The 144,179-nt window shown below is 39.5% G+C and overlaps 2 protein-coding genes across 2 annotated transcripts; both read right to left on the bottom strand.

The window, feature by feature from the left end:
• Window positions 1-29,249: 29,249 nt before the first annotated feature.
• On the bottom strand, window positions 29,250-45,132 carry LOC137499045 (sodium-dependent multivitamin transporter-like). Its single transcript, XM_068227092.1, has 4 exons — window positions 45,049-45,132; window positions 41,814-41,992; window positions 32,042-32,249; window positions 29,250-29,418 (listed from the first exon to the last, which is right to left on the bottom strand). Exons 1-4 carry the CDS (start codon window positions 45,088-45,090, stop codon window positions 29,332-29,334), a joined length of 516 nt encoding a protein of 171 aa, XP_068083193.1. The 5' UTR covers window positions 45,091-45,132; the 3' UTR covers window positions 29,250-29,331.
• Window positions 45,133-49,404: 4,272 nt separating this feature from the next.
• LOC137498968 (sodium-coupled monocarboxylate transporter 2-like) lies at window positions 49,405-82,417 on the bottom strand. The gene is made up of 7 exons (XM_068226875.1): window positions 82,391-82,417; window positions 68,972-69,126; window positions 67,419-67,559; window positions 64,303-64,414; window positions 58,287-58,396; window positions 49,550-49,733; window positions 49,405-49,422 (listed from the first exon to the last, which is right to left on the bottom strand). The coding sequence occupies exons 1-7, from the start codon at window positions 82,415-82,417 to the stop codon at window positions 49,405-49,407; spliced, it is 747 nt and encodes a 248-aa protein (XP_068082976.1).
• Window positions 82,418-144,179: the final 61,762 nt, after the last annotated feature.

Raw genomic sequence — 144,179 nt, 5'->3', positions numbered from 1 at the left:
GTCCTTTGTACGTAGTCTTGTGTATTTGCTGTCTACACCATAATAAATCAATGTTTACTTATGGCCTGTGTTCTGTCACTTTCCTACGATAATCTCCTGAAGTCAGAATTTGTCTTCATGCACTATGCATAAGTACATGCACCATATTTCCAAACGCATATCGTATATTTTCCGTGCTGTCTCCTGTTCGCGAGAAAATGATAGTTGCCATGCCTTATGACTAGACCCTCGTAGCTTACAAACTTCAACTTAAACCAGAATGAAAAATCTATAAAACACAATATACATCCAGGAAGCAGTACAATATTCGCATTCACCAACGCAACTAGCAGAGATAATTCAAGGACAATGTGCATGCATATAAATGCCGACTCGACGTCCTCTTTCTACCCGCAGTAGCAGACCTGTTCCATTCCTTTACTGCCTGCAGCTCAGCACTTATGCCTTAGTGATTACATTGATCATTATAAAACATAAATATTTGTTCTACATGTAAGTGTAAGGTAAGAATAAAAAATACGATCAAGTGTATAATTTAAAAAACGCGATTCAAGTGTACGTCTTCATTACATTAGAAGATATTGTTACGTAATGCATGTGCAATGTGTTGTGTTTTATCATTAATAGAAACAAACTTGCGTAGTCCAATACGTGTGCTATGTAAAGTGTGTGCGATATATATCCGTGTTTATTATTCGCACCGGTTCGAGGTCTACTCAATCTACGTAATTACAATTCATTTCTCTTAGTCGAAGGTCACGGGTGTCGATTCGCCTGATGTGAAAATGTCAAACCACGGAAATCCAACTTTATTAATCTATTATGAATAACAGTATACAATTTTTTTCTCTTAGTCAGAGGAAATGTGATTCTGATTTTTCTACTCCGGAGACAAGCTTCTTAAGTAAATATGCTTTTTGTTCTGTAACAGAGATTTTTCGGTAGCTAGCATTTGCCTGGTGTGAAAATGTCAAACCACGGAAAGCCAGCTTTATTAATCAGTTATGAACAACAGTATGCAATCCTTTTCTCCTAGTCAGATTCTGGGCACCTCGGCATCCGCCGAAATCAGTAAAAATAGTTAGTGGGACGAAAAGCCAATAACATTATTATTGAGACGGAACAATATTGTCGGGTGGTGGTGTAACATACTGTCCATGCATTTATTTGGTATTTACTATGGGCAATTTCGTGAGGCGTGGTTCGATTCCGAGCCAGGTTACCGGAAGTAGATCCTAGCTCAGTTCGGTGGTATTTGAAGAGGATCAAATATAACAGCTTAATGTCGGTAGATTTACTACCAGACGATTAAATTCTGGCACTTCGGTATCTGCCGAAATCAGTAGAAGTATTTAGTGGGACGAAAAGCCAATGACATTATTATTGAGACGGCACAATATTGACGGGTGGTGTAATATACATTTGCTTGGTATTTACTATGGGCTAGTTCGTGAGGCCGGGTTCGATTCCTATCCAAGTTACCGGAAATACATCATACATCCATCTCCTATTATCATTAACAGTAGTGATTATTGTTTAATTGGAAGTACAACTGTACATCCACCCTCTTATTAACATTGTTAGTAGTGATTATTTTTTTTAAGAATAGCATCCTTCCCCTGATGTTCGCAGAAAGTCATTGGTGTGCTGGGGGGGATGGTGGGTGGTTCATTCATAACTTATTTTTGTGTATTGTAACAATGTGAATCCACAGACGGAAGAAAAACTATAAATCCATTTTCTATTATCATTAATAGTAGTGATTATTGTTTTAAGAGGAAGTACAACTGTCTTTCTCAGTTTCTTTATCCTTACAATATGACATTCAACTACGTTTTAAAGTAAGTACTGTGATGAGTGTTCACGTTCGACCTTACATCTGTCCAGTATTAATGGTGGTAGTGATTGCTTTTTTTCCAAAGGTAAATGGATGTATATTTTCTTCAGTACAATCTACGGTTAAAACGTGTTCTGTGACCGTAATAAGTTTTTATGCTGTGTGCCTATGTTAAAATTCTAGACACTGACGGGAATCGAACCCGGGACTTTTATGACTGAAGGCCAGCATGCTAACCCATTTAGCCATTAAGCTGAACTAATAATACGAGGGCGAGTCAATAAATAAGTCGCAAAACGGAATTGATGCGAAAAAAAGTAAGTTTCTGACATTTATTTTACTTTTCCACATATTCATCCTGTACATTCTGGCACTTATCCCATCTCTTTACAAGTTATTGAAAGCCAGCAGCAAAGACGTCATTTAGTTGCTGTCGCAGCCAACTTGTAACCTCATAGATTACGGCATCATCTGTATCAAAATGACGGCCACCGAAATTATTTTTAGGGGCCTAAACAGATGAAAGTCACTTGGGCTAAGTCAGGACTACGGTGGATGTTCCAGTTGACATCTCTTCGGGACGACCAGGACGCTCTCCATCTCTGATGCTTTTCCTTCCATGGTTAATCTTCTGGATCCTATCGAACCCAGCTTTCCGTGAGAAAGTTTTCACCATAGACAGGATGCATTTCGCGATACACTTCTTCTGTGGAAAGTCCTTTGGCCCACAAGGAAAACCCGCACAACTGCACGCTGTTCTTCTCGTGTACAGTCATGCAACACATGTGCCATCCTGCGCTAACAGCCTCTGACTGACCGAGTGCCTGTAAGATGTCGTACGACAAGCATACGTATGCTGCCATCTGCTGGCAAAATATGCGCGCGTAATTTCAAATGGTATAAGGCACACACATGTTTGTGACTTATTTATTGACTCACCCTCGTATCAATATAAGCGTATGCTATTTCACGCATGGCAGAATATAATATTTTTTGATGAAATGAAATGTATGGCTCTTAGTGCCGGGACATCCCAGGACGGCTTCGGCTCGCCAGGTGCAGGTCTTTCTATTTGACTCCCGTAGGCGACCTGCGCGTCACGGTGAGGATGAAATGATGAAGACAACACATACACCCATCCCCCGTGCCGTAGGAATTAACCAATTAAGGTTAAAATCCCCGAGCCGGTCGGGAATCGAACCCGGGACCCTCTGGACCGAAGGCCAGTACGCTGACCGTTCAGCCAACGAGTCAGGCATATTTTTTGATAATCACTATGTAATGTGAACATTGCAGTAGGCACATAAAAGTCTGTAGTTTTCAACACAAAAAGCTCGGATTGTATCAATCAAAAATTGATTGTTCTAATCATTAAAAAAAAAGATGGAGGCGTCTAATAGGGTGTGCTGGTGGGATAGTTCATTCGTAACTTCTATTTGCGTAGTGTAAAAATGTGAAACCACGAACAGAAGTACAACTGTACATCCATCTAATATTAACATTAATAGTAGTGATTATTGTTTCGAGAGAAAGTGCAAATGTACTTCTCCTTTTCTTAATTCTTACGATGTAAAATTCAATTACGTTTTAAAGTAAGTACTGTGATGCTTGTTCACGTTCGAACTTACATCTATCCACTATTGATGGTGGTAGTAATTATTGTTTCTTCAAAGGTAAGTGTATGTATAGTTTCTTTAATATAATCGACGATTAATATGTGTTCTGTGATGGTAGTATTTTATGTGCTGTGTGCCTCTGTTAAAATTCTAGATATTGACGGGAATCGAACCCGGAACTTCAATGACTAAAGGCCAGCATGCTAACCATTTTGCCATTAAGCCGAACTAATAATTTCAATATAAACGTATGCTATCATCGCGTGGCAGAAGATACGATTTTTTGATAATCACTACGTAATGTGAACATTACACGAGGCACATAAAAGTCTCTAGTGTCCAACACAATAAGCTTGAAATGTTTCAATCAAAAATTCATTGTTTTAATCATTAAAAAACTGATGAAAGAGGCGTCTAATAGGGTGTGCTGGTGGGATAGTTCATTCGTAACTTCTATTTGCGTAGTGTAAAAATGTGAAACCACGAACAGAAGTACAACTGTACATCCATCTAATATTAACATTAATAGTAGTGATTATTGTTTCGAGAGAAAGTGCAAATGTACTTCTCCTTTTCTTAATTCTTACGATGTAAAATTCAATTACGTTTTAAAGTAAGTACTGTGATGCTTGTTCACGTTCGAACTTACATCTATCCACTATTGATGGTGGTAGTGATTATTGTTTCTTCAAAGGTAAGTGTATGTATAGTTTCTTTAATATAATCGACGATTAATATGTGTTCTGTGATGGTAGTATTTTATGTGCTGTGTGCCTCTGTTAAAATTCTAGATATTGACGGGAATCGAACCCGGAACTTCAATGACTAAAGGCCAGCATGCTAACCATTTTGCCATTAAGCCGAACTAATAATTTCAATATAAACGTATGCTATCATCGCGTGGCAGAAGATACGATTTTTTGATAATCACTATGTAATGTGAACATTACACGAGGCACATAAAAGTCTCTAGTGTCCAACACAATAAGCTTGAAATGTTTCAATCAAAAATTCATTGTTTTAATCATTAAAAAACTGATGAAAGTGGCGTCTAATAGGGTGTGCTGGTGGGATAGTTCATTCGTAACTTCTATTTGCGTAGTGTAAAAATGTGAAACCACGAACAGAAGTACAACTGTACATCCATCTAATATTAATATTAATAGTAGTGATTATTGTTTCGAGAGAAAGTGCAAATGTACTTCTCCTTTTCTTAGTTCTTACGATGTAAAATTCAATTACGTTTTAAAGTAAGTACTGTGATGCTTGTTCACGTTCGAACTTACATCTATCCACTATTGTTGGTGGTAGTGATTATTGTTTCTTCAAAGGTAAGTGTATGTATAGTTTCTTTAATATAATCGACGATTAATATGTGTTCTGTGATGGTAGTATTTTATGTGCTGTGTGCCTCTGTTAAAATTCTAGATATTGACGGGAATCGAACCCGGAACTTCAATGACTAAAGGCCAGCATGCTAACCATTTTGCCATTAAGCCGAACTAATAATTTCAATATAAACGTATGCTATCATCGCGTGGCAGAAGATACGATTTTTTGATAATCACTATGTAATGCGAACATTACACGAGGCACATAAAAGTCTCTAGTGTCCAACACAATAAGCTTGAAATGTTTCAATCAAAAATTCATTGTTCTAATCATTAAAAAACTGATGAAAGAGGCGTCTAATAGGTGTGCTGGTGGGATAGTTCATTCGTAACTTCTATTTGCGTACAGTAAAATTGTGTAACCACGTACGGAAGTATAACTATATATCCACCTTCTATTATCTTGTCTTATAAATAAAGTTGTTCGTGTCTGCTTGTCTGTTTGTTTGTTTGTTTGTTTGTTTGTTTGTTTGTTTGTTTGTTTGTTTGTTTGTTTGTTTGTTTGTTTGTTTGTTTGTTTGTTTGTTTGTTTGTTTGTTTGTTCCACCATCACGTCGAAACGGCTGGATAGATCTCAACCAAACTTCATATTTAGAGTATACTCGGGGTAGGTTTCGATATGCATATCATTTTAAAATCTTTGAAAAGACGGGGGTTTTATAGGAAAAATATAAAAATAATAGGCTAATATAGGCAAAATATCGAATTTGTCGTATAAGGACGAGACAAAGCTCAAGTTAATCCTCTTGACGCAAAGAACAAAACTCGGTAAGCCCTATGGGCCCGAAAACCATGTTTTAAGGCCCTAAAACCAACCGTTACCGAGATATTGGCACCACACTACCCCTGCTCTAGGAATCGGATAAAGAAATGAACTGCCGTAACCACGGCAACGTCAGCTCCAGGATTCTAGAGCAGTGAGATTATGTATGTACGTTTGGGCATAGCTGCCAACCAAAATTGGTACAAATAAGACTTAATATCTGGAAAAAATATACTGTTGTGTAAGGCACTCATAGGACTGCTTTGGGCGGGGATGGAAAGGGGTTGAAGTACGAGTATAAAAATCTTACTATATATAGAAATGGAAGTGTGTGTGTAAATGACATATCTCCTCCTAAACCATTGGAGCAATTTCAACCAAAATTGGTACACGTATTACTTACTATCGGGAGACGATCCCTGTGGGGGGTAAGCCATCCCTAGCGCCCTTAAGGGAGAGGGTCAGGGGGGCGTAGTTACAATAATAATCGAGAATAGTGTCAAATTCATAGTTTTCGGGGTCACTGAGTTGAAAAGTAATACTCTAGAATTTTTTAAAGTCCAGCCCTCTTTTAGGTGGGGAGCAAAGGGCGTTGAGATGTACAAATAATTAAAAACAGTTTCGAATCCATAGATTTCAGGGTCTCTGAGATGAATAGTATTACTCCGGATTTTTTGCAAGACCAAGTGGGGAGCGAAGCGGGGTGAGATATAAAATTAATCGAAAAACTACATATAAAAATATTATCTTCTTCTTCTTCTTCTTACTATACATAAAAATTGATGTTTGTGTGTGCGTGGGTGTGTGGGTGTGTTTGTGTAAATGACACGTCTCCTGCTATACCACTGGAGCAATTTCACCAAACTTGGTACACTTATCAATTAGTATCAGGAGACAAACTGCGTGAGGGTAAGACACCCCTAGCACCCTTATGGGCAGGGGGCGAGGGAGGTGGTATAAAAATAATCTAGAATATTATCGAATCCCTAGTTTTCGTGGTAGCTGAAATAATTAGTGACACTCCGAATTTTTAAAAATTCATATTCAGCCCCCTTGGGGTGTGGGTGAGGGGGAGTGAGATATAAAAATAATCGAAAACAGTGTCGAATCTACAGTTTTCTGGGTCACTGAGATGAATGGTGACAATCCAGATTTTATATCTCTTTTAGGGGTGGAGGGCGGGAGGGGGGCAGTCTCATTGACAGTTGAAATCCTGTACATCGTATCTATAGCGCGACGGCTAAATACATATAGTTATCACTTATTAATTTTTGACAGGATCAAATACTTCCCAGTCGATTCGAGCTTCCATAAGGACGAAGTTTTACTCGAAAATTAAATAATCTGAAACTTGAAATCAAACACATCTAAATAATTTTAAAACTACATAATAGATCATAACATATCAATCTGCAAGTCAAAAAGGAATTCTATAAAAATTCACATCACACATAACAAACTGGTAATGCAAATCTTAAAGGTAAATATTCAGAAACTATCCGGGCAACGCCGGGTACTACAGCTAGTGTTATAAATAAAGATGTTCGTGTCTGTTTGTCTGTTCGTTTGTTTGTTTGTTCCACCATCACGTCGAACCGGCTGGATAGATCTCAACCAAACTTCATATTTAGAGTATACTCACCCCGGGGAAGGTTTCGGTATGCATATCATTTTAAAATGTTTGAAAAGATGGGGGTTTTATAGGAAAACAACAACGGTTTTATTTTCTCTTTTACTATTTTAGGCAAAATAACGAATTTGTCGTATAAGGACGAGACAAAGCTCAATTTAATCCTCTTGACGCAAAGAACAAAACTCGGTAAGCCCTACGGGCCCGAAAACCATGTTTTAAGGCCCTAAAACCAACCGTTACGGAGATATTGGCACCACACTACCTCTGTTCTAGGAATCGGATAAAGAAATGAACTGCCGTAACCATGGCAACGTCAGCTCCAGGATTCTAGAGCAGTGAGATTATGTATGTACGTTTGGGCATAGCTGCCAACCAAAATTGGTGCAAATAAGACTTAATATCTGAAAAAATATACTGTTGTGTAAGGCACTCATAGGACTGCTTTGGGCGGGGATGGAAAGGGGGTGAAGTACGAGTATAAAAATATCACTATATATAGAAATGGAAGTGTGTGTGTAAATGACACATCTCCAACTAAACCACTGGAGCAATTTCAACCAAACTTGGTACACGTATCACTTACTATCGGGAGACGATCACTGTGGGGGGTAAGCCATCCCTAGCGCCCTTAAAGGAGAGGGTCAGGGGGAGGGGTAGTTACAATAATAATCGAGAATAGTGTCAAATTCATAGTTTTCGGGGTCGCTGAGTTGAAAAGTAATACTCTAGAATTGTTTTAAATCCAGCCCATTTTTAGGTGGGGAGCAAAGGGGGATGAGATATAGAAATAATTAAAAACAGTTTCGAATCCATAGATTTCAGGGTCTCTGAGATGAATAGTATTACTCCGGATTTTTTGCAAGACCGAGTGGGGAGCGAAAGGGGTGAGATTTAAAATTAATCGAAAAACTACATATAAAAATATTATCTTCTTCTTCTTCTTACTATACATAAAATTGATGTTTGTGTGTGCGTGGGTGTGTGGGTGTGTTTGTGTAAATGACACGTCTCCTCCTATACCACTGGAGCAATTTCACCAAACTTGGTACACTTATCAATTAGTACCAGGAGACAAACTTCGTGAGGGTAAGACACCCCTAGCACCCTTATGGGCAGGGGGCGAGGGGGGTGGTATAAAAATAATCTAGAATATTATCGAATCCCTAGTTTTCGTGGTAGCTGAAATAATTAGTGACACTCCGAATTTTTTAAAATTTATATTAAGCCCCCTTTGGGGTGTGGGTGAGGGGGAGTGAGATATAAAACTAATCGAAAACAGTGTCGAATCTACAGTTTTCTGGGTCACTGAGATGAATGGTGACAATCCAGATTTTATATCTCTTTTAGGGTTGGAGGGCGGGAGGGGGACAGTCTCATTGACAGTTGAAATCCTGTACATCGAATCTATAGCGCGACGGCTAAATACATATAGTTATCACTTATCAATTTTTGACAGGATCAAATACTTCCCAGTCGATTCGAGCTTCCATAAGGACGAAGTTTTACTCGAAAACTAAATAATCTAAAACTTGAAATCAAACACATCTAAATAATTTTAAAACTATATAATAGATCATAACATATCAATCTGCAAGTCAAAAAGGAATTCTATAAAATTTCACATCACACATAACTAACTGGTAATGCAAATCTTAAAGGTAAATATTCAGGAACTATCCGTGCAACGTCGGGTACTACAGCTAGTCATTAATAATAGTAGTGATTATTGTTTCAATTGGAAGTACATCTGTACTTTTCCGTCCCTTTATTCTTACAATATGACATTCAATTAAGTTTCAAAGTAAATACTTTGATGCGTGTTTATGTTCGAACTTATATCTATCATCTATTAATGGTGAAAATGATTATGGTTTTCTTCAACTGTAAGAGTATCTATATTTTCTTTAATATAATCTACGATAAAAATGTGTTCTGTGATCGTAGTAATTTTTATGCTGCGTGCCTTTGTTAAAATTCTACACACTGTCGGGGATCGATCCCGGGATTTATATGACTAAAGGCCAGCATGCTAACCCATTTTTTATTGCACACGACTGTTGTTGTTGGAAATAGCTGGCGGTTGCAAGCTGTGTAAGTAAAATGTTTTTTTATTGTGTAGGCAACACAGAAGTCGCATACAAACAAAATCAGTAAGGTAGTTTCCAGTTGTTTTCCTCAAAGAGCGTTTAAGGTTCTGTGATTGAGTTTTTTATTCAAGCTCAGTGGCTTTGTACTTGTGTAGTCGAAAGAAATAGGTCCCTTATCTTTTACAGACAGACATACCTCCCCCAGCATTTGCCTGGCAATATCGCTAATCAATTCTGCGTCTTTTTTGATTTCCCTAGGGGATCATACCATGGTACAGTGCTCATAGCTGAGTCCACGATTTGCCTCTTAAAACAATAATCACTACTACCGAATACAAGCTCACAACTGGGCGACCATAAGAGCAGAGCTGCTTCTCTCTCTCTCTTTATCTCTCTCTCTCTCCTTCTCTGGATATTATTATACCTGCCTCTGTGGATCAGTAGTAGAGTGTTAGCCTCCCAATCCCAAGATAGCGGGTTAAAACAGTAATATTGACAATACTTAGTAAATGAAACTAGTATTCGTCGTTGTAGTGGTGGTGATTATTTTTAAAGAGGAAGTACAACTGTACATCCATTCTCTATTTATCAATAACAGTAGTAGTGATAATTGTTTTAAAAGGAAGTACAATTGTACACCCGTCCTCTATTAACATTAATAGCTGTAGTGTATAGTATCACCTGCTTATCGTTCATTCACCGTTTGTAGTCAGGTTACGCTTTCTCAACTCTCAGCATTTGTTTGTCTTCAAAAAGGAAAGTACTCTATCCATGCATTCATGTTAACATCTTTCTTTAATGTGTCGTTTAATTCTGTATTTCGTAATCGATTTTAGGATATCAGCCCGTTGCCTTTTATTCTGTTTTACAATAGAGTTAAACCACATTTCAATTATGTTTTATTGTGTAGGCATCGCAGAAGAGGTAATACGAATTAAGACTACCAAGCAAAATACTAGTGTTGTACCTTTTAATCAGGTATGTTGTCAGCCATAAAAAATTTACGTGGTTTCGTATTTTTACATCAGGTAATACTAGTTTTATTCACTGAGTAATGTCAACATTACAGTGGACAGTAAAATGTCTCTAGTGTTCAAATGTATAAGCTCTAAATGTTAAATCAAAAGTTCAGTGTTCTAATTACAAAAACCCGTTGAGAGAGGTGACTAAAAACGTGCCACGTAAGTAGCCGTCCAAGCAATTCCGCGTAACAGATAAATTATTTTTGGAGACTATGTTCGATTTATAGTCAGATTAGAGATTTTTTGCCGTATCCCCCTGCCTATCGTAAGTAGCGACTAAAAGGGTAAAATAATTTTATATACGGGCTGATGACCTTCGATGTTAGACCCCTTAAAATAACAAGCATCATCATTTTATATACAAGTTAAGTTAACAACAGACAATATATTATTACATTTCCAGTCCCCTTCCATCCCTCTACCCATACAGCTAAAAATATGACTGATCCAGCTTTTTGTGACAAGAATGACAGCGCGGTCCAAGCCATTCAGTGTAACAGAGTAAGTATGTACAATTCTGTGCGTGTAAAATATCCTCTCCGCAGCGAGAGGACGCTGTCCATATTTATTTGTTTGTCGAATGGAGACGTAAAGCCTTATGCTAACCTCACAATGCTATCCGATAGAAAAAAGGGGAATGTGTTACTACCCTTTCCCTTATAACATGGCTTTTATTACATGTAAGTATCTCAGGTAATCGAAGTTAACTACTAAAAATGTAATTGCTATTTCTGTGAATGAAGTGTGCATAGAATTAAAACATGTGTGTGTGTGTGTGTGTGTGTGTGTGTGTGTGTGTGTGTGTGTGTGTGTGTGTGTGTGTGCATTGTAAAGAAATGTACATGTGTAAGGGCTACCTCACAGTATTTGCTTGTCGTACAATAAATTCTCTATTTTGTGTGTGTTCGGTTATACGATAGTGTGTGTTGTGTGCGTATAACATCGAAGACTTAGTGCATTTGTAATCATGAAAACACAGCACAATTTTTATTCGGTCCAGTGTTTGAGGTGAGAGAAGAAGTTTGCTATCATACTGAGCTGAGATTGCTCTGTTATCTTACTGTTCTGAGGGGCCCGATTATCAATATAGTGGTAGTGAGGGTGTTCAAGAATAATACAGATACCCTCAGCTATCGTCGTAGGTACATACGAAGCAGAGATAAAATAGTATACAATGTTAGTTGATAGCTCAAACATATATGTGGTAGAAGAAGCAGCACGATATAATAATCATAATAATAAGAAGAATAATTTACAGCAGAATTTGCGCAGTGAGAAGGAATAGGACCAAAAGAAGGTGACAGGAACAAGAAAATCTCGAATTTAACAAAGCAAACAGGATATGTATTTAACAGATTAATAAAAATAGTAAACAATTTTCAACAAGTTTAGTAAATCGCAGACAAGAGTTTGCTAGACTGAAATATATAGAGGAAACCTTGAAAGACAATGAAAATGTGCCACATTTACAATATAAAACATCAAAACCGTATGAATAAGTATAAAGGGTACAATGAAGAATAATATAAGTCGATATAGAGGAAGCAACCTGAAAGAAAAAGTTAAAAGAAGGAAAAAGGATAAAAATGAAGTAGGGATTGAACGGGGAAAGGGATTCTCTTCGCCGGGTTAAGTTACGCTGCAGAATGTGTTAAATAAACATTATACCAAAAGGTAACGATGGTCCAAGGAAATAGATATTGTGATTTCAAAATTCCATTGTCCGTAGTACAGTTCGTGTTTCAAAAGGTTTTAGTCGAAATAATGTCTTGCATATATATTTGATGCCGTAATAAGCTGGCCAAAGTAAAGATCAAGTGGGGCAGATGGCCCAATGAAGAATTTAATGTCCAAATAACATTATGATAAAACTTGCTCACCGGATAACCTGAAGAAAATAACAGTCCAGATGGTAAATGACAATATCGAACGTAGCAGTAGTATGGCTGCTTCCACCACTCCGTAACGAAGCCAGACTCAATATTTTGAGCGGTGGAGCGAGATTATATAATCGTACAGAAACATCGAGAAGAATAGAGAAGTTGAAAACCAGCATATTCCAGAAACGTCATAATCACGTGTCCAATAGAGGTTAGCGCAAAAACTCACACAGGTAGAGGAGGCGGTGCGTGGAGAAGAAGATGACGTCAGGATCACGTGATGAACAGAGTAGGCAGGCGACAGGTGAGCATAGCAGAAGAGTGAATGAAGCAGTGGCGGCGTGATCGGCGAAAACCAGCAGGCGAAGGTAGGATGTATACGTAGCGGTAGCGGAGATCGTAACATGTTACAGGATTAACAACAAGTTTTTTCTTGCTCAGGAAGTCACGCGTTAGATGGAGACGTAAAGCCTTAGCGAACGGTGTAATTAGGAGGGTCTTCTAGCGTAGAAGAGGCATCTGTCCGATAACGGTAAAACTATGAGGTGGAGGAGGAGGGATTGAGCTGACCTCCGTAACTGTAAGGAGGAGGAGGAGGGATTAAGCTGATCTCCGTAACTGTGAGAAGTAAGGAGAAAGAGGAGGAATGAATGAGCAGACCCCCGGAACTGTGACGTGAAGGAGGAGGAGGGATTGAGCTGAAATCCGTAACGTCACGAGGAGGAGGAGGAGGAGGAAGACGAAGATGGTGTCGGAGAAGGGGTATGTCGAGAAGGGTGGTGATCCTTTAAACTATAATACTCTGATATTAGGCCCCTCTAAGTTGTAGTCTGGGAGGGGGATGTCGAGAAGGGCAGCTAGCCTTAAACTATGGTAGTTAATCCCCTCCACGATGGTGTCGGGAAAGGTGCATGTCGAAAAATGTATCTTTCCTTAAAACTAGGGCCTTAGGACCCTCAAGATGGTGTGGGGAAGGGGTATGGTGTGAGGAAGGAGTATGTCGAGAAGGGCAGCTAGCCTTAAAACTAGGTCCGTCAAACGTAGTGTCGGGAAGGGCATCTAGCCGTAAAACTAGGTTATGCGTAGTTATGGCATCGTAGTCGTTCTTCACCTGCACGTGGCTAAGCCCCGTCAATATAACGGCAGTGAGGTTAGGATCTTTCGCGTTTTCAAAAATTCCGCGTTACACAAAGAAAGCATGAGGCTAAGTCCCGTCAAGATAATACCAGTGAGGTTATGTGATCGATCACTTTTTCAAAATTCCTTGACAAAACAAGTGCACGTGGATAGTACCTGTCAAGATGGTAGCTGTCATATTGACAGCTGTTCAAATTCCGCGCACCCCACGTTGTTAAGATGGCAGCAGTGATGTTAGGCCCTGTTAAGATTGCAGCAGTGAGGTTAGCTGCGTTCATATGTTCAACAAGTTCACGTGGTTAGGACATGTCAAGATAGCAGCTGTCATGTTAACAGCTGTTACTTTTACAAAATTCCGCGCACCCCACGTTGTTAAGATGGCAGCAATGAGGATAGGCCCTGTGAAGATGCCAGCAGTGAGGTTAGCGACGTTCTGTTGTTTAAATTCCGTGCCCACGTGCTCTAAACGTAAGGATACGACCCGTCAAGATGGCAAAGTAATCTTGACAACCGTCGAAAGCATGTGGGTTTTAAATTCTGCGCCCACGTGATTAAGATGGCAGCAATGAGATTAGGGTCTGTCAATATGGCAGCAGTGAGGTTAGCCACGTTCACTTGTTCACAACCCGCGCCAAAACAAGTGCACGTGGTTAGGAGCTGTCAAGCTGACGGCAGCGATTTTGGCCATGCACACTAATTCAAAACTCCGCGCATGAGGTTAGGACCTGTCAGGATAACAGCTGTCATGTTAGCCACGTTCACTTGTTCAAATTCTGTACACCATGTGCCCAAACAAAGTATGGTTAGGACCTGTTAAGGTGGCAGCAGTGAGGTTAGCCGCGCCTACGTGTTTAAAGAAGTGAGGTTAGGGTCTGTCAAGATGACAGCTGTCTTTATTTCACTTTCTACAGATGCGCGAATGCCGGATGCTCAGTTAATACGTAAATTAGGACAGAAACAACAACTACACAAGTTTAGGAGCCAGAATTCAATTCTACTAATAAGTGACCTGTTTCGATAAGACCAGACCGGTTTCACGGAAAGGAAGAAAGAAAGGTTTAAACAATTACTTTGATATAATTTTATATTTTCTTTGTGGAAATCAACAGATTAGGTAAGTACTGTATTTTCCTATCGTATGGTTTTTACAAATTCCCAGGCTCGTAAACGTTTTGATAATCTAACATTAATGCCAAGGGCTTATTTAATTAACCGTTAATTGTTCGTTTAATATTTTTCAGAGATATTTGCCCGGTAGTTATGCTGTGGACAAGGATGGATACGTTTTTTGCCTGTTACTATCCAAGATTTGGTTTTAAAAAATATCCGCCATTTTAGAACCAAACCAGAAGAATTGATCAATTATGAGTAATAAATATTTTGCCGTGAAGACAAAAGGTTTGCCTGTCTTTTTCGGCAGATGTTTGAACATGTATTACCGGTATATAATAATGTATTCATTCCAAATGTAGTTTATAACCCTTCATTACATACAACATTCACTGTACTTCGACCATTCGGACTATCTCTACATTTTCAAATGACCTTGCCCGAGATAGTGCCACATACAATTGACCGTGACTGAATACTGGTTCGGGTGAATAGACACCCACTTTTTCAAGTTTTTCTCCATGCAATTATTAATGGTCATATAGAAGGCTAGTCGACTTGATACCTTCCCGTCTCTGCGTCTAATGCTTTCTGTTAGCAACATGTAAGTTGTCATGAACGTTCTGCCATGTGTTGAGCGTAATTATTATTTAAAAACTAGGGAGGATCAGAGAATCAAACAGTATCTAGCAGAGAATGGTATTCTGTGATAAGAGGAAGTGTATACTGTCTGTTTGACAGGTATTAATCAAATATGGCTGCGATCAATCACATTACTAAAGATGAAAATCATATATATCAGAATATTAATGAATGTGTTAATCGCTTATCAATCCGCTAAGTACAGAATATATTGCGGGTTAGATTAAGCCTTTGCCAGCAATTACTGGAATGGTTATTTAACAATTTGATTACCGGTACTAAAGTGGACTGAAGTTGGAGACCTATAAATGTCTGATGAGTCACCCGCAGGTATTTGCGGGGAAAATAACAAAAATGAACCAATTAGCTCCTGTAGAACAGACGAATGGACTGGACATATTTGCTTTTATAAACTTTTAAATATAATAATAATAATAATAATAATAATAATAATAATAATAATAATAATAATAATAATAATAATAATAATAATAATAATAATAATAATAATAATAATAATTTATTTAAAGATATCTACGTGGCTATTGCTAGCCTTATGCAAACTGTTAAGGTGGATCCTCTGACAGGGTGGTTTATAACTGCCGTGTTTGGGAAACAGCGTGATGTTTTGGTGGAGGATGATGTTTTACGCGGTGTATGAGTGACAGGGATATTGGGAATTTCACAAACACACAGACCCCGGACCAATAGAATTAACCCTTTTAGATTAAAATCTACGATCCCACCCGGAATCGAATATGGTATATTTCACCTTGCAGTCACAAATACACATCGCAGACCACTGCTTTTTATGTGTGGTCGTACCCTCGAGTCTCCCATCGTGCACTATAATTGTTGAGTGTCGGTAGCTTTGGTTTTGTGGGAGGTGTGGGGATTGAAAGGGGCCGTCTGTACATAAAAATAGTCGTGTGTGATTGTATACATCACCTTGCAGCAACAAATACCCAACGTAGACCACTGGTCAGTGTGTGTGGTAGTAAGATCGAGTCTTCCATCGTATACTACAGTGGTTTTGTGTCAGTAGCTGTGGTGTTTTGAGAGATGTGTGGGGTTGAAAGCGGTCGACTATATAAAAAATAGACATCGTTGTCCGTAGATTACACCTTGAAGCTACAACTTCGCATCGCAGACCACGGATGTTTGTGTGTGTAGAAGCCTGGAGACTCCCACCGTTCACTATAGGAGTTGCGTGTCTGTAGCAGTGGTGGTGTGGGAGATATGTAGGGCTTGAAAATGACTGACTTCGTCATTGAATGTATTAAAATGAGTGAGAACGTACTGGAAGGTTCGGATTGGGAATGTATCTAGAACGTTGTGATGTATACTTCTTAGTTTTATATATTATCATTCTTTCATCTCGCAGGAATAAGCCGGTCTCAGAACCATAACATTTTTCTGCTTGAGTACATATGTGAGTATTTCCTGTAATTCCTGAATATAAAGCAGATACTTACCGAAACAGCTCCTTAACAATATAAATGAGGCAGTAATTCTAACCGACGGAGAAACAGGAAGATCGGTTTTCATACCTAGAATTCCACTGATCTCAAAAGATTTGTCATTTTGTTTCAAAGGTTTACAATTTCTAGTGATATTAGCTTATTGTATGAGATTCAATATGACTCAGCGTCAAACGTTCCAAAATTGTGGAGTTAATTTGAAGGATTCCTGTTTCACACCTGGTCAGCTGAACGTTACTTCCATGTCGGACGAGCAGAAAGTCTGCTTGTGCATGCGCCAGGCAACAATACATCAAACCGGCGCTTTCGGAGAGCTGCGTGCTCGGTTCGTAAAAATATGATCAGGGCAAAACTAAATTAAAAAACTCAGGATAAAGTATACCATGGGTTTGTGAACGGGAAACAGAAACGTAATTCCAAAATGAAATTCAAAATAGGGGGTAAGATGAATTTATTATCAAAAAGCCATTATTGAAAATCGAAAATAAACAAATTAATATGAAAACGAAAAAAATATGGCTCAAATAAATGGCAGAAATTCAATATGTGCCGTGCACATAATTAGCACAAAGATTATTACAAAAAGACGGGCAATGTCCCTTTCAAAATAAAAATATTTACGAAATGAAAACAACCTGGGGAGGAAAAACACACTTCGCCTTGAATCAACGCAGTTAAGTTCGTCTTAACTAATCCTGACGGGTATCATTCAATTTACGGTTATAGGACATGCCGCGATAGAATAAAATTATACTAAATCCGATCCATAATTAAAAATTATATATACAACACTTATCAACAAATCAATGTTCCAGGGTCTTATAGCTACACTGAATTTACTAACAGACCGCTCTGTTTCAAATTGGATGGCTTGAAAGCCTACTTCCCAAATAAAATGATCCCCAGCCTCCTATTTAACAACAAGTCTTTATCAACGATGACAATGACGTGATCAGCAATAGAACATGTATCACGATTCACTAAAAATAAAACACTTCAAAGAAACCTGTAAAATGCATGCAAATAAAATAAACAAAAAATCTGTGTATCCGTTATCTGACATACAAGCAATAAGATGCTAAACTCCTTCATATTAAAAAGAACACGGAACTCCTGGCTAAGCTGTCCATGTTATGGTCTTCACCTGACACGGCATATAACTCAAGTATCACTTCTAATGATCCAGCTATGAACATCCTGCCTCGTAAGAAGAACAAACTAACTAATTGGATTGGTAATTCCAGCCTGAGAAATTCTAATATATCTGGGAACATAAATTAACACTGCCATTCACTTCTCTGTTCATTAAACTAACACAAGGCCTCGAACTCAACTTAAGGCACCACAATACACATTCATATGGCCTTAAATACATATTCCAATTTAACACGGCTATGATACGACATACGGCACATCTGGCCTAACAATTCGGAGTCCATGAGTTCGACTCTTATAGCATTAATGAACTTTCAAGGAAAATCAAGCCTCTCTCGCTTAACATGCAGCTAACACCATTATTTCCCCCTTTTTATATACCGGGCACCCACGTCCTGTATTAACACACATTGTAATCTCAGTATCAGGCTAATCTTGCCTTTTTCTCGTAAATTCATAACACAATACCAATTAGCCAGTCTTCTTTGCCGATCTAAAAGACACTAGTTCAACGGTGCACTTTCACGCTGGTTACAACTGCCATCCACTCCTATAAACACGCTACATGCTTTTTTTTAATGTTCCCTACTGAAATGTATCCTAAAATAAGCTTTAGGCTGTGCAGCCTTCTAATAAAAGAGTCTAGATCATGTTACAAAAATGGAATACACAGTTACCTCCTGACATGCATATCCTCATCTACACCTAATATTTCCCTCATTCCAATATAATAAAAGGAAATAAAATAATATATAAAAATCAGGGTTCAAACATGCATCTTCACGGAAACATGACATTACACTATAAAAAGAAAACATAACTCAGCCACAAAAGGACTGGCATTTATAGTTATATTACTATAGGATCGAATTAGCCTAATTTCTTCTATCTAAGCATGCCTAGAAGGTTTTTAGATGAACTAATCTGTTTATCTCAGCTTCTTCATGGTTCCAGGCAGCTATGTCTGCAAACATTTACGCCATTATAGCAACAAACTGCATGGCGTTACGAAATATACTGCAGGTCCTTCCTTCTTCCATCATCTTTGAAATGTGGTGCTTCGCACACACCATTAAATTGAACCGAAATGATAACGACGATTCGCACACGTTCTTCGCGTTATCGGACGCGTGCCGATCACAATATTTGCATTATACAGATGCAAATTACATATACGGGTTTGGAAATATCGATAGTAACTATCGTCTTAGTTATTGTCAAATCCCGTACCACAACCGCACTCTCGGATACTGCATCATCATACGTGATCTTATATATATATATATAGCAAAGGTAATTGCTTTGTTACTGTACAATACACTTTCGTAATTACATTATAATCACTTGAATTTAGGTAATATATTCTCATGAAATAACGTTTCACCTTTCACAAAAATATATATACTTGTTTGATTAAAAATCGTCACTGTAAAATTTACTTTCCTACAACACTGGCTGAATATAAGGAACACCGACCCGCACGGTTTTCAACTTCGAGACAGAGTGAGCTAACCACAGAGGATTTAAGTTTTAAGGCTAGCTTCCTTTCTCGTCATGCCCATTCCCGACATCATGTTGGAGGGGGCCCTTTCGCCCGGAATTCCCTTGGAGCGTATCAGAGATGTTGACGTTACGGAGGTCAGTTCAATCTCTCCTCCTCCTCACAGTTACGGAGGTCAGTTCAATCCATCCTTCTCCTCCTCACAGTTATGGAGGTCAGCTCTATTCCTCCTCCTCCTCAGAGTTACGGAGATCAGCTCACTCCCTCCTCCTCCTCACCGTTTTACGGACAGATGCCCACCTGCGCTAGATGGCCCTCCCACTCGGAGGAAGCCAAACTACACCGTCGCTTAGGCTTTAAGCCACCATCCGCCGCGTGACATCACGTCGTGAACAAGATAAAACATGTTGTTAATCAATCCTGTTACAGAGGACCGGAAAAATGCATTGTGCTGTAGCCCCCTACCAAGAGCAAATTGTTTGTGTTTACAACATATATAGTCTGTCGTTATCCTACAGTAAAGATTTGAATAGTCGGCATACATTCCCCATCATGATCTGAACAGAAAAAAAATACCTTGGATATAAATATATGATAGAAGGAGAGCGCAATAATTTTGATTACCTGAGATACTTACATGTGAAGAGGAACATGTTATTAGGGAGAGGTTGGTAACGCATATCCCTTTTTCTATCGAATAGCATTGTGAGGTTAGCATCAGGCTTCATCTCCCCATGTTATGCACCTACCATAGCATGGTACCGTCGCTGTTCATTTACAGTCGCGGCATTTGCTTGGGATAGTAGATGGGTAGCCAGCCTCTCTAACTAGATCCACTAAAAGCCCTTAACACTGTAACTCGCGCGGTGTAATGTTAATTAACTGGTCTTATACCCCACTAATTACATTCGACAGGCTGATCGGCTTAGACGGTTAAAGCGCTACTTTTCTGAACTTAACTCAACAGATTCGATCCTGGCTCCTTCTAATGGTATTTGGTGGTGCAAATATATAACAGCCTTGTGACGGTAGATTTATTAACATGTTAAAGAACTCCTGCGGGGACAAAATTCCGTCACCACGACGTTATCCGACCACAACTTGGCAGATTTGATCGTGGCTTATTCTAAATATGCTTAAATACAACAGACTTGTAACAGTAAATTTACTAACACGTTAAAGAAATCCTGCGGGACAAAATTCCGTTACCTCGACGTTATCTGTCTACAACTTGGCAGATTTGATCCTGGCTCATTCTAATAGTATTTATTAGTGCACAAATATAACAACCTTGTAACGGTAAATTTACTAACACGTTAAAGAACTTCTGCGGTGACAAAATTCCATTACCTCGACGTTATCTGACTACTCAAGATAAGTTTTTGTGATTAAGACACAAGGGATCGTATGCTGACTGTTTGAAGAAATGAAAACCTACAACCTGTTTTCCTATGAATAGGTCGGGGGTGGGAAAAACAAAGCCCATAGCATGTAGGAAGGGTTGGAATTTTGCCGTCTGCCGAGGTTTGTCGCACTCCTCTACGTCAATGATTAATGACTGGCAGATAGAATCATTTAATAAGAAGTTTTAGTCCCCAGCATTCGCTTGATGCACTTGTACTTCCCCTTAAAACAATAATCACTACCATCGAATACAAGCTTACAGCTGGACGACCCTAACAGCACAACTACTCTCTCTTTCAGTATTATTAAACCTGCCGCTGTGGATTAGTAGTAGAGTGTCAGCCTGCGGATCCCAAGATATCAAGATTAAACTCGGCAGAGGCATTCGGAATTTTGAAGGACGGAAAAACTCCATTCGACACACCATGTCGTACGATGTCGGCATGTAAAAAGATCTCTCGTGAAACATTCGTGTTTTCCACACAAATTTATTAAAACCCAGCGATAGACACACAAGAGAGATTCAGTTTTCTCCGCTATTTAGTAGCGCTGGAATAAAACAGGACGTATATATTTCCTTCGAATTTTCTCAAATAGATAGGTCTTATAACGACGATGGGGAAGGAAACGCCTAGGAGTGGGAAGGAAGCGGGCGTGTCCTTAATTAAGGTACAACCCCAGCATTTGCCTAGTGTAAAACTATCTTTAGCGGCTGACGACAGTGATATTCGAACTCACTACCTCCCGGAACGCTGACTAATGGTTACCGACGGACAAAACACCATCAACAGCGTAATATGTCCTCACTCCATATGTGCACTGCGGAGAGCATTGGAATGTAATCAAGGAATTTTTTCGGCATACAATCTAGTAATAAGAAATTGTATACTACCACCTCCCTTACGCTGCTAGGCTGTGTGGCTTAGACGCTGTCCTTCTATCGAAAATCCCTAATCCTAGCCGGGAATCAAACCCAAAGGAGCAGAGATGTGGGAATCGAACCTACCTCAGGCTGTGAACTGGTTCTCCTCGCTACTAGATGGAGGCTTCATACAATCTATCCGTGACACAGTTGAATAAATAAAAAAAGGCTTTAGATCGGCATTCGCTATAAAGACGACTGTATCTTGACAGGTAATGCAAATGTCTCTAGTGTTCAAATCTATAAGCTCGAAATGTTAAATCAAAAATTAAATGTTATAATTATCAAAAACCTGTTGAGAGAGGTGACTAAAAGGGTGCCGCCTAAGTAGCCGTCCGAGCTATTCAGCGTAACAGATTAATTATATTTTGTGACTATGTTCGATTTATAGCCAGGTTAGATAGTTTTGCGGTATCCCCCTGCCTGATGTAAGTAGTGACTAAATCGGTAAAATCATTTTATAAACAAGGTATGTTAACAGCAGACAACATATGATTACATTCCCAGTCCCTCTCCATCCCTCTACCCACAGAGCTAAAAACATGATTGAGCCAGTTTTTTTGCGACAAGAAGGACAGCGCCGTCCAAGCCATTCAGCGTAACATAGTAAGTACATACTATTCTGTGTGTGTAAGAAAATTCTCTCCGCAGCGAGAAGACGCTGTTCATACTTATTTGTTTGTTGGATGGGGATGTAAAGCCTTATGCTAACCTCACAATGCTATTCGATAGAAAAAGTGGTATGTGTTACTACACCCTTCCTTATAACATGCCCTTTTTACATGTAGGTATCTCAGGTAATAAATTAAATACTGAAAATGTAATTGCTATATCTGTGAATGAAGTGTGCAGAGAATTAAAACCTGTGTGTGTGTGTTTGCGCGTTGTAAAGAAATGTATATTTGCAAGGGCTACCTCACAGCATTTGCTTGTCCTACAAACAATTCTGGATTTTGTGTGTGTTCGGTTATACGATACAGAGTGTTGTGTGCGTATAGCATCAAAGACGTAGTGTGTCTTTTATCATAAGAACACAGCAAAATTTATTTTTTCGGTCCTCCGTAACAGGATTAACAACAATTTTATCTTGTTCAGCAGGTCACGTAAAGCCTTAGCGACGGTGTAGTTAGGAGGGTCATCTAGCCTAGGAGGAGCATCTGCCCGATAACAGTAAAACTGTGAGGAGGAGGAGGAGGAGGAGGAGGAGGAGGGATTGAGCTGACCTCCGTAACTGTGAGGAGGAGGAGGAGGAGGGATTAATCTGACCTCCGTAACTGTGCGGAGTAAGGAGAAAGAGGAGGAGGGAACGAGCTGACCACCGTAACGGTGAGGAGGAGGAGGGAGAGGAGGGATTGAGCTGACCTCCGTAACGTCACGAGGAGGAGTATGGTGTCGGCGAAGGGGTATGTCGAGAAGGGCAGCGAGCCTTAAACTATAATCCTCTGACGTTGGGCCCCTCTAAGTTGGTGTCGAGGAAGGTGGATGTTGAGAAGGGCAGCTAGCCTTAAACTATGGTACTTAGGCCCCCTCCAAGATAGTGTTGGGAAAAGGGCATATCGAAAAGGGCATCTTGCCTTAAAACTAGGGCCTTAGGCCCCTTCAAGATGGTGTGGTGAAGGGGCATGTCAAGAAGGACAGCTATTCCTAAAACAAGGTCCCTCAAACGTAGTGTCTGGAAGGGCATCTAGCCGTGAAACTAGGTTCCGTGTAGTTAGGCCCCCTAAACGTTCCGCACCTGCACATGGCTAAGTCCCGTCAAGATAACAGCATTGAGGTTAGGATCGTTCCCTTTTTCAAAAATTCCACACTGTACAAAGAAAGCATGTGGCTAAGTCCCGTAGAGTTAATACCAGTGAGGTTATGGCATCGATCACTTTTCAAAATTCCGCCGCAAAGCAAGTGCACGTGCTTAGGACCTGTCATCTTGACAGCTAATCAAATTCCATGCGATCCACGTTGTTAAGATTGTAACAGTGAGGTTAGGCCCTGTTGTGATGGCATCAGTGAGGTTAGTCGCTTGCACATGTTCAACAAGTGCACGTGGTTAAGACCTGTCAAGATAGCAGCTGTCATGTTAACAACTGTTATTTTTTTCAAAATTTCGCGCCCCACGTGGTTAAGATGGCAGCAGTGAGGGTAGGCCCTGTCAAGCTGCCAGCAGTGAGGTTAGCGACGTCCTCTTGTTTAAATTCCGCGCCCACGTGCTCAAACCGCACGTATATGACCCGCCAAGATGGCTGCAGTAATCTTGACAGATGTCGTAAGCACGTGCATTTTAAATTCCGCGCCCACGTGATTAAGATGGTAGCAGTGAGGTTAGCCACGTTCACTTGTTCAAAATCCCCGTCAAAACAAGTCAACGTGGTTAGGACCTGTCAAGATGACGGCAGTAAGGTTAGCCATGCACACTAAATCAAACTTCCGCGCCAAAACAAGTGCATGAGGTTAGAACTTGTCAAGATAACAGCTGTCATGTTAGCCACGTTCACATTTTCAAATTTCGTGCCCCCCACATGCCCAAAAATGTATGGTTAGGAATTATTAATAATCCTGACCATAGTGGCCGGTATTTGATCCGTATGGACTTGATCACAACAAATATGTAGGTGAATACTAAAATTATTTATATTTATTTACATAATTCTAGTACATGTTTCGGGAATCTATATTCATTCCCTTCATAAGCTAGTCAAATTAAAATAAAATTCTTACACACACAAAGACCTGATAAGAAGGGGGTCCCCATTATGAAATCCAAAACTATCACCAATACAATTTAACATTTTTAAAATCGGAGAGTGGATGCATGGAATTAAATTCCATCTAGTCGAATACGATAAAACACAATAGAATAAAGTCTGTATGAACTAAAATATTCAGCACTATGTTCTTGGTGTGGCGTTATATCACTGTGTACTTGATGATCCGATGATTTCTTGTAAAATTCAATTGGAGTAGAATAGTGCAAAAACTTGTTGTCATGTCGAAACCATGTATTAATTGGTGTGTTATGCAGTCAGGTGATATGAGCTTAAAATGATCTGTAGGAGGGAAAAGTAAAATAGAAACTATAATCGGAATACTATAACGTAAACAAAATAAGAATACAACGCGTAAAGTTATTAAAACTTACCAACATAATGGTACAGAAGTACGCGAGGCTGTCATGTAACTATTAAGGATATATAAAAGGGGCTGAATTTGTTCGACGACTGATTGCGGAGTTACAGTGTGAGGCGCGGTGAATGGACGGAGGAGGGGAGAGTACTGCCCCTGTGTGCTAGCGTTATACTTCCCCTCTTACGCGCTTTTCTTCCTTCCCGTTTGCTCTCTTCATAGCGTATTGGGTCACCAATTTAAATAACTGGTTATCCTCTGCCATGTGCTCGTTAAGGCTATTTTCGTTATCAAACTTTTGTAACATATAAAATTCCAGCTTCTCAGGGGTATTCATTTGTTTACCTTTGTTTAGCGGGTGTAATAGAACCATGTCCCGTTCAATATTAGTGAAGTGATGATTGTTTTTGTGCATGTGTTTGCACATACCAGAGTATCTAGAATGTCTTCGTGCATTCACATGCTCTTTATACCGTACCGACACACTCCTTCCCGACTGTCTTATATACTTTTTTTCGCAGTCTTGGAAAGACAATTTATATACTCCTGACTTACTGAAAATGCTACCGGTGTTTACGCTATTCGAATTGAACAATATTTTATTATTATTATTATTATTATTATTATTATTATTATTATTATTATTATTATTATTATTATTATTATTATTATTATTATATTTATTGAACGAATCAACGACTTCGCGCAATTACGGGTTGCCACAGTGGACAAAGTAAAGCATATCAGAATAGAGAATGTTTTTATCACATAGAAATATAGCGATGATACGGATTTTTTAAATTATGGAGGTCCGAACAGGTGAGATTTCGTGATATGTACAGATCCACGTATGGTGGTGGTAACTATTCTTTCAATGCTGTTCACAGGCAGGTCGAACTTCTTCCAGAATTCTACGAACAAGGCAGGGTTCAACCAAGCCATATGATTGTTTATTAATATACGTGAATGTAGCAAATTTCTTCTTTTCTTTCCTATTTACAAGTAGAGTGTTGGGTCTATTTATGACCTTACTCTTTATCCTGTTGACATAGCTCGTAAGGTAACCATTTTTTCTGGCTATATTTTGAATAATGTTTGTCTCTTTATTAAATTCACTTCTATCTAGTGGTGTTCTTACTGCTCTATTAAACAGACTATAAAATGCCGCTTTCTTGTGTTCTCCTGGGTGGTTTGAGTCTTTTCTGATAACATCTGTGTGTGTAGGCTCTCTAAATACACGATGAACAAGGTTTTTATTTTCTCTAGTTACTGTTACGTCTAGATAGTTCAGACTTTTATTATCTTTCGATTCAATTGTAAACGTTATGTGTTTATCTAAGTTGTTTAACTGGTCTAATAGCTTGTTTGGTTTGAGGTACTGTTCGTTAATGATAACGAACGTGTCACCAACAGACCTCAACCATGCATTTAATCATCTTATTTTACCGACTGTTTCAATCGATTCCATGTTGTCCCTATATATATTCGCAAGGATGCCAGACGCTTGTGATCCCATGGCCAACCCATTAACTTGTTTCATCATGTTGTTATTAAAAGTAAAAAAGTTGTTTTCTAATGTGAACGTTAATAGGTTCCGCTGTGTTCTCATTTCGTGATGCTGCAATTTACCCCTCTTTTGTACTGAATTCAAATGTTTAGGTATAACATTACTTTTAATATATTTCTTGAGAAAGGTCAAGTCTTTTGAAATACTAAGAATTTTAACTTTGGTATTCTAGAATTTATTTATCATTTTTCTAGCCTGGCGGCATAATCACTATTAATAATCTTGACCATAGTGGCCGGTATTTGATCCGTATTGACTTGATCATGACAAATATGTAGGTGGATGGTCCGCCTAGTCAATACTAAATATTAATTATTTATATTTATTTACATAATTCTAGTACATGTTTTGGGAATCTATATGCATTCCCTACATCAGCTAGTCAAACGGACGGATGGACTGGCCAAAGTTGCTTTTATAAACTTTTTCAATAATAATAATAATAATAATAATAATAATAATAATAATAATAATAATAATAATAATAATAATAATAATCTATTTAAAAAATTAAAGTGACTTTTGCTAGCCTGATGCAGAATGGTAAGGTGGACCCTCTGGCGGTGTGGGTTATAACTGCCGTGTTCGGGAAACAGCGTGTTCTTATGGTGGAGGATGGTGTTCAATGCTGTGTATGAGTGACAGTGACATTGGGAACAGCACAAACACCCAGTCCCTGGACCAATAAAATTAACCTTTTAAGAATAAAACCTACGACCCGAATTGGAATCGAACTCGGATCTCTGTGAACAACGCCACTATGGTGGCCATTGAGCCAATGACCTAATAATAATAATAATAATAATAATAATAATAATAATAATAATATATAAATAGACGTCTGTGTCCGTATAATCAACCTTGCAGACAAAACTACACATCCCAGACCACTGCTGTTTGTGTATGGTGGTAGCCTGAGTTTCCCATCGTACATTATGGTGGTTGCGTGTCGGTAGCTTTGGGGGTGTGGTAGATAAGGGTGTTGAAATTGGGCAGCTACAAATAAAAATAGACACGTGCGTTCGTATATTTCATCTTGCAGCTGCAAATATCCACCACAGACTACTAGTATTTTTTTGCGGCAGTAACCTCCAGTTTCCCATCGTGTAATGTAGTGGTTGCCTTTATGTATCTGTGGTGATTTGGCTGATATAAAAGGTTGAAAATGGCCGACTATGTATAAAAATAGATACGTGTCTCCGCATATTTCACCTGAAAACCACAAATACCGACTGCAAACCATTAGTGTTTGTGTGTAGTGGTAGCTTTGAGTCTCCCATCGTGTAGTATAGTGGTTGTGCTTATGTAGCCGTGTTTGTGCGACTGATATAAGGGGTTTAAAATGGCCGACTATATATAAAAATAGACGCGTGTGTCCGTATATTTAAACTTGGAGCTACAAGTACCCACCGCAGATCACTGGTGTTTGTGTGTGGTAGAAGTTTGAGTCGCCCATCGTGCACTGTAGTGGTTCTGTGTCTGTAGCTGTAGTGGTGTGGGAGATGTGGGGATTGAAACTGACCGACTATATATAAAATAGACGTGTGTGTTCGTATACTTCACCTTGCAACCACAAATACCCACCGTAGAGCACTGGTGATTGTGTGTGGTAGTAGGCTCGAGCCTTCCATCGTATACTTTAGTGGTTGTGTATCAGGAGCTGTGGTGTTTTGAGAGAAGTGCGGGGTTGAAAGTGGCTGAGTACATAAAAAAATTGACATCGTTGTTCGTATATTACACATTGAAGCCACAACTACGCATCGCAGACCATTGGTGTTTGTATGTGTAGTAGCCTGGAGTGTCCCGCCGTTCACTATAGGGGTTGCGTGTGTGTAGCTGTGGTGGTGTGGGAGATGTGAGGCTTGAAAATGACTGACTTCGTCAGTTAATGTATTAAAATGAGTGAGAATGTACTGCAAGGTTCGGATTGCGAATGTATCTAGAAGACTGTGATGTATACTCCTTAGTTTTAAGTATCATCTTTCATTCACCTCTCAGGAACAAGCCGATCTCAGAACCGTAACATTTTCTGCTTGAGTACACTGTGAGCATGTTCTGTAATTCTTGAATATAAAGCAGATACTTACCGAAACAGCTTCCTTAACAATATCATTGAGGCAGTAATTTTAACCGGCAGACAGGGAGCAAGATCGGTTTTCATACCAAAAATTCCATTGATGTCAAATGATTTGCCATTTTGTTTCAAACGATTACAGTTTCTAGTGATATTAGCTTATAGTATGAGAATAAATATATCTCAACGTCAAACGCTCTAAAATTGTGGAGTTAATTTGAAGGATTCCAGTTTCACACATGGTCAGCTGAACGTTACGTTCTCCCATGTCCGACAAGCACAAAGTCTGTTTGTGCATGCGCCAGGCAACAAGACATCAAATGCAGTGTATAAGAATGAGATGGCTTGGAATGTAAGATGTTTATGTACCCCGAAAAAATGAATTAAAAACAAAGAAGACACAGAAGAAGAGAGATATTTTAGTGCACATTCTGTATTATATAGGGAAACCCACACGGATGTACAAGAAGAACCAAGCGATGCGGGTTCTTTTCAGCTAATAATAATAATAACTATAATAATAATAATAATATCCGATGCATGCATACATAATTTTGGACACAGTTTTGTAAGACTGAGTAGACTAACAGGAACTAGATCTTTAAATTTTCTGTAAACGTCATTGACAACCAAGTCTATACCTAAGGTTGTACTTTAAATACATCAAAATTGCATCATAGAGGTGATTTGAGGACTACAATGGATTAATAATAAAACACGCATCCATTTTTCTCTCGACCTTTTCGTCTCCTTCTCTCCCTATTCCTTTCAAACACACACACACACACACACACACACACACACACACACACACACACACACGAAAGACAAATGATACACTTTGCTCAAAAACATGCATAAAACGAACGATTCGTAAAATTCGTTCTGAACGTAAGCTGTATGTGTTTTAATATATTTTAATTACAATATGTTATTTTATGACACTATTTCTGGGGTTAAATTGGTCTTTATTTTATCTCTAATAAATAATATTATAGAGATTTTTCTTCTTGTAGCAATACTCGATTAGCACTTTCGTCCATTCCCGTATCGTTGGGGATGATCTGTAATTCCACAGGCTGAAATTAAAAGGAAACTCTGTCAGTTTGACATAATGTTTTGATAAATCTAAAGTGTTTTAATATCCATGGAAATAGATTTTACTTAATATGAAGCCAGATTCAAATTCAGAAGTACCGTCCTTTTTTACCTCATATAATAGATACATACTGTGGTGGGTTATCATAGACTTTAAAAGTCAAAATACTGCGTAGAGGGGTGGCGTGAATTACTATCGGCAAAGTTGTTTTGATTAACTTTCTCAGCTATTTAAAATTTCACTCCTGTTCCAGTTTTCCACTCAACATAGCTTGTTTTGCGTACGAAATCGAACACACAGCACTCTGCGGTGTCGCTCAGAGAGCAGTTCACACTAGAGCACGCCGCAGTTTTCCCATAATCAGGGCCGTCTTACTCAGTGCTGAGCTTCTTACAAAAACTCATAACTTACTTGCGGCCATCTCGTGAAACACACGATTCCGGTCGTAACTCATTCACGACCATCTCGCGACTCACTCACTATCGTCTCCTAACCCATTCGCAACTACCTCGAAACTGATTCGCGACCGTCTCGTAACTAATTTGTGGCTGACTCAAGACTGACCAACTTCACTCTTCGTGTACTCCAGCAGATGTTTCTCGTAGCTGCCTTTTACGAATCATTCTGGGTGTATTTTTCATTGCCAACCAGCTTCTAGCTGCTTCCAAAGGATTTTTTACTGGAAGCCCCAACAATTCACCGGTGGTATTGGTTTGGTTTCAGCTAGCCCAACATACATTGTCGTCACTGAGCCGGCATTGTAGACTTGATCCCTCCCACTCCCGATCTTCTTTGTCACACTACACTACAGTACCACCAATGAATGGACACTGCTGAAAGGAAAGTAGGCTGAGTCTCAACGTCACTGTATGATCCTGTATACGGCCATGAGAGTTCGGTAGAAAAGTTTTCTAACTTCCACGGTCGAAATGGATGTACGAAGAGAGCTCAGTGAGTCTGAAAGAGGAATGATTATCGGCGTCCACCCATTTGGTCATTCCATTCGTGAGGTCTGTGGCAAGTTCCAGATTCCACATTCGACAGTGTGTTTCATAGGAGGGGAGAAATGAAAACGGAAATGTTTGAAAAAATTCCCACCTCGATCAAAGAATACAAAACAATGTGGGGATGACTTGGTAATTAGTTGAACTCAAACTGGCAAGCTTCGATAGAAACTGTGGCATTCAGCAAGAGATGCCAGTAATCTCACCATTCGTCGGCAGATTTTGTACTTGGATTTCATGGGCCTGCTGCGGTGCATAAATCATGAGCCTGTTTCCAGTCATTCGATCGCGTCAGGAATGGAATGAAGCCCCATCTAGCGGTGAGAATAGGAACTCTCCCGGTTGCCGAAGCCTTTCGAACTCCTCTGGGGCAACGATTAATGATTGACAGGTGAAATTAAATAATAGTGTGGAGTGTTTCTGTAATGAAAGATGACAGGAAAAATTGCAGTACGTGGAGTAAAATCTGTCCCGCCTCCAGCACAAATCTCACATGGGGTGATAGGGATTTGAACCACGGTACCCAGTGGTAAGAGACCGGCGCTCAGCTTCCTAAGCCACAGGGTACCTATTGTTGTTTATCCATAAATCATTTATTGAAATTAATTAAAGACAAAGGAGAGATTCTGTCTCGTGTAAATACTCACCTGTTAAAGTCCCTGAACTAATTTTCTTTCTCGATTTTACTTGTAGAATTTAATCTACAGTGATTTGTTTGAATGAATGAATTGCTGTGGTTCATCACAGCCAGTGTGCTGCCCTTTTTGGCAATATTCCATTCATCCACATTTCGAACAGTTGACTTCAGTTCGGAATTTAATATCTAAATATTGATACGGAAAATTTTAATACAAAATATTTTCTTAACATCTTATGCTATGTCCGAATATCAAGGTTTCTTTTGTTTTGATATGCCGATTGGAATTTTATCGATAGTGCCCAGGAGGTTCATTAACGGCTAATTCCTTTCTTCGTTGTTGTGAACTTTGCATACTAATCCCGCTTTTAAAGTAATTCATGAACGAATTTAACCGTATTTATTCGATGAAAGAAATTAAGCATTTAAATTAGTTGTACTAACGGGCTTCGTAAAGTAGAGTAAACATACTTTCAAATATTTTAAATTGGTTTCACCAGATTAATAAATTTTAATGTTTAACGTATGTATATAACAACACCCATTTATGGATAATTAATTTGCTCTTCTCCTATTTTACATTACGTTTGTGCAAGGCCATCACACTCTATAATACTGTTATTTCAACAAAACACTGCTCTATTGATATGTTTCTTTAGAAACGTCGTAAAAGGTACATTGAGCATCCGTTAATGACATCTTGATAGTACGACGAGATGATAATTTCGTTGTATAGATTCTTAAATGAACAATATCAGCGACCATTTTATCATCATCAGTGTCAGTAATAGGCTAAGCAGGCGAACAACTAACAACATTCTTTATACATGTATTCATGCTGCATTCACAACAAATAACATTATAAGTCTAGGAAGATCTTCAATTACTTTATAAATAAATGTTCCCTTATCTAAGAAAGGCATTTACAGCCTTTACTTAAGAAATAGTGAATGAGTTCGTACCTTGTATCCACTGGTTTCGATAACTTCTGTGTTTAAATTCCTTTTGGGAACGTACTTCCTGATGACTGGACTCAGAAGCTTACGGTCTACAGTTCTGATATCATTAGCCCCTGTAAAGTAGGTGACCACCAAGCCAACTACTACCGTTACAACAAAGGACAGTGGAACGTTCCACATATAAGAAAGTCGATACAAATAGAAGACGTCGCTGAAAAAAAAAAGGAGAGAGTATTATATTACAGCTAGTTCTGAAAGGAAATACATTACATGGATATTTGGAAATAAGATGCTATCAATAATGAGCTTATTCAGTAGCAGTTACTGCCTCAAACGTCTGAATTCTAACTAAGAAGGAGACTCACTGACTGAGAACTTACAGTTTAAACACATCTTACGTTGTATATTAGCAAATTAAACACGGAACCTAAGGGTAATGAAACGTATAAATATTTCTGAAATATCCTCTTAAAACCTAATGTTAACATGCGAGGACAAACACATATTAATATTTCAACATATATGCAATTACATTTTCCGACAAAATTTCATAGGCGTGTTTTCAAAGCTTGATTTAATAATCTCTCTGACTAATACCATTCTGTAACTCTTTCCTGGCCCTGTAACTGGCCCGATGATAAAGCAATATCAATGATCTCTACAATCCCTATTAGAAGCTACATGCCTAATAACAAGATGGCGATGCTGCTTACCACACAAGCTTTACTCTTATGTTACACAGCCCCTTCTAGAGCTTACAAGTTAAGGAAATCCTCATTCAATGCTTGAATTATTTCAAGACGGAAATTTCTAAATGCCGATTTGTGAGTCTCTTCTTCCTACAGACACAAAGTAAAACCAGAAGCTGTTGACGAAGAAGATGAATAGTAAATTTTCCACCCTCTACGAACTTAAATTTGGATGTGATTATTATTTGGTTCATGTAACTGGACATTAATTCCACATATAACACATTCGTAAGGATCACGTATGTGGACAAATTGCACCTGCGAACTCTGGTTGAAAACTAGAAAGTGATATCGTTGTATTTATCCCCAGTATGGGTGTCAGATCTATAGAGGATATAACGTTCCAATTAAATTAAAATGACTCGTTTTTATAGTTTGCTTTACGTTACGCCGACATAGATAGGTCTTATGGTTACAATGGGATTGAAAAGGACTAGGAGTAGAAAGGCGCTGTGGCCTTAATTATGGTACAGCTCGGAATTTGCCTCGTGTGAAAATGGGAAACCACTAAAAACTGGCTTCAGGGATGCTGACAACGGGGTTTGAACATACTGTATCCCGAATGCAAGCTCACAGCATGAAAAAAATGTATTATTTATCTAAAAGGTAATATCAACGCTAATAATACAAAAACCCAGCTCGATAGCTGCAGTCGCTTCATTGCTGCCAGTGTCCAGTATTCGGGAGATAGTAGGTTCGAACCCCACTATCGGCAGTCCTGAATATGGTTTTCCGTGGTTTCCCATTTTCACACAAGGCAAATGCTGGGGCTGTACCTCAATTAAGGCCACGGCCGATTCCTTCCCACTCCTAGCCATTTCCTGTCCCATCGTCGCCATAAGACCTATCTGAGTCGGTGCGACGTAAAGCAACTAGCAAAAACAAATTAATAATACAAAAATGATAAATATGTGTAATCATAATGGAATCGAATTATGCCTAGAAGACCAAATGATAATACAGGTGCAAGAGTATAGATAATCTGATTCTACTGTGACAGAGGACTGGAGATATGAACAGGAACTAAGATCAACGATTTCACGGAGAGTTGTCAGAAGAAGGCTAAGATGCTGAATAACTGCAGATAGAGCGTACAATTAAGAAAACGGATGGATACATGTCTTATATTGCTTGATGTGCTGTTGTACAAATTGCAGACCAGCACCTTCAAAAAAAGTGAAATACAGAGGAAGAAATTCTTTCGGATGTTAATTTGGTGAAGAGTGCTTAAAGTAAAATAGCGTCATAACGTTATCGAACACAGAGGTTCTAGCTCAGTTAGGGGAGTTTAGTGACAGTGGAAAAAAAGGAAGAAGACATGGATGTGCTATAATTAGAGAGGAATATGTTTATTGAAGGATTTCTAGATGGAGAGAAGAAAAGGCGACGAAGGAGACCACAATTCATAGATGACCTGAAAAAAAGTAAATTACGAGGTACTTGAACTGTGATATACTTTCAGTAGATCTTCCCACCCGGTCTATAACGTCACTGATTTCCCTGCTTGCTGATTACCATAAGTTTTGGTTTCTATTCTTATTATTAGTGGTAGTAGAAGTAGTATCTGGTGTGTACAAAATTCAGTTCGTGTCACCATTGAGATCCCCTGGAAATTATCCATAGCCACTTAACACCTTGAGTGCCACGTGAGACCAACGTTGACTCACAGAACTTAATGCCATTCGGGCCGCGTGAGTCCGCTGTGGACTCACGCGCACTCTCAAAGTCTCAGGTCCCGTGGTGCCATACTGTCATCACATTTGACATGTAAACGGATGGTAAATGAAAGTAGGTGGCCAGTACGTCATGAATCTATTCTTGGCCTGTCCATTTGCGAGTCCGATGTGGCACCACGTAGCCTGTACGTCACTGTAATATATCACCCACAATAATTTTGACATTATTTATTGTTTTCTGATCGTGTCATGTGTACAAATAACAAAATATTGTACTGTATAGTGTACTCATTGTTCATTGTCTCATATCAGGGTCTAGGCCTATAGACAAATTGAAAACAAAGGACAAAAAATTACATGAACTTTCTAGAAAAAATATTTGTAACTTTGTCTCATTCGCAATCACATTACAAAATTGGTACACTTCTTGCATATGAATTTAAAGTATAATAAATGAGACTTTGTGAAGAAATATGAGTCAAACTGTGTTTTACACAATCACACTACAAATCTGTGCACTTTGAAGAAACAGTCCAAACAGAAGAAATTTTCACAGGTTGGTCATTTGAACTTAGACTGTAGAGTCTTCCTCATGGCATATGGCCTTCTCGATTCCTGATGGATCTCTTCATAACAATTACTGCATCTCTGTCTTCCCTACCGGCCTACATCCTCCAGTCGGTGGGGTAATACCTGTTTGTTTGGTACTTTTGAGGGAATGTGAAATTTTTTGATACCGGTACCTGTTAACTGTTCAACAATGTCCTCTTTGAACTGATTAACAGATATACTCTCATTCCCAAGTTGATTGGAAATATAGATGGCATTTACTATACTTATGCCGATCAATATCTCTATAGATACTTTTTGTAGCATTTTACTCCGTCTCAGGGAAGTACTTTAGCTCTTTTTATGATCTGATAAATCAATGTACGGTTTGTATTTGTTATACTCTATAAAACTAAGTGGTTTTTGCTCTTCACCATCCCTCCTCTGAGTAGAGACCATCTCACCAGTGTGTTTAGTTGTCAAAATCAAGACGTCTCTTATCGTGCCATTTATGAACATCCACATCAGTGTTACTTTCCCGGGCTCTTGTCTTTCCTCTTGCTAACTTCCTTTTAGTAACATCGGTTGGATTATACTTCCGATTAGATTTCAGTGTTCCAAAGATAAGAGTTTTATTCTTTAGTAGTTCATGAGCTAATGAGACAGACGTATACCAGTGTGTCAGGAAGGTGAGAACTGTGCTGAGATACGTGATGACACATTGGTCTCACGCGGCCTATACAGCTGGAAGGTAGTGTCAGTGGCCGCGTGAGACCAATGTGTCACCACAATTTCAACACAATGTTATTACTACAATTTTGGCCCAAGGTGACTAAAAGGTACATTTCTGTAATAAGGTGCACCATTTTATACTCTATAGTAAAAAAAAGAAAGAATGGCCTGGATGGAATTTTTTTTTACTGCATACGTGGCACTTAAGGTGTTAACAGTGTGGACGGACAAGTTGCCTGCTAAACTCCTAGCTATTCCAGTGCATGGTCACTTGTGTTATCGCTGCTGTAGAACGGGTTGCGGCCTCCCAAGGCTGAATTATGCAGAACACTGATGTAGAATGTTGACAACAATTTAAAATGATAATAATAATGTTTTTGCTTTGCGTCCCACTAAGTACTTTTACGGTTTTCAGAGACGCCGAGGTGCCTGAATTTAGTCCCACGTGAGTTCTTTTACATGCCATTTAATCTACCGACACGAGGCTGACGTATTTGAGCACCTCCAAATATCACCGAACTGAGCCAGGATCGAACCTGCCAAGTTCGGGTCAGGCGAGTGCCTCAACTGCCTGAGCTACTCAACCCGGAAATCTAAAATGATAAATCAGAATATTTCAAAGATGATTATGACATTCGACTTTGATTCAATTTTATAGGATTATACAATAAGTAATAATGGGAACAAAACTAATAAGAGGAAGAGCAGATTGACGAATAACAACAACAATAAAACGGGCGAGTTGGGCGTGCGTGCGGTTAGGGGCCCGCAGCTTTGAGCTTGCATCCGGGAGATAGTGGGTTCAAATCCCACTTCGACAGCCCTGAATATTGTTTTCCGTGGTTTCGTGTTTTCACACCAGGCAAATGCTGGGGGTGTACCTTAATTAAGGCCACGGCCGCTTCCTTCCCATTCCGAGGCCTTTCCTGGTACATCGTCCCCATAAAACCTATTTGTCGGTGCGACGTAAAGCAAGTTGTAAAAAGAGAAGAACAACAATAATAATAATGAACTAAACATCCACAACCTATCATGATAGTACAGGAATTGTAAACTAGTAGTGAATCTTATTATTTTCTTCGTCTTCTTCTTCTAAGTACAATATCCAGTCCCCAAACCCACGTTGACGATCACATTGCCGAGTGTTGTGCGATCTCCTGCTAAATGTGATAGTTTTTCAAAGCTGTGAATTTCAGTCCATTCTTTGATGTTTCGATGCCATTATGTTCGCCACCTCTGGACACCACTTCCGTTCGAAGATCAGGTGACGGTCATTTCTAAGGATACGGCCAAGATAAGGAATCTTCCAACGCTTTATTGCTGGAATGAGTTCCCGACTTTCCCTTGACTTTCTGAGAACTTCATGCGGTTAGAGGTACGCGGCTGTGAGCTTGCATCCGGGAGGTAGTGGGTTCAAATCCCACCGTCGACAGCCCTGAAGATGGTTTTTCGTGGTTTCCCATTTCCATACCAGGCAAATGCTGGGGCTGTGCCTTAATTAAGGCCACGGGTGATTCCTTCCAACTCCTAGGCCTTTCCTATCCCCTTGTCGCCATAGGAACTATCTGTGTCGGTGCGAATTACATCCACTAGCAAACTAACTTCTTATCGAGAAACCCACGTAATCCTGAGAATCCTCCGGTGGAACCACATTTCAAGGTCTTCCAAGCGTTTCACTGAAATGTTATTGAATTTTTACCCGCCAGGAATGTTGCCCTTCGTGACCCCTCTCTTGCTTTTATCGATACTTTCATGCTTCGAAGTGTCTGACCTCTTCATTTTTCTTTCTGATTCATTTTTACAGAGGATGGTTGTCTAGTTGTACTTTCTCTTATACAGTCAACAACACAACTATAGTCCAAATACTTAGTAAACTTCCTTCTGAGTGACTGACGGGGCGGGGTCATGTAGGTAGTGTGGGAGGTCTGATTAGAGTGCTCTTCCTCCTCCCGATTCGCTATATCTTAATTCGCTTGTTCGCACGTTGGTTCAGCCACTACGTACAGTGATTAGCAGGATGTGTAGTCGAACACCGGCAGCGAGAGGGGTGGGAGACGAGGCAGCTCCCCTAGATTGCCCCTCCCCACATGCGCGGCCGATTCCCACGCAGGACGTTTACTAAATATTTGGATGATACCAATTTAAACTGTTTATAAAATCACAAATGAATTGAGAATTTTTTTTTTGCTAGGGTTTTTTTTTTTTTGCTAGGGGCTTTACGTCGCACCGACACAGATAGGTCTTATGGCGACGATGGGATAGGAAAGGCCTAGGAGTTGGAAGGAAGCGGCCGTGGCCTTAATTAAGGTACAGCCCCAGCATTTGCCTGGTTTGAAAATGGGAAACCACGGAAAACCATTTTCAGGGCTGCCGATAGTGGGATTCGAACATACTATCTCCCGGATGCAAGCTCACAGCCGCGCGCCTCTACGCGCACGGCCAACTCGCCCGGTATGAGAATTTTTGACAAAGCAACTGATTTACTTGAGTGCATTAAAGCACATCTGTGAGGAAGATCAGCCTCTGCCAGCTTTGTGTAAACACGAGTGTTTTTCGTTCAATCGCACAATGTCTGGCTCCATGGCTATGTGCTTAGGGGTGCTGGCCTTTGGTCACAGGGGTCCCGGGTTCGATTCCCGGCAGGGTCTGGAATTTTCACCTTAATTTGTTAATTTCGCTGCCCCGAGGGCTGGGTGTAGGTGTCTTCTTCTTTATCATTTCATCCTCATCACGACGCACACGTCGCCCACAGGCATCAAATCAAAAGACTTGCACCTGGCGAGCCTGACTTGTCCTCGGACCCGGCACTAAAAGCCATACACCATTTCAATCGTAGAATTTTCCCTGGAGCAGCTTCGCATTTGAAATACCCCATGTAAACAAACGGGTTTGTCTCTGTTTGTAGTCAGTTGCATGTATTAATGGCTAAATGTGACAACACTACGTCTATGATTTTCACTATGGGCAAGTTCGATCCTGGCTCAGTGTGATGGTATTTGATAGTGCTCGTGTCGGTAGATTTATCGGCTTGGTAAAGGAATCCTGCAGGACAAAATTCTGGCACCTCAGCGACTTCGAAAACTGGTTAATGGGGCGTAAAACATACTTACTATTACCTGCAAAATGTCATAATATAATTCCTGTGGTATAGAATTCCTTTACGTGGCTACAGCAGTAATATATTTTTCAAGTCAACAAAGAACTAAGTTTTCATAACAAAACATTCTCCCTTATGTTAATCAAAAAATAATTTATATTGACATATCCATATTGAGTTAACATTATTCTTTTACTGGCAATTTACCTGTTGTGTAAACATATTAGTAAGAACGAGCCAATTAATTTTCAAACTCCTATATTATTTCGATAGTCAGAAATGAGTAGTGTCTGTTCAAAATGATGCTATATTCACTTCAAGGAAACATATGTGCATTGCAGTAGTTGAATATTATCGACTTCCATGAGCAATCCAGGCCATGAAGATACAATTCTTTAAATGTTGTTCCATACCGGGTCATGGGTACGTTCCATGTGTCTGTTATTAATTTTTTTTGTCTTCCCTCAACGTTCTCATGGCGAAAATAGCGTCTTCTGAACACATACTCCTCAACTGTTGTTTGAGGATATATATTTTATACTCTAGTACACTTGAAGATAGTATATACTTAACTTCCAAAAATGGGAAATTTTTATGTTACCACTGAAAATTCTACTGAACATTCAAGAAAACATTTCCCCCCTTTTTTTTAAAAAAAATTGATGCTTTTTTCTTCAATTGTACTGAATATTCACTTGAATATAAACGAATCTTCTTCTGATCATCTATTTTGTACAAAACATTCAAATAAGTAACACTCAAATTGAAATTAGAATGTAGTGCATTCCATAAAATCCCATTCTTCGAACAATGCTTAGTAAAGAAATTCACTTTGCAAAATTAGTCAGTTCGTTTTTGTCCTGTCGTTCAATAAATCCTTCTTAGTACAAAGCGAAAATAGTACGCAAATAGATTAGATGAATTTGAAACCAAACATTACTCAGAACTTGATGACGGCCTCTTAAGTGTAGTAGAATACTTCGTACATGTCCTGCGCAGGAATCGGCCGCGCTTCGGGGGGAGTTGCAATCGAGGGGAGCTGCCTCGTCTCCCATTCCTCTCGCTGCCCTGTGTTCATCTACACATCGTGCTAAGCACTACACGTGGTGGTCGAACCAATGTGTGAACAAGCGAATTAAGAGACAGTGAACCAGGAAAAGAGAGAGCACTCTAATCAGAATTCCTACACTACCTGCATGACCACACCCCGTCATTCAATCAGAAAGACGATTACTATTTAAACTATACTATGTAGACCACAGGGAATGGGGTGATATGAAGAGGTATTCTACCAGATGGTCGTCGCTTGCAGGACAGTAAAGAGTCATAGTTCCTTGGAATGAGTAATTTTAATTGCGATGCTATAACATAAAAATGGTAGGCATATACAAATAATTGAAGAAAATTGAAAATGACTAGATAGGGGAGAGTCTTACAGTACCGGCCATTGCTGGTTCTCGTTTTAGGTGCTACATGGCAGTAGCTTACAGGTGGCATATGAAGGATACTACATTCCCGCGTGTCATACTTTGGGGGTTTCGTTTAGCGTTAAGTCTTGTGTGAGATGTGAGTGTTGTACATTGGCCGGCTTACGATCGCGCGCGAAAAGTTATTTTCAAGCTTCAGGTACTCCATTTCCGGGTAAGCTGTTGATTTTGTTTTCACTAATATATTATATACATTCCTTGAGGACGCTATAGCTGGTAAGAGTTTCACGACATCGTTATTAAACAATATCCAGTTGGGGAATTTCCTTCACGTGAGGTTCGTACAGTACCGGCCACCCACATGTCTTCCAGTACCGGCCAATATGACTTTTAAAGAAATAAAATGATATCCACTTCTTATCACTTTCCATAGTGAAATGACAGAGAAAGGGGGTAAAATAAAATGAAAGTAGATCGAGGACGAGATAAAGATGACACTGAACTAAATTATATCTAACAAAATGACTGCAGGGCAAGCTGCTGAGGCTTTTTGTGCGTCAAGAAGTACGTTAGGAGATCGTCTGAGAGCACGTAGAGTGGGTGTGGTAGTGGATCTGACTCCTCAGATGTGAATAATTAAAAAAAATCCTTTTATTACGATATGTAAAATCAGTTGGTTACTTATATGAAGGATCTAGAAAATCTTCATCTCTCTGGTCAGGAAAAAAAAATGTACAATTAGCATTCGCTTTGGCCGAGCATTCAAAAGTATCTTACCAGTTTAACAAAGAAAACGAAACTGCCGGAAAGCAGTTTTATTATGATTATTATGTAAATACTAAGGAAATGGAAGAAGACACATCATGCATTATATGTTGTGACTCATTGGATGAAGAATGGGTGCAGTGTACCAAATGCAAAGACTGGGCGCATGTTGGATGTGTAGACCACGGGAATATTTTGTATTTTATTTGTAATTATTGCAAAAAATAAACCAAACTTGAATTTAGTGGATGCCAATCCCAATAATTATCTGTTTTCGAGTTCTTTCTGTATTTGTATGATATTAGTAATGTATTAGACATATATATCTTAGAAAATAGTAACTGGCCGGTACTGGAAGAAGATTTTTGTAGTCCTTGGAAATTAAGCTTTGTTGTATTTTTAAATATTATTAACTTTTGGTAAGATTTTATGGAAATCACACCCTTACATTGAAAAAGCATTTAGAAAAGTACAAGATTATTGTATAAAAATCTCATACCGTAGAGCATTTTACTTTTTATAAGGGAAAAAGTTAAGGTGGCCGGTACTGTAGGACTCTCCCCTATATTCAATAGTAACTTAAAATCTATCTCTAATTTTCCTAAAATCGAATATTATTATATATCTTATGGTAACCTAGCCAATTTTGACTTGGATAGTGAAGACTCTTTTGTAATGGAACGAAGCGACATTGTGAAAATATAAAGTGAATTTCCTCATAAAGCTGCATTGGTAACCAAAATAATTTCTGTGAGGAAGTGAACTTCTTGTGCATATCACCTGTTGTTGTGGGGCGCTGAGGTTGTCAGCGTTGTGTTTCGAAGTAGATCACTCGGGCAGCCCTCCACAGAGAAGGGTTTATATTGATAAGGTAAACGACCTGTTGCAAATGAAGCTTGCGATCCCATCACTATCCAGAGTATGAATGCTAATCCAGCAGAACCTCCAGCCAGCACTCCCTAAAAAAATAGAAGTTGAATGATAAAACTACATGTTTCAAGGGAAGTATTATGGTATATAAAGAAACTAGGTAAATTTGAACTTAATATATATTCGCCATATTTCCGAAAGTTATTCCTTGTTAATATGAATCCCGTCCGCCTCCTTGGCTGAGTGGTCAGCATATTCGCCTTCGATTCAGAGAGCACCGGGATCGATTCTGGGCCAGGTCTGATTATTTCTCCTGACTCGGAGCCTGGCTGTTTATAGTGCCCGCAACATTCCTGCAACTCGCATATCACGCATAACACTATTCTCCACTACCAAAACATACAGTTCCTGTACAACACAGGTGTCACCCACCTTTGCTGGAGGAACAGCCTTACATGTTCTCGGACACTCCCGGCAATAAAAGCCATACGATAAATACATGAATAAAATACGCACCCTAAGTATTTCGCAGCATTTATGGTTTCTTCTTTCTTGTTAAAATGGATGCATTTTATTTTCATATTCCTTTTAGTTGAAATATCTTTCAATATTTTCAGTTTGTGGAAACTAGTGCAAGGTTTATTACCCTAGAAAATGCCTGTAAAATAATTTAATTAATAACAAAATGACGTGTTTTTTCTTAAAATAACAACGCCAGATTCTATCCAATCACTGAACGAGTTCGCCATGCGGTTAGGGGAACGTCGCTGTCAGCTTGCATTCGGGATATTGTGTGTTCGAATACCACAGTCGGCATCCCTGAAGATAGTTTTCCTTGGTTTCCCATTTTCACACCAGGAGAATGATGGTGATGTATCTTAATTTAAGGTCACAGACGCTTCCTTCCAGCTCCTATCCCATCGTCGCTATAAGACCCATCTTTGTCGGAGTGACTTAAAAGTGTTTGGAAGATATAAAGGCTAGGCAATGGTAAAATAGGATACAGTTTAAAATATTTCTTGCAGCTTATCCTCCTACCGACACCGGCCGTTCCTCTAATTATGTTATTTTGTAAATTAAAGATGACTTCTCCATATCGTGAATTCCCCCCAGTACATGGGATAGACATATCGTCGTTGCCGGGACAAAACCTCCTATGTGATAATATGTTTGGAGATATACTGACCCGAAGCACATACATTATGAAGAGCGAGAATGCCTTGACAACATGCACACAATATTGCACCTTAGTTGACAGAACATTGCCGGCCAAAGTTCTAAGCTAAAATATTTCACATAGGAGATTTTGTCCCGGCAGCGACGATATGCAAAATACATTATTCGACAAGCCTCAAGCAAATGCTCTACGCAATCAAAAATAGATTGCAACACTGACCACCTGGCGTGACGCAGTCCATCTTGGACAGCTGAGAGGACAGGTGGTGGTGGTGGTGGTGGTGATTATTTCTTAAAGAAGAGGAACAACTGGCTAGCAATTAACACTAAACACTAAACAGAGGGACAAATTTGAAGGGGTCCGACATTTGGAAAAATGAATGCCAAAGAAAGGCAAGGGTAATGAAGGGCTTGAAAATGAAAGCCTCCCTAGGCCTCGAATTCTCTAATACCGCCGGGGAAGAAAAAAAACTGACTAAGATTCTCGGATAGGATAGATAAAAGTGAGGAGCTTGAACACAAGTAAATGGAAGCGATGCCAAGATTCAGCTAAGTGCTACATGGTCGCCAAGCCACACTCTGGGATCCCTTCCAGTCGCATTTCACGAAAGACAGGGGATACAGTACGTGTTATTCTATTGCTCCCACCCACAGGTGATTTGGGAGGAGGGGAAGTGGTACAATATATGGTGAGCTTTAAGGTAGGTTCAAAAGTATTTTTCACGTTTTCAAGACATAGATAACAGAATTTTGACATAAATTATTTTACAATGCCTCAGAATATTCATCCATTCCAGAATAAAACTTTGTGATTTCATAGATTTTGATAATGTTCTTTCAAAAACGAAGCACGTCCTTCTTAATTAAACGAAATCTGTTTCAGGTTTGTTTTGTTGTTAAACAAATTTTTCATTTTTCAGGTTTTTTCCCCGGTATTTACTAATCTTACATAATTTGAACCCCACTGTCGGCAGCCTTGAGGGTGCTTTTCGTTGTTTCCCATTTTCACACGAGGCAAATTCTGGGGCTGTACCTTCATTAAGGCTACGGAATTTCCCTTCCCACTTTCCTGTCCCATTGTTGGTATAAGACCTGTCTCTGTCGGTACGACGTATAGCCGATTGTAAGAAAAGAACTGTTTCGAAAGACTAGAAGAAATAATTGTTACACAGGCAGGGTGTGAGGATAAGGTAAAGACAAACGTTCAGGACACATTCTGCACATGTTAAAGAAGAAATTACGTCACATGTACATGCTTCCAGAAACGCTTTCCTGGCCTCCACACTCTTCGGCCCCGAATCCACTGGACTTTAATTTATATGTGCATCTGTAAGCGCAATACGCAATACTCCAGAAATACATCAGATGAAAGAAAATTTGTAATGTTTTCTATGCAGAAACATTATTCGGAATTTCTTGAATAATTACATGTAGGATTTATTAAATTTGGTTGAGTGGAAGCATATTTAATATAACTTAAATTAGCGGCATGGGGCAATTTTACGATTTCATAAACCATTGGTCAGTTTACAATTAATATCTCAAGAACAATAAGGTCTACAAGCCTGTTGTTTTATTTACATTTTAGTGAAAATCTTATTGCACATTGCAATAACAGTTGGGATTCTTGTTTACGTAAAAAGAGAATCGAATGTGCCGCTCAGAAGCATCCGGAAGACGAAAGGTATTTCGCACAGTGGAATAAATGTTTGAATTAATTTATAAACATTAATGGAGAATACTTGGATTATGACTAACATTTGCAACTCGAAAAAAATATATTCTGTACCTTCAAAAATATGTGTCTGCTTATTTTTTGGTCTCACTTCGTAACAATACTACCCTACATTTCTGCGGTACAATATCCCTTAAATATCTTATTATTTCGCACGGAAGTTAATTTTAGTACTTAATGATATGCAATCAATTACTTTTTTAGTATAACTCGTAAATGAGTATTGTTAATTACCTGTATTTTAACCCACGGCATGAATAATCCCATAACGAACATTCCAAGCGATGGTCCGTCGGTGAGCGTTCCAATGGTCAGGGTCATCTGGAAGAATGAGGTTTATTCAAATAGGCAATCAAATTATTACACACTGTCGAGAACATGCAGTACATGCAGAAAGGCTGGTAAGTGTAGGGCAAGAAAGACCAAACCAATAGCGCTGGAACCCTAAACCACAGTTTTCGAATTGTATTTGACGAAGTCTACCAACTGAATTATGGTAGCCCAGTCATCTCTGCTGGTGTCTCCAAGATACTACCTATAAGAGTTGTACTACCGAGAGCACAGCTATAGACGTGACATATCACCAAAATAGCTTTTATCTCTTTGTAAACTGGCTTAACGTCGCACTTAACATAGATAGGTTTTATGGCGACGATGGGATAGGAAAGGCCTAGGAATGAGAAAGAAGCGGCCGTGGCCTTAATTAAAGTACAGCCCAAGCATTTTCATGGTGTGAAAATAAGAAACCACGGAAAACCATCATCAAGGCTCGAACCCGGCTGTAAGCTCACAGCTACGCGCTCCTAACCGCACGTCCAACTCGCCGAGTACCAAAATAGCTAAATTGGTAGGTCATCGACCATGAATGACAAAATATGAGGGTTGGTACACTCCAGTATCCAATTAGTCATTTTTGGTTCGACATGACCAAATAGCCTATTAGTAATCTATATATATAAAATAAGAGTTTTGTCTGTGCATTGTTCAGAATTTAAAAAGAATGGTATTTCTGTATCGGTCATGTCCACAGTAACAAGAACATTATTTTTTTACTTTTCCGTAATGTCTGTCTGTCTGTCTGTCTGACTGTCTGTCTGTCTGTCTGTCTGTCTGTCTGTCTGTCTGTCTGTCTGTCTGTCTGTCTGATTGTACACGCATCAATAGAAAACGGCTGAAGAGAATTTAATGAAAATCGGTATGTAATGTCGGGTGATGAACCACTACATGCTCGGCTATAAATTATTTTATTCACGCTGAGTGAAATGGTAGTTTAGGGGAAGGAATGAAATTTAATTCTCAAATATTTATGTTATTAGTGATCGTGTCTTAGTGAAAATCGCTAGACAAAGATGGGAAATAAGTCGCTACAATATAGACTATACACGCTGAGAAAAATGGTAGTTTAGGGGAAAGCCTAAAGTTTAATTGTCAAATAATTATTTTATTAGTGGTCGTATCTTCACGAAAATTGGTATGCAAAGTCGGAGAATAGATCGCTATAATCTAGGCTTTCAATAATATTATTCACACTGAGTGAAATGGTAGTTTAGGGGATGGCCTGAAATGTTATATATATATATATATATATATATATATAAAATAAGTGTTTTGCCTGTACATTGCTCAGAATTTGAAATGAATGGTATTTCTGTATCTGTCATGTCCACAGTAACAAGGAAATGCATTTTTTTTACTTTTCCGCAATATCTGTCTGTCTGTCTGTCTGTCTGTATGTATGTATGTATGTATGTATGTATGTATGTATGTATGTATGTATGTATGTATGTATGTATGTATGTATGATTGTACACGCATCAATAGAAAACGGCGTAAGAGAATTTAATGAAAATCGGTATGTAATGTCGGGGGATGAACCACTACAAGCTTGGCTATAAATTATTTTATTCACGCTAAGTGAAATGGTAGTTTAGGGGAAGGCCTGAAATTTAATTCTCAAATATTTATGTTATTAGTGATCGTGTCTTAGTGAAAATCGCTAGACAAAGATGGGAAATAAGTCGCTACAAGATAGGCTATACACGCTGAGAAAAATGGTAGTTTAGGGGAAGGCCTAAAATTTAATTGTCAATTATTTGTTTTATTAGTGGTCGTATCTTCACAAAAATTGTTATGTAATGTAGGGGAATAGGTCGCTATAATCTATGCTATCAATAATATTATTCACAGTGAGTGAAATGGTAGTTTATGGGAAGGCCTGAAATGTAATCTATATATAAAATAAGTGTTTTGCCTGTACATTGCTCATAATTTGAAATGAATGGTATTTCTGTATCTGTCATGTCCAGAGTAACAAGGAAATGCATTTTTTTACTTTTCCGTAATGTCTGTCTGTCTGTCTGTCTGTCTGTCTGTCTGTCTGTCTGTCTGTCTGTCTGTCTGTCTGTCTGTCTGTCTGTCTGTCTGTCTGTCTGTCTGTCTGTCTGTCTGTCTGTCTGTCTGTCTGTCTGATTGTACACGCATCAATAGAAAACGGCTGAAGAGAATTTAATGAAAATCGGTATGTAATGTCGGGTGATGAACCACTACATGCTCGGCTATAAATTATTTTATTCACGCTGAGTGAAATGGTAGTTTAGGGGAAGGTCTGAAATGTAATTCTCAAATAAGTTATTTATGTTATTAATGGTCGTATCGATAAATACTACATAACTAACATAACTTTAGTTTGTCGTAAGTTAGTAATAGTTATGTAAGAAGTTATTAAATTTCCGATCACTTATATCTTATACATTGTTACCGTACCGCATATAATCGGAGATATTCATGAATTTGGATTTTTGTTACTAAGTCCATATCAGCGCCGAGTCACGAGAAAATGGGTAAACAGAATTTAGTGAAAATCGATATGTAAAGTCTGAGAATAAGGAACTACAGTCTACGATATAAATAATTTTGTAAGACACCCTAATATCACAAAGTCGAAAGAAAACTAATGTGAAGGCCTGCAATATAGAAAGCTCATAAACTTTATTATCAATAACATTACATTGACCATTGTTTGTTGTGATGTGCTTTTTGTCTTCTGCTTCCTCTCATCCCCGATAGATAGGATTACTGCAGAGTACCGAGTTTTTTTTTAAATTTGCTTGACGTCGCACCGACGCAGGTAGGTCTTATGGCGACAATGGGATAGGAAATGAATAGTGGTGTGAAGGAAGCGGCCTTGGCTTTAAGTACAGCCCGGTGTGACTGGGGTGAAAATGGGAAACCACGGAATACCATATTTTTTGCTTAACGTCGCACCGACACAGATATGTCTTACGGCGACGATTGGATAGGAAAGGTCTAGGAAGTGGAAGGAAGCGGCCGTGGCTTTAATTAAGGTACAGTCCCGGCATTTGCCTTGTGTGAAAATGGGAAACCACGGAAAACCATCGTCAGGGCTGCCGACAGTGGGGCTCGAACCCACTATCTTCCGAATACCATCTTCAGGGTTGCCGGCAGTGGGGTTCGAATCCACTATCTCCCGGATGCAAGCTCACAGCTGCGCGCCCCTAACCACACGGCCACCTCGCCTGGTCGTACCGACTGTAACAGCCTGCCTGTATATTGGTGGGAAGTAGCTGGGGTGTAAGATAACTTTCTTCTTTAGCATGTCATTCCTCTGGTTCATACATTTTCTGATATATCTATTACGTAACACACTGGTTCATCATAGTATTCGAGCTATACAATCCCTACTCTGAGCCACTGACTGGATTGAGTAGTGTGCATATTTAACGGAATAATGACAGAGGAGTGTTCACGGCAGTTTGCGACCTAGTTATTCCAGCTCTGGAACTTTGGACTCTTAGATCGGTACCGTAGTACTGTTCGTTGAAAGTGAGAGAGTGTGCGGTTTTTCAATTGATCGAGTATTTTATATGATAACATTGCTTTCAATCGCTACATTCCTACTGACTTTTATGTAATGACCTATGTTGAATTCAGTTAGGAAACCCATCAAGTCAGTCTTTCTGAAAATCCCGTAGCGAAGCACGGGTACATCAGGTAGTATAGTAATATACACATCAAAATTTTTGCATAATGACGAATTGTAAGGACAATAAACACATAGTCTTGATTTGAGCCTCCTACACTGCCATTCATGATCTTGCAAGTAATAATAATAATATCGTGCGGCTATTTCTAGCCGAGTGCAGCCCTTTTAAGGTTGGGGTGGGCGGCATCTACCATGTGTAGGTAACTACGTGTTATTGTAGTGGAGGATAGTGTTATGTGTGGTGTGTGAGTTGCAGGGATGTTGAGGACAGCACAAACACCCAGCCCCCGGGCCATTGGAATTAACCAATGAAGGTTAAAATCCCCGACCCGGCTGGGAATTGAACCCGAGACCCTCTGAACCGAAGGCCAGTACGTTGACCATTCAGCCAACGAGTCGGACATCTTGCACAGTGTGTTCTTTTGAAACAAACACGTATTCGCTCGCTGTCTATGGTCAAGTGCCGGCCCGGTGGCATTCTGTGCACTATGTCAGTCACGTCAACATGTCTAGCCAAACTGTTCTCTTCTCACCAATTCTATTCAGTATTCCTACATTCCTGACACATCACCAAGTGCCCTTAACATTCAGACTAGAACTTGATGCTGAAAGTTATATGGAAATGAGTGCCATTAAGACTGTGCACTTTGGGATTTGGCCTTATGCAAATATTAAAAATATTAACAAGGAATATATGAACGCTATTAATTGTTTAAAAGAACATTGAGTCACCTGAACGATTGTACCAAGCTTGTCCATGAAGAACGCAAGAGATCCTCCAAATGCGCCGAATATAATCACCACACTCTTCATTATAATGATTTTCTGTTTCTCCGTCAAAGGTTTCTTGATAAGTGTCTTGCAGAAATCTTCCAGTACCACTGCAGACATTGCATTCAGTGCCGAAGAAACTGTACTAAAAGCACACATATATACGTGAATATACAATTTCCAACATAGCGAATATCTTCCTATAAATTATATTACAAATCTACACGCTACAAAAACAATTATTAGGGGTTATTTAATTTTAATGCACCAGATTATAAAGTATGTTACTTGTAACATTTGTACAGATACACAGTAAGTGATAAAATAAATTTGTTTAACAAGTTTAGATTTGGGGTAATTTCCTGGTCTAGATTTGTATTTAATTTTATGTTATCATTGGAATGAATATTTCTTGAGGAATTACTTGCGTGTGATATTACTTTTAAGATGAGAATTATCTGTCATTGCAACTTTAATTGCTTCAAAATCACATAGTTTCGACATTGGAACATGTACTGTAAGTTGTCATGGATAAAATCAGGATGTGACAATTACAAGATGATATACACTTTGTTTCACCTTAAATTTGACCGATCATCACATAAAACGCTAAATAACAAGTCAACATTGATCTTATTGAGGAAAAATAGAAAGATCTTATCCGATGATATTAAATTATAGTTCTTATCCACTATCCTCTTCAGTACTGTATGTCGTTTCTTTTTTAAATTAATTATATTTTTGAAGAGAAATATCATAACTGAAGTCGCAGACGCACCTCATTAGATAACACTTGGTGTTATAATCAAGTACGCGTGATGCTTGTTTTACCAGGTATATGAACAAGTTTTTGCCTGTTTTTGTGGCAAGGAAAACACGTAATTTTAAAGGGAAATTCATTTTTTCTTTGTTCAAAATATTGGCCATCGGCCTCTACACACTTCTTCCATCCATGCCAGAAAAACTGCTTGTCTCCTGCGGCAAACCATTCGTCCAACCATTTTCCAAATGCCTGGAAATTGCTGAACTGCTGCTCTGCGAGCGTGTGCCCCATTGATGCGAGAAGTTGATAGTCAGATGACGCTAGGTCGGTAGGTATAGCGGTTGCGGAATGATGTCCCATTCAAGTGATTTCAAGGGGTCTTTCACTGGTTTCGCTGTGTGAGAAGACGCATTCTCGTATAACAAAATCACTTTGCCTTGTCTTCTGGCCCATTCCGGTCGTCTTTCGATCAACCCTTGATTTAAATTAATCATTTGTTGGCGGTAGCGTTGTGCGTTAACATTTTCGCCGGGCTTCAAGAACTCATATTACACAATAACGCTCTGGTCACACCAGATACAAAGCATGGTTTTCTTGCCGAAGCGATTTGGCCTTGGTGTTGAAGGACCGGTTTGCGCAGGTGACAGCTACGATTTTCTCTGCTTCGGGTTTTTAAAATAAGTCAATTTTTCGACACCCATCACAATTCGGTACAGAAATTATATTCTTTCGTGGCGTTGAAGCAGCATTTCACAAGTGAATTTGCGATTTTCCATTTGTCATCCATTCAAATCGTGTGGGACCCATTTAGCGAGTTTATTGTTCTTTATCGTAGCTCGTAAACGTATGCTGATAGTTTCTTGTGACACGTTTAATGCTTGTGCCCATTGCTCTTGAGTTTGAATTGGGTCATCATCCAGTAACGCCCGCAATTGCTCGTCTTCGCACTTTTGTGGTCTACCAGAGCGCGCACTGTCTTTCACATTGAAATCACACGTTAAAATTGTCGAAACCATGTCTCATATTATGTTCTAGTCCAGGGCCTCTCAAACGCCCAAAATCTCACGCGTGCAGAGCGAGGCGCAAGAGCTCCGTGCACTGTGCATCGGTGCCGCTCGGTGCCGCTCGGTATGGCTCGGATCAACGCTTCGTCTCTGGGCTACTCGGCTATGCTCGGCTCTACTCGGCTATACTCGGCTCAACTCAGCCCGGATTTGGAGCGCTACGGCGCAAGTGGGGGAGAGGGAGACAGGCGGAGCGAGCGAGAGAGGCGTAAGGAAAGAGAGAGACAGCGCTATTGCTCCAAATCGAGGAGTGGGGGGTCTGCACTCTGGCCAACCAAACCAAGTCGTCTTTTGCACCGTGCACAGTGCATGCACCACGCGCATGCACCCTGAGAGGCCCTGTTCTAATCGATGGAGGGTGTTCACCAGATGTTTCTACCAGCAAATGATGACATTCCACAGCCCATTTTCTTTTGATGAAATAAAAAAAAAAAGCAATGCGTGCCGCAAACATCCTTTTTCAGGCACAAGCATTGACATGATTACTGAGCTAGTCTTTGTCGGACTCAACATGCGTGTGTTGGTAGGTTAATGTCACAGAAACAAACTGATGCATGTGTCAAATTAATACGCTGCGTACTGTTCGCTGGTGCCATCTCTTGGTGAAACTGGAAAAGACTTACGCATACACCTGGTAGTCAAAGTCATAAATAATGTTGCAATGAGGCAAAATTACAAGTTGACAATTTACTGTCTCAAATGTAGTGAAACCTAGACATTTTCATGCAACTCAAATAGTATATATTAAAATCTACAGAAATGTAAACATGAGTTACTGCCCCTTATCTGTCGAGTAGGCCTTGCGGTTAGGGGCGCATAGCTCTAAGCTTGCATTCGGGAGATAGTGGGTTCGAACCCCGCAGTCGGCATCTCTTAAGATGGTTTTCTGTGGTTTCCCATTTTCACACCAGGCAAATGCTGAGTTTGTACCTTAATTAAGGCACAACCCCTTGTTTCCCACTCCTTGCCCTTTCCTATGCCATCGTTGTCATAAGACCTATCTGGGTAGGTGCGACGTGAAGAACCTTGAAAAAGAAAATTTATTTAATATTTATATGTTAAATGTGAATGTAATTTGCGTTATCTAATAATTTATTTTATCTTTTCAGGTAAGTTCACTCTGGTAGGCAGCCTTATTGCAGATTTCGTGAAAGACAGGTCAGTTACGGAACATCTTTACATTTTAGATATAATATTGGCAATATAAATAAATTAATACATGTATTCAATCAATACTGATCTGCATTTAGGGCAGTCGCTCAAGTGTCAGATTCCCTATCTGTTGTTTTCCTAGCTTTTTCTTAAATGATTTCAAAGAAAATGGAAATTTATTCAACATCTCCCTTTGTAAGTTATTCCAATCCCTAACTCCCATTCCTATAAATGAATATTTGCCCCAATTTGTCCTCTTGTATTCCAACTTTATCTTCATATTGTAATCATTCCTACTTTTAAAGACGCCACTCAAACTTATTCGTCTACTAATGTCATTCCATGCCATCTCGCCGTTGACAGCTTGGAACATACCACTTAGTCGAGCTGCTCGTCTCTTTTCTCCCAAGTCTTCCCAGACCAAACTTTGCAACATTTTTGTAACGCTACTCATTTGTAGGAAATCATCCAGAACAAATCGAGCTGCTTTTCTTTGGATTTTTTTCCGGTTCTTGAATCAAGTAATCCTGGTGAGGGTCCTATACAATTGAACTATACCCTACTTGGGGTCTTACCAGAGACTTATTTGCCCCCTTCTTTACATCCTTACTAGAACCCCTATACACCCTCAAACCATGTGCAGAGATCGTTACCCTTTATGTACAATCCCATTTATGTGATTACCCCAATGAAGATCTTTCCTTATAATAACACCTAGATACTTACAATGATCCCCAAAAGGAACTCTCACCCCGTCAACGGAGTAATTAAAACTAAGAGAATATTTCCTATTTGTGAAACTCACAACCTGACTTTTAACCCCGTTTATCAATATACCATTGCCTGCTGTCCATCTCACAACATTATCGAGGCCATCTGTTTTGAAAAGGTAGAACAGACTTTATCCAAAGCTCTGAAAGAATTTACCAACTACTACAGTGAAAATGACTTGAAGCCAAATCTTGCCTAACCTCATAGCTGTGCATCTTATCTCAATAACAAAAAAGCAGCTAAAACCCTACAAATCATCTGGGAAGGAATCCCTCTTCAACACTGTTCTACTCCCAAATATCTGGGAGTGACTCTGGACCGTACGCTTACGTATAAGAAACATTGCCTAAACGTGAAACAAAAAGTGTCAGCAAGAAACAACATAGTGCGGAAACTTCGAGGCACCACCTGGGGAGTTCACCCTTGCACTGTGAGAACAAGCGCGATAGCACTGTGCTACTCCACTGCTGAGTATGCATGCTCCGTGTGGCATAAGTCCAGCCATGCCAAAAACATAGATGTGGCACTAAATGACACCTGCCGTATTATCACAGGTTGTTTAAGACCTACTCCCATAGATAAACTCCACTGTCTCGCTGGTATAGCACCACCTGAAATCCGACGTGAGATTGCTGCTAGGTATGAGAAAAGCAAGTCTATGTCTCTGGAAGCCCATCTTTTGTATACCTGTCAACCAGCACATGCTAGGCTAAAATCAAGAAAGAGCTTCTTGACAACCACTGAAGCTCTTAAAGGAACACCACAACAAGCAAGAATCTCAATGTGGCGGGGAAAATGTCAACATTTGAGATAATGGATGGTTCCAAAAAATGAACTTCCTCCTGGACATTTTGAAAAGTGGACAACATGGAAGGCTCTCAATCGATTACGCTCCAGTACCACGAGATGCAAGACCAACGTACAGAAATGGGGCCTTCCTGTGGAGACAGTTTACTGCAAGTGTGGTACTAACGAGCATCTTCTACTGTGTCCATCTTCTCCAGCCACTTGTACCATTAAAGATCTAATGAGGGCAACTCCAAATGCACTTGTCGTGGCCAATTTTTGGTCAACCAATGTTTAAAATTTCCTATTTAATTTTTGTCTCGTTTACTTTGTACTTCTGACACGATAAATAAATAATAAATCGAGGTCACGTTGCAGTTGCTCACACTCTTGTAGCTTATATATTACTGTATACAGAATAACATCATCCGCAAAAAGCCTTACTTCTGATTCCAGTTGTATACTCATATAATGTATATATATATAAGAAAATATAAAGGTCCAATAATACTGCCTTGAGGAATTCCCCTCTTAATTATTACAGGGTCAGGTAAAGCTTCGCCTACTCGAATTCTCTGAGATCTATTTTCTGGAAATACAGCAACCCATTCAGTCACCCTTTTGTCAAGTCCAATTGCATTAATTTTTGCCAGTAGTCTCCCATGATCCACCTTATCAAATGTTTTAGTAAGGTCAATCGTGATACAGTCCATTTGACTTCCTGAATCAAAGATATCTGCTATATTTTGCTGGAATCCTTCAAGTTGAGCTTCAGGGGAATAACCTTTCCTAAAACCGAACTGCCTTCTATCGAACCAGTTACTAATTTCGCAAACATGTCTAATATAATCATAACGAATGCCTCCCCAAAGCTTACATACAATGCATGTCAAACTTACTGGCCTGTAATTTTCAGCCTTATGTCTATCACCCTTTCCTTTATATAAAGGGGCTACTAAAGCAACTCTCCATTCATTTGGTATAGCTACTTCAACCAAACAATAATCAAATAAGTACTACACATATGGTACTATATTCCAACCCATTGTATTTAGTACATCCCCAGAAATACGATCAATTCCAGCCGCTTTTCTAGTTTTCAACTTTTGTATCTTATTGTAAAGGTCATTCTTATCAAATGTAAATTTTAATACTTCTTTAGCATTAGTCTCCTCCTCTATCTGGACATTATCCTTGTAACCAACAATCTCTACGTACCGCTGACTGAATACTTCTGCCTTTTGAAGATCCTCACATACACACTCCACTTTTTTATTAATTATCCCTGGAATGTCCTTCTTGGAACCTGATTCTGATTTAATATACCTATACATACCCTTCCATTTTTAACTAATATTTGTATGACTGCGAATTATGCATGCTTAGCTGCCTTCTTTGCTAGATTCAATTTCCTAGTAAGTTCTTTCAATTTCTCCTTACTTCCACAGGCATTTCTAACTCGATTTCTTTCCAATCGGCATCTCCTTCTTAGTCTCTTGAGTCCTCAGCTCATAATCTGCTTGTAAGATATACTCAAGAGCTACGTCATCACCTGTCCTAAATGGCATAAGCGACACTGAAGGAGTTACTAGTAAAATGAGGAGTGAGATAGTTCCCTGTTGGTTTTCCTCAGCATGCCAGAAGTTGCTATCGCATATCAGTCAGATAAGCCACTGAAATACACCCAGCAAACGACACCATGAGCTAAGTTTTCGCACTATTCATATCAGAGACAGGCTGCATTTTTAGCATTGTTCAGTCACTTTGATATTTTCAAAGCCGTAAATTCGATGGATACAAATCAGTGAATGTCCTAGTTCTTACCAGGAGACCTAGTGCACTGTAAACACCATAACTCACCAGCAGCCAATGACAAGATCACATACAAGAACGAGCCACTATCAAGCGTCTCTTACTTTAAATACCTAGGGATCACCTTGCAGACATATGGTACTGTTTTCACGATACATGTCCAAGAAAGAATAACAGCTGCAACCTTAGCCATGACTGATATAAAAAACCTTCCAAAGATCTCGCTGGCAACCGCAATGGAAATATTCAAATTGAAAATTGGCATTAATTTGGGAGTATCTTACCAAAAGCAATCTAGCAGATATAGAAAAAGTGAAAGCCAAATTCTTAATAAAAAAGCTTTATGTGTATCAAAGTACACCCGATCGCGCCTTGTATATGTGCTGGCAAGAGAAACTTTTCTCATAGAAGTTCTCCGCCTACAACTGCAACTACCCTCTATACCGGCATACGAAAATTTGCTCATTGACCTTCAGAGAAAAAGGGAAGAAATATGGCTAGATTTCTACTCTACAGACGCTATGTTAAACAGCGAATGGAAAAAGCCCGGCTATCAGCTTAGACATGTAACGACGCGATTTTCTGTTCATGGATTTCACCACCGGTTATGCAGCAGAATCAACTACCATGAACCAAACGATTCACAGTGCTTCTGCAAATTGTGTGGCAAGGGCTGTGAAAGGTACCACGCAATGTCATGCAGGAAAAGATTGGTGTCACTAACTAAATTCTGCATCGATGAAAATGAGAGCTAAAATTATTCTCTTTGCACATTGTGCGAATCTTCACTATTAAATAAAACAAAACATATTAGTAAAATATCAGTCTGTTAAATGTGAAGTTTTCAGCTCCAACTTTTAGATTTACCGTAGAGCAATTTTGTGTCAAACTAGCACGTACTCACGGCTATGTCCGCGCTTATTAACTCCACCCTTAGATGTTTATAAGTCATTTATTTAACTCATAAATAAAAATATACTTATAAACATACACAGTTTTGACATAAATTGCACGGAGTACATTATTTTATTTTTAATAATATTGTTGTTTTCAATGCTTAACATACCAGTTTGGTGGATGATAGAAATGATAATTAAAAAATGTAAGTGTTAAATAAAGCATAAATCCGTATGGAGCTTCCAGATATACTATATTAAGCGTCCTTCCATTTGGTACTAAATTTTACAGTGTGTTTGCCTTTCAAACTCTTGAACAACTCACGTACAGTTGACAATGTTAGAAGCACCATTTCCTAAGTTCGAATCTTAAATCTTCAATCGATTGTCCTTGTGCCTTGTTGATGCACACAGCTAACTCAAACAAACAAGGAACTACAGCCGTCCAAATTGAAACGGTATATCGGAAGGAATGATCTGAATCCGAAGAATGAATACTACTTCGTCCGCGGCATGTCCAGTCCTGATGGTTGCTTCAGTAATATTCGGAAACCGTTTATTCACTGAGTGTTGTGTTTCGTTGCAGAAGGGTAATCGATGCCACAATCGTCTGCTCCAAGATGATCGAAGGTACTCCAGGTGACTCCAAGTTATTCAAAATCTCTGTCGTGTAGTTGACAGCCTCGTCTGTATTACATGTCTTGACGATAGACTTCTATATTTGTAGAACACCGGGTAATTGTTGTAAACGTTGCTTGCCGATGCCATTGACAGCTTAATTTCTTGGAGCAATCCATTTTGAAAAATAATGATATTTGAGACATATCTTGAGTCAAATATGAACATTTTAGAGTTACTTAGCATAATACAAACTGGTGAGGGGAAAAAGTACTTTAATAACATCAATAATATAATCGTTTAAATAATAATGCATGGAAATAATTCGCATACACCTAGGAACCATAAAAACACATAAAATGATCAAATCCCTGGTTGGTTTGCGTTACGTAGCTATCAGCTTTATTCGGGAGATAGAGGGTTAGAATCCCACTGTTGGTAACCTTGAAGAGGGTTTTCCGTGGTTTCGCATTTTCACACGAGACAAATTCTGGGGCTGTACCTTAATTAAAGCCATGGCCGCGTCCTTGCCACTCATAGACATTTCCAGTCCCATCGTCGCCGTAAGACATGTCTGTGTCGGTGCGACGTAAAACAAAAAAAAAACTCGAAAATGTTACAGAAGTGGTGTTTTGAAATTATTTAAAATATGTTTAAAAATGAGTTATAAATCTGAAACTATGGCATAAAAATGTTCCAAATTTTAGAATAATCTTAATTGTGGCAACGTGAATGAACTCACGAAATGTGGTGAATATCTGATGAAAATTGCAAAACTTACAAAATGCAGCAAAATTATAACTTGTTAGATATATTCTCGTGAATGCTTGACCTACCTGAGAGCTGCACTGAAGACTCCTGCTACGAATATACCCGGCAGACCAGGATACTGGCCGAGAGTTTTCATCACGAATAAGGGTACGATTTGATCCCTGCCTTTAGCAACCTGAAATAATCACATCCATCATGACAAATTAGAAGGAAAGCGGAAGTAAGCAGGGATAATCATACAATACAGAGTGTATGATTATTTATTTATTTATTTATTTATTTATTTATTTATTTATTTATTTATTTATTTATTTATTTATTTATTTATTTATTTATTTATTTATTTATTTATTTATTTATTTATTTTTAAACATTGATTTTTAGAGCAGTTGCCTCAAATTGCATAAGGCAGTACACAGTTCATACACAGAACATTTAAAAAACAACATTAAAAGATTTAAAAGTTTGAAGAAAAATTTAATAAAAGAGAACAGAACAAAACAAAAACAAAATGGATCTGACTCGCTGACAAACAAAGCATCTTCATGTATAATCATAATTTGTTTTTAAATTTTAATTAGTGGGTTAATTAACATTATCAGTGAAAAAAGACTACAATAATAGGAAATGCTCTACTCATAAGACAGAATTTACCGTGAAGTGATGTTCAGTATATAGGTTTTAAATGATAATATGTGCATTAACTAATATTATCAGTGAAACACGACTACATTAATAGGGGATACTCTATTCTAAGACAAAATTTGCAGTGAAGTATTGGGAATACTTATTAACGACAGCTTAATACTAACCATAAAGTAACTTCACAAACCAGATACGTCTAAATCAATGAAACGAAATGAGATGAGTCCGCCTCTGTGGTGTACTGGTTAGTGTGATTAGCTGCCACCCCCAGAGGTCCGGATTCGATTCCCGGCTCTGCCACGAAATTTGAAAACTGGTTCGAGGACTGGAACAGGGTCCACTCAGCCTCGGGAGGTCAACCTCAGCCATCCTAGAAGTGATTTTCCGTGGTGTCCCACTTCTCCTCCAGGCAAATACCGGGATGGTACCTAATTTAAGGCCACGGCTGCTTCGTTCCCTGCTCCTTGCCTGTCCCATCCAATCTTCCCAATGGTCTATGTCGAACATGTAATGTGCCTACCTTCCCTCGCACCAACCTACAACACCCACAGTGACCACACGTTCTGCAATACCGGCGATTGCAGAGTTGGCTTAGGCCGAAACTGTAGCTACGGCTCTACCGTGGCTCTGCAGATCTGCATTCGGGAGGCGGGGAGAGGATCGTTCTCAACTATCAGCTGTTCTGAAAATGATTCTCGGCCATTCTTTCCATTCTCCAGCACTAAGGTGAATGCCGGGACGGTTCTTAGTATTGGACAAAGCCATCCTCTTCATGTATCACTTCCACCACTCCAAATCTCCTTGGCTTGAGAGAAGGCGTCACATTCCTACAGGTCCGCCCTATTCCTTCAGGGAACTAAATTATGTTAGTAGTAGAAACCTATCGCAAAGTGTCATAAAGAAGGTAATCAAAGAGAGAAGAAATATGTGTTAAAGCGTGTCAGCAAACGACGAAGCAAACGGCTGTGTCACGTAGCTATCAGCTATCAGCTTGAATTCGGGAGATAGTCGGTTCGAACCCCACTGTCGGCAGTCCTGAAAATTATTTTCTGTAGTTTCCGCTTTTCACACCATTAATTAAGGCCACGATCGCTTCCCTCCCATTCCTAGCCCATTCCTTTCCTATCGTTCCCAAAGACCTACCATTGTCGGTGTGACGAAGAGTAAGTTGTCAAAATAAAAAGGAATAAATCATCACCAAACGCGGTAAGAGAACTGAGGACGTATTCGTTTCAAATTTTTTACTTTCCAGTATATTCTCCGGCCTTTTTGATGATAAAATACAAGTGGCACTGTTATGGAACACTGCTGAAATTAGAGCAATGCAGGATATCCAGATGTTCGCCTACTTTCGATATACGTAGACTTCTCACTCTTTAAAGTAACAATCACCCCAAAAGTCACATACGGGATCGAATTGATTTGGGAGAAGCGATATTCAAAAGAAACAATTACATTCCTGGATTAAAACGACTTGATGTTAATGCCAAAGAACTCATGAGTGACTTTGGCTAAATCTTAATACTCCAGCATCTGGTAACACTTCCAGCTCCAATGAAGGGCTATATATTTTTTACTAGTAATTCAACGTCGCAAAAATACATCGAAGGTGATCGGCGACGCAAGAAAAGGAATTGGCTAGGGTTGGGAAAGAACTGGCCGTAGCCATCTTCAGGGCTGCCGACGAAGTGATTCGAGCCTACCATATTCCGAATGCAAACTCACAGCTACGCGACCCTAACATCGCGGAAAGTTCTTCTTCCTCTCCTTCTTCGAGTAATGCTTTTGAGGGTACGACAAATCAACTTTGGTTATTTTTCATAGCATTTAACTTTCTTCGTTTCCAAACTTCCTTCATTTTCTGAGAATGTTTTTCCTTTACCTCTTGAGTCCATTTTCTTCCAGTTATTAATTTATTGTCTCTCCTGAAATCCTGCCTTTCGTGTTACTTCTCTGAAACGTTTTCTGTCTTCTGTCGTATCTATTTTAATTCCAGTGTTTTCATATCCTTTTCAATTTCAATAAACCACGTAGGCTTGGATTTGTAATTGTTCAAAAGAATGAAGATTTGTTTAGTTAGTCTATTGTTATTCATTCCAGAAATTTGTCCAAAAACCTGGAGTATTCTTTTCTTCATTACAGTTATCAGTTTTCAACTTTTAATACAGCTCTCTTAATTGAGGACCATTCAACCACGCTCTGCTACCACTTGTTCCGGGGGTTATCCGTGGAGCAGAAAGAGGTGAAATAAAGTGCTGGGGTGAATGGGTCTAACTACAATATCGAAGTTAATTTAAAACTTTAACAATGGTTATATTTCTTTAGAATTTCAAAAATCAACAAATAACAACGTAACAGGCACAATTAGAAATTCAGCAACAAGGCAAGGAAAATACAATATTAGTTTAATTCAAAGAGCACTTGCTCTTAAATTTGCAATATCTAGCCTCCCAGAGGTACACTTTACAATCACAAAATTTGAGAAAGAGCTAACCGGCTCTCCGTTTCCTTTCAGCCTTCTCGATGCAATATCAAAAATCGTACACTCTCTGGCCTCCCATGGCCCAACTTACAATTTGAAACAGGGGTATCTTGTACCCAACCTACAGGGCCTTTGCAGAAAATAACAGGTTAAGTAAAATAGCTCAAGACACAAACTGAATGGTGGCGTATACTTGCACTCCTATATATGAACACTAAAAGAACATAAGGGGCTCTAGGCCGATGAAACAGGGGCTATTCCTAAACTACTGAGGTGACTCGTATAGAAATTACATTACCACGTTACAGAATGAAAACAGTTATGAAACGTAGTCACCTCAAACCAAGATGAAGGGGAGCTCGAGAGGATATATCACTCTCTACCCCCGATTTAGAGTTAAAGATTTATGAAGTTTTTACATTAGCCGGCAGAAAGTTAGATTTTTAGAAAAGTAGGTTACATGGTTAAAGATTCGGACATTCCCCTTGGAATAATCTGCGGCGGTAGCTACAACAAGAAAGATGTAATTATGTGGCCATACCTTGTAGCAGTTCTAGCTGCCGACGAAAAGGCCGCCTGCCTCCTTATTAACACACACACTCAGATGTCGATCAATTGGCCAAAAGACGTGAAAAGCCGCAGTTTACAAACCCTCGGGGAAGGTAGGAGATCATTCAAGACGAAACCAACCACACCCTGTCATTTTTATTGGTCACTTTCCAAGTTACACACAGAATCGAAGAAGAAGCCGGTGATAGGTGTAAAATTAATTACAGAAATTCGTGATTGGCTAAATTCAAACCTGGCGGAAATAAAAAGGAAATCTTGCCAACCCAAAAATACATGAACATCAATCAGAGAAATCTTATGAATATAATACTCCTTTGAATTATAACTTCTTATACCTCGCACCAGGGTGCATGAACATAGTTTTAGTGGTGTCCTCTGTGGAAGAATGTCCAAACTTCTTGATGAATGTCAAACAAAACAAGTAGAAATGCACACAGGTTAGGAAACTGCACAATAACAAATTTACATCATATTTCTGTGGTGATATCTTCTGAGTAAATTTCTAACTTGGTGTAGTTTAGTTTCACAGTTTCACCAATAGAGGAGTTCATTTAGGCGCTAGTTTTGAATGCGCGGCGTCGAGGTGTACCTCCCGCTACAATTATTATTATTATTATTATTATTATTATTATTATTATTATTATTATTATTATGATTATGATTATTATTATTATTATTATTATTATTATTATTATTATTATTATTATTATCGTAGTCTTGCATTTGACGATGAAGTGTTAGTGGCACAAGAGTTCAACATCAGCGGAAATGATGATAAGAACGATAGAAGTAAATGGTGTAAATCTTCCCTTTTGGGAAATTAAATGATTATAAAGCTTTCAGTAAGTGAAGATCAAATTCATAATTATTAATTTATTTGCATCTAACGAATCGGTTTCTAGAGACGTCTGTATCGAATTTGGAGTCAACAAGTGTAGGCTGGAGAGAATCGAAAGGGGCGAAGCTGACTCAGGGCCTGTGGAACAACACGCATCAAATAATCAGTTATCTAGAGTAATATTATGGGATGATGACTCTTTGATAATATATGTATATCTCCCGGTCATGACCATCGATTGACGGCTGCTAATTTCAGAAGACCATAATACATAGCCTGCACGGTTGCTAGGTAACACTGAGTGACCCTACCTGACATCACTGCCTGCACGGTTACTAGGTAACATTATGTGACCTTACCTTACATCACTGCCTGCACGGTTGCTAGGTAACATTGTGTGACCTTACCTTACATCACTGCCTGCACGGTTGCTAGGTAACATTGTGTGACCATACCTTACATCACTGCCTGCACGGTTGCTAGGTAACATTGTTTGACCATACCTTACATCACTGCCTGCACAGTTGCTATGGTTACACTTCCGTCATAAAATTTGTCGCATCGTCGCCATAAGACCTATATGTGTCGGTGCCACGTAAAGCAAATAGTAAAAAGAATGTCGCGTTACATTACACAAATATTCGTATGACCTCCACCCATAAGACATGTTTATGCCAAAAAATCGTTTGCATCGCAAGTTACCTTCGCGACTTACATATGAGGTTGCCTGAGACACATTTTTCTTAGAAGATCGGCGCTATGTATCAGGTTACATTCTACCATCTACCAAACCAAACCAAACCAAACCAAACCAAACCAAACCAAACCAAACCAAACCAAACTACATGCCACTACAGTCCTTCAAGGGCCTTGGGCTACCAAGAGACCGCTGCTCAGCCCAAAAGGCCTGCAGATCGGCCGCTATTCTTGGGGCTCCAGACCAGGCCCACTATCTCACTGTCAGATAGCTCCTCATTTCCATTCACGTAGGTTGAGTTAACATCGAACCAGTCCTCAGGTCCAGATAAAAATCCCAGACCTGGCAGGAAATCGAACCCGGGGCCTCCGGATAAGAGGCAGGCACGCCACAACTACACCACAGGGCCGGCTCTACCATCTACACCTGCATATAATTTTATGATACAAGAACTCAAGGACTAGAAGGAAGAGATATGAAGTGAATTTTACGCCACTACTGCTATGATGACAACCGAATGGAGGGTATCTTCAAAAGAACCCCGTCATACTGCCCACCGCTTCACCATCCATGGTTTTCAGCACAAGACTCGCAAAATGGAAAACCTCTCACGCACATTGGTGCTATAGCAGGACAATCTCACTGACAGAGTTTTGTAGCGAGTGACTTACTTACACTGCACGAAGACCTATTCATTGTCACTTACATTTGCGCAATTAAATAATTATCATTTTTGTAACTCCAACGTTCTGTGCATGAAGGCCTGCGGTGGAAGACCTTTTAACGAGAAAATTCTCAACTATTCCAATATTGTAAAATAGTATGTATGTGAACTGAATTTTTTCTTACCTTCGTTGTAATTGGATCACAATCGTAAAAGGTTGCGTACATCAACAAACCAACGTACACTGAGACAAAATTACACAGATTTCTTCCGCAGATGGTAGAGATCCACGCAGCTCTGGAAGGATAAAAGAGATCATCATCTCCATCAATATTATGCAGAACAGGAAGTTTGTCTGTGTGTGTCAGTAATTCAATCCTTATTACATACCCTTTTTCTTCAAGGGAGTTCATCAAGAAGGTAAGTAATATTATAAAAGCAGGGAAAGTCACACCCGAGCAAGCAGGCCACGCAAATAGCGTCACGCAGCTGTGAAGGTAGTATTCCGTGGTTTCACATTTTCACACCAGGCAAACGCTACAGCTACAAGTGAAAAGAATATTTTTGTACTTATGTAAGCTGCCAATCAATTGTCCGTCACCTTCAACAACTGCTTCGGAAATGCGGGCTAGCCTTGCGCCCAGTCTTGGTACGAGTAGCTAAGCAGAGGGCTGAGTAGAAAATTCTGTGGGAAATGAATTCTGTTCCGTGGAGAGGAGAGGGGTATGCTGCTTCTTCATGTTATAATGATTTCGTGTATTAAGGAGTAAATGCCCGTTTAAGGCATGTCGTTCTTTGTTCAATACTATAGTGTATGTTCTTTTAATGGTACATTACAGCGTTACATGTGTTCTGATTAGTATTTTTGACAGACCGGAAATCCTTAAATTTACGTTTGGAGCATGATGTCACCACACCCATGTGTAGGGTTAGAACATGAGAGAGACTGAGTGTACAGTGAAGAGGACGTTACGCTGTTACATTACTGAAGTATGACAGCGGACAAATTGCCAGACTGTGGTTCAAAACGTTTAAACAGGAAAATAGAACAGTGTATATCCAGGCTGAAAGTTTCACTTTCTGAGTACGTTACAGCCAGAACTTAGCATAATCATGTATTACCACTATGAATTTCGTTTTTTCAAATATTTATTGATTTGTATTGCCATGATCGTTACTTAATTCCTCAGTTTTACGCTACTCAAAATTAACACAGCTCAAGCTCCAACTTCCCTCAAAATGAATGCACTCAGAAGGAATTTATCGATGAGAAGAAACACATTATTTTGTCTTACCTCACGCTAAATGCGATAAAAAGTACTTTTTTGCTATTTGCTTTACGTCGCACCGACACAGATAGGTCCTGTGGTGACGGTGGGGGAGTAAAAGACTAGGAATGGGAAGGAAGCGGCCTTGGACTTATTTAAGGTACAGCCTTAAAGGGAAAGCACGGAAAACCATCTTCAGGGCTCACTACAGTGGGGTTCGAACCCATTATCTCCCGGATGCGAGCTCACAGCTGCGCGTCCCTAACCGCACGGTCAACTCTCCTGGTACGATAAAACGTAAAGCTACGAGTAAATAGAGTTGTAGGAAAACGAGCATATATGAAGGATTGAGAATTAATTATGCTATGCCCTACTTTGAACATATAATATGCCGAGTCTTCAATATTTGATTGTTGAGAGCAATATCCGAGGATATGGTGAATGTTGAGCTCTCTCCGATTATCCACACTGAAATCGTAGGGTAGAGAAGAATGGCGGAGTATTCTGCCCGAAGGCAGGTCCGAACCTCCTCAGAGGTGTGCCTGAGCCGGAGTTTACGTACGGTACGGTGGCCAGTTCCTTTCCGCTCCTCCATTCCCTTACCCCCACCAACAGCGTGTGGCAACCCATCCACTTGTTGACCACGCCCAATGTTGCTTAACTTCGGAGATCTCACGGGATCCTGTGTGTCAACACGGCTACCCCCGTTGGCTGAGCTAGAGGGCTGGATTATTAAGTTACGACCCCTCAGCCTTGAGGCATAACTAATAAGGATAATTCCCATATATGCGTATTCAAGTGCATTTTCTCCGTAAATCTCAACAGTGTTCTTGAAAATTCTTCTTTTACGTCGTAAAAGAGTTTGCTCATCTGAAATCCTTATCCAGAAACCGAAGTTACATTGGAGTCAGATACTGAAAGTTCAGTTGTGAAATTCTACATGTGGACGGACGATCATTGTTTCTCAGTTTTGTTCGTAAGAATGTAGGTTCTCTCTATAACGGTATAAATACATGAATTTAAATATAAACAATCAACCATACATTAATATTAGTGAAACCTAAATGTTTGTATTTATAATAGACAGGATGGTCAGAAACAATGTGAACCGGGTATATGATCGTTAGAGTGTTGGCCATACTGATAAATAATTGGGAAAAAAGTCAATAGATATCTCGCGACGTTGCCATTTTACCAGCTAATCAAGTTGCTAGGTAGGCGACTTCAGATGGGCTTTGCGAGGCGGTGTTGCTGGACCTGCACTTGGCTTAAGACAAGCTTGAGAGCACCAATAGAAGAAATAAACTTCTCGAGGGGAGGGACTTGAACAAGGACCTCCCTGCTGATAGGCTTGGCCCATTGCAATCACTCTACGGTGACACTAGCAAAAACCCACGGCGTGTTAGTGTTTGATGCTCATTTCTCGGCATAACTCTCAAGCCCAACCAAGCCAAGTACATATTTAGCTATACCGCCTCGTACAGCCCATTTGAATTCGCCCACGATGCGATCTGATTGGCTAACTTACGCAGCTGATAAAATGACAATGGCGCGAGAATTCGACGTATTCTTTTTCAAATTACATATCAGTATGACCAAATCTGTGATGTTCATATTCCCGGCTCGCGTTGTTTTCAGCCATCCTGCATATATTTACAAGAACAAGAAAGCAGTCGGAAGGTCCAAGGAGTGAAAAATGATTTAACAGAGATTCGAATAACACACGGTATAAAACAACGTTTAGGAGATTGATACAAAATTTCAAAGCTTTTCACTAGAAGGAAAAGACGAAAGGTAATAACATCTGGACACAGAAGGGAGGAAATAGCAAGGTGAAAGGTTGAAGAACAGTTGGTAGTCAAGGAAATATGGGTCAAAATGAATGCACAGTGTTACTTTATGTGGTCCTTGGATGACTCTAATCTAAAATAATCTAGGAGAAAATAATAATGATAAAAGGTAGGGAGAGAAGAAAGGAAGAAAAGGGAGTCACGTTGTTGGTTATTATTATGTAATTTATATGAAATACTCACCGCTTCACTGATCGCATGTCAGGAAGACTAAGGTAGCGTTGAGTCATACTCTGGAAGAAGGTGTGCAGCATAAGTTCATTGAAGAAACCCCCAATCGCAATCGACCAAAATGTGTATCGTATCGTGGGGTCCAAGTCAAAACTGCAATGAAGTAAGCAAAAAGAGCAAGTTAATTCAAGATGGATGCATTACTACTACTACTACCGCATACAGAATTGCAATATACTGTAATTTATTCCCATTATTCACAGGTTTACGGTCTGATTCTGTGGTGTCGTGGTTTGTGTGATTATCTCCTACACCCAGAGGCCCAGCTTCGATTCCCGGCTCTGGCGCGAAATTTGAAAAGTGGTACGAGGGACGGAATGGGGTCCACTCAGCCTCGGGAGGTCAACTGGGTAGAGGAGGGTTCGTTTCCCACCTCAGCCATCCTCGAAATGGTTTTCTGTGGTTTCCCATTTTCACACCAGGCAAATGCTGGGGCTGTACCTTAATTAAGGCCATGTCCGCTTCCTTCCAACTCCTTGGTCTTTCCTATCCCATCATCGCCATAAGACCTATCTGTATCGGTGCGGCGTAAAGCCACTAGCAAACAAAAAAAAACAGCTTCCTTGTCTACTCCCCCTAATATTCCCATCCCCCACAAGGCCCCTGTTCCGCATAGCAGGTGAGGCTGCCTGGGCGACGTACTGAGCCTCTTTAACAATGGTATCGCCCCGAACCAAAGTCTCACGCTCAAGGACACTGCCCTTAAGTCGGTAGAGGTGGGATCCTTCGCTGAGTCCGAGGAAAAACCAACCGTGGAGCTTAAAATGATTAAGAAAGAAAGAAAGAAAGAAACAGAGAAATAACTAAAGAAATATATATACTGGTTTAACACGAGGCGGAGGTAATTAGAAGTACATTTAGGATACAGTGCTGTGAAATATTCTCACAATTCTTTGTTAAATTATGGACATGTGATGAAGTCATATCACGTTTCTTCTTGCACTTTATTTAGGTAGAAATCATTCAATGATAGATTTATATCCGTTTATCCTTTCGAAAGATATTTAAATCGTTAAACACATCAGGGATCTTGCGAAAGTAAGGAACGATTAAAAATTCCCCTCTCGCATGGTAAAGGAGTTTTCTCATCTGAAAACTGTACCAAAAATCCGAAGTTATTCAGTGGAGTCAGACACTGAAAATTCAATTGTGATATTATACAGATGGACGTCCATGTTTTCCTGTTTTGTACCTAATGTTGTTAAGAATATAAATTCTCTGTCCAAAATATATTTTTCTATGGTGCAGCAAAGTTAAAGTTTGACAAATCAAACACTAGCTCCGTTGAATTCGCCATATATTCAGTATATTCATCAATTTTCAATTCATATGGTGGATAGGTTCTGTTGCACTGAAGATCAATTCTAAATGAGAATGGAACGGAATAGTATTGAGTAGGATTGTCTCCTGTGTTCCTTTAATTCAAAATATATAAACGTGCATTCAGACTTGTATGCTGGTATAATTTAACTTCCATCTGGCAATGAACATTTGAAGGAACTAACTTGGGTGCTTCTAGACGATCGCCAGCCACACTCCTGTGCACCACAATGCTTGGCCCACCAACATCAATCGTTCCTTTGATGAGCGTGATTATGAGGGATGTGTAGATAAATGCGGTCTGGATGACGTCCGTCCACACCACCGCCTTGAATCCTCCCTGAAAAGATGTTGTTATGCATGAATCATAAGAGCAACCAGAACAATATCTTGCAGTGAATGAGGTATTTAAGAGTTCTATTTGATACACAAGTACATTCAGCATGGTTAGTGATTTATAATTATTATAATTGCTGGCAGTGTTGGGAAATGCATAAGGAAAAAAACAATTGTGCTGAATTACTTCAGAAATATTTTTTCTCATATTTAAATTACATTCTTTAACAATCAAACAGAAAAATTACTATTACATCACACGACGGCAATCTCAAGGATATAGTCGATTATTTGCACTGTGCTGAATTGATACCAAAGTTTGCTAAGGGAAAGTTATTGATTTACTTTTTCTTCTTTTATGTTTCTATAGCGTAGATATTATGTGGCTGTCATCACTAACGGAGACTAAACATGACACCTCGGCACTTCCAAAATTATTTCTATAGGTATTATTTTTTATTTTGTGACTTTTTTAATTCAAATAATTTTCCACTTAATTGACAAAATACAGTGTTTGCAGAAAGTTCTGTGACAGGTCTAAATTTTTTGAATCCACATTTGTCCCTAAAGTTACAGAATTTCAGCCAATATTTTACATGATGTTATTAGACACCTAAATGACGTGTTTTCATTTAAAATTTTACAGATTTAACTCTAATACGTTTTGTACCGGGCGGTACACCTCTACGACGCAAGTTCAAATCTTGCGCCAATTGAAACTTCTCTACTGGAGAAACCCGAAACTTTAACAACTGAACTAACTCTATTGGTTATCAGAAGATGTCACGGTGTGTGTTTGATTTGCTTTTGTTTTTCATGGATCAAGAAGTGTAGACATTCTCTAACAGATGTCTCTACAAAAAACTATGGTAATGCACTCTCTGGAAGATTTTTTTTATTCATAAGTTTTGTCTTTACTATATTTTGTTCTGTTATTTGTGGGTTGGCAATATTAATCCTTTCCTTCCGCCTGTTTTGAATTTAGCCAATCAGTAATTTCTGTAATTAATTTGCCTCCAATCATTGCTTTCTTCTTCGAATTTCCATGTGTAATTATTAGTCTACCAATAAAATTGAGGGGGAGGGGGTGTCTACTCATTCCTTAAAGGTTTCGAATTTTCCACGAGGGTATAAAAACTGCTGATTTTCTTGTCTCCGCGCCACTCGTATAACATCTACCTCAGTGTGTGAATATGTAGCAGGGGGCGGGAAGCGCCTCGTTCTTCAGACAGCAGTTCTTCAAAAAGGTAATGGCCTTTTAACATCTTTATTTCTTGCTAGCTCAGCAGTCTAACTCTCGGGGAGGGTTCGAAACCTTTAATATGTAACCCATATCTTTAAAATGTAAATTCCTTTTCAGTCTATGTAAAAACTACAAATCTCTTTTACTGTAAAGCGGGGATAGAGAGTGCTTTACCCTCTCGAGCTCCCCTTCATTTTGAAATTGAGTTGACTACGTTTTCATAACCGTTTCTTCTCTTCCTTAATGTATTAAAGTTTTTTTTTCATACGAGTTACCTCCCCAGCTTGGGATTAGCCCCTGTGTATCGGCCTAGAGCCACTTAGGTTTTAAAAGTGTGTTTAGGAGTGCAAGTTCACGCCTCCAGTCCTTTCTGTACTTTGGGCCAGTAACTTAACCTGATGTTTTCTTCATGCGAAGGCCCTGTAGGTTGGGTATTAAACACCCCTGTTTCCTCGTGTGCCTTGAGGGCAGATAGAAGTGAAGTTTGTGGTGGCCTTTGATAGGCTTCTAAAATTGAGAGCAGGTCCGCTCTTACTGGTATTATTAAGCGGGAGCAAGAGCTCCATGTGATTAAGGGTTTTCTGCCCTTTGGTATTTTGTGATAGTGAGCTGAGAGCTCAAGGATTGATGAATTTGGGCCCTTAGCCCAGAATTTGTAAAGACCACTTAACTGGTGCTTTTCTTGTAAAGCGGCATTGTACCTGATTTTTTTTACTATTTCCCCTAGTGGAAACTGGTTAAATTTTTCTCTATCTTGGACTTCTTGATTGTGTACCTGATTTAACTTGTTATTTGTTGTACGCTCAAAATTCTGTCACCATTGTTAAGTTTTGAAAATATAACCTTGATATATCTAAATTTTAAATCCATCTTTCGAACTTATACTTAGACCCATTCCAGCCCGCACCTTCTTTCACCTCTGACTTCCACGGATAACTCAGTAACACTTTTGGATATGGAACTTCTTTCCTTTTTGTTCAAGAGGGTCATAAACTCTGTGTTTCCTATTAAAATACTTTCTCTCTCCAAGACAATCTGCCCTACATCTATGAAACTTTTATACAGCTTTGTTATCGAATAGCAGGTATAAAAATAGTAATACAACCTGGGGAAGAACCCTACTAATTTGCCGCGTGGTAAAAATGCAGCATTTCTGTTCAGCGATAAATCCCGATTGGCAACAGTTAGACCTATTATTACGGCACAGCTGTTTGTATTGTTATTTGTGACGAATCCGCTGAGTGGACTTTTTCTTAAAATTCCCAACGCTATGTTTGACCTCCATGGGGTAAATTACACACTACACTTTCTGCAAAGACGCTCTATAGGGGATTTTGAAGGAATACCTTTGTATAATTCTAAGAATATACCCAGCAGTGATGGATAGTGTAGGGTAAGTCTGATAAGTACTGGAGAAGTAAGAAAGTACCTCATTCAGAAATGGTAAAGCTACTGTTTTTGTCTTATAAAAAGTAAATTAATTTCAGGTTTCTGCTTTCTTGCGATGTATATCGATCACTAGAATGTAACGATTACAATTTTATTTACTGAAAATTTTGAGTAAAAATTACATTTTGCAAATGTAAGGAATACAAGTAAAAATTACTAAGAATGCAATCGTTACAAGTAATTAAATTGCCTTCACGCAGTTACTTCGCATTGCGCCATCTGGAAATACGCCACGTGGTCGACCATGGCGATATATATCGCAAGGAAGCAGATACCTGAAATTAATTTACAGTTTTGGATAGTTTTTATTGTGGAATTGTGTCTAGAATAAATATCACTTTTGCTGAACAAGTATTACTGCAACAGACTTCCATCAGCTGCAACAGGAATGTTTTATAATTAAGGTCGACTGTTTCTCTGTTCTGCTGATCTCCTTACGCCAAAGGATCAGGATAAGTAAATTATTAAGTATTGATAAACATGGAAAGCAGCCCAGAGTTGATAACGACTGAGTAATATAGTCACTGACTTCGTTCTAAGACGTTCATGGTTCAAATCCCAGCCAATAAAGCTGGGAATTTTTAACGAAAATAAAAGATAATATTCACATGGTTCAAATTCTTCGTTTAGCCGGAGATTTTGCTGCTATAATCACCCATTTCGAATATTCAACTTCGAAACAATGTATTGAAAAGAATGAGTGAATATTAAAGATTCTAAATACGCTATTTCCACCACGAAAAGTTTATGGAAAACTCCAGAAGGGTATAATAAAATGCACAACGGAAAGTACTCCTAATCGGTCAGGATTATTCAAGGCATTCGACAGTAGTGTATTCATATACTATAATGCATGTAAATGAAATACCTAAATTGATTCTTGTCTTTTATCTTTAGAACAGACACTTCTCACTCAGTAGAATAAATAGATTTTGCTATGTGCATAATAGTCTATATTAAATAGTAATTGAATGTTCAATACAACGCTAAAGGTATGTGTAAATATTATACTATGCCCATTTAGCCGAGTCTAGGCACTTACCACACATGTGTAAAAAATACAGACGATGGATACAAGGGCTGATCCGTAGTGCAGGCTTTCACCAGTAACTGGAAAATAGAATGGCATGTGTATTAACAAAGAATTTACTTCGCAACTTATCATGGCGCGAGAAATCCCTTGTTCGAATAACGGAAAATGACCACCGCATGCAACACTTAGGTAGGAATATCTTATTTATTATTTCAGTAATATAGATCCCTTTCGCGGGATCGTGACAAATGAGCATTCAAAAGAGAATAGAAAATAGCATCGATGAATTCCATTCTCATTTCATAAATATCTATTATTTCTTTTTAAAAACGAAAAAAATGTTTACGAAGTGTGCGATTTGCAAATACTGTTGCTGTAGGAAAATACGCGCCATCGATGCTGTTCACTTCACATTTTGGCCGTTGGGACTCCTGCCTTATGTCATTGTAATACGCTGTAATTATCAGTTAAGAGAAGAATGATAGTAAAACCAAAAAGTACTTCCGGAACTTTCGTCATCTTCTATGACAGAGAAGGTCGGGTCGTGGCTTTAATTAAGTTACAACCCAAGCATTTGCCTGGTGTAAAATGGAAAAATAATGCAGAACAATCTTAAGAGCTGCCGTCGGTGGAATTCGAACCAAAATGCAAGCTGACAGCTGCGCGATACTAACTGCACTTGCATTTGCTTCCGTTCAAGTGGATACCATAAATGTTAAAAAATCAAAAATTACAATAAGTGGTAGGTGTCTAACATTGTACCGATTTGTATATTCCTTAGTTCACCAGTAGTTCACCAGGGGTCTACTCCACCTCATAATTTATGAACATGCGAGATTTCTCGCACGGGTTCCCTAGTCTTCAATAAAACGACAGTAAAAACTTTTAATGTTAGCTGAAATATTCTCCGGATGGACTAACAAATATTGAGATATATGTATCCACCACGAGATCACAGTTTCATTTAAGGATCTTCCATCACCCTTTTCATGTGCCTCCGCGGTACATATCTTCCTCTCTTCAAAACAAGATGGAATTATGTACGCCAGGCGTAGAATATCTATAATTTTACTGCTCTTTATAGCACTTCAGTTTCTTTACCGGCTAGCCAGTGATCTACCACGAATAGAAGACTGAAGTGATGAACGAGCTATCCTAGCAGTGTACTTTTAGTGGTATTATGTTTGACTTTCATTAAAAGGCGCGATGAAATCTTATGTGCCTATATGTTATAGTTGTTTTCTGATTTGAGTTAATTAAATTATAAATTCAAGCACCAATACAGACACCATATTGGAACCAATGATAGAAATTATCATCTAAGTCTACGAAAGCTATTTGGGTTGTTATGTTCAGCTTTAATCTCTCCAGGATGGTTTTCAGTGCAGTGATGTATTCCTCGATTCCTACTCCTATCCTAAATCCAAACTGGTTAGCCTCAGTTTTGCTAAATTTTTCACTTGATTACCTTCTGTATTTGGCATGTGAATATTTTCTAGCCATGTAAAATAAGACATAATCTATATAAATAAAATTGTTTCTGTTTGTCTGTTTGTCTGTCTGTTTGTCTGTTCCACCATCACGTCGAAACGGCTGGATAGATCTCAACCAAACTTCATATTTAGAGTATACTGACCCCGGGGAAGGTTTCGATATGCATATCATTTTAAAATCTTTGAAAAGACGGGGGTTTTATAGGAAAAACGGTTTTCCTCCATTTTCTCTTATACTATTATAGGCAAAATATCGAATTTGTCGTATAAGGACGAGACAAAGCTCAATTTAATCCTCTTGACGCAAAGAACAAAACTCGGTAAGCCCTACGGGCCCGAAAACCATGTTTTAAGGCCCTAAAACCAACCGTTACGGAGATATTGGCACCACACTACCCCTGCTCTAGGAATCGGATAAAGAAATGAACTGCCGTAACCATGGCAACGTGAGCTCCAGGATTCTAGAGCAGTGAGATTATGCATGTACGTTTGGGCATAGCTGTCAACCAAAATAGGTACAAATAAGACTTAATATCTGGGAAAAAAATATACTGTTGTGTAAGGGACTCATAGGACTCCTTTGGGCGGGGATGGAAAGGGGGTGAAGAACGAGTGTAAAAATCTATATAAATAAAATTGTTTCTGTTTGTCTGTCTGTTTGTCTGTTCCACCATCACGTCGAAACGGCTGGATAGATCTCAACCAAACTTCATATTTAGGGTATACTAAGCCCGGGGAAGGTTTAGATATGCATATCATTTTAAAATCCTTGAATAGACGGGGGGTTTATAGGAAAACCAGAGTGGTTTTCCCACCATCACGTCGAAACAGCTGGATAGATCTCAGCCAAACTTCATATTTAGAGTATACTCATCCCAGGAAAGGTTCCGATATGCATATAATTTTAAAATCTTTGAATAGACGGGGTGTTTATAGGAAAACCACAGTGGTTTTCCTCTATTTTCTCTTATACTATTGATTTTCTGTAAACTTCGTTTACCGTACGTGAAACGTCTCTTCATTATAAACAACTTTCGTTATGTTCATAATTTACCTTACTCTTCACATGACGGAGAAATTTACAATTTTCTGCTGGTATCATGCTCTGCATTTAGTGACCGACAGACCGACAACGAACCTACAGGTTACCATGGCAACGTCTCTGACTGCATGCCAGTAGGGAAGTAACGTATTGCCATTTTCCTCATCATGCTTTTAAATTCGTGGTTGTTCCTTGGGTAGATGGCAAGAGACGCATCAATCGGCTCATCTGCGGGATATTGGCGGAATATCGTTGGAGGTTATAACCGCCCTCGAATAGATTAAGTAATAACACCATTAGTCATCTTCATATTTGTTTACCTAAGAATCACTGAACCTAAATTTCTCCTCTGTTAGCGCTTTATTATATCCATAACTCACGGCATTTATTTATTTGTCGTTATCCGGCTGTCCTCAGTTATAATCCATTTTCTATTAGTTTCAACATTCTTAACTGTATTATTTTCTTCCTTAATTACGCCGTATGTACGTGAATGCTAGAAACTACTGGATGCATTTCCACCAAGATTCGTATTTAGAATACACCTGTCCTTGATAGGTTTCAGGGCAAATATTGTTTCTAAATCCCTGAACTAACTGGGGGTTTATACGAAACCGAAACAGTGATTTTGCACTTCCAAAAAATATACACAACAAAAGTTTATGGAAGTCTACCTACCTTGGTAGAAATTAATGTCTAAACCTTTTTTTCTCATGTGCATCATTTCGATACGAGGATCAATAAGGGAGATATCATTAAAGGACCGTTTTTCTGTACAAGTCCCATCGGACTTAACTCACGAGCGGGTGCGTGTAAAGCGTATTCCTTACAACTTGAAAACTACTGAAGGCATTCGAAACAAAATTTATATTTAGCATCCACCTGTCCAAAGGTAGGTTTTAAACGTAAATAACATTTCATGTTCCGGAATGGACTGGCGGTTTATAAGGAACCGAAATGGTGATTTTACTCTTCCACAATATATACAGAACAAGACCAACCTGACTGGAAATCGACCAAACCTGATGGAATTCCACCTCTAAACCTTTTTTTTCATGTGCATTTTTTCGTCAGGAGGATTAATAAGGGAGATATCATGAATGGTCACTTTTGCAGGTTAAGTCCAGCGGACATAGCCCAAAAGGTGTTTTACATGGAGCAGATTCCTTATCTATATAAATCAAATCGTAACGACTGTGTACCTCTACACTAACTATTTTGGCGAAATTTTCGTACAGCTTTCCGTTTAAGGGGTAATAATAACAATCTCCATAATTTTTGATTTCCTGAAAGTCCTAATTTTTACCCGCCTCGCCCAAAATCCACATTGTGGCATAATCTGCCAGAAGAATAAGAAGATAATTGAAATTTGACAAAATTATACGTTTTAGCCCGTAACGAATGAAAAATCCTATATCATTAAATTTTTCATTTTTTATCCCCGAAGAATATCGAAATATGCAGGCAATTTTAATGATGGTGCAGACCTTCGGAAATTCCTATCACGTAACGGATTGCACAATCTCCGTTCAATTTGGAATGATCTACAACCTTGGTCTTATGACTTTATGCCGTATCTGTATCCCTTTTACGTTTGATTTTTCTCTATTAATCGATGTTAAGTCAATTTGGAATTTTCACATGCATTATTCATACTTTCAATTACTTATATGAAATACAGAATCATCAAACTCTTCACGAAAATTGGCCCACTCAGTAGCCATATGTGAGCCAAATGCTACGTATGTAGCTGTCACATTATTATCCGAAAAGTAATGTAATGTGAGATGATCTTACAAAACCTTTACCCTGTTCCACGTTTCTAAATCTGACCCAAGAATAGATGACATATCATTGGACCAGCCATTTAGGCCACTAAATCCGGCGTGTCTTATGGTATAATCCTTTGTCGATATGACGTACGTTTAGTAGCAGTTAATCTATAAATGAAGGTCTTCAATATTGTAAACACGCATATACTTTCGTATGTCGATCTATATATATTCACTGATGTCGATTTAGCGATCGAGAAAGGGTTGGTCTGCTATTGTAATCAGTACTCCCCACACCGACTTTGACTGGCAGTAGGAAAGGGTTCCTTCTCCAACTCCTGTGTAACTGTCATTAGTAAGGAAGGCCTACAATTGTAATGAATAGTTCCCTTCTCGATTTGACTTGCAGAAGGTAAGTGAGCATGCAGTTTTGTTTAAAACTCCCCTACCCGATTGTGTTTGGCAGTAGGCAAGGGTGCCCGCCATTATAAAGAAATGTACTCATCTAAAATGTGACTGGCATTAGGCATAGTGGCCTGCTATTTTGATGGAAACTCACCAACTTGGTGTGACTGGCAGTACGCTGGCTGGCAGTAGGAAAAGGGGCCTGTCATTATAATGATAACTGCACAACTCAATTTCGAGTGATAGTAGGGTAATTGCCTGCCATTATAATAAAAACTGTAATCTGTCTGGAGGTAGGAAAGGGGGGCTGCCATTTTAACGAAAACTCCCCAAATCGATTCTGTCCGCATAGTAGGCAATGGGGCCTGCAATTATAATGTAAACTTCCCAACCTGATTGTGAATGCCAGTAGGCAAGTGAGCCTGCCGTTATATCACAAATCCGTAACAAACACTTTACATTGGAAACGTACGGGGACCTCCCCATGCTCTTTCTCGGATAACGCTAAGAGACATGCAATTTTAAAACTATCTTATTTACTGCATGTACACTATTTACTTCGATATTCGAATACAATGTAGAATACCGTAGCGAAGCACGGGTACATTCGCTAGTATTCTATAATTCGAGCATTCTGGTTTATCTGTTCTTTTGTAGCAATACTACTCCTTTCTATGGATTAAACTTGCAGGCTTCCAGTTTCATAGCATTGTTCTATAATCTTGAACATTTTATCATTTCGTTCCGTTCCCAATTTGAATAGTGAAAACATTTTTAGCAAACAAAGTAGGGGTCCCCATGCTACGAAAAACGTAAAATGTTTAAACTGTGAGTCTTGGATGGACTTATAAAATTAAAAAAAGTTTCGACAATCACTTCCGCCCTAAATGTACTTCCAGAAAAGCAGCCTAATATAGATTGTTTCTTTGCTCGTATTCCTCCTGAATCAAATCCTTGCCAGATTAATTCATTTTCATAATTCTTACTGTAATGTGTTCCTCGGTTCAATACCCGCAGGCGCTTTTGGAGTTTTGAAAAATGTCTACACCGAATGTACTTCTAAGTACTGAAGTGAATCTCTGCATTGACTCACATTAGCGCTCGTAGTGGTAAAAAGAGGCATACTGCTAATAAAATCGACCGGATAACGACGATTAAGGAGAGTATTGTAATATGTAGGAATAAGCAAAAATACATTAATATTCTCATACTTTATTATATTTTATTAACCTAAAATTCATATTTCATTGTCTAGGATGTTTGCAACACTGAGTTGCTTGCCTGGGCTAGAACTGTGAATTTTTACCATAGCTGAGGTGAAATTTTGTCAGGTTGTGGTACTTTTTTCAGTTTTATTGGTGCTTAAAATTCACTTCTCATGATAGGAAGACCTAGTTCATCACCTGGGACTAGTTCGTTTTTCTATGTACTCATCCACGATAGTAATCTACCCACCTTTGTACATTTCCTAAAGTGTTCCTTCCATCTCTTCATTACCCCTTTAACAAATTTCCTTCTTTACCTTTTTTGAGAATGGATATCATTCTAGCCTTTTGACTATAAGCTTTACCAATTTTCTTATTATTATCTATACTTTGCCATATATCATTCATTTTTCTTTTACCTCTCTATATTTCTGAGTTACTGCTATTTAAAACTTTGATGTAAATAGCTGTCCGCGAACTTGATGATATGCACGATTCTGGAGAATTAATGTAACGATTTGAGGAATAACTGAAACATGAACTTCCCTCTGCATATAAAGTCCGTATTATCATATAACATTAATTAACGTACTCGCCTAACAAGATAGTTAACTGCTGTAAGTTGTATCCAATGCCTACTGTACATTTAAATCGTATATTAAGAGCGCAAACAACTCACAAACGGTCCTCAACAAGGCAAGAACACTTGTGTATACCTGATGCAGTAGTTCGATATTAACTAAACAATATGATACAATACATTTGAACTGAAGCAGTTGATCCAGACATAGTGTACGAAGGGTCCAATGTTATATATTTTGTTCAAATGATATTTCTATGTCTCACTCATATTTTAAGTACCCTATGGACCCAGGGACCAATGAAAGATTCATTTCATTTGGATTGATCATCATCAGTGTTAAAATTGTAGGAACCTACCATTGTTAAATTATGACTCCGATAATGAGAACTAAAATAACAGTCTGTACTTACAAGTGATGAGAAAATCTCCTCGAATACTTCATATTCATGTAAAAATAATGAATTGTTCGTTGTTAGAGTGAGTTAAACTGTTTTAAATGCAAGTAGCATATACAATGTACGTATGTACTAATTATATTTTTCAAAATATTATCCTTAAACATACCTCAATATATGGAACTGAAAGGCGATATTCGATAGAAATAATGTACACTGTTTTGACGTGTTTAATATTTCAAGAAGAATATTTATGGATAATTATATCTTAATTCAGTATTTCACCAATTTTCACAGCTTTCCTGTACAGTGGCATAAGGAATTAATCCATGATTACATTCAGTACATTATATTAAGCAAATATACTCAAAAGATGTTTACGCACTACAAAATTATCCAGCCGAAAATAAATATCGCATGAAATGAAACAATATAAATAAATCAAAAGTAAGAAACAGACTCGTAAAAGAAATGACGCTAACCACTCAGCAAAAATCTGCATAAATTGGAAAGAAAGCAAGCTATGACCTTATGCAAAAGGTCCACATTTACATTAACAAGCTTCCTAGCGGTTATGTAGACCAAAGGTATCGACGACTTGTCACTGTAATATTTCTTCCAAATAGAACATAATAATTGCGTTTACACCAATAAAGTGAAAAAACCGCTGTAAATTAAGAAATACCTTCGTTACTAGAGAAATATCTAGAGAAATGTAAACTGATTGAGCAAATGTCATGGGATAGCGGAGCACTGATGCGCAGGTGTGTTGTCTGCGCATAACACGCCCCCTGTGCCAGCGGCAGTTGTATAGAAAGACCTTGTGAGCAGTGGCTGTGCATGTGACTGGTGTAACATGGAACAACGTCGTGAGCTGACACGGGGTATGGTGGTCGGTGCCCGACGGATGGGAAGTGCGATTTCTGAAGTGGTGCGGGAATTCGGCTTCACACGATCAACCGTGTCCAGGGTGTATCGTGAATGGTTGAATGCGGGTGTTACCGTCCACAACAGACGAACGACCGGCCGTCCAGCCACCATCGATGACCGTGACCGGCGACATCTGAGGCGGATTGTCAATAGTGACAGACGGGGAACCGTGCAACAAATAACGGCTCAATTCAACACAGGCCGTGCTAGACACGTCTCAAAGTGGACAATCCGTAGGAACATGGGTTCTATGGGATATGGGAGCCGGCGCCGCACACGGGCGCCACTGTTAACCCAACGTCATCGGCACAACGACGCGCATTTGTCGCCAGTCACCAGGGATGGACACTGGAACAATGGCGTAACGTGATATGGTCGGACGAATCACGATTTCAACTGCACCATGCCGATAGGAGGCACCGTGTATGGCGCAGACCACATGAAGCGATGGAAGGTGTGGTCCAGGGCGCTGGTGTCTCTGTTATGGTCTGGGGTGCATTTTCCTGGTATGGAATGGGCCCCCAAATTGTTCTGGAAGAGACTTTGAATGGTACGCGGTATGTTGAGCTGCTCGGAGACCATCTCCAGCCATTTTTGGCCTTCCAACGCCCGAACGGTCCTGCGGTGTTTCAAGATGATAACGCGCCGCCACATCGCTCCCACGTCGCCCGGGAATGGTTCCAGGAACATGCAGCGGAGTTCCAACGACTGCCATGGCAACCCAGGAGCCCCGATATTAACCCTATCGAGCATATCTGGGACGTCCTGGAACGCAGACTCCGTGCCATGGATTCTGCACCCACGAACAGACCAGCATTGGCGGCCGCTCTGCAAACGACTTGGTGTCAGCTGCGTCCAGAGGACTACCAGGGACTTATCGACTCACTTCCACGGCGTCTCACTGCAGTTCGCAGGGACAGAGAAGGCCCCACACGCTGTTAGGTGACTATCCCATAACATTTGCTACGTCAGTATATATACGTACTTACGGGCCGTAGATAGGACTTCTTTATGTTGTATTCCCCTGCTCGTGCCGTATTTTGTTTCTTTCTTGAGGTCCAGAGCTTGCACCGACGAATGGGAGTGCTATGTCTGTGAATTGTCATTATCGTTGTGCATATGACTGGTGCAGGCAGTTCAAACAGCAAAATATCATGATCCCTGGACCAATAAATATATTATTGTTGACAAGAAAATAGCATAACTGCTGGACCAATAAAGATATCATTTAATGAATGACTTAGGGCACAAAAGAATGAGCAACATGAATAAAACGACACCTAATTAATTCAAACAACTTCAGTGAGCAAAGACATCACACACGAAAGTGTTAAACAAACAAAACACATACGGAAGCGCTGCGACGTAGCAGAAGAAATAGTTGAAAGGTAGTAAATTATGTATTATTATTCCCTGCAAGTAACATATTTCTTAATTCACCGCAGATTTTAAAATGAAATATTTTATTCTATTTGGGTCAAAAATTACAATGATATTTCGTCGATACCTTTCGTCTACATAGGGGAGACCGGGGTATTGCCGAACACCTAAGCTTTGAAGCGAGATTTTACGAAAGTTTAAAGACGGGAGAAAAAACAATGTGGATTAGTAAATTCCATCGTATTTACCCCGTAAGTACTCACAATTATAATATTCAAATATAGTTAGAAGTGTTTTAAAAAACAGTTCCAAACAATTACTGCAAAGTTCGGCATTACCCCACTACCAGGGGTAATAGCGAACATTATGTTCGCCAATACCCCTCATGCAAATAATATGTTCAAAATGATGTGAAAACTATATTCAGGCTACTAAAGCATAACTTACAATGTTTTGAACAGTATGATTTAGGTGAAACTCTTATTGACACTTTCTGTTGCAAAAATCACATAAGTAACGTTCAGATTTATTTTCCCAAGAACTGCAGTCTTTGTGAGTCCAGTGCTTGCAAGATGCATTTGAACATTTATACCATAACTCATTGTCACGTCCGAATTCCGCACAAACACAACATAACTCGTCAGAATCAGTTTTGGATTCACCATCCATGTCCAATATATCGACAAGATCAACATCTTCATCAGTGTCGTCACAAATATTTTCACTTACATCTTCATGTTCTGATGATCCAAAATTAATGGACCTACTGCATGAAGGCTTGTCAACGATATTCTTCTTTTTTCTTCCAACACCCTTTTTAGATACTGTGGGCACTACCGACTGTTTCTTCTGGGCATTCAACTTCCTTCTCTTCTCCTTTTCTTGAAGTCTTTCTTTCATTGGAGTTGCTGTAAGATGTTCTGAATGTTGTTTCTTTCGTCCACCTGCACCACGATATTTTTGCCCTGAATTTGATGAAGGGCCTGGGATTGGTGAAATATCTGCAAGAGAAATGTACCCATTTCCCTTTTGATTGGTACGAACTGGCAAAGCCACATGATCTGTAGAAATTGTATTTGGCCTGCTTTCAACTCCTTTATTAATCTCTTCCTCTGGTTGTTCTTCTTCAGGTGTCTCATTGTCATGAACAGTTCTCACTGTAGCACCAAGGAAGTCCTCCTCACTGAAAACACCTGGGTTAAGTGGGTATATTCCTGTGGTTCTAAAGCCGGAAACCCCTTTCTCTATGTTCGCTACTCTGATAAAGGCTCTCTTGAAAATGACCGGCACATCTGACATGATGATCTTTGGGTTCTCTCTCATGTGAATATCACACTCTTTATTGAAAGCGGCTTTCAGAGGCCCATAGAAAGTAATCTCAAGTGGTTGCATGCGATGAGAAGAATGTGGGGGTAATGGTAGCATGCATATACCATTGTCCTTGCAGAAATTATATGAAGACAAAGAAATGTGGCTGGAGTGATTGTCCAGCACTAGAAGAACAGGGTTTAATCTTGAGGCACCAACAAAAGAAGCAAAATGTAGCAACCAGGTGTTAAACAACTCTTCTGTGATCCAACCCGATTTCGAGCAAGCATAGATTGTTCCTTCTGGTCCACCGCGACGAAATTCGGCTTTAAGGCGCAGTGCAGGAAAAATCATCATTGGGGGAACGTATGACCCAACAGCATTCATTGCACAGCATACGGTGATTGTTCTTCCCCTTTCTCCACTAGTTGCAGCTCCTACCTGCTTCTGACCTTTGGGAGCCAGAATAGTACCTGGTTTTTGGACACAACTTAAGCCACTTTCGTCCATATTAAATATCCTCGATGGAGGGAAGTTGTACTTAGCCATCAGTTCGGACAAGAGTGAATAAAACCTATGAACTTCCTCTTTGTTGAACGCTGTTATGCGATTCAGACTCGTTGCCTCAGGTTTCCTTACGCTAACGGAAGGATTTCTTTTTAAGAATCCAGCTAACCAATCGTCACCAGCTTCACGTTTCTCTTTATTGAAGTTATTGGTGATTTCATTTTTTTCTGCAAACTCAAATGCAAGACGTCTTAATTCGCTTGGACTAATTCCATAGAACGCTTTGGCTAAACAAATTACATGACAGGCCATATCTTTTTCTTGATCTATAGAAAATACAGGTTTTCTCCCCATGTTTGGTGCCTCCGTGTTACCAGATTTAAGTCTATCATATAGAGTAGTAACAGGAATATTGAATAATCTAGCTACTTCTCGTATAGGTCTGCCTTCTGCTCTAACTTTCTTGGCTCTTTCGAGGTCCTCCTCTGTCCAGCTCGCTTTTGCTGTCTTCCTCTTCGGATTCCTCATCTGAAACGTTTTTAAGATGTGTTACCGGTAATAAATAAACTGAATGAATAAGTGAACAGATAAATAAATAAATAAATAAATAAATAAATAAATAAATAAATAAATAAATAAATAAATAAATAAATAAATAAATAAATAAATATCTGTGATACACAAAACGAGACATATCACCCTAAATTGAATGTTTTAAAATTAATAAAATGTGCTTTATTAATCGCAAAATACGTGGGGCAATGCCGAACAAGTTGTTCGCGATAGCCCCGTTGTACGCCATGATATTGCCTTATCGTTAACTTACGAAATAAACGGTTTAAGAGAGTTTTGTAGGGTTGAGATATTGTATAAATGAAGGTAAATTTTACAGGTACTATCCATGAAAATACAAAGTAGCCAAATATGTACTTACTTTTGCAATTAACAGCTACACAGTGTTACAAGCAGTCGCGTAGTAAACACGTTTGACTTTCTCACACTGGCGTCTTGCGGCCAACTGGAGTTTAGGCTGATGCGGAATTCAGAGGAGCATTCGCGCTAGGTAGCAGCACCAATTAAGACACAGGCATGCCAACCGTTGCCCGCAAAATACCCTGTTCGCCATTACCTCAGTGTTCGCCAATACCCCGGTCTCCCCTAACCTTTCTAACATTTACTTTAAATAGGAAATAGTCCTTCCAAACAAAGCAAAAATTTACTGAAATTAAATATTAAAACCAACCTATACTCTTTGGCAACATTAAAACACGTTCACACTCACATAATTACATTGAAAATTCTGTACTCATCTATTTCGTTGACTTATCGCCGCCAGCCTTCCAAAGACAACCGGCCCCCACCGTGTTTTAGCCAGCCATATCGATGATGATGCCTCGTCCTTTTGTCTCCATGCTCCTGGAGATGAAGTGATAATCTTGTACTCTCCGTCGCTGCTTCTGGATGTTGTTCTTAGAACATCCCCTCGTCCACGACGTAGAAAACTAGGTCAAGAGTAACCCACCAGTTACTAGAATACTACCACCGGGGCATTTACGCTGACTGTGAAACCTGTTCCCAATCAGTCGCGCAACAACTTCTCTTATCTAATCCCGTAACTATATCAAATATTTCCCATTTACGTTCTGGACTATAAATTTCTGAATCTGATGTCCTCGTAAAATCAGTTTACACCGTCAAGCTACTAAACATCGAACGACTGTCTGGAAACTGTCCTTCCCTCTGGAAATCGAAAAATAAAAACCTTACTCAAAAGCTTAGCATCGTGAATAATTGAAATACAGACTGAGCGTCTTAAACCAAAGTTAAAATACCTACACGATCAAGTAACATGAGTTCTGAACCGTACTCGCGTAAACAATACCTCTCTTGATGTTACCTACACAGAATCTCGCCGAATGATAGGGTCTCTAGCCCACGCGCTCATCGGTGTTATCAATTCGTCCTCCAAGACGCCGTTGTATTCTCGATTGGGGCCATCACTTGCATAGAACAATCCCTAGCCGAATTGACTGTGGCTACCGAATTTCATTGGCTCAAAACATCGCGTACCCGATGCGTAATTCAAACGTATATTTGCAGCTCCTCTAGCCTCTCTCCGGGCCTCCGAAATGTTGTCCGTTGGTCTGGCCGTTGGAGTTATATTATTTGCTTGTTCTGCTTTGTGTACGTCATGTCGAAATTACTCCTTCTAAACTTAGCTGGCGAGCAAACAAACCCGAGCTCCAAACTCCCTGCAGAAATTGCGACATGTGCTACTGAATTTAGATGCTCCCGGCCAGTTACTAGTACTTAATAAAATAAAATCTTGTTTGTATATTCCAATAAATGACTGATTATATAAACGAGCACTTCAGTAAGGGCTCATTACTTCCCCTTCATCCTAAGGGTTGATCAAAATCTTCGCCCAAACGGAACCTGTTTACTTTTCCACCCGGAATTCTTGTGATCGCGTTTGTATAATGATGGGATTCTATAATCCGGCTGCGGGGCGGAGATCCGAATTGGCTGCTGGTACCGGCAAGGGAGTAAGGGTATGTTTCCCATGGAAATGTAGGCAGCTCCAATGCGGTCCCCACGGAGACCTTCCTGCTTAGTGTTGCCTAGCATTTCACTTGTCAGATCTTGTCGCACGCTAAAGCAAAACACAGTGGTCCGAATGAACAAGAGAGCGAGAATGAGAAAATTGCAGGTATGTGGAAACACGTGCAAGGGCACAGAGTAGGCCCTCCTTCCTGTCCTAGCTGTCAGGATTATAGTGGTCTTTAGTGTGCATATTCCTCTGCAAACGATGTTTCGAGCTCAAAGCAATGTCTGTACATAAGGAGAAATATGTAACTCTATATGATATAAAACGATACCTTCTTCTTCAACGCAAAAGTTTACATTCCCAGTAGGAAACAATCATTTTATTTTACCAACTAATACTATCATATCAACAAAACTGAAAAGTAGTCATTCTTTTCCACTCGTGGTCTTCAATGAACGCTTTCAGTGATCTCTTCACGCCAACATATCGGAGAAGTGTGCCACAGATATAGGTGTAGATTGATTTAAGCGAAGAAGTCGGATAGGGAAAATATGATGGCAAGCGTTAGTGGCAGTCATAAGTTCTAGCAGACCAAGCTCGATAGCTGCAGTCTCTAAGTGCGGCCACTATCCAGTATTCGGGAAAGTTGGGTTCGAGCCCCACTGTCGGCAGTCCTGAAAATGGTTTTCCGTGGTTTCCCATTTTCACACCAGGCTGTACCTTACATAAGACCACGGTCGTTTCCTTTCCACTTATAGCCATTTTCTGTCGCATCGTCGCCATAAAACCTATCTGTGTCGGTGCAACGTAAATCAGCTTGCAAAAAGAGAATGTTCTAGCGGAAAATGGAAGGGGATTTACCGGAACTTAGAGGCTGAAACGGGTTTTAGGAATGACATTCCAGGAATTATAAATGACCGGGAAGTGTATATGTGAGGATTTACGGAAGGCAGAAGTATTTAATCAGCAGTATGTTAAGATAGTTGGGTATAAATATAATGTCCAGGTACAAGAATTAACTAATAATGGTGAAGTACTGAAATTTTCCTTTGACATTAAATATATTTACAAAATGATAAAACAGTTGAAAACTAGGAAAGTAGCTGGAATTGATAAGATCTCCAGAGATACACTAAAGGGAATGGGTTCGGATATAGTGCCGTATCTGAATTATTTATTTGATTACTGCTTGCATGAAGGAACTGTACCAAATGAATGGAGAGTTGAAATTTGTAGCCACAGTGTACAAAGAAAAGGGTGATAGGGTAAAAAGTGGATAATTGTAGTTCAATCACCTTGATGTGTGTTTCATTTAAGGTTTGGGAAAGCTGTTATTCTGATTATATTAGACACGTTTGCGAAATAGCTAACTGGTTTTGTAGAAGGCAGTTCGGGTTTAGGAAATGTAATTCCTGACAAGCTCAACTTGTAGGTTTACAGGTGATATAGCAGATATTTTAGATTCTGGAAGTTGACTGTATCGCTTTTGGCCTTTGACAGGGAAGATCCCGAGAGATTATTAACAAAAGTAAGGGCTATAGGTATAACTCAGAGAATTAGAATATGTAAAGCGTTATCTGATCCTGTAATGAATAAGGGAGTGAGTGTCCCGCAAGGTAGTGTTACTGGACCTCTGTATTCCTTATACACATAATAAGGAAATGGAAACGCAAACAAGGCTCTTTGCGAACGATGCTATACTGAATGGAGTAATAAATAAGTCACGGGATTCTGAGCGACTGCACAAAGATCTCAACAAAGTTGTGAGATGGTCCCATGGTTAACGGGGTGACTAGTCATATTATATCTATATAAATAAAGTTTTAGTGGATTCGCTGTCTTTAATTTCGTTTGTTTTGGCCATTTTTCATATATTTATCCGTTTTAGGTTAACTCAAGACCAAATCGGTCTGTTTCGTGTCTGATTATCTCTTTGTTCCACCATCACGGCGAAACGGCTGCATAGTTCTCGACCAAACACATATTTAGAGTATACTTATCCCAGGGAAGATTTTTATATACGTATGATTTTAATATATATTTGAATAGACGGGGTGTTTGTAAGAAACGGAGAACAGTATTAATCCATTTCATCTTATGCTCTTGGTTTTCTGTGAAATCCGTGGAGTGTACGTGAAACGTCTGTTCATTATAAACAAATTTAGTTGTGTTCATAGTTTAGCTTACTCTACAAATGACTGAGAAAATTACTATTTTCTGCGGGCATCATGCTCTGCATTGAATGACCGACAGACCGACAAAAAAAACCTACAAGTTACCATGCCAACGTCTCTGACTGCTTGCCAGCAGTGAAGTTACATATTGCCATTTTCGTCATCATTCCTGTAAACTCGTGTTTGTCCCTTGAGTAGAAAACAAGAGGGACGTCAATTGGCCATTCTGCGGAATTTTGGTGGAATATCGTTGAGGTTATAACTGTCCTCTAATAGCTTAAGTAACAACACCATTAATCATCTTTTTACCTGTTTACCTAAGAATACCTGCGCCAAAATTTCTTCTCTGTTACCTATTTCTTATATTCGTAACACATACCATCATAATTAGGGACATCTGATTTTCATATACATCCACTTGGTGTTTACATATTTGTCCTATCCGGCTGCCATCAGGTATAATCCTATTTTGTATTAATTTCAACGTTACTTTCTTCCTTAATTACTCCGTATATATGCGATTGCTAATCCCGAAACCTGAACACTCTTTTCTTTGAGGAAAAATTGCATGCAGTTAAATTATATAACTTTTGGCCCCGGAAGATATCGCAGTATTTATTGATTTTAATGACGGTGCAGACCTCCTTTTAGGGATAATTGGGGGTTAAACGGTAAGTCTTATTACAAAACGGATACTGTAATCGCCGTTCTATTTGGAGAGATCAACAACTTTGGTCCTATGGCTTATTGTCGTGTCTCGATTGTTGATACTTGATAGCCCTGTATTTCTCGGTTATAATCAAATCCTTCGAACTCGACTGTAACTTGCTTTACGAAAAAGGGCCTGTTTTAATAATGAAATCTCTCCTCCTCTATTGTGAGTAGCATTAGCCACGTGAACCTGCCGTTATAGTTGAAACTCCCGAACTCGATTGTATTTGGCAGTAGGAAATGTGGCCTGCAATTATCCGCAATACTTCCCCAACGCCTACCTTCTTACACACTGCCTTTACAGTACTTTACGGAGAAATCCGTATACGATGTATAATACCGTATTTATTTATTTAGCGTATTGCTTTATAGATACAACACACAATGGTTTTGAAGAACAAACTATGTATTTATATCCAGGTTATTTATATAGCTAACTGTCTCTGGAGGCGCATGACCAAAGTCACTGATATCGCCACTCTACTTTCTTTCTGGACATTCGCTGATAATGTACAGGATGGTCTGCTTAGAGGCACCACAGTCGCAGTTAGGCATAGGAATTCTTTTCCACTTGTAGTGGAAATCTGCGCAGTTACCATGGCCCGATTGTATCCTGTTAAGAGTAGACCAGGTTTTCCGAGGAAGCTCAAATCCAGGTGGCAGTGACGATCCCATGTGTCGCAAAGTTGACTCAGGCCTAGTATCTTGTCTTCCCTGCCATTCCTTAGTAATATTGAAGTTGGTATTTTTCAGTTCTGTTGCAGTTCTCATTGGTGGACCTTAGACGATTCAGATGAACATTGGCAATGTCGTCATGTATTGGTAATTGGGGATTATTTATTAGTTTCTTAAATTCCCTGAGGGGAGCGTTCCTACGTCGAAGATCTGGTGGAGATATGGCTGAGAATAGGTAGACAATATGTGGGTGTGGACCTTATGGTGCCAGTGACGAGACGCATCGTGGTGTTGAGCTGTGTATCTCTGAGGTTTGTGTGAGGGCTATTCAGCCAAACAGAAGCGCAGTACTCAGCAGCCGAGAACACAAGTCCCAAAGCGGTGCATCGGAGTAAAATTGCTGTTGAACCCCAAGTTGTACCACATATTTTTTGGATTACGTTGTTTCGAGTTCTTACTTTGGATTGGACGTTACAAAGATGTTGTCTAAAAGAGAGTGTTCTATCTAAGGTAACTCTTAGGTATTTAGGGAATCTATTCTGTCTCAATAACTGATTTTCAATGTACACCTGCAATTGTTTGTTAGCCATCTTGCTGTTTAGATGGAAGCATCATACTTCTGTTTTATTGGCTTTAAGTATAAGTCTCCACAATTTAAAGTACTGTACCTACACTTTTATATCGTCCGTTAAGGTCATCTCGGATTTCTCAAATGTTGTATCTTTGGTAGCAATAGCCCAGCCATCGGCATATCCAAATTTTCTTGAAAATGTGGCAGGCATGTCTGAGATATATAGGCTAAATAAGATTGGAGCAAGAACAGAACCCTGAGGAAGTCCAATATTTAGTGATCTATTGGTGCTCACAGTATTCCCCATATGTACTTGGAAAAGTCTTTGGCTTAGCATATTGTTCAAGAGCCGGTCAGTCGTCTTACATGGTATCACTTTCAGAAACGTTAATAGTAGGCCATCCTTGCAGACTGTATCATAGGCTGCTTTCAGATCAATAAAAGCCACTGATGTCTTAAGCTTTCTCTGATAGCCTGCTTCTATGTAAGTTGTGAGAGACATTATTTGGTCTGTAGTGGTTCTGTTCGGTGTGAATCCTGCCTGCTCCACTGGGATTTTCTCGAGGATATTTGGGCCAATTCTATTGAGAAGGAGCCTTTTTAGTAATTTATATGTCACACTAAGCAGGGTAATACGTCGATAACTCTCTGGTTTATCGCTGGCTTTGCCTTTCTTCAAGATAGCTATGATCTTTGTTTGTTTGAATAGCTTTGACAATTGGCCACTCTGTAGGATGTTTGTGAAGAAGGTGGACAACCATACTCTAGCTCTATCCCCACAATGAGTGATAAATTCTGAGTGAATACCATCCACACCTGGTGCTTTGCCTGGTTTGATATCAGCAAATGCAATAGTTATCTCATTTGCAGTAAAAGGTCTGGAGTACTCCGATATATCTGGGACACTGTCCTTCAGGATTTTCAGATTCTTCTTTATTCGTTTCGTGAATACTTTATCCCTGCTACTTTTGGATGTCGTGACTATATGAGATGCAATTTTGTTTGGGTGAATTTTTGAATTCATTCGTGTAATGGGTTCTCCATCCCCCAGCTTCATGAGAAGGGACCAAGCTTCACGAGTGGATTTTGTAAAGTCAAGAGATTCAACTTTTGAAATCCACTTTTGTCTTCTTGCAGAATCTAAGCTATGTAAAAGTTGATCTGCAATTCCGTGATCACCACTGTCAATGTATTGTTGATAAAGATTATCTTTTTCCTCACTCCATCCTGGGATATACTCTCTACGAAAGCCCCTAGGGATGTGCTTTTTTGCAGTAGATATCACAGCTCCCATGAATCTCTCATATCCTGTACTTGTTGGTGGTATCTTTCGCAAAACATTGTCAAGGTCCTCTTTAAAGGCAGACCAGTTAGCTACTGAAGTTCCAGCGTGGTCGTGGGGTAGTTGAAACTAGAGGAATCTGGATTCCAAGCTCATAGAGGACTGGTCGGTTCTGGCTATGAGAAAAGTCTGTGAGCACTTTCCGGATGATTGGTAAGGATTTACCGTTTTTGTGTCTAGACACAAAGCATAGGTCAGGGCAATACTCTAAACTCCATGCTAAAGATCTATCAACGTACCTCGATCCTTGGCGTGAAAAACATGGAAATGGTCATTAATTTCAACCCAACCCATTAGCGCCTCTCCATTGTCGTCGTTGGTTCTATAATTCCACTCCAGATGATGGCTGTTGAAATCTCCTACATAGACAGGTGGGTGTGGATGCGCATCTAAACCTTGACTAGGCCACTTGACATTGCGTGCTTTATAGATATTTGAGACTACAGTGTCATCTATTCGAGTAACAACAGTGTGAATATCCTTGCTCTTACTGGAAGGGACAAGGTAGGAATTATCTACGGTGGAGCGTACGTAGGTGGCATTACCGTACGCTTGATGATAGGTAGCTCCCAGAAGATAATATACTGGAATCTTACCTTTTGTTCTCAACTGCTGATAATCTGCAGCATGAGTTTCTTGGATAACTACTAAATCAACTTCATAAGAAAGTAGCAGTTTAGACAGCGCTCCACTCTTGGATCGGCTAATGCCTTCTATATTAAGTTGGCAAATACGGACAGTAGGTCCCAGTCTCCAAGTAGTAGTAGTAGTAGTAGTAGTAGTAGTAGTAGTAGTAGTAGTAGTTTTTTTTTGTTATGGCAGGGGAAAATCTTTTAAAGACACCACTCTGTGTGGGAGTTGGATTTCCACCAACTAAAAACCCCTGCCCTCTTCACTCAGACCATTCTGGAACTGCTTGTCGGCATGACATCAGAATGGAGTGATGTATGTAATTAAGTTCTTCCTTTCTCTTCTTTCTCCTTCATCCCCATAATGCTTGTCGCCATTGCCTTTACTGTGTTCCAGGCAAACGGGCTCTCTAACATAATCTGAATCAGATTCCCTGGCGTGAGTTGTCGGCCAAGTTGTTGGCAGGCTTTTCTTCGTTCTTCTTCCCATCGAACACAGTAGAAAAAGGTGTGTTCTACTGTATCCCTTTCAGAACAGTACCAACAACCATCTCCCTGCGTCTTTCCCATCTTCATGGCGTATACGCCGAATCTTCCATGTCCTGTCAGGATCTGCGACAGATTGTAATCTACCTGCCGATGTCTACATTTAAGCCAGTCTCCTATGTTGGGTATTAGCTTTTTTGTCCATTGGCCAACATCGGTTGTGCCATCCCATCGGTCTTGCCAGTCTAGTAAGAGTTGGTTCCTCGAGGCTTTCTTTTCCTCAGCAGATATAGTTGCACCCCTTTCATGCCAAAGTTTTCTCTCTGCAACGAGGAGGTCAATGGGAATACTGGCAGCTACAACTTGTAAAGCTGCTGTCGAAACAGTTCGATATGCACAGGTAACTCTGAGCAGCATTTTCCTCTGTACTCTTTCCATAGCTCTTCGGTGAATCTTCCTCCTGAGTGCATTGTGCCAGATAGGTGCAGCATAAAGTAAAATGGAATATACTGCAGAGCACATAATCTGTCTCTTAACTGTTCTTGGTCCCCCGATGTTAGGCATAAGTCTGGCTAATGCCGATGCCTTCTTCTCTGCCTTTTGGGTTACTGCCTTCACATGTGCACCAAATGTGCAATTCCTGTCAATAAGAACCCCAAGGTATCGTACAGACTTTCCTGGGATAATCACTGTATCATTTAATAAGAAACGGACATTTTTCCAATTCCTGGAACCTTTCAAAATTACAGCCTCAGTCTTATGTGGAGCCAATCTCAACTTATTATTTACCATCCAAAGGTTAACTCGTCTCAGTGATTCATTTACTCGGAAGGTCAGTTCTTCTACATTCTCTGCTATTACCACTATTGCAAGGTCATCTGCATAACCAATAGATGTTGTCCCTTTTGTCAGCTGCAGGCGTAAGACACCATCATATAGAATGTTCCACAAGGTGGGTCCTAGGACAGATCCCTGTGGAACGCCAGCACTCATTTCAAGATCTTCTAAATCATGGAATCGTATTCTTCGTCCTTTGAAGTACTTAACGATTATTTGTTGTAGATACTGAGAAATGTTCATCCTACGAAGTTCTCTCAAAATAATGCTCCAAGAAGCAGTGTTAAAAGCATTTTTGACATCTAGCGTTATCAAGGCAGCCCATTTCTCACTGCTTTCTGCCTGTATTTGAATCACCCTCTCAATAGCTTGGGTTGTGGTTCTACCCTTTCTAAATCCAAACTGGTTCGAAGAAAGTCCTCCCTGTTGTTCAAGTTCTTTCTCCAGTCTAGTTTTAATCAATCCTTCGTAAAGTTTGCTCAAGGTGTTTAATAAGCACAGTGGCCTGTATGCTGATGGATCTAATGATAGTTTCCCTGCCTTCAATAACAGCACTAGCTTGGCTACTTTCCACTCATCGGGGAATTCACGCTTTTTTAATAAATCATTGAAGACTGATAAGATCCAACCAGGTGCCACCTCAACTGCATACTTGATGGCTTCTGGTGGGATTCCATCTACACCTGGTGCCTTACCAGTCTTCATATTGCGTGCTACCTCTTGTAACTCAACCACAGTGAACGGTTCTGCAACACAAAAATCTGATTCCGTTTCAAGTCTGTCATTAGTACAAGGGAACAACTCCATTGCTATGGCTTTCCTTCTATCAGCTGGGAGCTGAACTGGTACCCTGTTGATTATTCGACCGGTCACTATCTTATATCCCGCTCCCCAGATATCACTGTCTAGATCGTCGCATAGCTTTCGCCAGAGATTTCTCTTAGAATCCTTTATTAGCTTCATTAGTTGCCTCTTTGATGCCTTATAGTCCGCTTCTAATGGTATTAAGTTGACCTGGCTGATTTTTTTCCTAGATCTTGTAAGAATTCGTCTCTTGCGATTGCAGTCTTTCCTTTGCATGTCTATTTCATTGTTCCACCAGTAAGGGACTCGTGTTTTATATTTTGTTGATCCCCTCAATCGGCTGGTCCTACAAGCATCTTTAAGAGCAGTAGTTACATCTCTAAAAGATGTACTCTAAAAGTAGTAGTAGTAGTAGTAGTAGTAGTAGTAGTAGTAGTAGTAGTAGTAGTAGTAGTAGTAGTAGTAGTAGTAGTAGTAGTAGTAGTAGTAGTAGTAGTAGTAGTAGTAGTAGTAGTAGTAGTAGTAGTAGTAGTAGTAGTAGTAGTAGTAGTAGTAGTAGTAGTAGTAGTAGTAGTAGTAGTAGTAGTAGTAGTAGTAGTAGTAGTAGTAGTAGTAGTAGTAGTAGTAGTAGTAGTAGTAGTAGTAGTAGTAGTAGTAGTAGTAGTAGTAGTAGTAGTAGTAGTAGTAGTAGTAGTAGTAGTAGTAGTAGTAGTAGTAGTAGTAGTAGTAGTAGTAGTAGTAGTAGTAGTAGTAGTAGTAGTAGTAGTAGTAGTAGTAGTAGTAGTAGTAGTAGTAGTAGTAGTAGTAGTAGTAGTAGTAGTAGTAGTAGTAGTAGTAGTAGTAGTAGTAGTAGTAGTAGTAGTAGTAGTAGTAGTAGTAGTAGTAGTAGTAGTAGTAGTAGTAGTAGTAGTAGTAGTAGTAGTAGTAGTAGTAGTAGTAGTAGTAGTAGTAGTAGTAGTAGTAGTAGTAGTAGTAGTAGTAGTAGTAGTAGTAGTAGTAGTAGTAGTAGTAGTAGTAGTAGTAGTAGTAGTAGTAGTAGTAGTAGTAGTAGTAGTAGTAGTAGTAGTAGTAGTAGTAGTAGTAGTAGTAGTAGTAGTAGTAGTAGTAGTAGTAGTAGTAGTAGTAGTAGTAGTAGTAGTAGTAGTTTGGTCCTGAAAAGGACCTTTAGATAGTGAAGCCATGTTCATTAATGTTGTATTTTGACCAGGAGAGAAATATGTCTGGTCGCCTGTTCGCTAATGCTCGCTTAGCACCACCCGAAAATCACGTGTTTACGGGTTGTCAGTGGCTAATTGGATCACTGTAAGTACTTAGGTGTTAATGTACGGCATGATTTTCATTGAAGTAACCAGATGAACGGGATTGTAAATAAGTATTACACACCTTTTCACATGGTTATGAGAGTATTAAGGGGTTGTAGTAAGGATGGAAACGAGATGGCGTATAAGTCACTGGTAAGACCTAAATTAAAGTACAGTTCCAGCGTATGACATCCCCACTAGAAATACTTGAGAGGAGAACTGGAAAGAAATCCAAAGGAAAGCATAACGATTTGTTCTGGATTGTGTATGACAAAATCCACTGACTGACAGTGACAATGCAACACCAAGGAGGAGTGGTTCGAAAGGGATGAAAGTTGGGGAAAAAACAGAGACGGCACGGATGAATAATTGATGTTTATTTCAAACCGATATGCAGGTTACACAATGCGCACGGCATCGACTCAGTAGGATGTAGGACCACCGCGAGCGGCGATGCACGCAGAAACACGTCGAGGTACAGAGTCAATAAGAGTGCGGATGGTGTCCTGAGGGATGGTTCTCCATTCTCTGTCAACCATTTGCCACAGTTGGTCGTCCGTACGAGGCTGGGGCAGAGTTTGCAAACGGCGTCCAATGAGATCCCACACGTGTTCGATTGGTGAGAGATCCGGAGAGTACGCTGGCCACGGAAGCATCTGTACACCTCGTAGAGCCTGTTGGGAGATGCGAGCAGTGTGTAGGCGGGCATTATCCTGCTGAAACAGAGCATTGGGCAGCCCCTGAAGGTACGGGAGTGCCACCGGCCGCAGCACATGCTGCACGTAGCGGTGGGCATTTAACGTGCCTTGAATACGCACTAGAGGTGACGTGGAATCATACGCAATAGCGCCCCAAACCATGATGCCGCGTTGTCTAGCGGTAGGGCGCTCCACAGTTACTGCCGGATTTGACCTTTCTCCACGCCGACGCCACACTCGTCTGCGGTGACTATCACTGACAGAACAGAAGCGTGACTCATCGGAGAACACGACGTTCCGCCATTCCCTCATCCAAGTCGCTCTAGCCCGGCACCATGCCAGGCGTGCACGTCTATGCTGTGGAGTCAATGGTAGTCTTCTGAGCGGACGCCGGGAGTGCAGGCCTCCTTCAACCAATCGACGGGAAATTGTTCTGGTCGATATTGGAACAGCCAGGGTGTCTTGCACATGCTGAAGAATGGCGGTTGACGTGGCGTGCCGGGCTGCCACCGCTTGGCGGCGGATGCGCCGATCCTCGCGTGCTGACGTCACTCGGGCTGCGCCTGGACCCCTCGCACGTGCCACATGTCCCTGCGCCAACCATCTTCGCCACAGGCGCTGCACCGTGGACACATCCCTATGGGTATCGGCTGCGATTTGACGAAGCGACCAACCTGCCCTTCTCAGCCCGATCACCATACCCCTCGTAAAGTCGTCTGTCTGCTGGAAATGCCTCCGTTGACGGCGGCCTGGCATTCTTAATATACACGTGTCCTGTGGCACACGACAACACGTTCTACAATGACTGTCGGCTGGGAAATCACGGTACGAAGTGGGCCATTCGCCATCGCCGTGTCCCATTTATCGTTCGCTACGTGCGCAGCACAGCGGCGCATTTCACATCATGAGCATACCTCAGTGACGTCAGTCTACCCTGCAATTGGCATAAAGTTCTGACCACTCCTTATTGGTGTTGCATTTGCTCTGTCAGTCAGTGTATTAGTGTTACGAAAATGTTGCAAACTTCGGTCTGGGAAGACTTGGAAATAAGGAGAAGAGATGCTCGACTAAGTGGCATGTTTTGAACCGAGAGACGGCGTGGAGTGATATTAGTAGACGAATAAGCTTTGTGTGGAGCAATTGAAGGTAAGAAGGTGAAGAATTGGGACAAAGTTCATTTTTATTTATTTATTGGAAGGGGAACTAAGGATTCGAGTAATTTATCAAGGGAATTGTTTTATGAATTCCCAACTTCTTTGATATCGGTTAAGAAGAGACTAGAACGAGCTCGATAGCTGCAGTCGTTTAAGTGCGGCCAGTATCCAGTAATCGGGAGATTGTGGCTTCGAGCCCCACTGTCGGCAGCCCTGAAGATGATTTTCCGTGGTTTCCCATTTTCACATCAGGCAAATGCTGGGGCTGTACCTTAATTAAGGCCACGGCCGCTTCTTTCCCATTCCTATCCTATCGTCGCCATAAGACGTATCTGTGTGGGTGCGACGTAAAGCAAATAGCGAGAGCAGACTAGGTAAACAACTATTAGGGAATCTGACACCAGGGCGACGGCCCTAAACGAAGATCGATGTGAATTTTGATTGATTAATAGATTAACTTCATACTCAAGATCTCCATTTAGTTGAGATAAAATTGGTCATTCTTTATTATAGCTGCAATCCACCCACATAAGCTGAATAATCTTAAACTAGATGAAACGGTGATATGGTGATTTTAGTGGCTTTTTTTTCGGCTAGAGGTAATGATGTAACACCAGGGCCATATGCACCTCCGGAAGTGGAAATCTCGTTTCTTAAATTTTACGACTTCCTGACGGGGATTCGAAATCACGTCCTTCCGTTGGAATCGTGCACACCTTTCCGCCTCCGCCAGGCAGTCCCTTGCTGATAAGTACAGAAAACTTAATTATGGATAAATCTGATTCAGAATACTGCATTCAAAACCATCAAATATTGACTTACCTTGATTAAATATGACGGCAGGCGTGTATACATACCGAGGTAAACCAAAGATCTGAAATGGAAATTATGTGGGTTTAGTCATTTACTAAAACGAGACTGACCCCGCAGAAATTCGGCGGGAGGTTCTTCTTGAAAAGTTATACATTTAAAAGTACATTTGAAATGATAGAATTAATTTATAACAGACTCGCTTGCCAGAAAATGAATCAGAAACGTCCTATGAAACATTCTCCGCTACTGGGGAAATCATAGAATCGTGGGTATGATTTTGGACATAGAAGATGACAGAGTGAGTACAAATTGTTTGGTTCCCCTCTTAGTAGTCTCTTATGACACGCAGGGGTACAGGAATGCATCCCTTCACTCCACCTACAGGGGAGAAAAAGATTCTCTATAAATCGAAATAAATGTGTAGTATCATGATCTACGTCCAGAAATATGACAGCTGATCGAGCTCGCAACATTCTCATGCCATGTCACGAGATGACGAACAATGGCTGCCTGGTTACGCTACGCTGATGACGCCTATTCCAAATACACTCCATCTCAAAAACATCATCCAGGTTACTAAGTGATTGTGATCCTGTATTCATGAAGAGGGGAATTCCTCAAGGCAGTGTTATTGGATTTAATATTTTCTTACGTATACAAATGATATGTGTAAAGAACTTATGTAGACTATACTGTACTCTACAGATTAATAAATGAAGCCTGCGTGCCTCAGGCGGTAGCGCTTTGCTGCGTTCCATGGTAAAAATCCCGGTCACTCCATGTGAGATTTGTGCTGGGCAAAGCGGAGGCGGGACAGGTTTTTCTAGGGGTACTCCGGTTTTCCCTGTCATCTTTCATTCCAGCAAAACTCTCCACTATCATTTCATTTCATCTGTTAGCCACTATTCATTGCCCCAGAGAAGTGCGGCAGGCTTCGGCAGCCGGCACAGTTCCCATCCTCGCCGCTAGATGGGGGCTTCATTCATTCCATCCCTGATCCGGTCACTCACTGGAAAAGAGATTGTAGATTTTCATTTTCACAGTAATAATTAAGTTACATGGTTGTGAGAAACTGCAAAAGGACTTGGATAATGTTGTGAGATCGACAGCTGCGAGCTTGCATCCGGAGATAGTGGGTTTGAGCCCCGCTGTCGGCAGTCCTTATGATGGTTTTCCGTGATTTCCCAGTTTAACACCAGGCAAATGCTGGAGCTGTACCTTCTTTAAGCCACGGCCGCTTCCTTCCCACTCCTAGCCCTTTCCTATGCTATAGTCGCCATAAGATCTATCCGTGTTCGTGGGACGAAAAAACAAATCGTGAATAAAAAGAGATCGACAGAAAGCAATGATATGATGACAAAAAACCAAACCAAGGCCTTGGCTTACCAAGCGACCGCTGCTCATACCGAAGCCCTGCAGATTACGAGTTGTCATATATTCAGCACGACGAATCCTCTTGAACGTTATTCTTGGCTTTCTAGACCGGGTCCGCTATCTCATCGTCAGTTAGCTCCTCAATTCTAATCACGTAGGCTGAGTGGACCTCGAACCAGCCCTGAGTTCCAGGTGAAAATCCGTGACTTGAACGAAAATTGAACCCGAGTCCTCCGGGTAAGAGGCAGACACTCTACCCCTAAACCACGGGGCCGCTACGATGACAAACGGTGTTAAAAATCAGTAACTTAATCACTAATAGGAAAATTCTTCTCGGTTTTAATGTCTGCGTTGATAGTGTGAATGTTCCATATGGGGATCACCGTAAGTACATAGGTGTTAAGGTAATGTAATAAAGGTAATAAACGGGATTGTAAATATTTGTACACATCTCTGCAAGTGGATATGAGGGTATTTAGGAGTTGCTGTAAGGAGGAAAATTCCCTGGTAAGACCCCAGCTAGAGAACGGTTGCAGTGTATGGGATCCTCACCAGTATTAGTTGATTCGAGATCTGGAAAAATAATCCTAAGAAAAGCAGCTTGATTTTTTCGGGGTGATTTCCGACAAAAGAGTAGCGTTACGAATGTGTTACAAAGTTTGGGTTGGGAAGACTTGGGAGAAAGGAGACGAGCTGCTAGACAAGGTGGTATGTTCCGAGCTGTCACTGGGGAGATGGCGTGGAATAACATTAGTAGACGAACGAGTATGTGTGGTGTTTTAAAAGCAGGAAATATCGCAATAAATTACAATTCAAGAAGCGAATTCTGTGCAAATATTCCTTTATAGGAAGAGGAGTTACGGACTGGAATAATTTGCTAAGGGAGATGTTGCATAAATTTCCAAAGTATAATTTTTGTTTGTTTGTTTAAATACTTATGAACTTGAAAATCTGGAATTTCCTTTATGAAGTCCCTTTCCACTCCAGAAGATGAGTTTTCATACTTTTAAAAACAGAAACAAACATAAATGATTATTCTTTTATAATTATTTGAGTGTGATTTTATTGAATCTGACGATGTTATTTTAAGGGCGAAACATGTTACTGTATTCTAATTAAGTTGTTTCTTTTTCAAAAATAATAGTTATCATATATATTCTTCCAGGTAGTTTAAAAATGTATCATTCAAAATTTAGTTTAGGCAGAGTGAAAAACATAACAGTATATAAAAATATTGAAAGAGTTCAGGAAAATCTCTAACGCTTGCTTATAAGTAGGATCAAGAAAAAGGGGTCACATATTTATCCAGGGTTTGATGTCCCATTGAAATCTTTTCTAACGAATAATATACTGTTGGATAGGTGAACATAAATCTAGAAGTACATTTTATCAATTAGCTATGTATTTATGTATAAAGTACACAAAGAACTTACTATTTTGATGAGGAAAAGAAGTGACACGAGATGTCGCACCGATTTGTTAAACCTCATCTCGAGATACTGCAATATAAAGAATGGCATGTCATTTTCTAGCTCAGAATTTAGAATACTATTAATATATTTCCTGATAAACGACATTACAGCTGACCGTGTTGTCTATAGCCTATACGGACTATTCACATGACATTTCTACAAGTAATGTAGTTGGTGTTATTTCAATATTCAATATGTACTGTATACATAACCTGTGGTGAAATAAAATAATCGAAAATTCATCACTGGTTTAACAACAACTTTAAATGTAACAACTGCAGCCTCATGGGAATTTTACTGTAAATGCCATAATTTATTGAATTATTACAAACATGATTGCTTTTCTGAAAAGATTTAACAAGGTAGTGTCCAGCCCAATGGTAACATGGTTAGCATACTGAGCTTCTGTTCAAGGGGTTCCCAGTTCGATTTCCAACCGCGTTATGGATTTGAACTCTCCTCTGGCTCGGGGGCTGGGTGTTTATGCTGCCTTCATCATTAGAATTCATTCACAGAGAAGCGCGGGTTGCCTATAGTGCGTCGACTCGGAAGACCTACACCAGACCTCACCGGAGGCCACACTCCATTATTATGTATTTATTTAATTATTTAATCATGTATTTATTTTAATTTAGTTTCGACCATCTACTGTCCACTTCTTACAATCTTTGTATTATTTTTCTAGTCTTCTCTGCCAGAATGTTTTCATCCTTTCTCCTACTTCCATCTTCTTTAGAGGATCTTTTTCCTCAGCAGTGTCTCCTTAGTTTACCAGAAACTTTTTGACAAGTTGTCCGAATTGATTTCTATCCAGTATATAAGACTTCGTAACGCCCATCTTAGTCAAGTGAATCCTCACTTATCGAAAATATTTCAGCTTCGCCTTCCTCTTGCTGAAGGATTCAAATATTATCTTGGTCAGTCTGTTACTATCCATCCTCAACAAGTGTCCATAGAATTGTAACCTTCTCTTACTAATCAATGTAACCACCCTTTCTATTCTTTGATACAATTCATTGTTATATTTGAGTTTCATCTTCCAATATTTTACATCTGGACCAAATATTTTTCAGAGCATTTTTCTTTCTCTCCTTTAGATATCTTCAAGGCCAACTTTCCCAATTATATCGAACGTTTCTACAGCATAGAAAATCTCAGATTAAACAACATTGTGTAGATTCCTTATATTAATCTTATACGATAGAACGTTTATTGTTTTTGTTCCTCCTCAGTTGAAATGTTATTACCATTTTTCTTTGCCCCTTCTTTAATGGCATTATTTTCAAACCCATTGTATTGCAATTTTTTTCACAAATACGTCAATATCTTACCTTTCTAATTTTTTGTCTCCTAACAAGTTTCTATACAATTTCCAAGAAGTTCCTTCAAAAAATATGTTTTCTTTAATTGTTACATTTCCTACCATTTTTTCTAATTTTTGTTCAATACCCGTTTTTAAAAATAATGATAATTGATCTCCGTCATAGGAACGTGGAGAAAACTCTATATATAAATAGAAAGACTATCATGAAATATTTTATTCATATATCTTCAATAGTTTCTGAATAATGATGCTTAAAACTCAGAGTTACGCTCAACGTACATACTTCTACGTAAGTATGATGATGTGAATGCACCTCGAAGCCGGAATTTTCATTTTCGGTTTCTTTGGTGAGTTATGAACGAAAAACCAGCGGTAAAAGTGTATTTGCGATATGAAAATCCAACGTGCTGTCACCAATATTAAATATTCACTGTCGCTAGGCAACGTACATAAGATAGGTTCTACAAGTCAAGGAGCCATTCTACGTCCATGGCGTAAGAAGCCATTTTAGGTGTTATATGGAGTGAGGGCATATGACGCTGTTCATGATGATACGTCTATCGGATGGAAACGTAAAATCTTGAGCTATTCGAGAGGAGCATTTCACCAATTACGAATGGATGTGTAAAGGAGCAATTCTTGTTCCAAGAACTTAAGCTTTCAACGTCATCAACAAGCAACTTTTACAAGAATTGCACGGTGTTCTACAAATTTACAAGTCCATCGACACAATATGTAATGCAGGTGAGGCTGTCAACTTCACAACAGAGCATTTGAACCAACTCGGAGTCACTTCGAGTACCCTCGAACATCTTGGAGCGGATGAATGTGGCACCCAATATCCTCAGGAATATAAATCCTACTTCTCTTTGCAACGGAACATGACCACCAGTCCAGAAACTGATGCCGAATATCATTGAAGCCACTCTCATGACTGGACATAACACGAGCGAAGTAATATTCATTCCCCGGATTCACATAATTCCCTCGGATACATGGATTCAATTTAGATGTCTGCAGTTCTCTCCGTTTGTTTGAGTTTCGCTATGTGCATCAACAAGGCACAAGGAGAATCGCTTAAAGTTGTAAGACTCCATCTTCGAAAACGGTACTTTTGCAGTTGTCAACTGTACGTGGATTGTTCAATAGTTGGAAAGGCAAATGCACTACCTATACACCTTACCTCCAAATGGAAGGACACTAATATAGTTTATCCCGAAGCTCTATAAGGAAACAATAGTTTTTTAATTATATTACATGGTATTTTGCATTGTTTCAATAATATTAATTTGTACCATCTACCAACCCGGTATCTTAAGCAATGGAAGTAACAAAAATAAAATAACCTATTTCATGCAATTTACGTCAAAACGATGTGCGTTAATAAATATAATGTTTATATTTGCTATTAAATAAATGTTTTAGAAACTTTTTAAGGTTGAATTATTAAACGCGGGCACATGTTAGTAAATATTAATATTTTTGTCTTTACGTCCACAAACTACTTTTACTGTTTCCGGACACTCCGCGGTATCGGAAGTTAGCCACGCAGGAGTTCTTTTATGTGCCAGTAATGTTTTAAATTTTTATTATTGTATTTAAAAGAAATATTTTATGAAATTCTTCCTCTCATGCAGATGTTGCCTAGTGACAAAGTATACTTTATAGTAATTTCTACAAATGAAATATATATACAGTTGAGGAATTTAGATGGTAACTTAATTGTAACAATGATTTCCTAGAATTATTAATGAACCCCTTAATGCAATGATGGCAACTTCCCGTAACGTTGTAACTGGCAGAGGCATCTGTTTCCAAAAATTGGCGGCAAAAATGGGATTTGTTCCCCCCGCTGCAATCATCAGACCCACTGTGTCGATTACCTCTAGCTGTTATTTATCTCTGTAGTTAGGAATTTTTGGTAAGTAAGTATTCCTTTTCTCGAGGCTGACTTTTGAGGACTGCCACTTATGGCTTTCAAAGCGAACAGTTGGGTCGATGATATAACATCTTCTAACTTTGGAAGGCAATGATGATGATCCTTCTGTGTCTTCCGTTGTCCGCCAAGCCATGATCCTCTTCAAATACCTGTAAATCATGGACTTCCAGCGGTGAAGAAGGCTGGTTGCTATGGTTAGGAGAAATTTATGACAGTAGACCCTCAGTCCAGAAACATATCCAAGTCGTTGAATTATCAGTGTTTTCACCATTATTATTTCAACTTGCCAGATTTGATCCTGGCTCCCTCCGGTGGTATTTGAAGGTGCTCGAATACGTCAGCTTCGTGACAGTAGATTTACTTGCACGAAAGGGAACTCCGGCGGTACTAAATTTCGGCACCTTGGCGTCTCCGAAAACCGTAAAAGTAGTTAGTAGGACGTGTAACATTCCCCAAAAAGTTTACATGCTACTTCATTTACCTTTGTCGTCGACTTCTGCATCGTCGCCATACTACCAACACCTCGCTCCGCTGCCTGACATGTTACTGAACGCCGCATGACTCTGTCTCTTCACTCATCGAGTCATCGTCACGTCGCGAATACGTCATTTTCTGCTGACTTTCTCCAATATTTTGTTATGTCTCCAGAACCTTTCACAGTTCAGTCTTGACAGTGGTGAGTGTGGAGGGATCAACATCTCGCCATACTGCGTGCTGGTCACGCCTTATTATTATCCTTTTTATTTGGAGACGTATGGTGAGCAAAGACACATTATTATTTGTTTCCCAGGACCTTTTTGTTTCCGGCGCTTCTCGCCTCTTCTTCTTGAACTGTTTTCATTCCTCGCCCTGAGGAATTGAGGCGGGCCACCTAAAGTGTTACGCCCTTTCTCTGGCCAGGAGATGCGGGCTAGTGGGGGAAGATGTGTGAATAGAGGGAGATGGATGGGGGAGGTGTGAGTGTTTATGGATTTTATTTATTTCGGATAATTTTCTATAGTGGGGTTTTACATTGATGTTTCATATAGATTTGTTACGATGTCTTGTTTTGTTCGGTTGTTTTGGGCATATGAACCTAGTTAGAAACATAGATACAATGCTTTTTATTACATGTAACGGGCTTGGTGTTGTTAATTGTGCATCTTTGATGATTTTACAACTATTCATGCCATCATATATTCTCGTAAATTTGTGCATTTGGTGCGAGTGCTATGCTTGATTAGTTGATATACCTAGTTCTGGAATTGAAGCATCGCGATGTCTGATTGTTGGAATATTAAGTGATTTATTTCACGTCAATGCATTACAGACTCTACCTTTTTGTGTTTCGATACATTAATAAATATTCCGTCTTTTTACTTTGCTCAGTGAGGCCCCGTTTCCCATACCCGCCTGTGATCTCCCTTTCCTTCCCCAGTATGGGGTTCTTCTCCTTAATGGGTGCTTTATATTGTGTATTTATACGTGAGTATCTCATTTACCTGAAATGCCTTTATTGCAATCAATGTTTTGTGGCCAGTTCAAGTTATTGATATTTTATACTTTTCCCAAGCCCTAATTCACGTTCGCATTGCTCCTCGGTACTCTTATTTGTTGTTTGTGAATTATTCGAAATACAATCGTTATTAATATACCTTAATATCATCCCCCTTTACCCATAAAACCGATTAAAACTACCTTTAAGATATCACTATACACTTCCATCTCCCTCACTTCCATTTCTCACCTCCTTTCACATGCCCACACTCCCAGCCAAAGAGAGGGTGCCCTCTGGGTGGCCCGCCTCACCACTTCAGGGTGAGGAACGAAAGCATTAAACATAAATAAAAATATTATTGATCTTATTATCGATAATTTTTTTCCTAATTTTGAATCTTTTGGTTTTTACACTCTTCCCGAACTTTGCTTGTTGCTTGTTCTTATTCTTATTATTATTGCTTACTTTCTTACTATTATAAAATATGGTACCAAGTAATTGATATATATCTTAATTCTGCCTATTTGAACCTTATGTTACGTCACAAACTCAATACTAACTCCACCAAGGACGTAAAGCCAATTACATTATTTATCATTATTGCTGGTAAGGAATTCATCTCTGTTATCAGGTAATGCACACATGCGTGTTACATTAACTCTATATATAGGTCTTTATAGCGTACCTGGTAAGCAGAAGTGACTTTATGCTTGTGCAGGACCGACAAGAACGCTGGTAGAATAATAGGCACAATAATGACGCCGATACAGCCGTAGGCGAAATGATTTCCGTTCAGATAGGCATCGGTAGGAACACCAATTATCGATGTTCCAGAAAGCATCCTATTTAAAGAGATCAGAAGTAAAATTTAGACATATTTTAAGGTGTAAGAATAATGTTTAAAATTTACTTAACCATTTTCTGAGTTGGAATCTATGACAGAGATGTCTTGACGATAATTGTGCAAATTTAATCCTCAGTTACCCAGGTCATATTTTAAGAACATACGTACCCTGATCCGGTCTGGCAGTCCTCTATCTACTTTTGCCTACTACGATTAATTGAATTTCTATCTATCTATCTATCTATCTATCTATCTATCTATCTATCTATCTATCTATCTATCTATCTATCTATCTATCTATCTATCAAAAGCTTTCATTCCCCATCCTGAAGGGATGGGGCGGGCCACCTAGTGTGTTACACCCTCTCTCTGGCCAAGAGATTCGGGCAGGTTGGGGAGATGTGAGGTTGAATTATTAAAACGGGTTCATAATTAAGCTATACATCCCGTGAAATACATATTGAAGTATTACACACGTAAAAAGAATCATCATATACAGTTTTCATATTAAGAATTTAGTTAACGGTCGAGATGTGTTCTTTTAAAATCTTCTCAGAATATAAATTCAAGTGTTGCAGAAAAATATTGGGAATGATTTACTATCATTTATTTGTATAGGATTATGATATGACATAGTAACATGATTAACAACGTTGGATAAGTTATTTCTGCAACAGTGGTCAGGGAAATCATATTAGAATCATATATTATAATTTCAACTTCCTTAAGGCTGTCAACCGTCCTGGTATTTAAGACTCACAACATCTATCGCATCAATGAAAAATTCTTAAATATAACCAAGGATCATATCACAAAATCTTGTGCGTTTCTACTTTTACACGAGTATTATTTTATCTACTTAGGGGATTGTCGCTCACCCGGTCACCTGCACTGAGAGCCTGTCTCCCGCCAAGCACTTCGCCGTAATGCACTTCATTGCGCCACAAGTTCCAATCCTTTGCAGTCTGCTAAAATCATTACCAGCGTAACATATATTTTAGTCACGTTTGCACGTGTTTAGTGCTCAATGTGTTTTTGCAATGCCGTTTTCATTACGTGAGCGAGCGTTTATACGTACATAATGCCTCCTTAATGTACAAGAAATCTTGCGCGAAAACACTCCATTACTCAGTGCAAGTTAAGCGCTGGCTGCATTATGGGAAAGTACTTAGCGGGAGGCTGACTCGCAGCGCAGGCAACCGGGTGAGCGACAATCCCCTGCATAGATAAAATAATGTCCCTGTGTTATCTCTTTCTGAAATTCCCCTTTTCTCAGATTCTTCCCCAAATGATTGTTATCCAAACTCTGTAACTTAATGAAGGCCACGGTCGCTTCCTTACTACTCATAACCCTTTTCGATCCCATCCTCGCTGTAAGATCTCTCTATGTCATTGCTACGTAAACCAAAATGTAAAGAAACAAAATTAACGGTCACATCGTTTTAGTTGTTCAAATGTTCTACAGCCTCACCTCTTTTGCTTTTGAACTGTACTCACGTGGCGATGAGAGACAATGATGTTGGCAGCAACGTCATATTCCTTCCGCCCATCAGATAATCTTCGGTTGTCAGTTTTCCAGTGAAGAAACCATGGTAGATACCAACCGCAACACATACAAGCAGAAGCAGAGACAACACCACGTAGTCTGCTGCGCTGAATGTTCTCAGGATTGAATCGATATCACCTTGGCCAGTTTGATTCATGGCAGAAAATTCTGTGAAAATGCTATCATTACTTCGGAAACGACATAAGTATTCAAAGAATATTTTTGCAAAGTTTACTTTCTTCACACAGGGTATAGGGACAATATTGTCCACCAATCACAGGCGGTGATAAATTGGATCGGGGAACGTAATATGATGATGTGAGCCACCTCTCTACACAAGGTTAGGGGGGGGGGGTTCTAACCCCCTCCCAAATAAAACTGAACTTGACAAGTTTGAACAGCATTTGCAAAACAACGTACATATCCATATAATAATAAAAGGAAGTGTCTGTCTGTCTGTCTGTCTGTCTGTCTGTCTGTCTGTCTGTCTGTCTGTCTGTCTGTCTGTCTGTCTGTCTGTCTGTCTGTCTGTCTGTCTGTCTGTCTGTCTGTCTGTCTGTCTGTCTGTCTGTCTGTCTGTCTGTCTGTCTGTCTGTCTGTGTGCGATGCCCAGCCAAATCTACGGCAAACAAAGATCTGAAATGTTTGTCATAGGTGGGCACAGGTTTTCATGTAAGACGCATGGCTGTGTCTAAGAGCAATTCTTGCACCAATACATGAAGATGTCAACGTCGTCAATAGGCAACACTCACAAGAATTATCCGGTTAACATGTTTTCCTTCAAATAACTCAGTCTCATGTTTTATTATTTCATTTAGAGAAAACAGGCTATAGTAAAGAAGATTAGATTATAAGACGCACAAATCTGAAATTTTTAATATTCGTTGCCACAGCATTTCACCAATTACGCATGGCTATGTCAAAGAGTATTCTTGCTCCAAGATGTGAAGCTGTCAACGTCATCAACAAGCAACTTTTACAAGAATTACCCCATGTTCTACAAAGTTAAAAGACTATCGACTACACGGCAGAGATTGTAAAAGACTTGGAGTCACATGGATTACCGTCGAACATCTTAGAGGTGGACGATTTTGGCACCGATTATCCTTCTTAAGAATAATAATCCTGCCCTCTGCAATGAATATGACTCTGAAAGTGATGACTAATATTATTGAAGCCATTCTCATGATTGGACATGCCGCGAGCGAAGTAATATTATTCCTCGGATTCGAATAATTTCTTTGCATATATAGTTTAAGTTTAGATGTCTGCAGTTCCCCGTTTGTTTCCTCCTCCATTCGCCTGACGTGACCCACCACCGAAGCCGGTTTATGCGTACAGGTTCATCCATCGAGTTCATTCCTAACTTAGCCTTTATCTCCTCATTTCGAGTACCCTCCTGCCATTGTTCCCAAATGTTTGTACCAGCAATAATTCTCGCTAGTTTCATGTCCGTTATTTCTGACTTATGAATAAGATATCCTGAGTCCACCCAGCTTTTGCTCCCGTAAAGCAGCTGAAAACAGACCGATGTAAAGATAGTTTAGTCCGTGAGCTGACTTGCTGCTTACAGAATACTGTGGATTGTAATTGCGAGCTCAGCTTTACTGCACCTTGATTCAATCTCACTTACTATATTACCATTCTGTGAGAACACACTTCCTAAATACTTGAAATTATCTATCTGTTCCAGCTTTGTATCACCAATCTGACATTCAATTCTGTTGAATTTATTACTTACTGACATCAATTTAGTCTTCGGACGCTAATTTTCATATCATACTAATTGCACTTATTTTCAAGTTCCAAGATATTAGACTGCAGGCTTTCGGCACAATCTGCCATTAAGACCAAATCGTCAGCATAGGCCAGACTGCTTACTAAATTCAAAATGATCAATTGCATTTAACGTATAAATTGTGCCATCTTTACATGTTTCTGTATGGACATAGTGATCTATACAGAATCATACATTCAGAAAAAAATATTTACTGAAAACATAAATGGAAATTTTAATCTTGGTGTGATAGAAGGTTTGTTTGTTTTTATGTTCATAATCAATTTCACACCATAAAATTCATTCCCAATAAAATCTGTGTGTCGTACTGCACGTTTTAAAGCGTCTTTTACCCACAAGACCGCTATCATTTAACCTGTATACTTAATCCGTTGTGTTGTAAAAGGTATTGCTCTAAAACTATTTCAAACTTCTCTTTCTGTGAAGTGCATTTGAAAGTAAAAACTTTGTTTCTTACGATGGCTACATTTGTAGTGTCTCTTAAAACAACAATCACCACCAGCACAACTCTGCATGTAGTTAAAAGCAGTCATGGGTGTTGTGCCACACCCACACCTAATTGTCTTCATATTTTATTCCCGGATATCGGTGTTTTAAGTCAGTTAAATGAAAGTGATAAATGCTCTCTAACTTGACGTCTACTTCTTGCGGATGAGACAGATGGCACCACATCTAATTATGAATTGCCAAAGCATTTCTTTCCATCTAAAACTTGCTTTGTATGCTCGCTGACTATAAGATAAGAAGAAGGCATGGGTAGAAAAGATGGAGATGCAAGGCTACGAGCTGATTCTCGTATCTTTTAAATGGTACTAAAAAATATTTCTGTTTTTCACTACGTGACTCTCTGCTTGGAGTCAACGTACATGATTACTTAATATGTTTGGATCCTTATCTTTCGACCTCCAGGTATTTGTTCAAATTTCGTTTTTCCTCGGCTTGCCGCAGTTATGCTAGGTTAGTGTACAATGTGACCTCTGTTCTGTATTTTGTTCTTTATGTTTATGGTGGCGGACCTATTTACGTGTCTTCCCTTTTTCTTTATGTTTACTCGTTATATATATTCATTCCAACGTAGGGACGAAAGGTAACACTGATCCTTTTTGATAGGTGTGTGTGTGTGTGTGTGTGTGTGTGTGTGTGTGTGTGTGTGCGCGCGATATGGTTGTTTGTGGATTCTGTTCACATCCTCTTCAACTACGACGTCTCGCTTGAGCCCATGTTGTGTAATATGTTTGAAACGCTAACGCTGTACGATTCCTCATCGCCATTTCATGCGATATGAATATGATTCATAGCTTATGCGTTGTTTGGTTATTGTGGTGACTGGGTGAGCCTTGCCTACGTAACGGCCACCCAGATAATCTGATCTGTACTCTCGGTTCAAACTCATAAGCCATCGACTGACTTTTATCATGCTGTTACGGTTATTATCGTAACGTGCCTTGATACTACATTTTATTCTAGTTTGCATACTTGGTCTCTATGTGTGCATGTGCTATGTGTGATTGTCGTATCGGTGTTATTTATCGGTGCCTTATGAATGCTTGCCTTTTGCTTTATTATTATTATTATTATTATTATTATTATTATTATTATTATTATTATTATTATTATTATTATTATTATTATTATTATTATTATTATTATTATTATTATTATTATTTTATTATCTTATCGATGTTCCTGGCCTGCTTAGCCATTTTATTTACCTATTTCGGGATCTTATTTTCTATTCCACTTATCATCTTTGACTCATGTTTATTTTACTTCGGTAACTACGGCAACGTCTTTTTATCCTCCTTATAAATTCCTGATGTTTTATAATTATTCTTTTCGGCCCTCTTTTCCTCTACTAATTTAATTCCTGAGAGATTATGACTCTTTGGAAATTTTTGGATGCTTTTTGAGAAGGTTTCATGGGTTGTTGGATTACTTTTGTTTTATCCGGAACGGGGACAATTTTTCTTTCTTCTTTAAAAGCTGCTAAATTATCTCTAATTGATGCTTCGTTCTAATGAAAGGAATGTTTTGCGATAAACGTTATGTACCACTGTCTGGTATTAACGGAACCAATTGGTTTGGCAAGAATTTTGTGAGATGGTTATTAAAGAGGCGAAAGACTTCAAAGACTATGCACGTGAATAACTGTTTCCCTTATGTCTCCTCTTTGTTTATTTTGTACTCATCTTGTGTTTGTTCGGGCAACCTTATGATAATAAATCCTATTTATCTTAACTTGATCTCTGCTTTGGGTTCACGGCTTTTATACTTTTAGTCATTAGTGTAAGAGGCCCGGATTCAGTTTCTGACTGCCTATAGACACTTTCGACCGATCCACGATATTTTGCTTGTAGCTGAACTGAGAATCTTCCTGAACAATCTTGGATGACCAGACTGTAAAAAGTGGCATTGTTGTTCTGTAACAGTATTTATGATAGGCTGAGGTGATGGTCTATTTTTCTTAAGTAATGTCAGTTCGGCTAGTCCATGTTAGTCAAAAAAAGCGGCTCAATTCAAGAAATAATAAGTGCTGAAACGGTAGAAGTTGTCCGGTAAGCTCAGGAGATCCGGAGCACAACGCCTCTTTGAATATGCAATAATTTATTCCGGGCCTTTTCTTTCCAGCATGTTTCGGAAAGAAGAGGATTTTTTATTTTATGTAAACATCATACAATGGAAATGGCAAAATATACCTTATTATATTTACATAATATAAAATAGGTTTCAGGTATATTTTGACATTTCCATCGTGGTCGGCGGATGAAGAGTAGGTTTGTGCCAACAAGTGACCACGGCTGGTCCGTGCTCCGACACCTCAGCATTCCGTCCGACCAACCAAGCAGAGGAAGGGTGGGCACGGTTTGACCGTGGCTCTCCACCTCTGTGTTCGGTAGACGGAGAGGGGCTGGTCCGCACCGTCGGCTGTTTTGAGACTACCTTTCCGTGGTTTTCCATTCTCGTTCAATAAGGCGAATGCCGGGAGAGTTCCTAGTATAAGACAAGACCGCCACCCCCTCACTTTCACCCAACATATCCTTCACTATGCCAAATCTCCGAGCCTGAGAGACGACGCTACCGTCTAGGAAGCCTGTCGTCCACTTCAGGGAAGGAATGGCAGTCTCCATCGTCTTACAAGCACGCATGGTAAGTTCCTGTCAAAATCTGAAGAGAGTGGCATGCCCCTCTGTAGAACTGAAACTTTAAGCCCCAAATTTTACACTTGTGTCGTTCAGAAATATGCTCCAGTAACATTACTGGTTAATGAATTCGACCATGTAAAATCGGAAGCTCTCATTTATACGTTGTATTCATAGAGGTGGAAATTAATCAATAACGATTTACAAGCACTGAAGATCTGTGCCATACAATCATAATTTTCCCTGACGTTAAAATATGTTGCTGAATTATATACATTTTTATTTATTTCACTAAAATTTCTTCAGAATATATTAAGTCTCAGATTAAACAATTATTCTCATCTTACCATGAGAGCTTGTTCTGCGGTACACGCCTTGATGCTATAAACTTGTGTGTGGGAGATATCAGATTTGAAACCCACTGAAGTAATCCATGAAGGAAGTTTCCCGTTGTTTTCTATTTTCCTAAAAGGTAAATGCCGTGTTTTTATGTTAGGTTAATTACGCCAAACACGTTACTTCCTCACTCCTAGCAATTTTATATACGACCGTTGACGAAAGCATATTTGAAAAATAATTCTATAATTCAGTCCGTTGTTTTATTTTATCAGCTGCTGAATTTATCCAAACAGATCGCTTCGCGGGCGAATTAAAATGCGCTTCCCAGGGCAGTGATGCAAAATCTTTACGTGGATTAAGACAAGCTTGAGAGGACCAATCGAAGAAAACGTTTTCGCCAGGGTGGGGCCGGGGGGGGGGATTTTCACAAGGACCTCCGAGATGACAGGACGGTGGTACCAGCAGAAACATACAGTGTGTTTGTGTCCGATGCTGATTTCACGGCATAACCCTCAGGTTCGGTCTTAAGCCAGGAGCAGATTTAGCAAGACCGCCTTGCAGAGGACATTTGAATTCTCCCTTGAAGAGATATGATTCGTTTATTTCAACAGCTGATTAAATGTCACCGGCGTGAAATGTGGAATTATTCTTTACAAATTATAGATCGGTATGAGCAAATCTCTAACACACACGTCGGTTCCGATGAACGTGTATATGTGTTAGTATAACGTTAAACTTAAGAGAAACGAAACATAACGTCTGTGACAAAATTATATTTTTTAACTTCCGTTTCTTCAAGTTTCAATAAGGAATAAATTTAAGCTTACCAACATTTCTGATGAAATATAATTAAACTAACATTATAACAGCAGCATTTATAGTTCATGAAATATTTGTGACTTTGAAAAGTGAGAGATAAATCAGTTTATACTTACACAAAGTATGCCGTATGACAATGATGTTATGTAGTGTGAAGTACTCCAGTAACTGCAAGGGTCCGCACAGCAGCTCAGTGGGTCTTTTTTTTCTAGCAATGCACGAGCCAATTATGTGTTACGTCACCTCCTGGTTCACGGGGAGTAAGTTATTGCCCACTATGACTTATCAGATGTGATTTGTCGTAACAGATACGGCACACAGCACAGCATGATCCTCTGTTGGAAATATATTTGTGCATTCTAAACCTTGGCTCAAAATTCATTCTTATTAAATATCCGGTAGAAGAACGTTACCTATTAAATGTATAACCAGCTTGTGTGAATGCCAACTTGAATGGAAGAATGAATGAGCTTATGATTTTCATTTTATAATTCTGTTTTCTGAAGTTTATATTATATATTATGTGGTAAAGTGTAAGAGAGGGCCGTGAGCCTTAACTTCGTCACAAATTAAGGCATGAATGAAATAAATAAATAAATAAATAAATAAATAAATAAATAAATAAATAAATAAATAAATTATAAATTAAAATGGACTATTAATGTGTTTTATGAATAAAAGTTACACTTTTCAGTTTTCATACGGCATTCGAAAGGTATCAAAACAGGTATTATATTATTTCCTTACAAACCATATTGAGAGTAGTTGTAGCTAGGAGTTGTTCTTTGACGTCTATGGATTTGCGTACTCTGGAGAAAGCTACATACAGCTGTCCAGCAGCATCATATGCACTCCCTCCATATGAGCACTGCGGAGAGGTTTGAAATTTAATCGAGTCTTCACACGCATTCTGGTGATTATTTGTATACCTCCACCTGCGATACCGTGCCCGTCAGCACTATGAAGGTAAAAGTATTTTCGATGAGGGGGAATCGAAGTGGCTAACCACGGTCTCAGAGCATAGAAACAGTGATGCCTTAACCACCATAGCCACTAGGTGGGCTGCTGAATCCCGTGCTTATCGATAGAGGTAAATGGAAAAGAATGCTTCATTCATTTTACTGAAAGATTGCATTTTCTTTAAATAGTTCAAGTATGATGGTCTTCATTGCATTATTCTCGTAGCCAATATGTGGCACCATTTTAACTCCCAAACGTTCCCGTTTTCTACGTATACAGTATCTGTGGAAGGCAGCAGAAGTAACGATGTACGTAGCTCGACCTCATGCCGATAGATATACAGTAACTGTTTACCTAGGGTATCAAGCCGAATGAGACAATAACTTCGCTATTAGAAACGTATTTTTCTTTTAAAATAAAGTACAAAAGTCGTGAGAGCTTCTTTGTATTTTTCTTGTACGAGTAAAGAAGGCATAACAAACTGTAACTGATACCAATTCCAACGGTTGAAACCTACTCGTTTTTTAAATATTGCTGTGAAAGGTAGACAGACCCGTGGGGGTTTTCTTACCTATCGGGCGCGTCCCGGGTGGTGGATAGGGGGTCCCTCCAGACAAGTCTAAGGGAAATAAGATACCCTCTCGCGGAACAAAATAATGGTATTTCCAGAAAACATCTTGAGGCATTGTGATTGTTACTAGCCCAAGTCAAGACTTGGAAGTGGAGGCCTCACCCACACATGCTAGAGAGACATCCATGCTTCCTCTACATGGGTGATGTGGTGGTTCAAGTGAAGTGGGGCTGGTGATTGAGGTGAAGGCTCAATGCGGGGTGCTGGAACCAACCCATTGCTTTGCTCTACGTAGCCTGGACGAGCTGCGGGTTGGGAAAGGGGCGATCCCATCCTAGGGGGAAAGTCATGGCTGTGAACTCAATCATGATAATGCCAAGTGTAGACCACGTGAGTAGGCCTGCTGAAGGAAGAACAAACCTGGCTAGGTTCGGGCCAGGGGCGGACCGCTGGATGGAGGACTGAGGGGCGTGGTCTCTGCTAAGGACAGCCTGCACGGATGGTGAGAACGACGCTCAGAGTAAAGCTCCTCCAGGGACACCCTTGCCTTAGGTAGGAACCGGGCAACATGTGCTGTTGTTGTGTCTGCATTGGCGAAATCGAGGCTTTTAGCTGAGTTTAGACATGTTGTGCGCTAAGCTGTCGTCTATCTAACCTCCTCGGCCAACTCTTGTAGGACACTTTATTCCGAGCTATGGTTGACCAGAGTACTGTAAATGCCACTCCAAAGGATTTGAACGTGGGGTTGACACAAACTCAGAACTAAATAGCTTATATGGAATTCAAACATCCTCACCCTGATTCAAATATCTGTACGACGAAGGTGTACTGACTACAGTAAATGTGAAGACATGCACATCTCAGCAGAAAAAAAAAATGACTTTGCGAGCTAAGCTGTATTTTCCTATCCGGTGTTGTAAAGGAATGCGACAGTGTGTTATGACGTAAGACACCTGACTTGCGAGAACTGGGAGTCTTCAGCTACAGGTCAAAGCTTGTTAGCGGTGACGTTACTACAACACTTGCTACTATTATGACGTCACTCCACTCAAATCCTCATTTTATGAGGTGGGGTGGAGGGGTAGAATTGCATGAATAGTAGCCTTCCAGTCGTAAGGGTGACTAAAAGGGAGGGCTAACTCAGGGGAGAGCTGTGCTAGGACACAGGCGTTAACAGGCATACACAGACCCTTATAGAGGCATTCCCTAATTTCTTCTTCTAATTCTTCTTCTTTATCTGTTTACCCTCCAGGGTCGGTTTATTCCATCGGACTCAGCGAGGCATCCCACCTCTACCTCCTTAAGGGCAGTGTCCTGGAACTACAGACTCTGGGTCGGGGATACAACTGAGGAGGATGACCAGTACCTCACTCCGCCTGGCCCACGCGTTAACCTCTCAAGACCTAACTACTGACGTGATTATGGTTAAGAGTGCTAGGTTAACTCATGCATTTGACGCCAGGGTTAACTTTACAAGGGCGTTACACTCTCAAGTTTGAAATTCGATCCTGCGCTCAACCAATTTTATTTTTTTTTTTGTTTTGCTAGTTGCTTTACGTCGCACCGACACAGATACGTCTTATGGCGACGATGGGACAGGGAAGGGCCAGGAGTGGGAAGGAAGCGGCCGTGGCCTTAATTAAGGTACAGAACCAGCATTTGCCTGGTGTGAAAATGGGAAACCACGGAAAACCATTTTCAGGGCTGCCGACAGTAGGGTTCGAACCTACTATCTCCCGAATACTGGATACTGGCCGCACATAAGCGACTGCAGCTATCGAGCTCGGTACGCTCAACCTAACAACGTAGATGAGATGAGAAATGATCCAGGGACTTTGATGCTGAGATTGGTGGAAGCTAACGGTTACACATAGGATTTGAGATTTGGTGTAAGGTGTAGTACAAATACTTTATTCACATACGGCGTAATATTGGGAGGCATCTTTGAAGTTCTATAAACGGAGAGCCTAGCATGAACATATCAGCAAAAAATAACTGCTCGTGCAAGTTGAATAGCTTTGGATGTATTTGCTGACACATGGAATACAAAGTTCATTCTTTCTACAAGTTCGCAACTTAGGCAAAATCACGCAGGAAGACCTAACCTATCTTCATACTGAATACCCAATGTAATACGTAAAAAAGTATTGTGGTGCTGGAATTCAGCTCTGCAGGATTTCGCGTATTATCAGAATTCCCAAATACAGAATATGATCCCTACATACACTTCACGTTCGATGCCCCCGCTGGCCCAACGCAGTAATCAGTCTGCGTTCGGGATATAATGGGTTCGAACCCCACTGACGGCAGCCCATAAAATGGTCTTTAGTGGTTTCCCATTTTCACACCTTAAGGCCACGGTCACTTCCTTGCCATTCCTAGCCCTCTCCCATCCCTTAGTAACCATAAAATGTATATGACGGTGCGACATATAGCAGATATTATTAATATATAACTGTGTTTTAATAATAATAATAATAATAATAATAATAATAATAATAATGTCCGCCTCTGTGGTGTAGTGGTTAGCGTGATTAGCTGCCACCCCCGGAGGCCCGGGTTCGATTCCCGGCTCTGCCACGAAATTTGAAAAGTGGTACGAGGGCTGGAACGGGGTCCACTCAGATTCGGGAGGTCAACTGAGTAGAGGTGGGTTCGATTCCCACCTCAGCCATTCTGGAAGTGGTTTTCCGTGGTTTCCCACTTCTCCTCCAGGCGAATGCCGGGATGGTACCTAACTTAAGGCCACGGCCGCTTCCTTCCCTCTTCCTTGCCTATCCCTTCCAATCTTCCTATCCCTCCACAAGGCCCCTGTTCAGCATAGCAGTCGATGCCGCCTGGGCGAGGTACTGGTCATACTTCCCAGTTGTATCCCCGACCAAGAGTCTGAAGCTCCAGGACACTGCCCTTGAGGTGGTAGAGGTGGGATCCCTCGCTAAGTCCGAGGGAAAAACCGAACCTGGAGGGTAAACAGATGAATAATAATAATAATAATAATAATAATAATAATAATAATAATAATAATAATGGGCTGTGGCCTCCGGAGATACCTGGTGCATGTCTTTCGAATTGACTCCGTATAGGCGACCTGCTTGTGTGTGAGAATTCTAATGTTGATGACGAAACAAACACATAGTCCCCGAGCCAAGGGAATTAACTAATTAAAGTTAAAATTCTCGACCCGACCGAGAATTGAACCCGGGCCCCCGAGGACGGTAGCTAATATCAGTAGCTTTTACGCTACGATGGCGTACTGCTGTTCTGATAAACATATTTGGAGACTGTGCCCAAAATAGTTTAGATGCAAAAATAAATCAGTATATTTCCACACTGGAAGTTTTGTTCACTATATTGATTACGAATGCCTGGTTGCTTTTTACTTACCTTTCTTCATTACAATTCCAAGGAGATGTAATCAAAATTCTGAAATTTACTAGAGATATTGTTATTCGACCTGAGTCTGCGGTAAATCTGGAAAAATAGCTGAATGGTGAGGACACAGCCTTAGAGAACGTGTACAAGATGAAAATAAACAAATCCAGAACAAATATAATGGAGTGCTGTGGAATTAATCTGGTTATGAAGGAAATACTAGGTTAGGAAATAAGTCTTAAAGAAAGTAGATAAATATATTTAATTCGGTAGTAGAACGACTAATGATGGCAGAAAAAAAGAAGACATAAAATGCAGACGAGCACAAGCAAGGAAGGCATTTTTGAGACACAAATTTGCTCACTTAGAACAATGGTGTAGGAATTACAAAAATATTTTGCAGATATTCGTCTGGAGTTTGGCATTAGATGGAAGAGATATATGGACGATAAGTACAGAGGAATGTTGAAGGTGAGATGGATAGATCGAATCACAAATGAAGAGATACTGAATCGAACTGCTGAGAGGGGAACGATTTGGCGAAATTTGACCAGAAAAAGGTATAGTATGACTGGGAACATATTAAGACACCCAGGTCTTGTTCATTTATTTTTTTGAAGAAATTGCAGGCTGTTAAAGTAGCGGGGGTAATAACATGTACACGTACTAAAACTCAACATTATTGTTGCACCAAACATTGTCACATTTGCCAACTTTGCGAAAAAAATAATAGCGGATATTGTATACACACTGAGTCAGGCTAAAAATTAAAAAATAAAATTAAATCAGAAACACACAAACTTCATGGCTCAAGAGCCCTGAAGGGCCAAGGCATAACAAGCGACCGCTGCTCAGCCCGGAAGGTTGTAGATTACGAGGTATCGTGTGGTCAGCACGACAGATCCTCACGGACGTTATGGTTGGCTTTCTAGACCGGGGCCGCGATCTCACCGTCATATAGCTCCTCAATTGTAATCACGTAGGCTGAGTGGACCTCGAACCAACCCCCAGATACAGGTGAAAATCCCTGACCTGGCTGGGAATCGAACCCGGGGCCTCTGAATAACATGCAGGCACGTTACCCCTACACCGCGGGGCCGGTGAATACTATTATAAAGATGGGTATTTAGTCTACGGACCATATAAGGGGAGGAGTGAATTTTTGCACATTACGATACTATTTTCCGTGGCACATCAAGCCGTATTTCTGACAAATCACAAAATAAACTCATTCAAAATCACAAAACAAAGACTGCAGATATTTAGTGACAAGTTTCAATGATGCTAGAAGAAAGTGGATATTTATAACTCCCCTGCTCCTCCGATCTGTCTAGAGTTAAGGAACAAAAATGTAAAAGAAAATGAACCTTAAATATGTTAGTACTGTAGGAGTGCGCTAATACGTCATGAAAATGTAAATTCCTACAACACGATAAGGTAAAGTTTATTTTCCTTTAGAGAAGAGCGTAGAAAAATTGAACACAAGGAGCATCGTTCTGATGGACTGCAGATTAACATGTGGCTTAGAGGCGTGACCAGTCTTAAGGAAAATTGTGATATACTCGGTTAAGATTCACAAGGGACGATATGCTTTCTGACTTTCATGTCGATACTTCATTCTATTTTGCTAGTTGCTTTACGTCGCACCAACACAGATAGGTCTTATGGCGACGATGGGACAGGGAAGAGGGCTAGGAGTGGGAAGGAAGCGGCCGTGGTCTTAATTAAGGTACTGCCCCAGCATTTGCCTGGTGGGAAACCAGGGAAAACCATTTTCAGGGCTGCCGACAGTGGGGTTCGAACCTACTATCTCCCGAATACTGGAAACTGGCCGCACTTAAGTGACTGCAGCTATCGAGCTCGGTTGATCATATCTTATTGTAACCTTTGAACGGTTAACAATATTAAGACAAATAGGAATTAGTATATGGATAATTTTCGATAAAAACAAAACATAACTCAGATAAATAAGGTACAACCAACAACAACTAAGGATCAAGGATGCGGAAATGGAAATGGGAACGTAAATTCAATTAAGGTTCATTTTTCTTAGAAAACATTTTATTCAACACATTGATTCAGGTGATTAAGATTTTAGACGAACTTGAATTTAATTTAAGTAGGCCAAATGTACAACAGAGAATTAAACACTCACAATACATGTCATGTCATGCCAATAATGCGCCCCCTTTCAAACTCACTCATTTGACGATACGGTTCTCGCATACGTTTGCGAGGCATCCTGACCGTCTGCTCAAGTCACACTGATCCACTACCTTCGGTTCATAGCGACAACGGAAGCCGCAGGCACATTTTACCTGTCGGTGGTGTAGCGCCGGGATACCTATGTGGATCTTGAACCTGAGGGCCGACGTGGTTCAAATGTTATCATTTCTTCAGAACATACACATATCCTGTGAACATGAACTTCCTATTTCTAGTTTTTCAAGATGTTCTGGTTTTTATAAACATGAGTGTATTACCGATCTGGACAGTCAGAACCCCTAAAATTTATGCAACTCTCCTACATAAATGTAGCGCGGCTAGATGATACTTGCGCCTTGTTCAAATACGCTTGCATTCTAACCTATTGGAGCCTATAAATAATTTGCCTGTACAAAAAAAACATCTAAAAAGGTGGGGCTCTACTCAAACGGACCCTATGTGTTAACCTTAACATCTCACATCTTTTGGTTGGCAGATTACTAGTTGAAGCCAACACATTGGATGATATACATGCAGAAACTCATAAAGATTGAATATCAGGCTTCGCAATACACATGTTTTTGCTATATTCTTTTACGTAGCTCATTTAAGTTTACAGTAAAATCATTACTACATAATATTTTAGTTTACGCACTTTTCTTAATAATTTCATATCCTCGACACGTAAAACAAAATAAATAAAATCATTATCATCACTATTTGACACTTCACCTATCAAACTCGGGTAAAAATTAATGCTACTACACACACTTGATAGTCATAAGGAAATAGACCACACACAGACACACAAACGGAGATTGAGAGAACGTGAGAAAGGAGGCCCAAAGAGTTAGATAATGAATTCGATTCCTTAAACATTTCATGACGCTTTACAGTTTCTCCTAATTATTCCATCATTCTTCTTTGTTTTATATTCTTACGTCGAATAGATTTGTAATGAAATTAACATCAAATTACACTACTTTAATTTGATTTCCAGAAAATAATATCATGATGATTTTTCTTCTTCTGACAGTAGACCATTTCCTTTCTCGTCCGCATCCATGTCGCTATGAATAGTGTCGCTACGAATTTTGTGGAATTCTACGGGCTGGAAATAAAAGAACAATTTTAATATGACCTACACATTATTAAAGTAAATTATAATTTATTAACACAGAATGAGGTTAAATGACAGGATACCATTTTATGGTGCTAATAGGTGAAAACTTCATTAACATTCATAACTTGAAACCAAAGGAATTATTTCATACACATGCAAGAACATACAATGTATGTCTGAAAAGGACGGCAAATGAACCTGTATCACAAATATCGTTGAACACATGGAGTTGAAGCAGGTTAGTGTGCAGGAGCCAGTCGAACGCAGTGCATGTGTCATAGTGCAATGGAACAACACATAAATAAAAAATGTGTTACAGATTGTAAAAACGGTGACTCAAATCCATGCGATGTCGGTGAAAGTGTACGGAACAGAAGCTATGGCGCATCTTCAAGAATTTCCAGTCTATGCTGAAGGCGTTAGAACCAACTCCAAACGCATCTTCGTCGCTTTTTCCCCATTATGCATCAAAATGCGATGTTTATACGTTGCTCCATTCCAATATCACACGAGTCTTCATACACAACCGGGCGAGTTGGCCGTGCGGTTAGGAGCGCGCAGCTGTGAGCTCGCATCCAGGAGATAGTGGGTTCAAACCCCACTGTCAGCAGCCCTGAAAGTGCTTTTCCGTGGTTTCCCATTTTCACGCCAGGCACGCCCTATTCCTTCCCATTCCTAGGCCGTTGCTGTCCCATCGTGTAGGTGCGACGTAAAGCAACTAGCAAAATATATAACTTCATATGCACTACGTTCAAGTGGCCACAGAAGACTAACCTGCTTCAACTCCGTGTGTTCAACGCTACGTGGCCCTTCTCTACTACTACTGCTACTACTACTAATACTAAATGTTTTCGTTCCTCTCATAAAAGGGGAAGGCGAGCCACTCAGACGGTGACGCCGTCTCTCAGATCAGGATATTTGTATTGGATGAGGAGATTTGCTGTGAATGTGAGAGGGTAGGCGGCCATGGGCTGTACTAGGAACTGTCCCGGTATTGACTTTAGTGCAGGAGAATGCACAACTACGGAAAACCATTCTCAGGACAGTCGATGGTGGGGACTACTTTCTCCCGAATCCAGAGTTGTAGAGCTACGGTACAGCTGCGTCCACTACTCCTCTGCTCGGTTGGTTGGTCGGAGTGCAGAGCTGTCGGACCACTTGTAGACCGAAGCTTATTTTTCAACCGCCCACTCACTTCTCGTGATGTCCTTCTATTCACATTCGCATGCACGCAGTGTTACCACACCTTGCAATTGAGATATCGGTCCATTCGCCGTACTCCTTAGGCACACCTCGTTCTTACTAAAGTGTTTATTTATGTCTGAAGGGGACAAAGGAAGAGTTCATTGACTTGAATCTGTTTACACGGCGAATCCTACCTAACCTTTTCCATTCTTCACTTTCATATCAGTGCCAGTAAGCTTTATGGCGTATAATACGTTTGTAGTTTTGGAACGGTACTTAAGCCGGTGAACGTCACAAAAAGAAATGTCACGAAAATCCGAGGGAAAAAATATGTGATACTTGAACTGTTAGTGCCAGTCCACGAACATTTGATTGTACTGTAGTACAAAGGTGTACAGTGTGTTGCCTATACTATAGGTGCCAGTCCAAAAACTTATTTACTGTATTACACAAGTGTACGCCGTGTTGCTTACACCGTAGGCGCCAGTACACGAACTCACTAAACTGGAGTAATAGTTGAACATATAAAGCAGCTAACTTCTAATATTGCTGACTGTATGTTTTTCATAACTTTCACTTTACAGCCAACTTTAGCTTCATTGTAACGTTTTATTCAGACTGACACATGTTAATATTGTGATGAATCATACCTGAAGCTAACAGTTTAGAAAATATTCAGTGTTTCATGGAGATCAATGGGAACATATGCCTGTGTGACTATTTTCCTATTTTTATATAATAGCAAGTCAAGAACTACAGGAAAGGAAACTACGTCCAGTAACAAGTAACTGTTATTGCATAATTTCAAATAATACATTTGTCATCAGCAAAAGTAACAAAAATCAAAATAAAGGAACGACACATTGAAAATTGCATATGTAACAGCTGGGGAGTAAGCACCACATCATTCTTATGTTGGACACAAGAACCGTTTGCTCACTTTTCTGAACCTAGCCCTGATGAATCTTAGACACTATGTACCTTTGTATAAAAAAGTCAAAATCATCGACAAGCATGTCTTACGGCTGGAGGTTACAGAAGTTAGAGTGACGGAAGTTTAACCTAGCAACTGTGCAGTCTGTGATGTAGGGCCAGATAAAATTACCAAGAAACCATTAAGAATATGTCTTATGGCTGGTGGTTATCTGAAATTAGCAGCAGATTATGGATTGCCATAGTCGAGAGATCATTTTATTTTCTCAAAGGGAATATTGTTTCTTTTTAATTGGCACCTTGCACCGTTTTACTGATAAATATTCTGTTGCTAATCATGCAACACCCGATGGTGTCATAGCGTGTTTAGCAGTGACAAATTAAACACTATCGTCATACGATTTTCCCAGAAATTATTTTTAAATTGTCATATTTTAGAGCATTTACTGACACGAATACGCTTCCTAAATATAAACGCATTCTAAGTCAACAAGGGGTGAACTTTATGGAAATTGTCTTAAAGCAAGGAGACGATCGGGAATACAGCCTTAGATTATACATGAACACTTTTACAGTATTCGTAAATGTATATGCCCCTCTCGTGACTAAACAAGAAGTCAGAAGAGAGAGAGACATTTCAAGAATAGCGACCCATTATCTTATAGAAAAGTTATCACTACTACTGTATTTTACAAACACAATAATTGGTTACATCTCCTTTCTCACCTTATATCCGTTGAGTGAAAAGTCTTCTGCTATTGAGTTATGTTTGGGAACGTACTTCCTGATCAATGGACTCAGTAGCTTCCGATCTACCTTCGTTATGTCGTTGGCTCCCGTGAGAAACGACACCGCCAATCCCACCACTATCGTCACCATGCATGTCATCGGAACGTTCCACAAATATGAAAGTCGATACATGATGAAGACATCGCTGAAAAAAGAATAAAGAGTAATTTACTACAGTTTTCTTGATAAGGAAGTAATTTGTGTAAGGGTATGCGTATCAAGTGGTCTAGCTTCTCCTTCAATTACACTGTTATCAGCATCCCTGTGAGCAGGTAAGTCTTTCGCTGTGTATACTTGGGGTCAACACATGACGACCTCGCCTCACACCACTATTCTGTAGGGGCACCACGGCTTATAGGATTTACTACGTCCATTTTAGCTGGAGTTTCCAAATCGTCTACTGCACTCGACACGAAGGAAGGGCAAAGACTGAAGAAAGTGGTTTGACAACCTCTCCACACAAAACAAGGATCACTTAGAACTCCTTACGTCAGCAGGATACAGAGTGTAATTTCACTGCTGGCCTCCAGCTCGCTTTCTGGAACTCAGGCCGTAATGTTTCGTCCCCAAGTATACCGACAATGGAAAGGACGTTAACATTGCGTGCAAAGTTACGACGTGCAAAGATCTACTCGAAATCTCATGCGCATATGGACCAAAATAATAGTGAATATTATCAATCACTAGTCAATAATAATAGTAATTATAATAGTAATAATAATTACTCGATTGACCTCAAAACTCTTTTCCAATTTCTCCAAGAAATTCTCCTAGACAGATCATTTAAAATACACCCACTGGTATGTCTTCCAAAGTGAAATTCAGATCTAATATTTCTGGAGCCTTTCAAATCCAAACAGGAGTTCAGCAGGGAGATGGTTGGTCCGCGTACCGTGAGTTCTTTTGTCATTCTCACCGATGTATAATGAGAACTATGAGACGTTTTACAGTAGGGACAACATTTACAGATCACCAAATTCACCACATATCCTTTGCAATTCTTCCTTACTCATATATTTAGCCTACAACGTAAACACTAAAAACTGGATGCTTCTACGTTTGTTACCAATAGTTTATGGGATTTAGTGATGCCGAATAATGCCTGTTTTAGAGTACATAAATGTGTACTCTTTGCAGGACGCACGGGCCTTATTGTACCACATCAGAAAAAATTTGCACTAGTCGACTTCCGCAGGAGCGTCTAATCCGATAAAGTAATGAAAAATCACGTTATCCTTCCTCCCACTCTATTCTTATCACACTATATTTCACAGACTTCTTCCTAATTTCATCGTCAATGCCTAGTAAGTAAGTGGGTTAAGTTGGCTTACAGCACATTATCGCATTTTTGATGAATCTTTAATGAATAGAACTTTTGACAGATTGACCAGTACTGGAGGGGGTATGTACATATACTCGTACACATTCATATAATTTTGTACTTGAAGGACTTCTTACATCAAGAATTTTATTAATATGTTGCCAGTTCTACGTTCATTGTTGTAAGAGTGCAATAGAAATGTAGGTAGTATGTTTTTCGTTTAATGATCAAAACCACGACGTTCTACCACCTGTAATTTACAACTTATAGTATATTATGTGTTTGCTGGAGAGATGTAGTGTTCACAGTGAACTATGTCTTTTGGTATGGCCTAGAATAAATTTGTTACTTTCATTAACCTGTCTCAGCCTCATCCGTGGCTTTGACAATATTAAAGTAACTGAGGTATAAGCGATGCTAGTAACACCATTCCTACCGCAGTCAGTCCCTATTCCGAACTGTATGAAAATATCGCTCATAGGTTCGGTTGGTGCGTGCATTTCAATGAGCTTGACAGACTGCTATGTAATAGCAACTTCTGGCTCAGAGAGAGAAGCAACGGGACACTACCTTACCCCTCATTTCCCCAGTGTGGAGGATCAAACCAGCTTTCGGCCTGAATACTCAACCCGCATACGATAAGTGTTCCAATTAATATAGAAAATGTTGAAAAATCTCTAGATGAGTTCCCATTTCCGTTGTACATAATGAGATACACAGTAGGTCTGATATTTCGCAACGTGTGTCAGAGGATATATGGGACCACTCATTTTGCAAAGTGCAGTTAATCGTTATGGCGATAACCTTTTTTTTGCTAGGGGCTTTACGTCGCACCGACACAGATAGGTCTTATGGCGACGATGGGATAGGAAAGGCCTAGGAGTTGGAAGGAAGCGGCCGTGGCCTTAATTAAGGTACAGCCTCAGCATTTGCCTGGTGTGAAAATGGGAAACCACGGAAAACCATCTTCAGGGCTGCCGATAGTGGGATTCGAACCTACTATCTCCCGGATGCAAGCTCACAGCCGCGCGCCTCTACGCGCACGGCCAACTCGCCCGGTATGGCGATAACCGTGATGAATGCACATTTATTGGATGGGATTTGAATTAAAAATGAAACGAGTAAGGAAACAAGCGATCTTAGGCGCTTTCTCCGCAACTGCATTTAGAATGGAGGTGATTTTCAAAATTTGTTTTCTTCGTTTGATATAGCTATCCAAGAATTGCAATTTTGAAACAGCCTTTCAACTTGTGGCACAATTGAGGAAATTGCTTAGTTTTACGATTCTAATAGTATGCGGACCCCTACTTTGTATGCTAAGAAATGGTTTAAACTAAATGCCCCAAGGAATTAAGCTGATAATTTTGGTGTCGTCTGAGTGAACCTCAGGGAACCCCCGGAAGCGAATATCTCCTTTCTTAAATGATTAGACTTCCTAAAGATGAATCGAACCCACGGACTTCCGCGTGAACCGAGCACACCTTTGTCCTCTCGGCCGGGCAGCCCCTAACTGTAATGCTACCTAACAGAAAGGAGTAGCTACAGAGCCCACCTGATCTAACAACACTAATTAAAGGGTCATCACTAGAGCTGGGAATTTTATGTAGTAACAAGTGGCATAATATGTACATTAATATGTAACAAAAAGCACCAAAATATGTAGCAAAATATGAAGAATAGGCAAAATATGTAATATCATATAATTAATATCAACTTACCATTTTGTCAGTTACAACACACTAAACACGCTTTATATTACATTTTGTAGCACAGTGAACAAATAAGTATTTTTCAATGTTCTTTGGAGTCATATTATATGAATATATCACACACATATTCAATAGAAAATTATTATTTTCAACACTCAAAGCACATTTATTCCTTACATTTTGTAGCACAGTGAACTATTATTTTTCGATGTTCTCTGGGGTCATGGAAAGGCGTTTGCCACTTAGGGTGTTTTATATGCAGAGAAAGATCTTTCAACATCACACGATGTAACTGGGACAAATTTTAGGAGAAAAATTTTCGCTGGAGAAATGTCCTCGGAATGATCAACGTCATCTCCATTTAGAATTCGGCACACACTGTGAAATGTTGAAAAACCAGGATTTCTCTTCAACACCTTTTTGCAATTTACTCAATACACCTGCACCAGTTTCCCCATGCACAACACTTAGTTTTGCAATAGTATCCTCTATGATGGCAAAAGAATCTTGCAGTGGCATTCCTGATGTTTCTAGACGTTTGATACTTTCTGGAAGCCAGCAGAAGTTGCCTCTGATGTAGGTAATTGAGCAGACCAGTTTGGAGTCACTAAATGCAGTTAGTGATTCAGTAATAGATACAGCATTTTCAGGATCGAAAGAATATACAACAGTCTTTATAGCATCTAGATGCTCACTATAGAAGTTAACTGCTTCTATCCATGTCCCCTACCTCACTAACACCGGTTCCGGCGGCAGTGGTATCTCTGGCAATTGCTGTTTGTAAGATAGCACTCGTTGTGGAGCTTTTAGAAAAACATTTTTTGTTGCTGAAATTAATCTATTCACTTGTGGAAACTTAGCTCTAATATCTTCGGCAACACGTTGCATTCCATGAGCCAAGCATGTAAAATGGAGCATATTGGGATAAAACACCTTCAAAGCAGTTGCAGCCTTAAGCATATATGCTGCAGCATCAGAATAGATCACTAATACCTTTTCCTCTTTCATCTCAGTCAGCCACAGAGCTCTTAACCAATCATTTGTATATTCTAGCTCTTTACAGTAGATCAAACACTGTTTTGAGGCGCTGTCAGGTTGTAGCTTCGCCACCACAAGATTTGCAATAAATCTGCCCTTAGCATCTGTTGTTTCATCAACAGCAACCCACATGAAAGAATTTCCTATATGCTGTCTTATGTTGTGCATTACCTCGTTGTAGCAGGCTTGAAGATATCCTTGCGTAGTGTTGATTGGTTAGGAACATGTTGCTTGCAATATTTTTCCACTAAAGATGTGAATTCAGCCACTTCAAGTTTATACCATGGGATATTGGCTGCATTCATTGCACTGCATAAGTCTTTATAAAAAGGGTTACTAGAAGGTGAAGGCTGCACCTGTGTTAAAAACATTTGTTTCTTTTGTAGACCTAACTGTTGGTTTTTTCTATGCAGAGCACTTCGTGCATTTTGCTCAAGCTGGGATTTCATGGAACATGCAATATGTTTGTTGCATGCTTGGCAAATCACTACTTTGCCATCAGTTGCAAAAGATATAATCAATATAAGAAAATATTTCCACCTAATCGATACATTTTCTTATATTGATTAGATTACATTATCGATGAAGTTGATAGTTTCTAATAGTTGCAAAGGACTCGTCAACTGCAATCCATGGTTTTAACTTTGAAGCCAGCGAGGATGCTACTGGTGCCATATTGACTCTAGAGGAAGCGGATGTTCATACACTATGTTCTTCAGCTGTTCAAAGAAACTAAAAGCAAACTGAGACATTTCAAAGAAGAAAGCTCTAAGAATAAATTTGGAAATTCCTGAGTACATAACAAAGGGGTCACAGAAATGCGTTTAGAAAAATATTCCTGGAAACTCCAACATGAAAGTGGCTAGTTGGAAAGCAATTACCTCTAAAAGTGGTGAAAGATTTAAGACTGGCACATGTAAAGTAACAGTTTTCCTGCAGCTAATTGGAACCTTCAGAAAACCCTATTTTTCAAGGTTCTCTACCTGCACCTATCATCCTCTGAAATATCTGTCACTCATAATTACCTTTATCCCCCTGTTAAGAGGACAGACAACAGCCCCATATTAATTGTGAAACTTCAGTTCAGAAATGTACTTCATATGAAAACAGGAAAATGCTAAAATATGTAATTTTGTGTAATATCACTAAAAATATGTAGAATACCCACAAATATTAAAAAGTACGTAAAATGAAATTCGGTAATAAAAGCCCTAACATAGTGTTTTGTGAACATATGGCTTTTCCCAGCACCTAAATAGCAAGGAACAACATATGTAATTACATAGAAATCCCAGCTCTAGTCATCACAGTATAAAAATTTTACGTGTATCAGTTTCTGAACCGATGATATGTGGACATTTGTGAAGTAGGTTTACAATCCTGAATTTTATGGTTCGGTTCCCCCCCCCCCCCCCTCCATTCATCTAGCCATCGTTCCATCACATTTTTTGTTGAAAACATTTCTTATCAGATAAATTAGGGGTGCCCATATAACGAAAAACGTAAAATTAAGCAATTTCCTCTTCTGTGCCAGAAGTTGAATGGATAAATGTCCTGGATAACACTACCAAATTTCGAAAATAACTTACGGCCTAAATTCAGTTCCTGAATTCGCCTGTTTCTTTATTCGTTTTCTTGATTAAAGTCCTAGCAAAATTACAATATTCACATCTTTCTGTAATGTGTTCCTTGGTTCAATACCCTCAGGCTTTTTCATATTTTTGAAAAATGTCCACACCAAACATAGTTATAAGGGCATAAGTGAAACTCTGCATTGACTCGCATTAGGGATCGTAGTGGTGCTTAAGTAAAACACTGCATTGACTCACATTAGCGCTCGTAGAGTTCGAAAAAAGCAAAATGCTACTCTAATCGACCGGATAACGGTGGTCATGAAAATACTGTAATTTTTAGGAATAAATAAATAATATATTCTCATACTTTGTTATATTTTATTTACCTAAAATTCGTAGCTCTAAGAAACGAGATTTCCACTTCCGGAGGTGCATATGGCCCTGAGGTTCACTCAGCCTACACCAAAAATGAGTACCAGGTTAATTCCTGGGGGCAAAGGCGGCCGGGCGTAGAGCTAACCACTCTATCCCATCACGTGCCGTGGTTAACAATGGTGGAAGCCTTTACCTTCCACTTCTCCAAGGGCCTCCATGGCCTGTACGGAGGTGTCTTTGTCTTTTGTCTTTTAAAATTCGTAGCTCATTTCCCTAGGATTGAGTTGCTTGCCAGATGTGTTAAAAATGTGTATTGTTCTTTCCATTTTGAAACTCATCTCCATTGTCGTCTTGATCAATAGGAGTAATTGCTACATGGTTTTGAAGCTTATAAAACGAGTGCCAGTGGCTGATGACCTAGAAGGCAGGCAACTTTAAGCAACATTCATAATATACAGTGGTAGAAAGCAGAACCAACATCAATCAGTGCGTCACCATGACGACTGAACAAAATGTTCACGTCAGCAACGCTCATTCTTTTCCGCCCCTGTGGTGTAGAACCACACACGTAGAACCGGGTTCAATTCCCACGAAATTTGAGAAGTGGTACGAGGACTGGGAAAAGGGTCCACTCAGCTTCTGAAGTGAACTGAGTAGAGGGGATTCTATTCGCACTCAGCCACTGTGGAAGTGGTTTTCCCTGGTTTTCCACTCCTCCAGACAAATTCTGGGATGATACCTAACTTAATACCACTGCCGCTTTCTTCCCTCTTCCTTGGCTACCCATCGAAATCGTTCCATCCTCTCACAAGACCCTTGTTCGGCGTAGCAGGTGAGGCCGCCTGGGCAAGGTATTTTTCTCCTTCCAAATAGTATCCCGACCAATTATCTCACGCACCAGCCACTGTACTTTAGATGGTAGAGGCGGGATATCTCGCTGAGTCTGAGGGAAAACCAACCGTGGAGATAAAGTGAATTAAATAATATTAAAACTAACATCATTTACTCTTGACTGGATTAGAATTTTTTAAAATCGTGAATGTCTCCATTATTTCAGCTCAGGTATTAAAGATTGAAACTTACTTTTAATTTATTTTCTGTTTCTCATATTTCCGAAGATATTTGGAACATTTTCAAAATGCAGTAATCAGAAATATCTTCATTATTATTCTTGGCAATGTAAAATTGCAAGGAGCATGACAGGTCATAATCATATATTTCTTACAGCTTTAATTGTACACAGATTTTCGATATACTTAGTATTAACGACGGAATTCAACACTAGTTAATACTCGGTGACAAGTTATAATAGTTCTTTGCTATTTTGCTTTACGTCGCACCGACACAGATAGGTCTTATGGCGACGATGGGACGGGAAAGGCCTAGGAATGGGAAGGAAGCGGCCGTGACCTTAATTAAGGTACAGCCCCAGCATGGGAAACCACAGGAAACCATCTTCAGGGCTGCCGACAGAGGGATTAGAACCCACTATCTCACACAAGTTATACTAATGAAATAACAAATCATATGAATCAGATCCTACCAAAATGTCGTTTTACTTCCTTGGATTATTTCAAAGAAACCTGGATGTAAATACCCCCCCTCCGTGGCACTACATCCCCTGAAGGGCCTTGGCCTACCAAGCGACCGCTGCTCAGCCCGAAGGCTTGCAGATTACGAGGTGTCGTGTGGTCAGCACGACGAATCCTCTCGGCCGTTATTCTTGGTTTTCGAGACCGGGGCCGCTATCTCACCGTCAGATAGCTCCTCAATTCTGATCACGTAGGCTGAGTGGACCTCGAACCAGCTCTCAGGTCCAGGTAAAAATCCCTGACCTGGCCGGGAATCGAACCCGGGGCCTCCGTGTAAGAGGCACGCACGCTACCCCTACACCACGGGGCCGGGTGGATATAAATACACTAAATTTAATATTATCTGAATAGGCCTTTCATTTTCCCCTTAAGGCTTAAACAGTGTCATAATATTATTAAATATTAGAAAGCTCGAATTCACTCTCTAAATGTTACAATATGTAAATGAAACGTTTGCCACAATGCAGTATAGTGTAGATGTTTTGGTGCGCCAATCGTACATTTGATAGGTACGAGGGTGGGGCAGGGTTAATTTTTATGCATATTTCTATTGAATGAAATTGTATATGTCACTAAGAATGGCTAATATATCATCAGGGTCTGGAGAATGCGAGATAGGTACTGGACTGGGGAACCAAACTGCACTAACAATTGATCAGTTGCGTTAACAACTTGCCGTCAGGCAAGCAACTCAATATTGAAAATTTCCTAAGGATATGCGCTACGAATTTTAAGTAAATAAAATACTATCAATTATGGGAATACATTTTTTATTTATTAATAAAATTACAATCATTTCCTTAGTCATCGTTATCCGGTCGATTAGATTATCAGTTTGTCTTTTTCTACCACTGCGACCGATAATGTAATGTGACCTTATCGGTCATGTACATATTTATTTATTAATTATTTGGCAGTGAAAAACCTTTGTAAAGCTCCCTCGTACTTGTTACAAAAAGTTGCATTAGGTTGCACATGCTTACACAACCTTTGTAACCTGCTAAACACCACTCCGTCTTAACTAAAAGGATACACAGATAGAGACAGAGGGAAGAAAATCTCAAGCCAGAAAAATCGATAATGATACCGTCACCCGTTGAAAAAATGGCCGAACACGATGTTGCCAGCTCGCGAATCGCATTATTATGATGAGATTTCGAGACATGCATAATATTTAATATGGGAAACCTCGGGATGTGATATGATTTAATTATAGACATCTGCCAAAATTCTAATTCTTTATAATATATTAACGTGTGGAAGAATACGCAATCGTTGCATTATATAACACGCTAAGCGTCCCTTGTACGCAGCACCCTCATGGAAGACATTGTTGGGGCATTATTTTGATAATTAATTTTAAATAAATGGCCGAACATTTCAGATTCCGCACATAACCAGACTACTTAAGAATCTGAGTCACACGTTTGAGTGTATTACCGATGTCATACGACACGTGGAACTATTAATTTAAAAAAGTAGTGGGGACTATCCATTGTCTCTTGCATGGAAGGGGGAAAGTTTATAAAAGGAATCAGATGATGACAACAGTATCCACTTCACGCGAAGGATCCAAAGCAGAACCACGGTTTGATGGTGTTCTGATCTATTTAGTGTTTCAGACTGTAAATGTACAGTTTATATCTTCGAGAATATTGTAATTGTCTACAAACAATAGTATTTAAAAACAGGTTGAAGTTATGTGATCGTAAGAACGGTATAATTGTAACTTTTTAAGTGATGCAACAAGTATTAATTTCATTATAGTGCTATTAATTGTATTTTTTGTGTTAAAGTGACGCAACAAGTCTTAATCTCATAAAAACTGTTATAAGTGTAGAAGATAACCATTGGAATATGAACGTGCTCAGCGGGAGTAGCAACGGACAGGAACCCGTGACCAACGTCAACACCATGGAAGCTTAAAAGGAAAGAATGAGGGTCTTACCCGGGACCCGAACCTTGGATTGTTACGACATGATGATAAGTACTAAAATGAAATATTTTTTTATAAATGCGCGGTTATTCATTATGCAGATCACGTAAATTAGGTTAGACATGTAAATTGCATGTATTTTTTTTAATTAGAAAGAGAACTTGTGAGTGGTCTTCATATTCATTTATGTTCATTTCATGGAATTTATAGTCTACTCCATGGGCTTAAATATATATATATAATTAACGTAATGCATGTATTTGACGTGATGATAAAATATTAGTTAGTCAGAGTGCTTAGATTAGGTAAATGTAATAGATAGTGGATTTGTTTTTGGCACTGAGCCAAGCTGTAATTTTGTGTAATTTATTTACGTGATATCCAAGCTTATTATGATAATGCATGGTGATTATGCTTGTAAAAATGGATTATCGACTGCTAACATTAGGATAGCAAGGCACTCTTATTTTCATGTAATTCGCATGATGATATATTTGTAGATGGCTGTATTAATTATATGCGTAACTTGTGACATGCCTAGATATCGAACAGACGCCCTCCTATTGAGATTAGCGTTTTCCTTTTATGTGAAATATTTTCCCTTTCTATATATGCGAAAAACGTTATGGATATGTTTAAAATCCATATTTGATTTTATTGATTTGATTTTAAAACGTAGGAAAAACCTAGGCTGTATTCTGTAATCGGATGGAATCGAAGCCGGTCATTCTGAGTTGATGGATGTGAATATAAGAAAATGAACACTGGATTGATATTGTATTATAGAATTATGGCAGGACAGTGAATTTATAAGCCAGTGGAGCTTTGGAAATATGATATGAGAATATATAATGAAATAAGATTATTTAACAAATATGTGTTCCAAGGGAAAAGATTTGCTTTCACCTTGAGATGTTGAAAGGATGTTTCTGCCACACTGGGCCATTATTTGCCCGGGCTTTGACGTCCAGAGATTTACGATGAGGGGAGAGTGAAGAAGGCTTGCCCCTTTTAAAGGATTACTGTATGCTGTATTGTTCGAGCTATTCCACTTAGAATGAAGGCCGTGCGACACCGATTATTGTTTAAAGGGTTCTTTGACTTTTTCATGTATGATCTTATAATAATATTTAACTAACTGGAACGCCAGTATTATCATTTATTTGATGACCATATGATTAATTAAGAAAGGCAGTTTTATTAGTCCCGTTTGTCGATGCCATCTTAGATATCATCGGTTCGAGTTCTGAGGCACATTTTTTTTATATACAGCCAATTGCATGTGTATATTGTTATTGTTTATTTTCATACTGTGTACATATTTTCTTTTCTTTATACATTCTTTTAGTCGTGTTTCTCTCTTTATGTGGATGACAAATCGAGTTTTATTTTCGTAATTTTTGTCATTGGATTCATTGGGATGTGGGTTCGATTTCTGGACCCGACATCAGTCATTTTATTTTGATTAGGATTATATCGACTAGCATGCATTTATTCTTTGTTTATTTTTGTAATATAATTAATTTAGCTAGGTGACCACTTCAAGTTATCTTCAATTTAATTTGTTGTATAAATAATTGCTTCTTCTGATAGTGAAGAAAGTTATTAATGATAACCGTCGCATTTATAAGGATATTTCTGACTTTAAAAAAATGTATGTTATACAAATTATAATGTAATATTTATCATCATGTCGGGAAGAAGAAAGAGGTAAAGGAGAAATAATATTTTTTTGACACTTTACAATTTGTATTTAGTCCGTTGGACATTGCATATTCAACATTGATATACTATAAATATTCAGGATCAACCTTTAATTAATTTGATTTATCAAGGCTCAATAAATAGGTATTTAAATTTTTGTCTGCCTGTCATTTTGCCGAATAACATTGTATCCCAGGTTTCCTTCCGTTCATTTATGCCTTTAAGCTAGTTATGTGTTATTTTCTTTGATCTTCTGCCGCGAACGCACCATGGCCTTGGGAGGTCGGTGGTTTGATTCTATGGAACGGAAGGGTGCAGTAGACCCTTGCACGGTCGGAAGAGCATTTGCTCACCCATCATTGTGAAATTTTTTTTGTTGTTCCTTCTTGATGAGGTGGCATTTGACTCTAGACTAAAAAGGTCCCTTTCCATCAGGCGCTTTGGCGTATGGTGCTATATGGCGGTATCCCGACATTTTAGGGATTATCATGCAGTCATTTGGTTCTATGCGGCAAAATGGCGGGGGGTGGAAAGGTAGCAGTAAGTCAATGCATTGTTTAACTTAAGCACCACTACGAGCGCTAATTTGAGTCAATGCAGAGTTTTACATAGGTCCTTATAACTATATTTGGTATGGACATATTTCGAAAAAAACATATGAGGGTATTGAACCAAATAACACATTACAGAAATGATTATGTAAGTAAGTAAATTTGGCTAGGATTTGAATTAAAAATCCGAGTAAGGACACAAGCAATTTTAGGCTGTTTTTCTGGAACTGCATTTAGACCGGAAGGGATTTTCAAAATTTGTCTTTCTTGTTTCATAGAGCTAAACAAGACTCACGCTGTCATGATTTACAGCCCTTAGTTTTGGATTTCTTTACTTCAACAAGGAAAACTTGTCTCTTATCCAATCTCTCCACTTCATCCTCTAACGATGGCCTGTCCCTTTTCGAATGTGTGTATGCACAGAACCCACTAGACAAAAAAAACGCAAAGAGGTAGTACCTCGCGGGATTCTACCACAGAAATATTGAACTCACGACGATCTTACATGTTTGTTGGGCTGCATTACAAAATATTGATCGGAGCAGCTGATTAACGTGGCATAGCCTAGAGCTAAATTCGGCTCTCCCGGAGCTTAAACAACGATTTTGGGAAGTTCTGTTCTTATGTATCATGTACTTTAACAAACAGGATGAGGAAACTAGAAGGAGTCCAGCGACAAGCAGAACGTTTAATTAACAAGCACATCCATTTAAACACAGCCAGGTCTTTGCTACCAGCTAACTCGTTTTGTAAACAAATAGACGTAGCCTTCCTTCAGAATTCCATGAAAGACAACCCACACCTCTCCCCTGTCCACTGCCTGCAGCTAAATTACCGCTCTGTTAATAGAGGCCAGGGAGTTATTTTTCCATCCCTCGCCAGAACAGCCTTATATGTAAATGAATGTTACGCTCGGTCCGGTCGTCTCTGGAATCTTCTACCATCTGAAGTAAACCAGCTTCCTCTTCCTAACTTCTTCCACGCAGTAAATAAAATGAATAGTTAAATAGAAACCCATGATGTGTGCAAGTGAAGGTGAATGTAGACGAATGTGTATGCACGCGGGTGTGGGAGCTGGTGTGAATGAGTGTGTATACAGGCATATAAGTGAGGGTAAAAGTGACTTTTCTTATTCTGATAAGATACTTATTATTCTAATAGTACAGTTTTTGGTGTGTAAATATGTTAAGTTTTAAATTGTCTACACATATGTAAATATTCAGTAGAATAGGCTATATGAAAACGTACATGTGGGGATGGAGGCACTCCAGCGTATGTGGGGCTTGCCCTTTCTCCATCTACCACTCTTAGATTGTGCATGTACAATTTAATGAGAATAAACCTACTTTAGAAATTAAGTATGAAGCAAATGCTTGAAGTGTACAGTGTATAATATAAAATCCACTTTTGCGCTGTTTTGAACACGAATCTTGAAATAAATGATCCCCAGTATTATGTTCAATGCTCGCAAAGTGGTTATGGCACCGAAAAACGAAAGAGAAGGACTGAAATGGATGATATGTCGGTTGAACAGGTAAGAGGTTTTCAGAATATCGAAGATGTTTTCTAATCTACTTTCAAATATTGCATCCCATTCCTCCTCAATGATTCAAGATAATTTGATTTTAGGTACTATAAATTTATTTCGACTGGAGTTGTTGAATTAGTTGACGAATAATTATTGTTACAAGAAATTGGAACTTAATATGAAACTGAAATAATGATCATATACTTGTATTTTGTATAATATGAATCAAGGTAATCCTCTAAAATTTTACCTGTTATCTGGAGGCGTTGAGGTTGTATTTAGAATCGTAAAATTGCCAGAGCAGCCCTCCACAGAGAACGGCTTATTTTGATAGTGTAGGCGACCTGAAGCAACAGCAGCTCTGGAGCCGAATACTATCCAGAGTACAAACGCTAATCCGGAAAAGCCTCCAGCCAGTACTCCCTGGAATTGAAGTAAATTATATGAGGTACAGATTTGTTTCAACTAGAGAATTGTATACATGGACTGAGCCATGTAAACATGTAAAATATTCACAAAAAACACCGTTAAAGGTAGACTATCAAAATTCTGTTTTCACATTCAATAATGTTGCAAAGGGGCTCATAGTGGTACGTGCAGTAATTTTCTTCAGTTTCAGTATCTCCTTGCCTGCCTACTTCCCTAGGTGTAGCATGCCTGCCCCTCACTCGAATAAACCAGGTTCGATTCCAGCCCAGGTCAGGGCGTTTTACTTGGATGTCCACCTAGCCTACGTAATTACAACTGAAGATATTTTTGTCGGTGAGATAATATTCTCGGTCTAGAAAGCTATAAATAAAGACCGAGGGGATACGTTACGCTGACCACCCATCACCTCGTAACCTGCAGATCTTTGGGCTGAACAGTGATCGGTTGTAAATCCAAGGCCCATGAGTGACAGGTTTTGATCGCACTGCTTGTTTTGCTTTTTTACGAAATAAGTTTATTGCAAATTCAGGAGTATCTAGTTTCAAAATACCAGTACAGTATTGGTTCGTTCAGCAGAATTTGGGTTGCCTTTTTCGAATGCTGTTCCTCAGGGGAATGCTTCCGTATAATTGTTTATCCTTTACCTATTACATACCGCAACATTTTAAACCTCGTTTCCTTGTGTAAATGTTGTCCACGAATATATATTTCCTCATTAAATATGTATTGCAGACTTACGATACAACTACAACCATTAAAGTTTGTGGCCCAGGACAACAATCTGGTTGTTGTTTGGGCCATAAGTCCATAGAATGGTTTGATGAAGCACTCCATGCCACCCTATATTGTGCTAACCTATTAAGTTTTACAAAGCTACTGCATCCTACATCTACTCCAGTCTGTTTTTCATACATTGGACTACCCCTGCCGTTTTTACCACCTGAACTTCCGTCAAAAATTAACTGATCATGTCCTGGGTGTCATAAGACGTGTTCCCTATCATTCTGTCTCTTCTTCTCGTCAAATTTCGCCAAATTGTCCCCTTCTCACCATTTCGATTCATTATCTCTTAATTCGTGATTCGATCTACCATCTCACCTTCGGCATTCTTCTGTAACACAACATTCAAGAAGCTTCTCTTTTCCGAGTTATCGTCCGTGATTCACTTGCATACAGTGCAACTCTCCAGACGAAAGTCTTCAAAATCATCTTCCTAATTCCTATATCAATGTTCGAAGAGAGCAAATATCTTTCCTTAGGTAAGTTCTTCCTTACTTGTGCCAGTCTGCATTTTATGTCCTCTTTACTTCTGCCGTCGTCAGTTATTTTACTGCCCAAGTAACAATATTCATCTATCAAAACTTAAGTTCCCATAAGAAAACCATAATTTAATAAATTCTTGGCCAAAGGAGGTGCATGCGTTTCGCCCCACTGTAATTTCACGACTGAAAAAGCGTAAAGAACTTATGTGTTTATTAATATTCATCTATTTTCTTTAAGACATTTCGTAACTACTACGAAGGTCGATCAAATATAAACGGGATTTTTGTTTCTGAACATCAATAATTGGTAGGACTGATCCCGCGCTTCTGCTATACTTAGGCGGGACCGTTAGGAGTGGGGAGAGCGTGCTATTAGATATTTCCCGCCGTATCGTCAGTAATGCTCACGATGTCGGAGCAACAGGTGCACCCCTCCACTGCGCAACGCATAGTTATAACATTCCTTGCTCATAAAGGAGATACAGAGGCGGAAATTTGCCAGAGACTGACTTAACAGTTCGGTGATAAAACATTGTCAAGGACGCGTGGGTGTACGGAGTGGCGGAGAAAAGACTCGACTGTCAGCTGGCAAGGTTCTTGCAACCGGTTTTTTTTTTAGATCGGCGAGGCATTTTGATGATTGAGTTTTTGCATGAGCGACACACAATCAATACTGCTTACTACTGCGATTTCCATTTGTTCGGATCGTTTAAAGAAGCCCTAGGAGGGCAATGATTTGAAAATGACGAGGGTGTGGAAAACTTCGTGCGCAACTGGCTGGTGAACCTGTTCTTTTTACGACAAGGGATAAAAAGCTACCCATACGCTGGGACAAATGCATTTCCAAAGCACGAAACTACGTGGAAAAAATACATTGTAATTGCCTTGTGTTTTTTCAATAAATGAATTTAAATAAAAATAAAATTCTATTTATATATGATTCCCCATCGTATTTTATGCATCACCTGACTTCGTTCGACTGCACTTCATTACATTTGTCCTTGACTTATTTATTTTCATTTGATGCTCTTCATCGGTTTTAATTTCTTTAACATTTTCTTAATTCCTTAAACGAACTTCTGTAGCAGTCCTTAAATTTTCTGCGCAATCAGTACACTGACACTCCTACAAGGTAATTTACAGTACATTGTTCTTCAAATTCATTTATTACAAAAGAACATTGCAAAATATGAAATCAGTTTAAAGAATAAAATTCATCACACCTCATATAAGTTGCTTACGTTGTTCATGTACAAAATGTTAACCGTTGAGTGTAAGAACGGGAACTACGATCTTAGTGAGAAATCGGAGAACTGTTACAACTTCATACATTAAGCTGAGGGTGAGAGGTATTTTCAGGTTTAATTATTGTGTTTCTAACGAAATCACGGAAATGTATGCGCAAAAATTCATACTAATTCAGAGGTAAGGTAAAGTTAGTTGGTGTAACTGTGATGAAAACAACCTGAATCATCATCCACGATGTGTTCATCTGAAAAAGCAGCGATTAATATAGGCTGCAGATCCTCTTGACTGTCCGCAGCTTTCATGACGTCACAACCATAAATAAGACTCAGACTTCTGTGGAAGCTATATTTTTCTCTGGCCTGTGCCAAGTGGAAGATGATAAACACTACGCATCTCTTTATTTTAAATAAACTATTCTGGAATATCAGAGTACTAAATGAGAAATTATTGGAAGATTTTAGATGCAAATCGGCATATTGTTATAAACTTTATAATATAAAAGCAATCAGTCGCTGTGTTTGCATCAATAATAATAATAATAATAATAATAATAATAATAATAATAATAATAATAATAATAATAATAATAATAATAATAATAATAATAATCGTATGGCTTCAGCTACCGTGTGCAGACATTTCAATTTGACGCCATCTGGCTGTCTGCTCGTCAATTTCGACGTTCCATTTTACTCTAGGCCTACTAGATGGCAGACAGAGTAAACCGAAACTCTCTTAGGCGTCAATGGCTGAGAATGTTAATGAATTTTTGTCGGGTAAACATGAAATGTGTCAGCAGATATCTTTTGCATGCCGACATCGTACGACATGGAGTGTCGAATGGACTTTTTCCCGCCCTTCAAAAATCCGACTACCTCTACCGGGTTTGAACCCGCTATCTTGGGATCCGGAGACCGACACTCTACCACTGATCCACAGAGGCAGCTGCATCCGTAGTAAAGGTATTAAAATATTCATAAAACAAAAATCGAAAATTCCGAGTCTTCAGATGTCCACTGTTTCTTGAATGTATCAACAGATTTAAAAACTGAGCACCATTCATTACTTGGGAATTCATTTCGTCAATTTTGTTTCAAAAGCATGAATCAAGTATAAAGAAAGGGTAGACTCTTCGAAATATTGGCCCAACCCCATTCTTGAAAAGTAAAACCTCAAATCTTCGCTCATTTTGTATTCTTCATTACCAACCAAGGGATTAGAAAACCACTGTCGACAGTCCTCCAGACGTTTCTCCATAAGTCCGCATTTTTACGCCAGGTAAGGCTGTACCTTAGTATAGGCAAAGGTCTTATATCTGCCCTATTTCAATGGAGCCATATGAAATGAAATGGCTTAGTGCCGAGGGTGTCCGAGGACAAGTTCAGCTCTCCAAGTGCAGGTATCTTGATTCGATTCCGGTAGGCGACCTGCGCGTCGTGATAAGGATGAAATGATGATGACGGCACACGCACCCAGCCCACGTGTCAGCGAAATTAACCAATGATGGTTAAAATTCACGAACCTGCCGGAATTGAACCAGTTACTCCTGTGATCAAAGGCCAGTATCGGTATCATAAATGTTACATGTGCCGGGTATGGCATAAATCATTAACAAAGTAATTAAATATTTTCCGGTTTGAATGTGAAGGCTGCAGGCAAGAGAAACATAGGAACATACCACTGATTAATATTACTTCCACTATGATAGCACTGGAGTGAGTAGTGGTTGTTGCTGATTGCACTATTTCTACTGTTCATTTCACAAGATCCTTTAGAAAGTTTTTGAAAGTTTGAAAGTTTTGTTTAGAAATTTGACCTGGATTTAGATTGTTTCACCGAACGAGTTGGCCATAGGGTTAGGACCACGCGGCTGTGAGATTATATTCGGAAGATAGTGGGTTCGAAGCCCACTCTCGCCATCCCAAAAGATGGTTTTTCCCCGGTTTCCCGTTTTCACACCAGGTAAATGTAGGGGCTGTACCGCATCCTCGCCACTCCTAGTCCTTTCCTATCCCATCGTCACTAAGAAGCCCATCTGCGTCGGTGTGATGTAAAGCAACTTGTAAAAAAAGTCCGCAGTTCCAGCCCTTCA

This window comes from Anabrus simplex, chromosome 3, assembly GCF_040414725.1.
Source record: "Anabrus simplex isolate iqAnaSimp1 chromosome 3, ASM4041472v1, whole genome shotgun sequence".
In the NCBI taxonomy this organism is placed as follows: Eukaryota; Metazoa; Arthropoda; class Insecta; order Orthoptera; family Tettigoniidae; genus Anabrus; species Anabrus simplex.
Note: the sequence above shows the minus strand (reverse complement) of the source record. Positions and strands in the feature narration are given on the sequence as shown.

Bases quoted from the DNA above. Each gene is read 5' to 3' on its own strand.
- LOC137498968 (XM_068226875.1), bottom strand. From the start codon at position 82,417: ATGTTCGCTATTACCCCTGGTAGTGGG. The intron at 69,127-82,390 runs GTAATGCCGAAC...ACATCTTTTCAG, and splicing joins CTATTACCCCTGGTAGTGGG to GGAGGATTCAAGGCGGTGGT. The intron at 58,397-64,302 runs GTAAGAAAAAAT...TGATTATTTCAG, and splicing joins GTGATCCAATTACAACGAAG to GTTGCTAAAGGCAGGGATCA.
- LOC137499045 (XM_068227092.1), bottom strand. From the start codon at position 45,090: ATGTTCGTTATGGGATTATTCATGCCGTGGGTTAAAATACAG. The intron at 41,993-45,048 runs GTAATTAACAAT...CTATTTTTTTAG, and splicing joins TGCCGTGGGTTAAAATACAG to GGAGTGCTGGCTGGAGGTTC. The intron at 29,419-32,041 runs GTACGAACTCAT...TTTTAATTTCAG, and splicing joins TCGAAACCAGTGGATACAAG to CCTGTGGAATTACAGATCAT.